At 37.5% G+C, this 121,896-nt stretch overlaps 7 protein-coding genes across 9 annotated transcripts in view; 3 read left to right on the top strand and 4 right to left on the bottom strand.

The window, feature by feature from the left end:
• Nucleotides 1–2,377: 2,377 nt before the first annotated feature.
• Nucleotides 2,378–5,924, bottom strand: LOC143916862 (uncharacterized). 2 transcript variants are annotated; one of them, XM_077438120.1, is made up of 3 exons: nt 5,824–5,924; nt 2,652–2,822; nt 2,378–2,563 (listed from the first exon to the last, which is right to left on the bottom strand). In XM_077438120.1, exons 1-3 carry the CDS (start codon nt 5,893–5,895, stop codon nt 2,546–2,548), a joined length of 261 nt encoding a protein of 86 aa, XP_077294246.1. In that variant the 5' UTR covers nt 5,896–5,924; the 3' UTR covers nt 2,378–2,545. The 2 variants fall into 2 exon arrangements, with proteins under 2 accessions (XP_077294246.1, XP_077294247.1); XM_077438121.1 differs by lacking the exon at nt 5,824–5,924 and adding an exon at nt 3,151–3,217.
• A 1,537-nt stretch (nt 5,925–7,461) lies between these two features.
• LOC143916850 (zinc finger MYM-type protein 1-like) lies at nt 7,462–11,864 on the top strand. Of its 2 annotated transcripts, none has more exons than XM_077438098.1 (3): nt 7,462–7,735; nt 7,884–8,267; nt 9,783–11,864. In XM_077438098.1, the coding sequence occupies exons 1-3, from the start codon at nt 7,637–7,639 to the stop codon at nt 11,814–11,816; spliced, it is 2,517 nt and encodes an 838-aa protein (XP_077294224.1). In that variant the 5' UTR covers nt 7,462–7,636; the 3' UTR covers nt 11,817–11,864. The 2 variants fall into 2 exon arrangements, with proteins under 2 accessions (XP_077294224.1, XP_077294225.1); XM_077438099.1 differs by having other exon boundaries at nt 7,582–7,755; nt 9,783–11,857.
• Nucleotides 11,865–12,208: 344 nt separating this feature from the next.
• On the top strand, nt 12,209–13,366 carry LOC143917331 (uncharacterized). The gene has a single exon (XM_077438813.1). The coding sequence runs from the start codon at nt 12,209–12,211 to the stop codon at nt 13,364–13,366; it is 1,158 nt and encodes a 385-aa protein (XP_077294939.1).
• A 5,069-nt stretch (nt 13,367–18,435) lies between these two features.
• Nucleotides 18,436–23,072, top strand: ATPsynB (ATP synthase subunit b, mitochondrial). Its single transcript, XM_077438118.1, has 5 exons — nt 18,436–18,572; nt 21,981–22,125; nt 22,204–22,402; nt 22,490–22,678; nt 22,752–23,072. The coding sequence occupies exons 1-5, from the start codon at nt 18,545–18,547 to the stop codon at nt 22,926–22,928; spliced, it is 738 nt and encodes a 245-aa protein (XP_077294244.1). The 5' UTR covers nt 18,436–18,544; the 3' UTR covers nt 22,929–23,072.
• A 6,617-nt stretch (nt 23,073–29,689) lies between these two features.
• On the bottom strand, nt 29,690–44,147 carry Ras64B (ras-like protein 2). The gene is made up of 4 exons (XM_077438119.1): nt 43,920–44,147; nt 38,079–38,166; nt 32,037–32,245; nt 29,690–31,957 (listed from the first exon to the last, which is right to left on the bottom strand). The coding sequence occupies exons 1-4, from the start codon at nt 44,019–44,021 to the stop codon at nt 31,760–31,762; spliced, it is 597 nt and encodes a 198-aa protein (XP_077294245.1). The 5' UTR covers nt 44,022–44,147; the 3' UTR covers nt 29,690–31,759.
• LOC143917330 (uncharacterized) lies at nt 44,110–94,826 on the bottom strand. Its single transcript, XM_077438812.1, has 3 exons — nt 94,107–94,826; nt 47,641–47,743; nt 44,110–44,231 (listed from the first exon to the last, which is right to left on the bottom strand). Exons 1-3 carry the CDS (start codon nt 94,824–94,826, stop codon nt 44,110–44,112), a joined length of 945 nt encoding a protein of 314 aa, XP_077294938.1.
• An 18,948-nt stretch (nt 94,827–113,774) lies between these two features.
• The window catches only part of LOC143917329 (uncharacterized), an 11,381-nt gene continuing 3,259 nt past the window's right edge, over nt 113,775–121,896 (bottom strand). The window contains exon 2 of the mRNA XM_077438811.1: nt 113,775–113,834. Coding sequence (XP_077294937.1) covers nt 113,775–113,834 — 60 coding nt within the window. The remainder of the gene's footprint in view (nt 113,835–121,896) is intronic.

Genomic DNA, 121,896 nt, shown 5'->3' with positions numbered 1-121,896 from the left:
TATTTTGCACATTGCGATCGCGCACATGACAATCGTTGCCACGAAAATCGCGAATACGGAATATCTGGTACTCGAGTTCTCGTTAGTAGGATAGTTCGTGTGGGTTGCTCTCGATAGATGGTATTTTCAGGTGCCAAATGTTGCGTGATCGAGATTTTAGTGACGTGTGCGAGATAGCTTTGTGCGGAATAATCACTGAACCAGCCCAGATAATTCGAGTTAATTCTCACTGGAAGCGTTTTATTAATAATGATGAATGATTTTATATATTGTTAGTTTCATGTAAGAATCTTATTGGTCCGTCTGCTCAAATAAATTCGAAACTACTGAAAAATAAAGTTATTCACACATTATCAGTGATTTTTTTCAATATATTTTGACGTTCAAAATATTGTGATGTACATTTGTATCCTAAATTCAAATGGAATTTTGTTATTAAACGGGATTACTTCCATCGTGAGAATTCGAAGCATCGTCATATCTAAGTTTTTAATCAAGAATATCAGTTGATAAAATAATGCATGTAAGCTTTTGAGAAGTTTATCCTGTTTACATTGGTTGTTCATTATCAATATTGAAGCATTACGAAAATTCCAAATTTGTTGCTTTTAAATACTTAATATATATAATATGCTATTTAAAATTCCACACGTATGAGCTTAGTCCGTTTATTATAGCTAAGAAAATAAATCGTTAAAGTCCCCCGTAGTAGATTATAAATAAAATGGACATTATTGATACAACATTTATTAAATTTGATAATACAATAACTTTTGATGTACATTACATATAGGCATACATAATATAACCAATAACTAATGAACATACATTAAATGTTGTATTAATTATACATATATATATATATATATATAGTGAAATATTATGATCCCAAAAGGAATTTAAAATACCACATATAAAATTTTTAATTAATACACTGTAATACACAAATATATATCATTTTAAAATGTAATTTTTTTGACAAAAATAGTCGACTACTATAGAAGGTAAACATCTTCTTAAATACATTACGGTTAATTTGCAGTCCTTCACATATATATATTTGTGAACTTCAGAAAAAATACATTTGATACTATAAGGATTTTACAATATCTACTATAAATAATGGTCCAGACAAGGGGTTTACACACATTGAGAGTATAATATTATATATATATTTATAATTTTTTTTCATTAGATTTAACATTCATAGATACATTTATTGTAAAATTTAGAAGTGAAAATAAATTTTCTGTGTGAAAATTTTCTTATAAAAAAAATACATTCATATTAGTTTTAATTCATGCGAAAATACGCAATATTTAATTTTGATTTTACGCAAGATTCAGTATTGACATTTAATAAAATGACGATTATATATAATTTTCAGTACAATATCTAGGTAGAACTTAAAATTATAATAATAAAAAAATTTAAGATATGAAATAATGAGAAAGACAAAAAAAATGTTTCTTTATAAAATAATTAAGATTACCCATTGTTTGTAAATAACAAATCAAAACGTGACTAGGGATACATTACAAATACTAATTCGTATGACATAAAACTATAAGTAATTGAGAACAATATATAATATATATATATATATATATATATATATATATATATATATATATATATATATATATATATATATATATATATATATATATATATATATATATATTATATTTAAATTTACGACATTAAAAGACTAGTCTTGTATTTATCGCAAAGGAAAATACAGTATTCAAATTGATGATCAGATCGTAAATAATTATTAAAAAAAATTAGCATAATATATCAATCGTATAATATCAAAGAAACAGTATAAATGTCTGTTTCATTTATATTCATAGAATACAAAACAATGATGCACACATATTTCAATCACTCCATTCCATAATAATAAATAAATAAAAATAATGAAACCTTTGGAAGATCATCGGCAGCTACTACATTTATTTGAAATACAACAATGGAGTGTACTTATGTAACAACAAAAACTGCTTTTCAAATTTAATGCAATATTTCAACAAGGCAAACCTCAGTTCACTTTGTTAAATAAATTATAAACATAAAATAAAAACTTAGTAAAAAACCCTGTTCATCACTACTACATGTCATAAGATTATATAGTGCAATTGAAGTCGACTGCAAGAACATTTTTAAAAATTCTATAATACACGTATAGATAAATATACATTGAATTCGTAAAACACTACATAAATATCTGATAGAACATATACAATATTGTAACAATTACTATTCATGCAGATAGATAATTTAATATTGACATAGAATACTTTTGAATGAGTAACATCGAGCATATATATATATATACATACATAGGTATAATATTTAAACATCTGTATTTATTATTAGGCTACATAAATGTTTAACCGACAAATGGATTATTTTAATACTTTGGTATATTCATTGAATTTTTTTATTCTTTCAATACGTTATATTGAAGATGAGCATTCTCAAAAGTGCAGAAGTCAATTTAGGTATTGGAATGAGCGGACATTTAGGCGGTTTAATGTGTTCAAGCATTTGTTTGCCACTGAAACAATAAAAACAAATACATTAATTTTAAATCAATGGAATAAAATAATAATATACATATGAATTGGCTTATAAATTCAATCAACCTTAAGATTAGTGGACTGATTGTTATCCCTGATTGCCTCCTCCTGCCTGCGTTCAATGTCAAGCTGGCGCTGCTGCTGACGACGCAGCCTTTCCACATCTCTAATTCCACGATTTTCATTTTCTTGACGTCGCTTTTCAGCAGCTTCCATTTGTCGTCTGCGTCGAGACTCCTGAAATTCAAACACAAAACAAATAAAAACCTGAAAAATCCTTCAATTTCACATACTGAAATCAAACAGCATTTACAAAACTTAAATGAACATTTGCATCATTACAAGCAAGAGCTTAGATAATAATGTGGTACTTTTAATTAGCATATGGACACGAAAAAGTATAAATGATACATATATTTGGATGTCTGTTTTTGTATTCCGTTCATAAATAATGTTCTGTTGAAATATTCATCAACGAGTGGATAGTTCGCGTGACTATAAATAGCCAAAATGAATACATAAACACGTGAGCAAATCAGCCACAAGTAATCTCAAGAGTTCAAACCTTCAGAAATATCATGGTGATCATTGTGATCGGCTCCCTGGCAAAGCTAGAGCTTCGTAATAGCTTCTCTCGCTGGCGACAGCTGGAGATTAATCTGCGAAAACAGCTATCCCGGTCAACTCCCAGTGCTCGGATATTTAAAATCAATAAATCGACTTGAGTATTGCCCCATAGGAAAATTGAGAGCTTCACGCACATACTCTTTCCCTACATATAAGAGAGCGCCTGTAAGCTTCTAGGGTTTAAACACTTTAAAAAATTCCATTCCATTCCAATTTCTTACCATTGATCTCGCTTATTGCATGAAAATTATTAATCACAATACAAAATTTATCTGGAGACTATATATTCAAACCCAAAACATCAATTGTCGAGACCTTTACACAGACACATATTTGGTGACCGGAAAAATGCACTCGAGATATTTGCACTCTCGAGATATCCAAACATTCAAAGATGCTCAAGGAGAACTAACTGAAAAGAATTCTACAAAAAAGCGTCAAGGGGTATTTGTATGCGGTCTCCGTGACGGGCCCGAATGTGAAACGCCCGAAAACGCAAATATCGGAATGCAAAGATCGAAAATAGGAAATGTTCGACCTATAGTCACAAACCAAGGTCGAGCCAGCAGCAACCAGCGGGACTCGAACCCGTGACCACATCGAAAGCATATATGCTAACGACAAGTCGATGAAATCAAACTTCAAGTAGAATAAATCTTCTAGAATCTATGTAGATCATAATTAAAATTCTGTTAAAATGATTCTAATAACACATAAAGTATTATTTTAAACAATAAAATACATAATATATCTCATAGTTTTGGCTTAATTGTCAAATAATCATTCATCATACAATTGAGACGGGTCTACGTGACGAGCCAGAATGTTAAATTACAGAAAACACAAATATCGGAAGGTAAAGATCGAAAATCAAAAGATCTTAAGTCGAAAGAAAAAAAAGGGTGCATGGTAAACGGTACATACTCACTTAATTTGCGCGAGCAGGATACAACAGGAACAAGAGGAACAGGCTTTTCCTACCGTATTAATGTGCGCGCGCAGAATACTTAAGGAAAAGCCTGTTCCTCTTGTTCCTGTTGTATCCTGCTCGCGCAAATTAAGTGAGTATGTACCGTTTACCATGCACCCTTTTTTTTTTGATCCTTCGACTTTAAGATCTTTCGATTTTCGATCTTTGCCTTCCAATATTTGCGTTTTCGGGCGTTTCACATTCGGGCCCGTAAGGTAGACCCATTTGTATGTTATCCGAGGGTACTGAGCTTTTTTTGTGGAATTCTAAAGCGTAAGTTCGTTTTGAGCGCCTTTGAAAATTAGGACTTATCGAAACTGCGCCACTGTTGAGTCAGTCCCAAAAACTCCATAAATCGAAAGCTAACCATACGAAATATTGTACTAACGAGAACCCGAGTGCCAGATGTTCGGTGATCGAGATTTTTGCGGAATAATCCGTTAACCGTTTACCTGCAAATGTAAAGACGTCGTAGTAATAAAACACTCACAATTCTCAGCATATGTGAAATATGGTTCGGTGATTATTGCCCACAAAGTCCTCGCCCAAAAGTTACTAAAATCTCTATAACGGAACATCTGGCAGCTGAAAAGTCCATCATACTGACGATAACTATCATACTAACGAGAACTCGAGCGCCAAATATTCCGTATTCGCGATTTTCATGGCAAAATTTGTCTTTTGGGCGATCACAATGTACGTAATAATCCAATTACCGTGAAATATTTGACAGACAATCAGCTTGTGATTCGAGTTCTGTTAACAGATGTTCGTAATATTGGCAGTTTGGTTTCGATTCGAGGTAGTGTCTAAGTTTCATCATCGAAAAATTGATTGTTGATTGTTATTTTACACACTCAAAAAACTACAAAAGTAAATAATTAAACGAACAAATACAATTGAAAGATAAGTGGTATTCAGTAGGGGGATTCTCAAAGTATTTCTTTTCCACAAAAAAAATTCCTCGTTAAGTTTTTGAAAAGCATATTTAAGTTTCAATATTAGAGAGTAAAATATGATATTTCACAAAGGTTGTAAAATAATGAGTGATAAACATCTGGCACCCAAAAACTACATCAATCACGCGAAATATTGCACTAACGAGAACTCTAGTGCTAGATATTCCTTATTCGCGATTTTTGTAGCAACGATTGTCGTGCGCGCTAAATCAAATTTGCGCAATAATCCGTTTACAGATAAAAGCCTTGTGAAGACTTTATTTGTTTATACTGAAAATAAGGTAATTGGACTATTCGTCACATTGAGGTGGTCACAAAGACGATTTTTGCCATGAAAATCGCGAATACACAATATTTGGCACTCAAGTTCTCGTTACTATGATAGTTATCGTTAGTATGATGGACTTTTCGGCTGCCAGATGTTCCGTTATAGAGATTTTAGTGACTTTGTGACGAGTAATTTGTGACCAGTAATCATCGAACCGAAAATAAATAAAATATTTTTATTGATAATGGCAACACTGTGATATTGCGCAATTGAGCGATGCGCGTCTGGTTCATGAGTTGGCGGGTGAGGTCAAAGAGGTGAAAGCCTCGACGAAAACAATGCTAAGCAGCTGACGTAGTATACGTTGTGGGGCGAAGGGCAAAAATACATATGATAGGGCAGAGCACTTCTCACCGAGTCTTCGACGAGGGCGGCAGGTGAAAGGGTGGACGACGAGCCTTTCAAGCAAGAACTGCACAATCCCATTCTTGTCAATATGTCAGCTCGCGCTATAGCAAATACGTACACTCGTCGTTGGCCGTTCACTTGAATGGCACCCGAGACACGACAATATGTTCACGCAAACCTAAAATTTATGTCATTCGACTGGATGTCACATGATCACTGGTCTAAGTGTGACATGCGGATATAAACATTTGTAACAACATTAATTGTTTTTCAAATAAAGATAAGCGTGAAATTTCCTTTGGCCATAGCAAAACATTACACTAATTTACAGAAGACATTGGAAGCACTACAATCGTTAGCCGTTTGAATTTAAAAGTTAAAAAATCGCATACCTGTGATATAACAGTACGTGTATTTTGTTTTCTGTTCAATTGTTGATAGAAATATATTAGTTTACCGTTAATTGGAAAAGGTTTATTATGTTTGTTAAAGTGGCCAATTACTTTACATTGGCCAAGAATCGTGGCGTTTTCTTTACTTAGTAAAAACGGTTCGGTGGTTATTCCGCAAAAAGTTGTAGGAATATAGCACGATTTGTGCTATTACGAATGAAAACCAGTGATCTCATCATCGATCCTGTACAAACATGCATAACTCAAGAGCAACGCCCCCTTTGACCATTCCAGAAGAAAGAGTTCATCGCTTGATCGTAAAACGAACGAAAACCAACAGTGATGTCATCAGTCAACCACAACACGTGTCCTGAAAAGTCGTTTACACGTGGCACACGACCGCATTCTCAAACGAACGACGTCTTGGCGCTGGCCCCATAGCTATAAAACACGCACTCCGAAAACAGGTTAACTCGTGTCCCTATAACACGTGTCTTGAAGGAGACAAAGCATCTGCACACGGCACGCTTCAAGCCAGACCGTATATAAAGCGACGCACCACCTCCCAACACCAGAGTGAACCTCTAGAGTTCAACCAGCTCACTTCTCCGAAGCTCAACCTCTTCGTACATACAATAACCGTTGTAACAATTGAACAAACTCAACTGAGTTTTCATAAGCCGGGAAATGGTCGAAACCTTTAGCCCGCCCTATAACTGGTGACCTCAACGAGATCTTTAACCCGCCCTATAAAGTAATCTCGCTTATGTCACTAAAATTTCGATCACGGAACATCTGGCACCCAAAAACTCCATCTGGAGTTGACTGGAGTTGAAACATCACTAATTCAAACTCCAGTTGGAATTAATTATTTGGAAAAGTGACCAGTTCCACTGGCGAAATATGTATTTTCATGAATGCTTCTCCATGAAGTACCCTAATGGTAGGGTACCAGATGAGCGTAATTCGCTTTCTATTGACACTGTGAAAAGCATAATTCAATGTGTTTTGAATCATAAAATGTCATGCATTGAATTCTATAATTATATAAAAGGGGAAAAAGAGCTGCTCCAAAAAACGAAAACATCGGAAAAGTATGATTGGGCAAAGAAGAGTGATGATAATGAAGTCACCGACGACAGTGAAGAGTGAAGGTAAGATAAGAATGAATGAAATAAAATGTTTAGGTAAGGTTCTATTTGGTTTTATTAAAATTAATCACCTGTTAATCTACTTTATTTTATTTATACAGTATAATCAATAATTTTAACTTGGAAAACGCTAAAATTTTGGGCAATAGTGCAATAATCTCAAAAAATGTAATTTCGAGGTGTCACCGCTGATAAATTTCACGTTGGTAGCTCTAAAGCATGAATTGTGAACGAGCGTAACTGCCAAGTGTCAACTGTCACTTGGCGGGGCGAGAAATGGAGTGTCGGTTATGTCTGGACATGACTGCCGACATTGAAATATTCGAATCAGCCAATTCGATTGTATGGCGTATCTGGGACTGTTGTCAATTACAAGTTAGTGTTGTCAATTACAAGTTAGTGTCATCAATTACAAATTTGTTTACATTTAACAGTTGCAACGAGCCATAACACGTCGGCTACCTACCATGCTTTAAATTCAAATAAGTTACATTCATAAATTCTTGTTTTTTTTTCATTTCAGGTTAGTCTTGATGATGGACTGCCAGTTAAAATATGCATATCGTGCGCCTCTAAGTTAGAATCGTACTCACAGTTCAAAGAGATTTCTAAACAAGCCGATGATATTTTGAAATCTAGATTAACTAACAGGCTTCATATTAAAGAGGAGGAGGTGATGCTCGACGACGGAGATTACTTCGATGACAATCCCTCGTTGCCGCTTAATTCCGATTGTGTAGATATGAAGAGTGAATTGTTAACAACTGAATCTACATGTGTTAATAATTTGAAACCAATCATTGAAATTAAGGTTCCTGCTATTGGGGGGGGAAATGAGGAAAACAATTCAAGCCGAATTTTAGAGATTGAAGAATCGATCAAAAATAATAATAAAAAACAGAAGAAGGTAATTATTTCAAAATTATTCAATAGATAGTGCGGCACTGCAGAACTGCATTATAATCTGTTTAAAAACCAATTCTTATATATGTAAATGTTAAGTTAAAACAACATATTTTTATTATGAACATTGCTTGTGTATACATACATATGTATATAAAAAAGAGGGGTGACTATGTATTTTGCAGTGCCCAGTTACGATATAACAAGTAAAGGTCTATTAAATATAAATCGTCGATAGTTGACTATGAGTCTCAATGACAAGGCTAATAGCACTGAACAATAAAAAAAAATCACTGAAGCGGAAACTTATCAAACCTTACTAAGTTTGACCCACTAAATTCGAATATGAGAATGATTTTTGCTGGATTTCTCTCGTTTAAGAGATATGAGCGTTTAAAAAAATGGGCAATTTTTACAGATTCTTGGCTTTTACAGTCTTTAATTCGAAATCTATGTATAATAGTATTGGAATCAATAGTCAGATGTTTTTTCTATTGATTGTAAACTTTTATTGCTTTGAAACACTTAATGATTAAAAATATATATACATTTTTTTTTCGTTATACTATAAGCTAATTTCGCCAATTTTTCACTTTACCACGTTTATAAGGGTTGGTTTTCTATCTTAATATATTTTTATTTTATCTAAATGTATGTTACTCAACCGGTAAATGTTTTTAAATTACAACATGAAATGTTCTAGGCTCATCGCTCATTCTTCGTAAGCGTAAAAATTAAAAAAAATTCAAATATCCAAACGTCTCCTAGCAATATTTAAATATTTGTAGATATGATTATGTCAATGTGACTATAGCTGTATCTTTTGAGAAGGGCCAGTTTTTTTTACGAACCCATAGTTCAAATGGGTCTACCTCACGGGCCGGAATGTGAAATTACCGAAAACGCAAATATCGGAAGGCAAAGATCGAAAATCGAAAGATCTTAAGTCGAAAGATAAAAAAAAAAGGGTGCATGGTAAACGGTACATACTCACTTAATTTGCGCGAGCAGGATACAACAGGAACAAGAGGAACAGGCTTTTCCTCCCGTATTAATGTGCGCGCGCAGAATACGGGAGCAAAAGCCTGTTCCTCTTGTTCCTGTTGTACCCTGCTCGCGCAAATTAAGTGAGTATGTACCGTTTACCATGCACCCTTTTTTTTTGATCTTTCGACTTAAGATCTTTCGATTTTCGATCTTTGCCTTCCGATATTTGTGTTTTCTGTAATTTAACATTCTGGCTCGTCACGTAGACCCGTATTTGGTACTTGGTATTCCTCCATTTATTTATCTTCTTGTTATGCACAGCGGCACTGCAACACTATTTTGTTTGCATATAATAATAGTGATGTTAAAATAATATTATTGTTATCTACATATATTTGAATAAATAATATATGATTTTTATTTTTAGTACTGCAGTTCGCAAACCATTGTGTTGTTAATATTTCATGTTTTAATGGATCTTCGTATCTACGTATGTATTGTATAATCAAATAATTGTTTGCTCCGATTTTAGAACCCGTCAATACCTGCAACTGTGACCGAAATAAAAAGTGTCAAGTTTTCTCGCCTATCCCATGCGGAAAAGATAAAAATCAAACAAAGAGGTCGTCCTACTCCCCCCATTTTACTATCTCAGGCAGGAGTTTCAAAAAATAAAACGTACAATAGAAACTTTAACACGGAATGGTACGAGAAAAAAAAATGGCTCTGTGGATGTGAAGTTACAAATACATTATTTTGTTTTCCATGTTTGTTATTCAGCTCCAATCAAGTGTGGGCGAAGAGCGGCTATAGTAGTTTGTCTAGAATTAAAATCAATACAGAGGAGCATGAATGTTCCAGAAAGCATATTGATAGCGTCATTCGTTTACAGTTGCTAGACAATATCAATATAAAAAATACTTTCAGCAAAGCGTATAAGCTGTCAATCGTTAAATATAATGAAAGGGTTGAAAAGAACAGACAGATTTTATCAAAAGTAATAGATTTTATTAAATTTTGTTCAAATTTCAAAATGTCTCTTCATGCTCATAGAAGTAATGAAGAATATGAAAACCCTTTCATATTTGATGTCATGGCAATTTTGAATTCCGATTTAAAAGATCTTCTTACGAATAATCCAGCATTTGAAGGATCAACAACAAACATTCAAAACGAACTGCTGGATTGTATGCTCCAAGTATGCCAGGATTATATTGCATCTCAAGTAAATGAGACTTCTTACGTGGCCGTTATGCTCGATGATACTGCTGATGTGTTAGAACCCACTCAAGCAGTCATTGTTTTGAGATACGAGCTTAACAGTGAAGTTCATGAACGATTCTGGGGACTCTTTGCGCCGGAAAACCAAAAACCTGACAGTTTATCTGATTGTATTCTAGATCAATTGGATATTTTATTGAAAAACGACGAATCTAAACTAATCGCTCAGACATTTGATGGCATTATGAATGGAAAGAAAGACTATGTGCAGTCTATGATTAAAGAAAAATATCAAAATGCAAATTTTATTCATTGCTATACAAATAAATTGGATTTGATGATGAAAAATGCAGCTAGTAGTTCTGTTAATTCAAGGATATTTTTTGCGAATATATCAGAAATGTCTGCTTTCTTCACTAAGTCTCCATTAAGATTATCAGTTTTGAACAAATACATGAATTATTGTGAACAAATAGCATCAACAAAGATGAATTTCCACATGCAGACAGTCAATAGTGTACATGTAAATAGAGTAAAATTAATACAATATTTTGAAGAGCTAATATCGACAAGTTACACTACCGATAAAACCATCCGAGATTCTTCTTTGCTTTTGAAGACATTGAATGATGAAAATTTTTTATTTTGGCTAGAATTTTATCATAAAATAATCCCATGCCTAACTATTGTTCACAATGAAATGACACCATCCGACAAAATTAAATATTTAGAAATGTTTGACAGTGCTATAATTCAAATTAGAAAATTATATTGCGTATCATCATCGCCTGAAATGATCGAAGCCAGAGAAATATGCGACTACATAAGCAAAGATATCAAACAGCGTTATTCACGTTCCAGACTATTGATTGCTTCCCAGTTATTAGAAAAAAATATAATGGCTCAGCATCAGTACCATAAAACCATTCCAGCGGAAGAAGTGATACTCGTCACTGAATCGTATCCTATGCTTGATAATAAGAGATTGTTGATGGAATTGGAAGTTTTATATAAAAGAAAAGAGATCCATACATATGACGGCTTGCATCATTTATTAAGTATCATGACTGAACACAATTTAACCAATGTACTGTATGAGATTACGAAACTTATTAAAATCATTATAACGGTTCCCACAATGATCACCGAGCCGGATCTCTGTTTTACTTCATTACGTAGAATTAAAAAGTTTTTATCGACCGTGAACGGTCGAGATAGATTATCAGCTTTAACAATGATATCTGTGGAGAAGAATATGATTGATAGAATTCCATATTTTAACGAAAAGGTGATTAATTTATTTTCGCAAAATCAACACAGAAAACAGGATTTCGTTTTGAAATAATATGTTATTAAATGCAATTTTTTTTTTTTAATAAAAAAAGACTGAATAAATCATTTTTTCCATCTACCCCTAACAGTTTTAGCTAAAGATCATTGGAGCCTTCTACTTCTTAGGTATGTATCATAAGATCATCTACATAATATCCATCATAGAGAAAGTGTAATAAATCTGGGTACTTTTCTAAACAATACTGATAAGTGAGTGAATTAATACCAAAAATAGGATATCAAATTTAATAATTTTGGAAAATATTCAGATAACATTCAATTTCTCATTTCTGCAGATACAGTAGTGCCGTACAAAATCAACAGCTAGAAAGAATAGTTATTATGTATGTATGTATGTATATTTACTGTGTTTGATTTTTTTTTTAGAAAGCTAAACACCCACACATGAGAAAAGTGCCGAATTATTCAGAGGAACAGATGTTAAATGCCATTGATGATGTGTTGAATGGAACCCCAGGTGCTGCCGCGGCAAGACGCTTTGCAGTGCCTAGGGTCACATTAATGTATAAAGTGAGAGGAAAGGCCCCCGTGCATCGCAGAATGGGTCCTCATTCAGCGCTGAATAAAGAAGAAGAATGTACTTTAATTGAGTGGATCGTTGAAATGTCTAAATCGGGGTTTCCCATAACGAAAAACAACATATTTGATAGTGTGCAGTTGCTTATTAAGAAAATTAACCGTAAAAATTTATTTATCAATGATCGACCCGGACGAAAGTGGTTTGATGCTTTTATAAAACGCAACCCTGCCATTGGCTTACAATTAGACAAAAATAAAAAATTCGCAAGGAAAGAAGCTTGCAGAAATAATTTAAAAGTGTGGTTTCACAAAACGTATAAACTCTTAGCAACCAACAACCATCAGGAAATCCTTGATCATCCATTTCGAGTTTTTAATCTGGATGAAGTTGAACTATTTTTAATTCCAACGGATGGAAATTCATTTAACGATGATCCCGAACTATTAACAGTTCTAATCACCGGAAACGCTAGTGGAGAATTGGCCCCTCCATTTATAGTGTTTAAAAACGAGAGAATTCCTTATAACGTAGTTGACAATATCCCAAGGCATTGGGGTGTCGGAAAATCTGAAAACGGTTGGATGGACGGGTCTCTATTTTATAATTTTATAGCATGCGTCTTTCATCCTTTCCTCATAAAAGAAAACATACCTCTTCCAATCATCATCTTCGTCAATGGTCGCTCATCTCTCGTCACACTTAGCGCAAGTGAATTTTGTAAAAGTCACGGAATTATACTGATAGGTCTATTACCAAACTCTACTAATTTAATTCACCCCATCCCCATTGCTGTGTTTGATACATTGAAAAAAGGATGGAAGACAAAAGTGAATCACGCAAATGAATCAACGTCGAACAATAAAAACTTTGCACTATTGCTGAAAGAAACGCTAGCCGATTATATTACTCCTTCTGTCTTGAAGGATGGATTTAGGAAATGTGGACTTGTTCCTTGGAACCTGGCGGCTGTAGACCTTTCGAACCTTTCTAACCTTGATAATTCAAATTATTTTAAAACGTAGTGCAATATAATAATGTCTCAATAGAGGTACAAGCTCCAATGACTGAAATTAAATTTAAAATATGTATCCTGGAATATAGCCGGTGAATTTCATATCTATTGTGATAGTTAGATAGAAATAATAATAATTTCTATATTAAGTAGGTAATGTATAATAATAGTGATTGTAATGGAGGAAAACGGAGTAACATATTAATACAATTTTAATTTAAATAGATTTGTTAAAAAAGCAAATGAACTTAAACGCTAAAAACTGTATTTTTATTAAAATATGTATGTAATACAAAAGTGTTATTTAGTTTAATATAGTAAAAATTTATTAGTAACTAAATTGGATTATAAATATTTTACTAAGTATGTACATTAAACTACATATGTATATGCATGTATTTATATTTATAAAAAAAATAACAAACGTTATAATATAGTAATTTTATATGCATCTATCTAATATATAATTTCGAAAGAGACCTTGTGTATATGTACATATGTAAGGTTTGTTGGTAATCGAAAACAAATCAAAGTTTCTATGACGACGATTCAATATGGTTGAATATTATTTTTTTTTCGATTCAAATAAATTTAATAAAAAAACTAAAGATTATTTACTAATAGATTCGCCATGTTTAAGCTGTTTATATTACAAATACTGAGCGAAGCCGGGTAAAACAACTAGTATATAACAGTGGCGGCTCGTGATAATTTTTAGTGGCGGGGCTGCACTGAAAATATGTCTAAAAAATGTCACCATAATTATTCTATCATGTCATAACAGTACAAAATAAGCACAATTTTTGGCGTACGACCACTTACATGTGGATTTAAGTATTATTGAAAAAAAAACTAGCAAAATTCACCACCCATTAAAGGGGTGCGTCCAAACGCGATGAAGATTTCGAAAAATACGCTGGTACTCCAGTAAGATTGCTAAAAAAATTCTTTCTTGCTGGTTTCGCGACGCGGATTAAAAAAAACCCCAAAACCTTTCAAAAACTTAACCCCCTAATTCGTAACGAAAAACATTAACCTGTTGACAATGCATCGATACATCGGTTGTTTCATCTGCCATAACAGCTAGATAAGTTGTTTTTTTTTATTTCAGCACTTATTTGTTCCCTACACACGTTCAAAATACAATCTAAAAGTTAATTTTGAATAGTTTTTGATGTCCCTTTAAAAACCGAAGAAGTTTGAAAATGTTTTTTTAAAGAATCGTCGAAATTTTGTGAATATTCTAGAAGCCCCCAAAAAATTCGGATTTTTTTAATTATCTGTTTCATCGTGTCCCCTCATTGGCATTTCAAATTTACCGCAAAATTTAACGCAATCAATAATTTTAAATAAAACATCCCGATTTTTTTTTGACGTTTTCGTTATGCTTATCTATTTCCCGCCGACAAGCTTCCCAAAATCGTGAGATTACACAAATTTTTTAAGTGTTTGACACTACCCTCGTGTTTTTAAATTTATCGTTTAAATGTTTTAAGTCAATAACTCCTGTTTTCGTCCAAGATGCTTCGCCTGGCGACTCGCCTCCAAACAAAAGACACGGATAACAAAATAACGCGTTTTTTTCTGTACATCTCGTTAACCAATTGTATTTTTTATAAATGTCTGGATTAAATTTTCGCGAGTAACCAAAAGATCTACTAGTTGCAGGCTGTGAAATAATTAAATTGGGCGTGAGGCAGCCTAATGCTTTTATAGCGACTTTTTCGGTTCTAGTCGCGAAAAGTGCAAATTTTGTAAATATTTTACTGAATTCTTTTGTTCTTCCATTTTTAAAAGAAAAAAATCTTAATATATTTAAATAAAAAATTACGAGAAAAAGTTAAACAGATTTGAAAAAAGTTTGCTGTTATCAAAATGAAAACGACTCACCGAAGATTTGATAAGGGCTCGTACACAACCAATTAAGAGTAACGAAAACGAATAAAGATGTGATCGTGCGATTCAACTAATCAAATGTAAGATCAAGCGCGCGAAATCTTAAACAAACTGACAGATGAATGTCGTTTAACAGGCGAAGGCTGCCGACTGTCCAGCCCAAAATGGCAGAGTGAGTGAAAGAGAAAGAGCTATCTGCAGTTGCAAATAGCTCTTTCTCTTTCTCGTTCCGAAACTCCGGGCTGCGCAGCGTTCAGCTCGGCGCTGTAACACTTTACAGCCAGTACAGCAACATTTTAATTCATCTGTCACCATACAAGTTAGTGGGGTCATCAAAACGGTCAACATTACTTACAATATCACCCTTTTGGATATGGGTGATATTGTAAGTAATATTTACTCTGTCGAAGGCCCCAATAGTTAAGTCCATCCAACTAATAAAAAAAATATCATTAATAAATAAAATATTAAATGTATTATTAAATATATATCTTAGAATTTTATAGGAGGGGCTGCAGCCCAGCAGCCCATTAGGACGAGCCGCCACTGGTATATAATATATGTATATAGTCTATATATGTACATATATCTGTCGAGTTCTGTTGGACAGGTTTTAAATAGGCATAAATTAGAAAATAAATAGGCATACATTGAAACAGTGTAATTGACTGATAATTGTTAAAATCATATATAATGCATTTACGGAGACTTTCGAGGGGAGAAAATAAACCCTTTTTACAAGATTTGTAATACTAATGCGAAGCGTGCCATAAAATATGGAGTCATGAGCTGAAACTACTGTACTTTTGTAAATTAAAATAAAAGGAGCCAATGTACATAGATTGACTAATTATTATTCTCTATTAGAAGAATACTTCGATTACGTAAAGATTTGCGTATAGTATTGTATACGCATGCTTTTTAACATAAGTTATACATGATCCACTCACATGTTTTAGAGTAACGGCGAAATCAAACAGAGAAGAACGGCACGTCGTGTGCTTGGCTCCCTGCTGTTGGGGTTCTCCTACATTTCTTCAAATTTGGGATACACTGTTATCGATCTTTGTCAAGCAAGGATAAATACAAGAATGAAATTTTACCGAAAGCACTCCAGGGGATGATTTTGGGATGGTGTGTGCTGGGCATGCCACATTTTTTTCGCATATTTAAAACTTAAAAGTATCTAAAAAAAAACCACGTGCCGCGTTCCTTCCTGTGTGATTTCGCCCTAAGTGAGCCATTAGTAGTGGATCATATGATTAAGACAAGTAATTAGCACATGTATGTATGTACATATCAGTGGTCGGCCTTAAGATTTTAAAGCTGAATTTTGTGCAATAAATAATTCTCAGAACAATAACAACAAATGTATTATATTTATTTTTTTACTGGATCATATTTACATATATTTGACACAAATAAAAAAAAATAAATTAAAAAAAATCATTCAATGAAACAATGGCAGCGATAACACTAGAGGTATCCACCACGGTATTTGATGGAGCTAGCAAATACAGCGTGTTCCAATCTTTGGCAATTCCCGCAGTACCCATCGGATTGCCTTGGGAGGATGTCGTCGATATTTCAGAGAACGTGTCGCGAACATATTTACGACATTTTCTCGGCTTATTACTTTATTAAATTATCTTTCTATTTATTACTTAATAGTGTTTTTACCCAGCTTCGCTCGGTATTTGTAATATAAACTGCTTAAACATGGCCAATATAATAGTAAACATTTTATTAAATGTATTTGAATAGTTTTATTTTGTTTAAATTTATTTGTATATTAATTTGTTCGCTGACGTCGTGGATTTACGAACCAACAAAACAAAGTCTGTGTCTAAATTATATATTAGATTTAAATGCTTATTGAGTTATAAAATATGAAAAAAATAAGCTTATTTTTGAAAAACTAATCATAAAAATTAATTATGTAAAAAATGAAAAAAGCGAAAATTTTTTTCCAAAAATCGACCATCAAACTGAGTCACTAAAAAACTATCAATTAACTTAATTTCTACTGACTGTCTTTTCACTTTATCTATGTACATATATATGTACGTGATAACAACAGATAAAGTTTTGTGATCATGCGAAAATTCGAACTCAGAATCGATCACTGATCACGTTTACATAATATAGAAAAATGTGTGTGACTCTGTGTGTCTGAGTGTGTGTAAAATTTCGTGAACACCCGCTAACCGAAAGTGACAGTTTACTCCTGTTGGCAGTTTACCAGATTTTTCTTCCACTATTTTAATCGACCCTTTAAATATGTCTGCTCTTCACGATTTTATGTATAATTTCTTGTATCAATGTAGTTTTGGTCAGAAAGCAATTTTATTAAATAACTAAAACTTTTTTTGGACCGAATTCGTTTCACATGAAGTTTAAATCCATCTCATTCGTTGTTTTGTGAGAGAATGGACGTCTGCAATCAAATAAAAATACGAGAAATAAAACCATTTGTGGTTGAACCGATTCAGTAAAATATTAATTTAAAACTTTTCTTGAAAACAAAAAATATAACTATGTATATATAAAAAAAATATATAAAACATTTGTTTTTGAGACAAAATAAAGTAAAGGGGACCTTTCCCCCTAACCCCCCTATACCCTTCCCCCCAAATTACGTCCCTGAAAAAAATGCATAATATTTTCAATTAATGTTACTCGAAAATCGGGATTTTGGGGAGGGGGCCCCTATCCTATGTTTCTATTTACATGGATGTGTTGAGATTAGGAATAGATTTTATATTCGGAAACTGTTTAAAATTGTGTATTTAAATCTTACTATATCGTCGAAGTATAATCAAATGTTATTTTGAAAGTATGAAGTAAATTTAAATCGCTGGTTGATGATGAATCGTCCTATCAAAATTGTTTTAAGCAATTCAGTTTATATTATTCACGGAAATTTGTTTATTACCATTTTTATTTCAGTAGGTAGTTGTCACATAGGTATTGGTATATACATAATATTGACGTTGACACCTTTCACCCGTCCTATAACTGGTGACCACCGACTACTAAATTGGTGATCACTTTAGTCCCTCCCTTGAGAGGATCTGGGCCTCTCAAGGGGGGAAACGCTGCAGTAGGGAACAACTGTAGTATTTCTTTCGATTGTGTCACTGGAAAATTTCGAATTATGAAAAAATAGATCAATGAAAAATTAGAATTGTGCGCACTCATGAGTTGGTAGACGCGCGTGTCGTTCGCCTTCGTTGCGTTGGCAACTCGTGCGGTCGACACTTGTCGAGATTAAAGAGCGATCGCCTTCGAAATGTTGTCCCGCGCCGCAGCACGTGCCGGTAAGCCTACGCCCTCCTCTGCGCCCCCTTTTCCCGCGCCCCCGTCCACCCCAGCTTCACTCCACCCGCCCCGCTCCACTCGCCCCCCCCCCCCGCGTCCCCCACCCCTCCGCCCAGCACCCGTTTATGTAATCAGTCATGAGACCGCACGCGCTCACTCCTCACGTTCACGCTCTCACAATGTACTATCATCTGAAAAATGTGTGCGAAAAATACATATATAGATATATATTACATTGCGTTTTACATAACGTCCTTAACGGCAGATTATGGCATTACTTGATGTGTGACATAAGTGTCAAATTCTGCTGAAATTCATCGTATATGTATATTTAGAATGGATCATATGTCAAAGTCCCCAGCGCCATACATATAAACGTCAGACTTATATAAAATTTTGATAGTCATAATATAATAATCATAGCATGAAAATTTTCATACATTTTGGGAAGCCGAACTGTATTCTTTTGTTACTTTTTTTTCGGAAAATTTGCCCAATTTAATATTATTAAAACATACATTTAATTGAACTGTTCTTATATCCTGTTTGCTCAATGCTGAACGTCATTTCTATCATCTAGAGCAGTGGTTCTCAGGCGAAATACTACCGTGGCCGCACAGGTGATAATAGTAATCCCATGGAAATGTCTAGTGGCCGCACCAAATTTAATCAAATAAATTAAAGTTACAAAAAAATGGATCAATTTATTCATAAAATAAAAGAAATTTTCACATTTTGGTATCTATTTATTTAATAATAATGCAATGGAAATTGCTCAATACTCCTTTCTTCCAGTGCAAGCCGCATTGCTGCTTCTAAGTTTGCGTCTGTCAGCTGGTTTCTAAATTTATTTTTAATAAAGTGTATTACACTGAATGATCTTTCGCACTATATACGGTAGTGGAAAAATAGACAATATTAATTAAACAATTGTTGCCAAAGTCGCTGGTGGCCGCAGTAAAATCCTGTAGTGGCCGCACTTGAGAACCACTGATCTAAAGCAGTGCTTCCCAATTACTGTCATGTCACGGCCCCCTAAATCTGAAAGAATTAATTCCCGGCCGCTAAAAAAAAATTTTTTCTAGTTAAAAGGTTTATTTGGCAGTAATTATTACAATTATAATACACATACTTATATTCAGCACAAAATTATAAGAACTTGCTTAAAAACATATTTTTTTTAAATAAAAACTATACACACATGAAACAATTTAATGCGATAGATGAGGTCGCATGTTTTTACATAACAAATCGATATCGGGTTCAATGTCAGAAATGCTAACTCGCAAATCATCTTTCAAAGTCTCCGTGGAATGGCATGACCTTTGCTTATTTTTTAAAATAAGTAATGACGAAAATGCTGTTTCACATGGGTACGTAGTCGCGAAAGGAATAAAAGTTACCATGGCTTCTTTTCCAATAGCAGGATATTCTTGCTGTCACCTTAACCAAAATTCTGAAATACTTTTTTCGTTAAATTCCACTTCAAGCAAATTATCTGATCTGATATCGATCAACTCTTCGTGGGCTGTCCACGTAATATGATCATATTTTAAGGACTTGGCAAATGGTGTTCTTATCCAATTGTTCCTTTCATCCTCATTCAAGTTTGGGAAATATTTCCTTAAATATATATGTATGTACATTCCCTAAATATGTAATGTGGAAAAATATTCATAAATTAATATTTGTACTCTATTGAATATTTTCGCGGCCCCCACGAGAAATCCTACAGCCCCCCAGGGGGTCGTGACCCCCAATTTGGGAAGCACTGATCTACAGTCCGGTGGATGATCTGCCTCCATTCCTGTACCGAGTTGAAAGCAGCATTTATGGATCATCCAATCGGTTCTTTAATTTGGTCTGACCATCTTATGAGAGGCTGTCCCTCTATTGTTCCGGTGATTACCTCAATGAAAATATGGCCAAAGTCAGAAAGAATCCTTTTACTACACACAGTGGAGTCCTAAAGCTATCAGCTTTTTGAAGATGGAGATGTTCGTGCGTCTTGCAGTCCATGCAATCAGTCTCGAAAGGCATCTAACATGTTCTTTTCTCTCTTTTTAAGCGTCCAAGATGTCGACTCCATACAATATAATGAGGATCGCCAGAAAATTACATATTTATTTGCACCTACTAAATAATTCATTGCACATTTTGAATGTAACTGTTGCATACGTATAAAATTAAAATTGATTTTTTTAATCTTATCTTGTATGTACTATTAATGTAACATATAATACGTAATGTCTGCTGTGATAAAGATTTAGCTAGATATGAAAAAATCATTTAGGAAGTAAAACTACTAATAACACAAAGCAACCGAAAATCATGTTTTTTTCTTACCGGAGCGAAGATTAATCAATATTTACTAAGTTTAATCCACTAAATTCGAATATGACAATACTTTTTGTTGGCTTCTTTCTTCTCGTTTATGAAATACTAGTGATGAAATATCATCGCATGGGTTAGTTGTTCAATAAAAAAGAATTAAAAGTAACGAAAATAATTATTTTATAGACAAAATCATATATAGGGGAATTCGTTTATTTTATCGAGGTAAGCCAGTTATCAATAGAATTTTTGTTATTAATCCACAAGAATAGTCGAAATATCATTTTTCTAAGTGGAATTTTATATAACTCTCATATAAAGACAATTTAATATATTATCCCTATTAATTCAATTCAGATTCGTGTAAATACTAATACTAGCTTTTAGCTCGCAATGTTACCGATTTCAAATTCAGCACACTTCTAATTAACCCTTTTAAACGAAAACAAAAAATTGTGTGGCAAGAAAACTATCCCAATAAACATGTTTCAATAGAAAATACTCGATATTAAATAGTATTAACAGTGGGAAAAAATCCCAAGTGAAAATAAGTACTTTTGACTTTTGATTTGAACTGGACGACTACTTACGAGAGATTTGAAAGCTGAAAGTACTACAAATGAAAGATAAAATACCCAACTATAGATTCCAAAATTCATTTTGAACAGGAAATTGACAGATTTTGAGACATCGACCGAACAACGCTAAGATATAGAAAAATCGCGCGATTGAAAAAACACATATATGTCCAAATCTCGAGCCAATAAACATTTTTTATTACCAGATTCTTGTTCACTGGGCATAGATCTATAAGAAAAGTCATATCTCGTCTCTGAACCAAAAAAAAAAGTCGTCATTTGTCAAACGGTGTTATCTAACGAATTTTAAACTAAAGTGGGGCTTTTTCTGTAATTCGAAATAAAATTTTTATCTACCAAATGAGCAATATGAGAAAAGTAAGTAAAGCGATGAGGCAATTGAAATAAAAATATGAATAAACTTTTCGGCACTTTGACAAATCTCGTTCTAAAGCTATGCTTAATAATATACTGATCTTGTGATTATTATTTCAGTTCAAACCTACCGACCACTGGCGATCGTCGCCCGTGGGTCAGCTGATGCCGCTCCATCAGGCGGCATCCGTGATGAGGTGAACTTCCCGCGACCGGTTCGCATGGAGCCAGGAAAGACGCGCATGGGATTCATCCCCGATGAATGGTGCGCAAGTTTTCTTTTCGCCATATTCCAATACCACAAACTGTTGGAATATATTAAAAACATCAAAACAAATTACAGGTTCACGTTTTTCCATAAGAAGACCGGTGTGACGGGTCCATATACGTTCGGCGCCGGACTCATCACTTACTTAGTAAGCAAGGAGATCTACGTCATTGAGCACGAATTCCACACTGGCGTTGCAATCCTCATAATGATCATGTACGCTTCTAAGAAGTTCGGTAAACCCATAGCTGCCTATCTTGACAAAGAAGTCGATGTGAGTCATGTGTTCCGAAGCTGATAACTCGTTGAGACAGTGTTCGGTGTGTAATTAATCGATTTCTTTTTTTTTTAAAAACTCCAGGCATATGAAAACTCATTCAACCAATCACGCATCGACTCAAAGAACGCTCTGTTGGAGTCTATCAAAGAGGAAAAAACCGAACAGTGGCGCGCCGAAGGACAAAATTTACTGATCGAAGCTAAGAAAGAAAATGTACTTCTCCAGCTCGAAGCCGCGTACAGGGAACGTCTCGCCGTAGCTTACACGGAGGTAATTTTAATACTTGGTCGCATATATGTTCGATGTTTATCGACGCTTCTTCAATGTGTTGTTTTGGTTTTAGGTGAAGCGACGTCTCGATTACCAAGTCGAGAAGCAGAACATCGACCGTCGCATCTCGCAGAAGCACATGGTGGATTGGATCGTGAACAACGTGCTCAAGTCCATCACTCCCGATCAGGAGAAAGAGACGCTGAACAAGTGCATCGCCGATCTTGGCTTGTTAGCAGCTAAACATTAAGGAGTTCGTTTTAGTAGATTAACTGGGAACTGTTCGAAAAACATTCTCGATGAATCGAAAATGTATATATATATATTATTTAAAAAAAAATTCCATCTATAAGTGTTAGAGCAATTCATTGAATAAAACTTCAAATGCATGACAGTTGGTTTTATTTTTTATATAATACTACATAATTGGTGGTGCCACTTGACTTCGCTTAGTATTTGTAATATGTATGTATTGCTATGTATGGACAGTGTTTCTGTACGGATGTTGTTATATTCGAACCGATCTAGCATGAAACTTCCCCACTCGACCCGCAATGGCCAATTACATTTCGTTTCAGTTTCGCATCGCATTTTGGTCAAGAAATACATACAACATCGTTCGTGCGTATTATTTTTTGTTAGTTTTGAGTTACATTAATAACATTTTAATATATAATAGTAAGTTGTTGATATTATTAATTTATGTATGGAATACGTATATATTTTATATTCATAGTAATTGATATTTTTTAGACGATTGAAGTAATTGTCAACATCGTGTTATGTACAGCAAAACTTACAGTAATATTATCAAAGACCTTGAATTGAATTATATTGTAATAATATTACATAGTGAAATAAGAAATCATTAAAAATAAATTATTTTACGCCCTTATAATGTTACAACACATTGTACGAATGCGACAGCATGCTCATCGACTATAGTGTAGGTCTCGAGTTACTGACCGGGACGTTTGAAAATTAAATGATAGAAGGTAGAATTGAAAATTTCTGAATTTTCATTTTGGTATCGTGGGGAAAGGAGTGCTGGAATGTAAAAGGGTGGACAAAATTATAAAAATGTATGAGATTAGATGGATGAATGTGACAATTTTGAAGCCCGGGGCCATCGCTCCCTTCGCACGGCTCTGTGTATACAATTAAGTAATTGCAGGTCACCCGAGTGTTAACGAGTGCAGGGACGAGGATATGATTAGTTTAGACTCTTTAGATATAAGACTCGCATTCGCACTTGTCCTTCTTGTCGCCTTTACACCTTTCATTCTCACATTTACCTGTTTTTCTTCAGTTATTTCAGTCTGACTGACTGTTAGATAGAAAATCAGGACAACTGACTCATGGACTGGGACATGGGGACAGATCTATAAGCCCGGACATTATCCGGTCTACTGGGACGTAAGGCAGCCCAATGTTAGTGGAAAGCTTGAACAAGATAAGAGTCTATGGGCCGGGCCGCACCGCTCAACTCGCGAACAACTTTGTTGACGAGTTTTGTTGCTGGAAAGTCTGCGAGTGCGGCCTTCCTTTCAACTCGGGGACGACCTGAGACGGCCGCACGTGCTACTAGTTTTTTCACTATAGAGACTAAAATACAATACAGACGTACAATACGCATTTAACGCATCTATTGTAATTAATTAGGATTTTCAACATCTCTATTATTTCAATTCTTAATTTTACACGACACAGCCACACACCCTGTCCATTTAAAATAATATACAACATATATGTATTAGAGCTATTGTCTATTATTAAATACACAAGGATACTATTATTTATAGTATACACACTATAGAGAGCAAAATTTGTATTGTAATTTATTAGGGTGTTTAATATCTCTATTATTTCAAATATTAATTTTACACGACACAGGCACATCCTGTCCATTTAAAATAATATATATTAGAGATTTCAATATGATACAATGAGTAAAGACGATACAGTACAGGACCTGTTTAGAAATCATTGTTCAGAAGATTTATTGCAGCAGCTCTATGCAAGTGATGCACGTATCGAAAGTCCTTCAAAACCGCTGTCTATTGTTAAATACACAAGGACACTGTTATTTACATTATCCACATACATAATTTGTAGACAACATTTTTTTTTAATTTTCTCTAACTAATTGTATTTCGTCTCTTCTTCCTCGATCTCCGGCAAATTCCATTGTTATGTTGTTATTTCAAATTAATGTTTATTGTACTCGATAGACTTAACAAACTTATTACGTGCAATAAATGATATCTGAATCAAATTTTAGTTCAATTACCTCATATATTGAGCAATTAATTGAGAAATTATCTCATAGATTGATCATTCATACAATGTCAAAGAGGCATGTCGTAGATTGCTCGTGCGGTTGTTGACGTGTTTTTTTTTGTATGGAGTTTTGTTGATGGGTTCGGCATGCCGGTCGTTCAGGTCATAAAATCCATGCGACCAGACCCAACGGCTTCAACTGATATCAACCGTCGTCGGACTTTATTACCCGAGAGACCGACATGTTGCAGGGTGCGGCCCGATGAAATGTGACCCCATACAATGTGTATGGGATCGGTCATTTTGCAACTTCAGAATGACACGTCGCATCAACCAAGTTGTTCGCGAGTTGAGCAGTGCGGCCCGGCCCTATGAGATGGCTTTTTTCACAATAGTAGAGCGAATGAGACGACTGTGTTTTAATGCACATGCATTCAATTTAGCAGCCGGGGACGAAGTGGCGTAGCAACAAACCAATACGGCCGAGTTGGTCCCAACTCGCAGAATGGTGAAAAGTCCTTTGAAATGTGGTGTTATCGGAAGATGTTAAAGATCTCCTGGAAGGAACATGTGAAGAATAAAACTGCCTTCCAGCTGCTTCACAAAAAGAAAGCTTCTTGATACGGTAAAGCCCCGAAAAATGGAATATTTTTGGCCACGTAATTCGTGGCCCCAAGTATCGCCTTCTACAGATAATAATGGAGGGGAAAGTAGAGGGCAAACAGTGGGTTCGGAGAAATAAGCTCTCTTGCCTCCGGAACATCAGATCATGGGTGAGACTTGGGCTCGAAAAATTGTTTCGGCTTGCCCAAGAGGGCAGAATATGCAAGGGTTATAAATAATGTCTGCCCATGGTAGTCTTGTACGTTCTAATACAGATTTGACACCAAGATAGGGAATTAAACATGGCTAATCTATGTAATCGAGCGAAGATATCAAGCGAAGCTGTCCTCGGCATGATGGGGAGAGGCAAGGAACTTGTTTCTGTCATCAAGCGGAGAAAGTACCTCGGACACATGATACGTGGTCCAAAATACGAATTTCTCCGTTTGATAACCATGGGGGAAAATAGAAGGAAAAAAATGGATTGGCAGGTAAAAGTTATCTTGGCTTCGAAACATGCGCGTGTGGACCGATATGAGCGCCGAAGAGCTATTCCGAGCCGGTGAAGACCGATGCGGATATCTTCAAATAATCGACGAGGTGGTTGCCAACGTCCGGATGCGGACAAGGCATTAACAAGAAGAAGAATCTATGTAATAGTAAACATTCATTTAGTTTTTTATTGAATTTATTTTAAAAACTGAATATTTAACGACAGCCAATCAGAAACGAATTACACACAAGGTTTTTATTTTATATATAAGATTGATAATCTTCACATTATTACCACTTAAAAGTATGAATTGACCTTCATGTTCAGGGATCATAGGGTTCTGCTAATCATAGACAGACTTTCAAAGTGTCTTGGCAATTACAGGCTTAACACTATGTTGGCCGCTGACATATTTGTATCATTTGTATCATGGCCGCTGATACATATATGATTCACAACTGCGCGAATATATTTTTCAGTCCGCTGATATATTTTTGTATCACGTTTTCGTCAAAATTGTATACAAAATACAAAATTGTATCATCGGCTACAAACGATTGACGAAAACGTGATACAAAACTTTATCAGCGGACTGAAACAGTTCACGCAGTCGTGAATCATATATGTATCAGCGGCCAGTAAGCGTTGTGCACCCAACATGATACAAATATGAGTCAGCGCCCACCATAGTGTTAATATGACCCAAACGTTATTTTTAAAAATTTAGCCTGATTAAAATCTTTTACACTGTTATTACATTTTTTTTGTAATGCACATATCAATGAACCCTAACCTAACCACTTCAATTAAATGCCGACAAAGAGACAGCTAGCCGCTTAACTCATACGGGTCCTGACTATTCACTACATTCTTATGAAAAATACCTATCGCTGCTGGAAAAATTATAATTAAAATACTGCATACTTGAACTGGAGCAGGTATATATTAGGTAATCCGGAAGTAGTGTATTTATGATGTTCGTTTTCAACCTTGTTGTGTCCGTCAACTACTCATCACGAGTTTTGTGTTATATCGGCTATAAAAGATGTCAAAAATGTATTTTAAAATTTGAAATCCCCTTTCATACCCATTTACAAATGAAAGTATTTAATCCAAATGAGGAATTTATTCGTAATTGTATGCTGAAATTTTGCAACTTCATACTTACCTTGAAAAATATAATAATTGGCTTTTCCAGTGCATAATTAACCCTTTGCCTGCGGCAATAAATATAGCGAACAAGCCCCATACGCGGCACCTTTTTCGCGAATTTGGCAATCGAGTTTTCGACCTTAAATACAGATTTTAATATTTACTTAAGTAATCAGATATGTTAATTAACACATAAAGTATTATTTTAAACAATAAAATACATAATATATCTCGTAGTTTTGGCTTAATTGTCAAATAATCATTCTTCATACAATTGATCATAGAAGTATCGTCGCCATTGTTCAACAGACGTGACGTCACATAAACGAGGTTTCAGTATGGTTCCACAAAAAACTAAGTTTGACTGGTATATATTCATTTTAGGCAAATTGAATAGATGGCATTCAACTCTCAGTAATATATTCAACCAATTTTGAACCTTAAAACAGTTGAAATAGGCGCATATAAGGGTCAAAATCCCGTGCAAAGTTCAGAAATTCTATAAAAGACAGCCGCGCTACAGACTTGTCGCGCAAAGCTTCCATAGAAGACGGCCGCGGGCAGACGGTTAAATCAGCTTTGACAAACATTGAAATATCTCTCGATTCAGTGTAAAATTTGAAAACAATATGATTTGTTAATAAATTTATTATGTGTACATAACTTAACATTAATTCCATTAAAGACATATTTATGATACAATCATCATAAAATAAAAATGAAATATTCCATTTATACAAATGGTCTCTCAACACTCGTTAAGGCCACCTTTGAAGAGAAGAAAAAAACAATTTATACAAAAAACATGAATAAACTCGATTTTATTTTTGGTTAATATTTAAATATAAATATACTAATATAGATTATACATAGATAAAACGCTCAAAAAAAGCAATCGACTGAACAAAATACAGTTCGAATATACAAATATATACTCTGATCGACGATCGGAAAAACTTCAGTGGTCCTTTAAATAGTAACGAAAAATAAATACATACATAAATATAGTATATATTGAAATGTTCACTTACATATTATTACATATACTGTTTTCAATGTTAACCTTTCAGTCGTACATTTAAAATCTAACACATTTACTGTATGATACATTATTTATTATACGTATGATACGACAACGGCAACATTTAACATCCAAGAATTACATAACATTATATGTATTGGGAATATGACGTACGATACAATTCGTGCGCGTAAAATAAATCCATTTTGGCACCGATGCTTTTAAATCTAACCACAATTAAAGCTGTTACGTTAGCAATAATATTAACTATAGCACCTCTCAATAAACCAACACGTTAGGGACGGGATGATAATATACATCACAAAAAAACATTAAACAAACTACATTTCCAAAAGTTGAGCTTTCCCTTCCTTTCCGGACAATGCAAACATTGATTTTAAGTTTTTTAGATGTCATATAACTGCCCATGCCACTGAGTGGGAACGTTTCAATTGCCTCCACATCCCAATAGTGAGCGAAAAGGGAATGTGAAGTCGAACGATCGTCAATCAAACAAGCCTTTGGCATATCTTCATGACGGCTTCAATCAACGGCAATTAAGTGACAGATGAGTCAAACTTATTTGTATATGTTACAGTCCAAGTGTTCATTTCGTTCGTTCATTAACATGCTAGTTTGTTCATACACGAAAGCTTGATGACATGCAAGTCATCGTAAGACAGCCTTACATAATCCATAATAATGGATATGTGTATTTTTTAATACATTATGTTTCCCCCCGTCCCTGTTTTTTACATATACATATATAAAATGTTATACAATTGGTGTTAATACTTTTTATCGTTGTATAAAACATGTATACATGAATACTGTTAGTATTCGTATGAAACAAAACTAATCAAAATATTATTAAATTTAACGAAGATTAAAGCGTTATTTTTTATGATGCATATAAGCGATTATTAGAAAAATATTATTTTACGTAATCTTAACGAAAGCAAAACAACCATTTATTAATAATTTTAATAAAAAAAATAGTCTTACGCGTCGACAAGTCTTTTTTTTCAATTCGGATTACAACAATTGGATACTCGATATATATATATATATATATATATATATATATATATATATATATATATATATATATATATATATATATATAAGTAGGAATTAATATAAATGATTGTACTTGATTATAATTGATGTATAATGAATGAGAGTAATGCCGAACAGTTGGTACACATGTGTGTTAGTGTTAAGAGTTGGTACCCCAGTCACCGGGCCAATGCGGCTGAACGGTGATTGGTCGGCAGAATTAGCGTGCCGGCAGTCAATAAAAGACGTGCTACAAAGTCGTCTATCATTTCTCCCTCTTCACGATCTTCCCTTACATGAATTCCCACATATATATATATATATATATATATATATATATATATATATATATATATATATATATATATATATAACTGTTAGATGTAACAGTAAGACTGTGCGCTCATAGGCAATAATTGTTAACATTACAAATCCACATCAACAGTCACAATGTACATGTATAAAGCTAATAAAAAGTTCATTTTACCATTGTAAAACTATAATATTGTAAAAAAATATACACATCTTAAACATTTCACAAGCGGACAACTGTCATCGCACAATTGTGTAAAAAACATAGTAATTAAACATGTATACGGTTTATATTTTATTATAATATAAGCGATATGTGAATCGGCGATATATGTTTGTATAAACATACGTAAGCTTATGTATGGTGTGCGTGTGTTCCCGGTGAAAACCTCAACATGTACGATAAGCGTGAAAAATGTACGCAATTGCAAAGTTCAACGATTGATTTATTAATATTTTACATATTATCAATTAAATGATCCAAATAGGATTTACAATGGCATATTTGACCCATTTACTTTCGAAAGCTCCAATATACATATAATAATACAACATTTCAATCCATTTTCTCTACTAGATATATAATATAAGGATAAATCAATAAGCGGAGAAAATTCATCTATGTATACATATGTACATCCTCTTTTCGTGAATTTTCTATTTGGACAGGTTTTAACACAATGGAAACATGTTTTAAAATTTCAAGCCCTTTTTAATTTAGATTTTGCTTCATAAAACCTTTTTATGTTGGTAATAAGCTGAGATTTTGGCCAAAAAATATTCACAAACAAAACTTTTGTTTAAAACTAGTTATGGATACAATATAGACATTCTGTAAATAATTTATGAAAACGTACAGTACCCTGATTCGTCGTTCTAATGCACTTTTCAAAGTCAATACGAGGAAAAGTACATATATAGGCTTGTGAAAACTTATGCACATATATCAGAAGTGGCAAGGCAGGCTTTTTTTTGACTTAGTTAATTTTTCCAGTATTATTTGCATATATTACAGTTGACAGAGGTTTTCAATATAAAATATAATACTTTTTTAAATTAAATAAATAGCAATTAAATAAATAAACATGCACTATGTATTGTAATACAATAAATCAATAACAATGTAAAGATTTTCTTGTTAAATATTTTAGATAAGATCCGTCGTTTCATTTTTTCTCTTTGTCGGAGAGGTTTACACCTACTTTTGCATTTAGGCTTGCACTTATATATGTATAACGGTATCAGTCGGTCCATCCATAGTATTAAACATTATTTCCAGTTTTTAACTATTCGGCTCCTTTGAGAGTATTATTTTTAAATAAAATGACCATCACTGTTGGCAGCTGAATAATGTCTTACTTAGAGAAATAATTATTTAGTTAACAGTAATTTCAAGCAAAAATAGTCTCAATGAACGGGCTATTGATATATGTACTAATAAGTATTCATTATTTCCTTTCAAAAGATGCGAGAACAATATCAATTTCTTGACTGGTATTCGTCCTTTATTAGTCGAAAAAAAGGTCGACGCCCAAAAAAGCCCTCATGGTCACCACTGGTATATATGAATAGCTGTGAGTGTTTGATTTTACATACAAGTTAGCTTTACATATTGATTTATCCTCATAATTTCACTTCCATTCGCTATTCATCATGAATGTTTGATATGAAATAGAAACGTAGACATTTAAAGGAAATTCTTGGAATTTCTTTAATATCGGCTACAGCAAAAAGCTCTTTGATACAAAAAATAGGATGTAAAATCCATTTATTATTTATATACTATAGTAAAGACTAAAATCGTTGAACTTTGTAATGCACATTGTATAAAAAAAAAAAAACAATACAAAATGTACTTTGGGTCTCTTCGGATATATATAATATTATACGATAGATCTCAAATAATCAAGTTAATAAATTAACAAAATAAATCTATATTATAAGCTCAATATGAGTTCAATATAATACACATATATATGGATATAAAAATATAATTATTTTTACGTTTTCTTTTTTTTTTGTTTCAAAAATCACACAAAATGGATCAGTCAAAAGACCATAATTACACACCTGAACGACAGAATTATTAATAAATTACTTCATGGTAAAATATATAAACGTGTATATGTATATAATACAGCAGAATATTAGTCGACGGTTGTTACAACACGCAACATTTACTCTTTGATTTCTGCTTGTGGTTCGGCTTGAGCAACGGTCTCTCCGACAGCTGAAACCTCCTGACCACTCGGACGAGCTCGTGGAACGACTGGTCGACGTTCACTTTCATCTTGGCGCTGCACTCGATGTACGGAATCTTCAACTGCCGCGACAGATGCTGCGCTTCTTCCAGACCGACCTGAAGCACAAAGCGATGCAAACGTACAGATAATGCAAGATTCGAATACAATTCCGCGATTTAATCTCATTACTATTACCACACGGTCGTTCAGATCGGCTTTGTTGCCAACCATCAGCATTGGGAATTCGTCTCGGTCTTTGACGCGTAAGATTTGCTTGTGGAATTTGTATATCTCGTCGAAGCTAGAGTGATCGGCAACTGAAAACACTAAGAGGAAACCTTCGCCCGATCTCATGTATTGTTCTCGCATTGCGCTAAACTCTTCTTGACCCGCCGTATCCAAAACTGAAATGAAAAAAATTTACGACAATTAGTCATACATAAACTCGGAAATAGAAACTTTGTCACGAGATTAGCATTCATCCAATAATTCACTGAAAAAGGCTAGTATTTCTCAAAAAAACTTACTATTGACAAAATGTCAGAAGTGTAAACTGAGTTTAGGTGATTTTGTAAAATAAAGTTTGAAGTCTAAAGCAATAATTTGTATATAAAATTATTATTTTGAATAAAAATATCAATAATTTTATTTTACTACCGCCATCTATGTTTAAAACTAATAAACAAACGGTGGACAAACGTCAACGACTATCTCGCCGGGCAGATTTAAAACGCGTCTTATGGTGCGTAAGAACCAAACCAACGAACGGTCTCTGGGCCAACTTTTTAAACCAGTAGCGTACAAAATATCGAAATAAAAATTAAATTTAAAAATTGAAATTAAATATCAAAATTAAAACTATTATTATTATATTAAAATTAAATTCAAATATCAAAATAAAATTATAATCATTATATTAAAATTAAAATTAAATATTGAAAGTTAAAACAGAACATGCACAATTTAAATAAATTTTCGAGATTGACCTAAAATTAGATCATCAACAATCACATACAGGTAATCCTCGACTTAAAATGTTTTGACTTACGAAGATACGCACTAAGATCGAAAAAAAATCAAAGAATTATTATTTTTACTTCCCCGTAAAGCAGTTACTGAGAATATATCATGTATTAGTATGGGTGATCCAACGATTTTTGCTAACCCGGGTGTTGTCGGTTACATCAAACGGATTTTTTTATTCTTCAATTGTTTCTCTCGTCGAAATAAATCAAGTAATTAAATCATTTCAGAGGTAAAATTTATCGGATAATGTGTGATTATTAATTTTATTTCGACGAAAGAAAAAAAAACCCTTTGACAAATCACCGACAACCGACACCGCGGTTTTTTGTGAATTGTTTTTTTTATCGATCATCGACTGTCAAAATACAGTAACATATCGTGACGACTTTTAAGAAATAATAACAAGATTTTTTTTCGCTCGTAAGCAGAGAAATTATTATTATTATTATTTTTTTTTTATTATTTTTTTATTTTATTTCATACCAGGAAGGCATTACAGGTAAACCCCAATGCGCCTTCCTGGCCAAATTACAAACAATACAGCATTTTTTATTATATACATAAGTCGCTAAATTACGAGACACTGACAAACTCGACAATTAACGAGACATCTATGAATTGTACATACATTTTTATTGTAATATTTACATTAATCATACTCAAATAGTGGTGACATAGTGGGTAGGAAGGATTTTTTTTAGCCAATTTTTAATCGGGAATCGTTTCAACAATGAAATCAGAGAAAATTGGCAAACTCTGATAGGAAACGATCAACCAGGAGTCACAAATCCTGGTCTGACCAGCAGCATTACAGATATACTCAGAAAAATTCTTTTTCAATCGAGGTCAGCTCAAGGGATCGAACTCGGAGCCTCTCAGTGTTAAGCAGAAGCTTAACGACCGAGCCACGCTGCTGGCTCTGTCGTTAATATTTCTCTGGTTTTAAATGCGTATCGTCGTAATTCAAAACATCAACGATGATCTAATTTTAGCTCAATCTCGCTCTTTAGCTTAATTTTGATATTTAATTTCAATTTTTTAATTTAATTTTTATTTCAATATTTTGCACGCTACTGGTTTTATCCTGCTGGTTAAAAAAGTTGGCCCAAAATCATCGTTGGTTTAGTCCGTAGGCACCATTAGACGATATTTTGCACCATCGTAGTGGCGGAGGATCCATTTACATATATTGATGACCAAAATGAGCAATATGGCAAAGTATGAAAACGATCGGATAAAAGGCAAACTTTTTCCTGAATTGTAATCGTAAGTGAAACGTAAAGGAGGTATGTAATAATAATAAAAATAGGCAACTCGAAAGATACCAATTTTGATTATAAGATTAAAAATCGAACATATACATATCTTTCGTGGGTAGTGACAATAAAATATAATCGTAAACAGCATAAATTTTGATTTAACAAATATTTTTTACAACAACAATGCAGAAAATGGGCATATTTTTGCAATGGGGACGCGTTAGAACAGATCTAGGCAATGTGAGTCATTTCAGTTGGCCTGCAAGCTATTGATAAATCAAAAACAATAATATTTTGATACCTCACTACTGAGCAATATCAAAAATCCATGGAAAAAATTAAAACACGTATAAAATTTTACACAATATTATATAGTATTAAATACCTTTCAGAATCATATAGTGGTGAATATTTTTGGAGATTTGATTACATTAAAATAGCATTGAAAACATTCTTTCAATGATGCGTAGTACATTTTTCGGCGAAATCGATTCTAATTTTGATATACGGAAATTACGTCATTGAGAATTATTCTTTAGTACAATCTTATTCATTTCCATCAAGTTTAGTGTCCATTTAAGGACACAAACGTAGCAATCTCCCATGATAATGCGGTTTTCATTCATCACCATATATCCTTTATACCAAGCTCGTGTCAGATTGTCGGGTGGCAAGACTAGACCACAAACGTTATAATTTCATTCCAGATTATATTTTAAACTACATTTATATTTGCGAAGGAGATGAACTCGTATGTATTATATTTTGACGTAATTAAACCCAAAGAAAATTCACAAAACTTAATAACACCAAACTAGATATTATAACAAATGTAGTCTGAATATTCGTCACATACAGTAGAAGTGAAACGTCTCGACCTTGATTATCTATTCCTTCTTTCCTGGGTTCGATTTATCGGCTCCTGTTTTCGAACACATTTTGACATTTTGTTATCGGCTATATGTGTTAAATGTCTTTACTGCACATTGAACATCTCGAGATAACCAGATATTGGATGCCAAGTATTTTATTGCATGTCCGAATAAGAATTTTGCAGCAATTTGTTGCACTGCGCTACAAAGCAAGGGACTGTCATGCCAGCGGCTTGCAGGATAAACAAAGTTTATTTCTAGAATTTTTGACTTTCTTTGAACTTCATATTTACAAATAATATTCTGTGTTACCTTCAAAAGTGATTCAACATTCACATTCCAAAATTATAATTTTGATGACTAAATTCTTTTATTCATTCATTTTTATCTTCTTTTATTTGCTTTACAACCTATATATAAATATTACTTACTAGTGGTTTTACCCGGCTTCGCTCGGTATTTGTAATATAAACCCACTGACCATTAACCGCATTTATTTTCATACATTCAACAATCACATCATCAACGTCGCCGAAGAAGAATATTTGGTTTATTTTTCTAATGAACAACACGATCACATTTTGCTTGTTAAATCCAACGGCTCGTAGAGATACATAAAATTATCAAAACGTAGTCGAAAGAACCGTCTACATAGTACATGTATATAATAAAGCTGATGAGGTTTTGGATTTAAACATTCTTAATATGTTATACCAGTAGCTTTACCCGGCTTCGCTCGGTATTTGTAATATAAACCGCTTAAACATGACTAATCTAATAGTAAACATTTTATTTAATGTATTTGAATAGTTTTATTTTATATTAATTTATTTGAATTCTCATTTGTTTTTTTATTAAATTGACTGTCACGAACAAACAAACATATATATAATGTCTCTTTCGAAATTATATGTATACCAGAATCCGGCACATCAGCCATCGCATCAGTACAAAGAGGAAACAATCAAAATAAAAATTTACCCTTAAAGTTAAATCCTAACTAATAAATTGTGCAAAAATATATGCTGAATAACTATCTTTCAACTGAAACTTCTATTAGCTTTTATTTTCTATTAAGTGTTTTGCCCTTCTTTAAGGAGACGACATACATACATATATACAAATGTGTCCTTTTTTTCTTAAAAATAGACCAGACCAAAAAAATTTTCCTTTTTACTTAAAAATAGACCAGCATTTTTAATAGAATTAATAATCCTCATGTAATAAACTTGCGCTTTCCAACAATTCCACATGAATAAGTAATTAAATAGCATTTAACAAACACTATATAATTAAAAAAACAAAAATTAACTCGAAAAACTATGAATATTAAATATTTTCAATTTATATAAGGCCAATTCAGAAAGTTAAAAAAAGAAGCATTGAAAATATATGAAAAATTTCAAACTATATATGTATGTATGTAGTCTGTTTTTATTACATTTTTTATTTCAGCAGTCGTGTGCCTCATTCTTGAGGATTGTGATCACGGAGAAGTTTTTTGCCAGATCGGCTGTTTCCATTTATTTCTAGATTCGGCAACATGGAAGACTGTCACTATAGAAGAGCCTGTCACTGCTCGTATTTGGTCGCTCCAGCCTGTCGGGGAAATACCTCTTCCTCTTCTTCCATCCACACCACTGACCACAACCAGCTTTTCTTGCTATGTGATCGAACAACTGGAGAATGCGTCTCGGGCAGACATTTCTGATAAATTTGAATGATATCACTAAAGCCCGGACCCAGAGGGTGCCCGCGTATTGTTCAATTGTTGTGAATACATTGCTAAAGGTTCGCCGGACGTTTTTTTTTTTACATATTACATACCTTCTTTACGTTTCACTTACGATTACAATTCAGGAAAAAGTTTGCCTCTTATCCGATCGTTTTCATACTTTGCCATATTGCTCATTTTGGTCATCAATATAAGTAAATGCGGTCTCCCTCACGGGACCGGAGGCAAAGATCGAAAATCGAAAGATCTTAAGTCGAATGATCAAAAAAAAAGGGTGCATGGTAAACGGTACTATGTATATATAATATATATGAGTGGAATGCGGTGAAATTATCTCTCTTTTTGTCATACAGCCATGTTTAATGTGCGAGCGTAGAATACGGGAGGAAAAGCCTGTTCCTCTTGTTCCTGTTGTATCCTGCTCGCGCAAATTAAGTGAGTATGTACGACGGGGGGAGAGACCCTTTTTTTTATCTTTCGACTTAAGATCTTTCGATTTTCGATATTTGCCTTCCGATATTTGCGTTTTCGGGCGTTTCACTTTCGGTCCCGTGAGGTAGACCCATAAATAATACATAGATTATATATATATGTATATATATTATATTGAAAAATAATAATAATAAGAACAATCAATCAATTCATTGTCCATTTAAGGCGGTTGGTGGAGTAGCTCCATCCATCGAACATATAGTGAAGAATGCAATTGAGAAGATGCAGCAGCAAGAAGACAATTAGAAGATAAAAATATACGAAGACGTAGAGAGTATTGTGAACATAATTTATAAAATTATTAAAAAAGTAAATGGATCCTCCACCATTACGATAGAGAAATATTGTTTAAGAAGCTTTTCAAGTCCGAACATTTTTAATCTCGGCGACAGTTGGTAGTCATTAATTTTATACATAGATGGCGGTAGTAAAAAAAATTTTTGGTGTTTTTATTCAAAATAATAATCTATATATACAAATTATTTGGACTCTAGCTTTGTAAATAGAGCTGAACCGCCCCGATTCCTGGAAAAAGCACGGTGTCCATCCGCAGTCTAGTAATCACGACCGAGCTATCGACGTTGAACAACAAGAAAATTAGCACACTTTGCCGAACTTTGAGATACACCGACCGAGACATTCAACGGATAGGCCAAAGTTATTTTTGTAAAGACGCCAATTTTCGCCTCGAAAAATAAAAATAAAAGGATTTCGAACAGACCAAACGATCAAAGCTATTCCGAATTTACCCTGTGGTAACGACACCCGACAACATCATCATCACACCAGAAACATAACACACTCGAATATTACACACACATAAATAAAATAAAATTAAAAAAATGATACATACTGTCGAGTTTGGCAGGTATGTCGTCGATAACGCATTGCTTGGTGTAGGAGTCCTCGATGGTGGGGTCATAGTCGGTCACAAAGTAACTCTGAAATAGAACATTACATCAATTTCATAATGTATTCTTCAATGTTGTTGCGGAGAGCGAGGTGGGTGTGGGCGTGTGTGTGTGTGTCGGTGTAATTTTAGGCGATGGGGCCTTGAATACACAAACTGGACGCTATTTTAGGTATTCCGACGAAACGCGCATATTGATAAGGATGACCGTTTGGCGCGTCTCCAATCAATGGCCAATCAAAAGAAACGAAATTTTCGATCGGTCGCCAATTAAAATTCTCCGCCGTCCAGATACACTTCGACGAAATGGATCGACGGAAGCGGGACGGATTCGCAGATGTGCAACGTTTATTATTATAATAATGTATACTATCGCCTCGAGTGTGTGTATAATAATATAATGCTATAAAATATATATTTACGTTGCTTTCGAGCTTTATGGGAACCGCTGAAATTCATTACATATGTTACGGGGACGAGTGGGAGATGGTGTAAAAATATTATAGTCACAGATTTTATCAGATGGTTATATCATTTAAATAGCAGTAAGTATACACGAGATTAATGTACAAGTTTGTATTACTGGTTACTAGTCTCAAAGTGCTACCACAAGTTAGGCAGTTAAATCGCAAGTGATCTTCAATATGTTTAACATGAGCATACATTCAATAAGGGTAACAATTTCAACCAATCACAGTTTGGTAAAACAACTGGTGATGAACAGTGGCATTCATGCGTAAAATAGTTTTAGTATGTTCGCAAGTGATCTTCAATATGTTTAACATGAGCATACATTCAATAAGGGTAACAATTTCAACCAATCACAGTTTGGTAAAACAACTGGTGATGAACAGTGGCATTCATGCGTAAAATAGTTTTAGTATGTTCGCAAGTGATCTTCAATATGTTTAACATGAGCATACATTCAATAAGGGTAACAATTTCAACCAATCACAGTTTGGTAAAACAACTGGTGATGAACAGTGGCATTCATGCGTAAAATAGTTTTAGTATGTTCGCAAGTGATCTTCAATATGTTTAACATGAGCATACATTCAATAAGGGTAACAATTTCAACCAATCACAGTTTGGTAAAACAACTGGTGATGAACAGTGGCATTCATGCGTAAAATAGTTTTAGTATGTTCGCAAGTGATCTTCAATATGTTTAACATGAGCATACATTCAATAAGGGTAACAATTTCAACCAATCACAGTTTGGTAAAACAACTGGTGATGAACAGTGGCATTCATGCGTAAAATAGTTTTAGTATGTTCGCAAGTGATCTTCAATATGTTTAACATGAGCATACATTCAATAAGGGTAACAATTTCAACCAATCACAGTTTGGTAAAACAACTGGTGATGAACAGTGGCATTCATGCGTAAAATAGTTTTAGTATGTTCGCAAGTGATCTTCAATATGTTTAACATGAGCATACATTCAATAAGGGTAACAATTTCAACCAATCACAGTTTGGTAAAACAACTGGTGATGAACAGTGGCATTCATGCGTAAAATAGTTTTAGTATGTTCGCAAGTGATCTTCAATATGTTTAACATGAGCATACATTCAATAAGGGTAACAATTTCAACCAATCACAGTTTGGTAAAACAACTGGTGATGAACAGTGGCATTCATGCGTAAAATAGTTTTAGTATGTGATATATGTATCCCTTGTATGTATCGACAAATGGTTGGGTAGGATGAAGTGGGATAATAATATTTGAGGGTAGCACAATTCGTGAGAAAAATATAGCTAAGCAATAAAGTTAATTAAAAAGAATATTTTAAGATTTAGTGTTTGCACATGTATCCCTTGAGTGTATCGAGAAATGGTTTCGTAGTTACACAATTAGTCATGCAGATTTAGAGGGATAATAATATTAGAGGGAAACACAATTCGTGAGAAAAATGTAGCAAAGCAATTAAAAACAATTAAAAACAATAGTTTAAGATTCAGTGTTTGCATATGTATCCCTTGAGGGTAGATACACACAATTTGTTGGGCAGATTAAGAGGGATAATGATATTTGAGGGTAACACGAGTCGTGAGACAAAAATGCAGCTAAAACAATAATGATTTTGAAAGTCTCATAAATAACCTTAAAGGAAAATATCAATTAAACGTGCGCTCAAAGAATCAAGATCAAACAACAAGCGGGAATAAAGAGTAACGTAAGTACATACATAGGTTGTAAGATATTCACTACATAACAGATAACTCAAAACGAGGAATGATCTCTTAAATTATAATAAAATATATAATCATATTATTTTACTACACTTTTAAATTCATAGTTCTGTTCGAAACCAAATTGTCAGCTCAAAAAAATATGTGATAAATCGCATTTAAAACTCCAGTTGATAACAGTTTGAGATGTTTTTTGTATGATTTTCCTTTTTTTTTAAACTAAATTACAATTACAGTACACTCTCGATTATCCGGGCTAATGCTGGGGAGGAAGGGCGCGGATAATTGAAAAACACGGATGATCGGAATAATCAAATTTTGACTTGGTTTCGAATATAATATCATATTTACAACACAATTTTTTGTTTCATAATTTTAATACTCATTATTTATTAAGAAATACGCTCATAGTTAAGCAGATATGTGGCCGTTAGTAGTTAGTACTGGTGTTGCCAAAATATAAAAAAGTGTATACGAGTATAAAGACGTTTCATTGATGATATAACACCTGGTTCATGGGCTGAATCAAAGATTAGGGGGCAAACATTTTGTAACCATACGTCCATTGTTTGTTTTCAATATGGTGTCGTTGGGATGAAAAGGAGCATTATATAATAACAACACTGCTTTCTGTGGCAATCCCTTATTTTTTCAACAATCTTGCACCTCTGGAACCCGTTTCTTTATGAACTAATCTTCAAAAATCTCCCTGTCCACCCATGCCCCTTTTTGACTGTGTACAATAATCGACGGGGAGATTTTTCACTTTGGAGTTCCCTTAAAAGATCGAGGTATCTTTATTTTCCCAATCACCAAAAGTTTCATCTCAGTGCAGAAAAAATCTGCACTGAATACACGCACTTGTTACTTCTTCAAAAGCGACTGAAAGAATTAACGCAATCGTAAAAGACGTTTAAAAAGGCAATGAAAAACATTTCTATTTCAATTACTTTAAACTATATATTATAATATATGTGACAACCCTCATACGAGGCCATCATTTGAAACTAACGTAACATACTGACATTGACAGCTATTTCAAGCCTACTCGTAGAGCCATCAGCACATAAATCAGACTCAAACCTAGAGCTGATCGTCAATTATATGTTTTTGGAAGATTTCCCTATACTATTTTATTAAATTATACTGTTCAATCCATTAACAAGCAGCATATATCAAAAGTTAGCGTGTAATCCTTTCAATTGTGTGGTCAACGGGTTCTATCCTTGGAGTAACATATCCAGACCTTGGATATGTGACTCCAAGGTCGATCGCATCCTTTCAGAGTTTGCTCATTTATCCGATTTTATTGGAAATGGTTCCAACAAATTGGCAAACCAGCCATATTTCTCACAGAATTTGAGTTTATAGCATCTCAGAATTTGTTGATATTTAAAAATGATGTAAAATAATTTGTTCATAGATGTCTCTATGATTATTAATCAATGTTTTTAATTGGCCTTGAATTAATTGTGTACAATGTTTGACCATAGGTGTCGTGTATAATAAAAATGTGTATACCTGTATAAATAAATGACGACCCTTATATAAGTACATCCATACGGAATTGTAATTGCAATTAACAGACACGGGCTATCTAACATTCCGGCTTAACAAACACAATTATGATAAGTGAGAATCAAACTTCCAGGTTGTTGTTCAGACAAAAAAACCACATCTGTTGTCACGCTATTACACCTACACTACGAGTGTGACGTTTGCATATGTTACACACCGTATCGATTGACATATGTAGTCTTAGAAGATCTGTCAGTAACCCCATAAGATCGGTTGAACTTCGCTACAAACATTCTACAATATTCAATCATTAATGTGGATCTTTAGGATGTCATTTACAACGGTTCATAATGAATCGTCAAAGCAAAACGGTGCACCTGTTTAACTGTGACATGGTTTCGAACAATCTTTTGCAATACTACCTACAACATGTTTAGTAATGTTAGCATTGAACTTGTAAACATTTAAATATATATATTTACATGAGCGATATACACATCACCTTGGAGTATTAATCATTTGACCTAAACGGGACTTAAAAAATGGAGTGAAATCTTCAATTTGATTCTCAAATTAGAAATAAATTGCATATTTTAAACGTTCTATGGAAGAAATTTGTTGATTGAAACAAAGTATAATTTCTAAATTTATCATATTATTTTTATATGATGCCGGAAACAGTGGTAGCATTTATGCATAAGATAACGTCACAAATTAGTGTGTTTTGTCTTAGATGAATCAAACTAAAGAAATCGTCAAAACCACCAAGAAATAGAAACTTGAATGCGGCACTCCGAGACATTAACTCTTGCATTTTATTATCCAAATCTACAGAAAGAGAGGCCCCGGAAGAAGGACGTCCTGGCTGAAAAGCTCAAGGCAATGGTCCAAATCAATTGAAGTACCATTGCACCGTTCCAGGTGGCGGCCAACTAAATTATTATCGCAAATACGATTGCCGATGTTCAGTAACGGATGAGACACTAGGAGAAGAAGAAATAAAGAAATCGTCAAGATCATCAAGAAACTTGAATGCGGCACCCCGAGATATGTCAACTCTTGCATCTTATTATTCAAGGGAATAAGTAGAAGGACGTCCTAGCTGAAAAACCTGAGGCAATAGTTGAATCAAAGTACCACTGCATTGTTCTAGGAAAAGAATAATAATTAATAGTTTGGTATTTATATACGGATGTAGTTCTGATCAATGGAACCAGGCCGTTGTAAGTTTTTGATGGCTTCAACTTAATGAATTATCTTTTTTAATATAAAATCTAACTGCCGTCATTAGTGCTGCTCATAATTACAAAACGCTTTTGCATTATGTACAAACAATTCTTGTGTGGGTTGGTTCATTTAAGCAATTCATAAATTGGAGAGTAATAGGACAAGATTGTGCAACAGGTGGAATTCGTTTCCAAATTGAATTTTGTTTGAGCGAAATTTTACACATCGAAAATCCGTTAACTGACAATGTTTGTAGAATTGAGTACAATTTTTCATTAGATCTCATTTAAAATTTAATTAACATATCAAAAAATGACTGCAAGTTTATTTTATTGTTTCAATACAAGAATGAACGAGTGCATTTACAAAAGGTCATGATATGGTTACTGACCACTTGAACCAAAACAAAACCAATCGACAGCAAAATAGCTTTAAAACAGAAGCACTATAAGTTGTTAACGTCACAGGCATCATATTTTCGGCGGCCAATAACTGTGCACCAGCATTAATTTTGTGCAAAAACCGTCTAGGCTGTCGTTATGTGAATCGAGTGGGTTGTATCCTTTTTGCAAAACTATGCAGCGTTCGTTTGATGTGCAGAACGAGATAGACGAATCAATTGCAGTTGATGTCACCGCTTAATGTTCACACTGCAATTATTTATAGGCGTAACGTTTGAAATCGGTCAAGGCGGTGTCGAACGCTGATCAAGGCCAAACATATTTGACAGTTCAAGGACACGTGGGGGGGTGTGCACGTGAGTGTGTGAGTGTGCGAACGTGGGAGTGACGAGTGACGAGTGACGAGTGGTGGGTGGGGATGGGGTTGGGGTTGGGGGATACCTGAATGAACTGAATGGTGATGGCCGATTTGCCGACACCTCCTCCGCCCACGACTACGAGTTTGTAGGAGCGAGAAGGACCCACGCCAGGAGACGAAGACATACTGGATGCAAATCGGGAAACGAGAAACGAAAAAACACGAGCCCCTCCGACCGAATCCAACCACCGACTGACGGATGACGGGTGAGACTCACCGCGAAGACACACCTCGATCACTGTTGCCAACGCCAAAGTGGTAACACGAAAACATTTGACAACAGCCACCAACCAGCCATCTGTCCACTTGGGTTAAAAATAATACATCAACGTCAACTAATATGTTGTTATCAGTAAGTAACCGATAAAAGCACTATTGAAGAAATAAAAAGCACTGACGGGATCTCGTCCACAACACTTTTTCCAAAATTGAAATTTAAAAAAAACGAAGTAAAAAAGTAAAGCCCATAAATCCTTTTTTCTAAGTCCGCTTTAAAGGTCACGGAATTTGACCCTTAAAGCCCTCAACATGAGGCCACCACCCCCCCGACGAATACAGTCCAAGAGACCCTTTCGTCGGAGAACGAGACGGTTGTTCATGAATATCGCACAAGAACAACCGCACATCACTGTTCTAATAAAAAAAACCACACTGTACATAACCAAGTACAAAATTAACAACAACGCATTAACACATAAAGCGCGCATGCGGTAGGAAACAAAACCTGAGATGTGCCGTGCGAATGCACGCACACCTCAAGTAAACATACATGTACGCATGATTATGCGTGCATAAGCACACACACACACACACACACATAAACCACAAATACATACACTCACCTAAAAGTCAAACGCACACTCACACACACACACATTCACAGAATATAATATAAAAAAAATAATAATAATAAATCAACACATAAATGCTTTTGCAATTAAGTGGAGTAGTAGCATCCAGGGGAACACAGCTTCCCAAAGCATTCCGCGAACTTTTCGAAAGCTCTAAACGATGCTTTACTCATTATTTACCCATAAATCCTTATCCTCTAAGTCTAAATAACAGAAATTGTAACGCGACGTTCTCCCACCGTCCCATAGGGCAACACTCGCTTTTTTATTCGAGTGGCCACCCAGGGAAAAGCCTTATAGGCGCGCGCGCTCTCTCACCCGCGATCTCCCGTTGAAGAAAGATCTCTCCTGTGCACGTCTCCAGGGGGAGACGGGGCCCAGAGATCCATCACCATCCGTGCTGAAGAACCGCCGCGAGGTCGAGTGTAGCATCACTCCCTCCCCTGAGTTCCAGCACAACGTCCCCTGCATTCCACACGCCGTTTCCGGAGAAACCTCAGCCGTGAGAGAACCGACCAGACGACCGCAGAGCCAGTTTCCCGAGCCAGGAAGCTGTTATCAACGCAAACGACTTGCAGTCAGGAACCTCCCCGGCTATATACCAATATATAACTATCCCAAGGTTAGTCCACGTTTCTACATACCTTGACTCTTGGAAGAATAACGACGTATAACGCCCTCTGCATCAAACGCGTGTAAATCCGTTCATTACAAAATTCAATAAAGAACATTTTTTAAACTCTAATATTAAACAGTCGGGTCTGTAGAGGTTTAAGGTCTGTTCATACTTAACAGCACTGCACGGCTTCAGCACTGCACGACTCCGTTTCAAATATGTCATTTTATTACATTTCTATTCATATCTACCTACACGTCGCGGTCACGTAACGTTTACAGCAATTTGGCCGAGTGCAAGGCAAAATCGGCTTACTTATACATTAGAGGCCATGACGATACGGCACAATATACGGTCGAGTACTTGCAATATGAATGCATACACGTGCATTCGTAGCTACGCGTCAGAATACAAATCACCAAAAATGTTTCGACGTTTATCGAACGAAAAATTATGTATAATCGCGCTGTTGTTGGAAAAAGAAGCTCAAGAAGGCAATAAAAAAGCACGGAGGCGTTTTGATGTGCATCCCATGTTAAAAAATAGAAAAACCGAAGGAGAGTTTTGGACACTGTATAAGGAGCTTGTGGATGATGGACAATTTTTTTTTAAATATTTAAATTTTTTTTAAATATTTGTGCCAAAACCATGTCGAAAGATTGAACAGCTGTCAACTGTCACTATCGATAATTGGTCCAAAACAGCAAAGCGGCAGACTCATGGCACGTAATTCGCGTGTATATTTCCACGATGGCCAAAAAAACGGATACTCAATTAGAATGAAAACTATCTCTATCGACATTAATTAATACAATTTAGTAAATGTAAGGGAGTGGGTGGTGCGCATTGATGTATAATAAACATAGATGGACCCTGACGTGTGATTTTGGTCGGAGATCTTGTCTTCACTAACTGAGGGGTGCGGGGGGTTTAACTAGCGGGGAAGTTGGGAAAAAAATGTTTTTTTTCCCTACGACGCAGCGGTACCTACCTACCTACCGAGAGAAACTGTGCATGCGCCAAAAGGGAGATATTTTTGCATGCGCCAGTATAAGACGTGAGGGCGGATCTAGTGTATTATACATCAATGTTGGTGCGTGTACTTGGGCATTGCATTACATCGCAACCATAGATGGTTATTCTAAATCTATGATCGCAAAGCATAGAAACAAATGTCAAACAAACGTCAAATGCATCGTCGCCTGCGCCTCGGCAGGCCGGCACCGGCGCCACACGCATTGGTACGCACACATACGCAATCCGACCAATAAAGGAGGTTTGTAAAAAGACATTACGTAGTCAGGCCGCATACCAAAACAGCACGCAGCGTGCACGCTGCAATTGGGAATGCAGGAGGCATTTATTTTTCATACCACGCCGCGCAGCAAATGTTTTGCCCGGTGTGCGTACTACCATTCAAATATATGGGTTCAATAAATGCATCCTGAAGTATTTGCAGCATGCACGCTGCGTGTTGTTTTGGTGTGCGGTCTGACTTAGGGCTAGAGATGTGCAGGAAAAAATCCGTTTCCCTGGGAACTTTGGGCGATGGAAATTTTGGGAAAATTGAAAAAAAATTACATACATATATCAATCAGATTTTCAAATCGGCACTTTTTTTCGATACTCGCATTGAGTTAAAACCATTAAAACGTGCAATACTTGAACGAATCTAAACGTTTTCATGTAGTGTCAGTACTGTAAATGTCCGGTTTGTGTGCGAGTTAGATGCTTTACCTAAATAACCTATTAGATATTGTAACGTACGCCGCGGATTAAGCGAATAGAATCCCAGAGACTGTGACTGTGAAGATTATCTGTAACGGATATCTGTCAACGGATTAACTAAATGCATACCGTGCGACTGGTATAAGTGGGTTTTAAGGATTAGCGACAAGCTAAGTGCATGAAACAATAGTTGCACTTCTCATACCGTGGGAATACATATCCGAATACGTGACTATACAGTAGGTAAACAGATTAGACGTCCTGAGAGACCGTGAGACCGGTGTAAGTGGTTTTAGGGATTAGCGACAAGCTAAGTGCATGAAAGCTAAACAATGATTGCACTTCTCAAACCGTGGGAATACATATCCGAATACGTGACTATACAGTAGGTAAACAGATTAGACGTCCTGAGAGATCTACCCCTTATAAGGCTGTACGTAGGCGACATCATGTCATTCTGGACTTAGCAGTGACACTGCGTGTATCTCCTGAATCATCAATAAATGCTGTGAAACGACTGTTGGCCTTTTACTTGGATCCTCCACCAACCCCTACGCAACAATATTATCGCTTGTTCGAAATACGCGATTTGCAAGTGGCAACTACGACGGTCTTGGAATTTAGAATCTCGGTTATAAAGAGTATGGAATAACTTTAAAAGAATTCAGCAAGAATCTGGAACAAGTGAAAAGTTTGCAGCTGTATGTAGATATTGTGATACGAAACACAACTTTCCAAATGCTACAAAAATGACAACCTACTTGCGCTAAATATCAAGAAAATAGAGAAAAAAAAATCACGTTGTTAAGACATCACTTTTAATGGATACCGATATTATTGACTTATGCAATATGTAGATCAGATACAACCATATACACAACGAAAGCATTTAAATTGCAATTACCGCTTGAGTTAGTACGTTTAGATAAAAAATATTTTGAGATAAAAAACCAATCCTAATAAACGTGGTGAAATAAAAAAATTGCCAAATAAATGAAAAATAACACGGAAAAAAATCCGTAAAAAAAAAATATATTTTTGACTTTTAAAATTGGCTAGACAATAAATTAGAAGTATTTTAAAGCAATAAAATATAAAAAATAATAGGAAAAATATCTGTCTATTGATTCCAATACTCGCTTTGAGCGTAACAATCCTAAATTTTGAGTTAAAAACCGCAAAAGCCAAAAAACTGTAAAAATCGCGCATTTGTTTAAACGCTCATATCTCGTAAACTCAGTATTTATAATATAAACCGCTTAAACATGACAAAGCTAAAAGTAAACATTTAATAAAAAAAAAATTTTTAAAAATTAAAAAAAAAATAGAAAAAAAAATAATAAAAAAAAAATAATAAAAAAAAATAAAAAAAATAAAAAGAAATAAAAAAAAAATCAAAAAAAATTTTTTTTGCCTTCTAGGGCTTCGCCCTCGGCACCCCTCTGAGCTTTTGCCTTCTAGGGCTGCGCCCCTCCACGCCCCCATGAGCAATTGCCGTTTAGGGCTTCGCCCCCCTTAGCTGATGCCTTTTGAGGCTTCGCCCCTCCGCGACCCCATGATTAAAAGCCGTCTAGGGCTTCGCCCCCATGATCAGTTGCATTTTAGGGCTTCGCCCCTCCGCGTCCCCATTATTAATTGCAATCCAGGGCTACGCCTCCCTTAGTTACTGCCTTTTAGGGCTTCGCCCCTACGCGCTCCCATGATAAATTGCCGTCTAGGGCTTCGCCCCACTTAGTTAATGCCTTTAAGGGCTTCGCCCCTCCGCGCCCCAATGATTAAATGCCGTCTAGGGCTTCGCCCCCATGATCAGTTGCCGTTTAGGGCTTCGTCCCATAAGGCTGCGCCCCCCTGCGCCCCCTTTGGGGCCCCATGCGGCTGAGCTCCATAAGGCGGCGCCCCATAAGGCTGCGCCCCATAAGGCAACGCCCCATAAGGCTGCGCCCCATGAAACTGCGCCCGATAAGGCTGCGCCCCATAAAGCTGCGCCCCCTTCTCACCTAACCCAACCCAGCCTAACGATCACCGAAATCAAATAATTCGAAATTGTAAGATTTACACAAAACTCGCTAACCTCACCAAACCTAACCCAACCTAACCTAACCATCACCAAAATCAAAGATTTCAAGATTTTAAGATTTACACAAAACACGCTAACCACACTAAACGTAACCCAACCTAATCTAACCTTCACCGAAATCAAAGAATTCGACATTGCAAAAATATACACAAATCGTGCTAACCTCACCAAACCTAACACAACCTAACCTTACCAACACCGAAATCAAAGAATTCGACATTGCATAAAAATACAAAAAACTCGCTTACCTCACCAAACCTAACCCAACCTAACCTAACCATCACCCAAATCAAAGAATTCGACATTGCAAAAATAAACAAAAATGGTGCTAACCTCACCAAACCTAACCCAACCTAACCTAACCAACACCGGAATCAAAGAATTCGAGGTTGTAAGATTTACACAAACTCGCTAACCTCACCAAACCTAACCCAACCTAACCTAACCATCAACGTAATCAAAGAATTCGAGATTGTAAGGATTACACAAAACTCACTAACCTCACCAAACCTAACCCAACCTAACCTAACAAGGACCGAAATGAAAGAATTCGACATTGCAAAAATATACAAAAATCTTGCAATCCTCACAAAACCTAACCCGACCCAACCGAACCATCACCGAAATAAAAGAATTCGAGATTGTAAGGATTACACAAAACTCGCTAACCTCACCAAACCTAACCCAACCTAACCTAACAATGACCGAAATGAAAGAATTCGAGATTGCAAAAATATACACAAATCGTGCTAACCTCACCAAACCTAACACAACCTAACCTTACCAACACCGAAATCAAAGAATTCAACATTGCAAAAATATACACAAATCGTGCTAACCTCACCAAACCTAAACCAACCTAACCTATACAACACCGGAATCAAAGAATTCGAGATTGTAAGATTTACACAAAACTCGCTAACCTCACCAAACCTAACCCAACCTAACCTAACAATGACCGAAATGAAAGAATTCAACATTGCAAAAATATACACAAATCTTGCTAACCTCACAAAACCAAACCCAATCCAACCTAACCATCACCGAAATCAAAGAATTCGAGATTGTAAGATTTACACAAAACTCGCTTACCTCACCAAACCTAACCCAACCTAACCTAACCATCAGCGAAATCAAAGATTTCGAGATTTTGAGATTTACACAAAACACGCTTACCACACTAAACGTAACCCAACCTAATCTAACCTTCACCGAAATCAAAGAATTCGACATTGCAAAAATATACACAAATCGTGCTAACCTCACCAAACCTAACCCAACCCAACCTAACCATCACCGAAATCAAAAAATTTGGGAATGTAAGGATTACACATAACTCGATAACCTCACCAAACGTAACCCAACCTAACCTAACCATCACCGAAATCAAAGAATTCGAGATTGTAAAGATTACACAAAACTCGCTTAACTCACCACACCTAACCCAACCTAACCTAAAAATGACAAAAATGAAAGAATTCGAGATTGCAAAAATATACACAAATCTTGCTAAACTCACAAAACCTAACCCAACCCAACCTATCCATCACCGAAATCAAAGAATTCGAGATTGTAAGATTTACACAAAACTCGCTAACCTCACCAAACCTAACCCAACCTGACCTTACCATCACCGAAATCAAAGAATTCGACATTGCAAAAATATACACAAATCATGCTAACCTCACCAAACCTAACCCAACCTTACCTTACCATCACCGAAATCAAAGAATTCGAGATTGTAAGGATTACACAAAACTCGCTCACCTCACCAAACGTAACCCAACCTAACCTAACCATCACCGAAATCAAAGAATTCGAGATTGTAAGGATTACACAAAACTCGCTAACCTCACCACACCTAACCCAACCTTACCTTACCATCACCGAAATCAAAGAATTCGAGATTGTAAGGATTACACAAAACTCGCTAACCTCACCAAACGTAACCCAACCTAACCTAACCATCACCGAAATCAAAGAATTCGAGATTGTTAAGATTACACAAAACTCGCTAACCTCACCAAACCCAACCCAACCTAACCTAACAATGACCGAAATGAAAGAATTCGAGATTGCAAAAATATACACAAATCGTGCTAACCTCACCAAACCTAACACAACCTAACCTTACCAACACCGAAATCAAAGAATTCAACATTGCAAAAATATACACAAATCGTGCTAACCTCACCAAACCTAAACCAACCTAACCTATACAACACCGGAATCAAAGAATTCGAGATTGTAAGATTTACACAAAACTCGCTAACCTCACCAAACCTAACCCAACCTAACCTAACAATGACCGAAATGAAAGAATTCAACATTGCAAAAATATACACAAATCTTGCTAGCCTCACAAAACCAAACCCAATCCAACCTAACCATCACCGAAATCAAAGAATTCGAGATTGTAAGATTTACACAAAACTCGCTAACCTCACCAAACCTAACCCAACCTCACCTAACCATCAGCGAAATCAAAGATTTCGAGATTTTGAGATTTACACAAAACACGCTTACCACACTAAACGTAACCCAACCTAATCTAACCTTCACCGAAATCAAAGAATTCGACATTGCAAAAATATACACAAATCGTGCTAACCTCACCAAACCTAACCCAACCTAACCTAACCATCACCGAAATCAGAAAATTTAGGATTGTAAGGATTACACATAACTCGATAACCTCACCAAACGTAACCCATCCTAACCTAACCATCACCGAAATCAAAGAATTCGAGATTGTAAAGATTACACAAAACTCGCTTACCTCACCACACCTAACCCAACCTATCCTAACAATGACAAAAATGAAAGAATTCGAGATTGCAAAAATATACACAAATCTTGCTAAACTCACAAAACCTAACCCAACCCAACCTATCCATCACCGAAATCAAAGAATTCGAGATTGTAAGATTTACCCAAAACTCGCTAACCTCACCAAACCTAACCCAACCTGCCCTAACCATCACCGAAATCAAAGAATTCGAGATTGTAAGGATTACACAAAACTCGCTAACCTCACCAAACCTAACCCAACCTGACCTTACCATCACCGAAATCAAAGAATTCGACATTGCAAAAATATACACAAATCATGCTAACCTCACCAAACCTAACCCAACCTTACCTTACCATCACCGAAATCAAAGAATTCGAGATTGTAAGGATTACACAAAACTCGCTCACCTCACCAAACGTAACCCAACCTAACCTAACCATCACCGAAATCAAAGAATTCGAGATTGTAAGGATAACACAAAACTCGCTAACCTCACCACACCTAACCCAACCTTACCTTACCATCACCGAAATCAAAGAATTCGAGATTGTTAGGATAACACAAAACTCGCTAACCTCACCAAACGTAACCCAACCTAACCTAACCATCACCGAAATCAAAGAATTCGAGATTCTAAGGATTACAATAAACTCGCTAACCTCACCAAACCTAACCCAACCTAACCTAACCATCATCAAAATCAAAGATTTCAAGATTTTAAGATTAACACAAAACACGCTAACCACACTAAACGTAACCCAACCTAATCTAACCTTCACCGAAATCAAAGAATTCGACATTGCAAAAATATACACAAATCGTGCTAACCTCACCAAACCTAACACAACCTAACCTTACCAACACCGAAATCAAAGAATTCGACATTGCATAAAAATACAAAAAACTCGCTTACCTCACCAAACCTAACCCAACCTAACCTAACCATCACCGAAATCAAAGAATTCGACATTGCAAAAATAAACAAAAATGGTGCTAACCTCACCAAACCTAACCCAACCTAACCTAACCAACACCGGAATCAAAGAATTCGAGATTGTAAGATTTACACAAACTCGCTAACCTCACCAAACCTAACCCAACCTAACCTAACCATCAACGTAATCAAAGAATTCGAGATTGTAAGGATTACACAAAACTCGCTAACCTCACCAAACCTAACCCAACCTAACCTAACAAGGACCGAAATGAAAGAATTCGACATTGCAAAAATATACAAAAATCTTGCAATCCTCACAAAACCTAACCCAACCCAACCGAACCATCACCGAAATAAAAGAATTCGAGATTGTAAGGATTACACAAAACTCGCTAACCTCACCAAACCTAACCCAACCTAACCTAACAATGACCGAAATGAAAGAATTCGAGATTGCAAAAATATACACAAATCGTGCTAACCTCACCAAACCTAACACAACCTAACCTTACCAACACCGAAATCAAAGAATTCAACATTGCAAAAATATACACAAATCGTGCTAACCTCACCAAACCTAAACCAACCTAACCTATACAACACCGGAATCAAAGAATTCGAGATTGTAAGATTTACACAAAACTCGCTAACCTCACCAAACCTAACCCAACCTAACCTAACAATGACCGAAATGAAAGAATTCAACATTGCAAAAATATACACAAATCTTGCTAACCTCACAAAACCAAACCCAATCCAACCTAACCATCACCGAAATCAAAGAATTCGAGATTGTAAGATTTACACAAAACTCGCTAACCTCACCAAACCTAACCCAACCTAACCTAACAATCAGCGAAATCAAAGATTTCGAGATTTTGAGATTTACACAAAACACGCTTACCACACTAAACGTAACCCAACCTAATCTAACCTTCACCGAAATCAAAGAATTCGACATTGCAAAAATATACACAAATCGTGCTAACCTCACCAAACCTAACCCAACCCAACCTAACCATCACCGAAATCAAAAAATTTGGGAATGTAAGGATTACACATAACTCGATAACCTCACCAAACGTAACCCAACCTAACCTAACCATCACCGAAATCAAAGAATTCGAGATTGTAAAGATTACACAAAACTCGCTTACCTCACCACACCTAACCCAACCTAACCTAAAAATGACAAAAATGAAAGAATTCGAGATTGCAAAAATATACACAAATCTTGCTAAACTCACAAAACCTAACCCAACCCAACCTATCCATCACCGAAATCAAAGAATTCGAGATTGTAAGATTTACACAAAACTCGCTAACCTCACCAAACCTAACCCAACCTGACCTTACCATCACCGAAATCAAAGAATTCGACATTGCAAAAATATACACAAATCATGCTAACCTCACCAAACCTAACCCAACCTTACCTTACCATCACCGAAATCAAAGAATTCGAGATTGTAAGGATTACACAAAACTCGCTCACCTCACCAAACGTAACCCAACCTAACCTAACCATCACCGAAATCAAAGAATTCGAGATTGTAAGGATTACACAAAACTCGCTAACCTCACCACACCTAACCCAACCTTACCTTACCATCACCGAAATCAAAGAATTCGAGATTGTAAGGATTACACAAAACTCGCTAACCTCACCAAACGTAACCCAACCTAACCTAACCATCACCGAAATCAAAGAATTCGAGATTGTAAGGATTACACAAAACTCGCTAACCTCACCAAACCCAACCCAACCTAACCTAACAATGACCGAAATGAAAGAATTCGAGATTGCAAAAATATATACAAATCGTGCTAACCTCACCAAACCTAACACAACCTAACCTTACCAACACCGAAATCAAAGAATTCAACATTGCAAAAATATACACAAATCGTGCTAACCTCACCAAACCTAAACCAACCTAACCTATACAACACCGGAATCAAAGAATTCGAGATTGTAAGATTTACACAAAACTCGCTAACCTCACCAAACCTAACCCAACCTAACCTAACAATGACCGAAATGAAAGAATTCAACATTGCAAAAATATACACAAATCTTGCTAACCTCACAAAACCAAACCCAATCCAACCTAACCATCACCGAAATCAAAGAATTCGAGATTGTAAGATTTACACAAAACTCGCTAACCTCACCAAACCTAACCCAACCTAACCTAACCATCAGCGAAATCAAAGATTTCGAGATTTTGAGATTTACACAAAACACGCTTACCACACTAAACGTAACCCAACCTAATCTAACCTTCACCGAAATCAAAGAATTCGACATTGCAAAAATATACACAAATCGTGCTAACCTCACCAAACCTAACCCAACCTAACCTAACCATCACCGAAATCAGAAAATTTGGGATTGTAAGGATTACACATAACTCGATAACCTCACCAAACGTAACCCATCCTAACCTAACCATCACCGAAATCAAAGAATTCGAGATTGTAAAGATTACACAAAACTCGCTTACCTCACCACACCTAACCCAACCTATCCTAACAATGACAAAAATGAAAGAATTCGAGATTGCAAAAATATACACAAATCTTGCTAAACTCACAAAACCTAACCCAACCCAACCTATCCATCACCGAAATCAAAGAATTCGAGATTGTAAGATTTACCCAAAACTCGCTAACCTCACCAAACCTAACCCAACCTGCCCTAACCATCACCGAAATCAAAGAATTCGAGATTGTAAGGATTACACAAAACTCGCTAACCTCACCAAACCTAACCCAACCTGACCTTACCATCACCGAAATCAAAGAATTCGACATTGCAAAAATATACACAAATCATGCTAACCTCACCAAACCTAACCCAACCTTACCTTACCATCACCGAAATCAAAGAATTCGAGATTGTAAGGATTACACAAAACTCGCTCACCTCACCAAACGTAACCCAACCTAACCTAACCATCACCGAAATCAAAGAATTCGAGATTGTAAGGATTACACAAAACTCGCTAACCTCACCACACCTAACCCAACCTTACCTTACCATCACCGAAATCAAAGAATTCGAGATTGTAAGGATTACACAAAACTCGCTTACCTCACCAAACCCAACCCAACCTAACCTAACAATGACCGAAATGAAAGAATTCGAGATTGCAAAAATATATACAAATCGTGCTAACCTCACCAAACCTAACACAACCTAACCTTACCAACACCGAAATCAAAGAATTCAACATTGCAAAAATATACAGAAATCGTGCTAACCTCACCAAACCTAAACCAACCTAACCTATACAACACCGGAATCAAAGAATTCGAGATTGTAAGATTTACACAAAACTCGCTAACCTCACCAAACCTAACCCAACCTAACCTAACAATGACCGAAATGAAAGAATTCAACATTGCAAAAATATACACAAATCTTGCTAACCTCACAAAACCAAACCCAATCCAACCTAACCATCACCGAAATCAAAGAATTCGAGATTGTAAGATTTACACAAAACTCGCTAACCTCACCAAACCTAACCCAACCTAACCTAACCATCAGCGAAATCAAAGATTTCGAGATTTTGAGATTTACACAAAACACGCTTACCACACTAAACGTAACCCAACCTAATCTAACCTTCACCGAAATCAAAGAATTCGACATTGCAAAAATATACACAAATCGTGCTAACCTCACCAAACCTAACCCAACCTAACCTAACCATCACCGAAATCAGAAAATTTGGGATTGTAAGGATTACACATAACTCGATAACCTCACCAAACGTAACCCATCCTAACCTAACCATCACCGAAATCAAAGAATTCGAGATTGTAAAGATTACACAAAACTCGCTTACCTCACCACACCTAACCCAACCTATCCTAACAATGACAAAAATGAAAGAATTCGAGATTGCAAAAATATACACAAATCTTGCTAAACTCACAAAACCTAACCCAACCCAACCTTTCCATCACCGAAATCAAAGAATTCGAGATTGTAAGATTTACCCAAAACTCGCTAACCTCACCAAACCTAACCCAACCTGCCCTAACCATCACCGAAATCAAAGAATTCGAGATTGTAAGGATTACACAAAACTCGCTAACCTCACCAAACCTAACCCAACCTGACCTTACCATCACCGAAATCAAAGAATTCGACATTGCAAAAATATACACAAATCATGCTAACCTCACCAAACCTAACCCAACCTTACCTTACCATCACCGAAATCAAAGAATTCGAGATTGTAAGGATTACACAAAACTCGCTCACCTCACCAAACGTAACCCAACCTAACCTAACCATCACCGAAATCAAAGAATTCGAGATTGTAAGGATTACACAAAACTCGCTAACCTCACCACACCTAACCCAACCTTACCTTACCATCACCGAAATCAAAGAATTCGAGATTGTTAGGATAACACAAAACTCGCTAACCTCACCAAACGTAACCCAACCTAACCTAACCATCACCGAAATCAAAGAATTCGAGATTGTAAGGATTACAATAAACTCGCTAACCTCACCAAACCTAACCCAACCTAACCTAACCATCACCAAAATCAAAGATTTCAAGATTTTAAGATTTACACAAAACACGCTAACCACACTAAACGTAACCCAACCTAATCTAACCTTCACCGAAATCAAAGAATTCGACATTGCAAAAATATACACAAATCGTGCTAACCTCACCAAACCTAACACAACCTAACCTTACCAACACCGAAATCAAAGAATTCGACATTGCATAAAAATACAAAAAACTCGCTTACCTCACCAAACCTAACCCAACCTAACCTAACCATCACCGAAATCAAAGAATTCGACATTGCAAAAATAAACAAAAATGGTGCTTACCTCACCAAACCTAACCCAACCTAACCTAACCAACACCGGAATCAAAGAATTCGAGATTGTAAGATTTACACAAACTCGCTAACCTCACCAAACCTAACCCAACCTAACCTAACCATCAACGTAATCAAAGAATTCGAGATTGTAAGGATTACACAAAACTCGCTAACCTCACCAAACCTAACCCAACCTAACCTAACAAGGACCGAAATGAAAGAATTCGACATTGCAAAAATATACAAAAATCTTGCAATCCTCACAAAACCTAACCCAACCCAACCGAACCATCACCGAAATAAAAGAATTCGAGATTGTAAGGATTACACAAAACTCGCTAACCTCACCAAACCTAACCCAACCTAACCTAACAATGACCGAAATGAAAGAATTCGAGATTGCAAAAATATACACAAATCGTGCTAACCTCACCAAACCTAACACAACCTAACCTTACCAACACCGAAATCAAAGAATTCAACATTGCAAAAATATACACAAATCGTGCTAACCTCACCAAACCTAAACCAACCTAACCTATACAACACCGGAATCAAAGAATTCGAGATTGTAAGATTTACACAAAACTCGCTAACCTCACCAAACCTAACCCAACCTAACCTAACAATGACCGAAATGAAAGAATTCAACATTGCAAAAATATACACAAATCTTGCTAACCTCACAAAACCAAACCCAATCCAACCTAAACATCACCGAAATCAAAGAATTCGAGATTGTAAGATTTACACAAAACTCGCTAACCTCACCAAACCTAACCCAACCTAACCTAACCATCAGCGAAATCAAAGATTTCGAGATTTTGAGATTTACACAAAACACGCTTACCACACTAAACGTAACCCAACCTAATCTAACCTTCACCGAATTCAAAGAATTCGACATTGCAAAAATATACACAAATCGTGCTAACCTCACCAAACCTAACCCAACCCAACCTAACCATCACCGAAATCAAAAAATTTGGGAATGTAAGGATTACACATAACTCGATAACCTCACCAAACGTAACCCAACCTAACCTAACCATCACCGAAATCAAAGAATTCGAGATTGTAAAGATTACACAAAACTCGCTTACCTCACCACACCTAACCCAACCTAACCTAAAAATGACAAAAATGAAAGAATTCGAGATTGCAAAAATATACACAAATCTTGCTAAACTCACAAAACCTAACCCAACCCAACCTATCCATCACCGAAATCAAAGAATTCGAGATTGTAAGATTTACACAAAACTCGCTAACCTCACCAAACCTAACCCAACCTGAACTTACCATCACCGAAATCAAAGAATTCGACATTGCAAAAATATACACAAATCATGCTAACCTCACCAAACCTAACCCAACCTTACCTTACCATCACCGAAATCAAAGAATTCGAGATTGTAAGGATTACACAAAACTCGCTCACCTCACCAAACGTAACCCAACCTAACCTAACCATCACCGAAATCAAAGAATTCGAGATTGTAAGGATTACACAAAACTCGCTAACCTCACCACACCTAACCCAACCTTACCTTACCATCACCGAAATCAAAGAATTCGAGATTGTAAGGATTACACAAAACTCGCTAACCTCACCAAGCGTAACCCAACCTAACCTAACCATCACCGAAATCAAAGAATTCGAGATTGTAAGGATTACACAAAACTCGCTAACCTCACCAAACCCAACCCAACCTAACCTAACAATGACCAAAATGAAAGAATTCGACATTGCAAAAATATACACAAAACATGCTAACCTCACCAAACCTAACCCAACCTTACCTAACCATCACCGAAATCAAAGAATTCGAGATTGTAAGGATTACACAAAACTCGATAACCTCACCAAACGTAACCCAACCTAACCTAACCATCACCGAAATCAAAGAATTCGAGATTGTAAAGATTACACAAAACTCGCTTACCTCACCACACCTAACCCAACCTAACCTAACAATGACCAAAATGAAAGAATTCGAGATTGCAAAAATATACACAAATCTTGCTAAACTCACAAAACCTAACCCAACCCAACCTATCCATCACCGAAATCAAAGAATTCGAGATTGTAAGATTTTCCCAAATCTCGCTAACCTCACCAAACCTAACCCAACCTGACCTAACCATCACCGAAATCAAAGAATTCGAGATTGTAAGGATTACACAAAACTCGCTAGCCTCACTAAACCTAACCCAACCTGACCTTACCATCACCGAAATCAAAGAATTCGACATTGCAAAAATATACACAAATCATGCTAACCTCACCAAACCTAACCCAACCTTACCTTACCATCACCGAAATCAAAGAATTCGAGATTGTAAGGATTACACAAAACTCGCTCACCTCACCAAACGTACCCCAACCTAACCTTACCATCACCGAAATCAAAGAATTCGAGATTGTAAGGATTACCCAAAACTCGCTAGCCTCACCAAACCTAACCCAACCTGACCTAACCATCACCGAAATCAAAGAATTCGAGATTGTAAGGATTACACAAAACTCGCTAACCTCACCAAACGTAACCCAACCTAACCTAACCATCACCGAAATCAAAGAATTCGAGATTGTAAGGATTACACAAAACTCGATAACCTCACCACACCTAACCCAACCTAACCTAACCATCACCGAAATCAAAAAATTCGAGATTGTAAGGATTACACAAAACTCGCTTACCTCACCAAACCTAACCCAACCTAACCTAACAATGACCGAAATGAAAGAATTCGAGATTGCAAAAATATACACAAATCTTGCTAACCTCACAAAACCTAACCCAACCCAACCTATCCATCACCGAAATCAAAGAATTCGAGATTGTAAGATTTACCTAAAACTCGCTAACCTCACCAAACCTAACCCAACCTAACCTAACCATCACCGAAATCAAAGATTTCAAGATTTTGAAATTTACACAAAACTCGCTAACTACACTTAATGTAACCCAACCTTACCTAACGTTCACCGAAATCAAAGAATTCGAGATTGTAAGATTTACACAAAACCTGCAAACCTCACCAAACCTAACCCAACCTGACCTAACCATCACCGAAATCAAAGAATTCGAGATTGTAAGGATTACACAATACTCGCTAACCTCACCAAACCTAACCCAACCTAACCTTACCATCACCGAAATCAAAGAATTCGAGATTTTGAGATTTACACAAAACTCGCTAACCACACTTAACGTAACCCAACCTAACCTGACCTTCACCGAAATCAAAAAATTCGACATTGCAAAAATATACGCAAATCGTGATAGCCTCACCAAACCTAACCCAACCTTACCTTACCATCACCGAAATCAAAGAATTCGAGATTGGAAGGATTACACAAAACTCGCTAACCTCACCAAACGTAACCCAACCTAACCTAACCATCACCGAAATCAAAGAATTCGAGATTGTAAGCATTACAATAAACTCGCTAACCTCACCAAACCTAGCCCAACCTAACCTAACAAGGACCGAAATGAAAGAATTCGACATTGCAAAAATATACAAAAATCTTGCAATCCTCACAAAACCTAACCCAACCCAACCGAACCATCACCGAAATCAAAGAATTCGAGATTGTAAGGATTACACAAAACTCGCTAACCTCACCAAACCTAACCCAACCTAACCTAACAATGACCGAAATGAAAGAATTCGAGATTGCAAAAATATACACAAATCGTGCTAACCTCACCAAACCTAACACAACCTAACCTTACTAACACCGGAATCAAAGAATTCGAGATTGTAAGGATTACACAAAACTCGATAACCTCACCACACCTAACCCAACCTAACCTAACCATCACCGAAATCAAAAAATTCGAGATTGTAAGGATTACACAAAACTCGCTTACCTCACCAAACCTAACCCAACCTAACCTAACAATGACCGAAATGAAAGAATTCGAGATTGCAAAAATATACACAAATCTTGCTAACCTCACAAAACCTAACCCAACCCAACCTATCCATCACCGAAATCAAAGAATTCGAGATTGTAAGATTTACCCAAAACTCGCTAACCTCACCAAACCTAACCCAACCTAACCTAACCATCACCGAAATCAAAGATTTCAAGATTTTGAAATTTACACAAAACTCGCTAACTACACTTAATGTAACCCAACCTAACCTAACGTTCACCGAAATCAAAGAATTAGAGATTGTAAGATTTACACAAAACTTGCAAACCTCACCAAACCTAACCCAACCTGACCTAACCATCACCGAAATCAAAGAATTCGAGATTGTAAGGATTACACAAAACTCGCTAACCTCACCAAACCTAACCCAACCTAACCTTACCATCACCGAAATCAAAGAATTCGAGATTTTGAGATTTACACAAAACTCGCTAACCACATTTAACGTAACCCAACCTAACCTGACCTTCACCGAAATCAAAGAATTCGACATTGCAAAAATATACGCAAATCGTGCTAGCCTCACCAAACCTAACCCAACCTTACCTTACCATCACCGAAATCAAAGAATTCGAGATTGGAAGGATTACACAAAACTCGCTAACCTCACCAAACGTAACCCAACCTAACCTAACCATCACCGAAATCAAAGAATTCGAGATTGTAAGCATTACAATAAACTCGCTAACCTCACCAAACCTAACCCAACCTAACCTAACAAGGACCGAAATGAAAGAATTCGACATTGCAAAAATATACAAAAATCTTGCAATCCTCACAAAACCTTACCCAACCCAACCGAACCATCACCGAAATCAAAGAATTCGAGATTGTAAGGATTACACAAAACTAGCTAACCTCACCAAACCTAACCCAACCTAACCTAACAATGACCGAAATGAAAGAATTCGAGATTGCAAAAATATACACAAATCGTGCTAACCTCACCAAACCTAACACAACCTAACCTTACTAACACCGGAATCAAAGAATTCGAGATTGTAAGATTTACACAAAACTTGCAAACCTCACCAAACCTAACCCAACCTGACCTAACCATCACCGAAATCAAAGAATTCGAGATTGTAAGAATTACACAAAACTCGCTAACCTCACCAAACCTAACCCAACCTAACCTTAGCATCACCGAAATCAAAGAATTCGAGATTTTGAGATTTACACAAAACTCGCTAACCACACTTAACGTAACCCAACCTAACCTAACCTTCACCGAAATCAAAGAATTCGACATTGCAAAAATATACGCAAATCGTGCTAGCCTCACCAAACCTAACCCAACCTAACCTTACCATCACCGAAATCAAAGAATTCGAGATTGGAAGGATTACACAAAACTCGCTAACCTCACCAAACGTAACCCAACCTAACCTAACAATCACCGAAATCAAAGAATTCGAGATTGTAAGGATTACAAAAAACTCGCTAACCTCACCAAACCTAACCCAACCTAACCTAACAAGGACCGAAATGAAAGAATTCGACATTGCAAAAATATACACAAATCTTGCTATCCTCACATAACCTAACCCAACCTTACCTAACCATCACCGAAATCAAAGAATTCGAGATTGTAAGGATTACACAAAACTCGCTAACCTCACCAAACGTAACCCAACCTAACCTAACCATCACCGAAATCAAAGAATTCGAGATTGTAAGGATTACACAAAACTCGATAACCTCACCACACCTAACCCAACCTAACCTAACCATCACCGAAATCAAAAAATTCGAGATTGTAAGGATTACACAAAACTCGCTTACCTCACCAAACCTAACCCAACCTAACCTAACAATGACCGAAATGAAAGAATTCGAGATTGCAAAAATATACACAAATCTTGCTAACCTCACAAAACCTAACCCAACCGAACCTATCCATCACCGAAATCAAAGAATTCGAGATTGTAAGATTTACCCAAAACTCGCTAACCTCACCAAACCTAACCCAACCTAACCTAACCATCACCGAAATCAAAGATTTCAAGATTTTGAAATTTACACAAAACTCGCTAACTACACTTAATGTAACCCAACCTTACCTAACGTTCACCGAAATCAAAGAATTAGAGATTGTAAGATTTACACAAAACTTGCAAACCTCACCAAACCTAACCCAACCTGACCTAACCATCACCGAAATCAAAGAATTCGAGATTGTAAGGATTACACAAAACTCGCTAACCTCACCAAACCTAACCCAACCTAACCTTACCATCACCGAAATCAAAGAATTCGAGATTTTGAGATTTACACAAAACTCGCTAACCACATTTAACGTAACCCAACCTAACCTGACCTTCACCGAAATCAAAGAATTCGACATTGCAAAAATATACGCAAATCGTGCTAGCCTCACCAAACCTAACCCAACCTTACCTTACCATCACCGAAATCAAAGAATTCGAGATTGGAAGGATTACACAAAACTCGCTAACCTCACCAAACGTAACCCAACCTAACCTAACCATCACCGAAATCAAAGAATTCGAGATTGTAAGCATTACAATAAACTCGCTAACCTCACCAAACCTAACCCAACCTAACCTAACAAGGACCGAAATGAAAGAATTCGACATTGCAAAAATATACAAAAATCTTGCAATCCTCACAAAACCTAACCCAACCCAACCGAACCATCACCGAAATCAAAGAATTCGAGATTGTAAGGATTACACAAAACTCGCTAACCTCACCAAACCTAACCCAACCTGACCTTACCATCACCGAAATCAAAGAATTCGACATTGCAAAAATATACACAAATCGTGCTAACCTCGCCAAACCTAACCCAACCTTACCTTACCATCACCGAAATCAAAGAATTCGAGATTTTAAGGATTACACAAAACTCGCTAACCTCACCAAACGTAACCCAACCTAACCTTACCATCACCCAAATCAAAGAATTCGAGATTGTAAGGATTACACAAAACTCGATAACCTCACCACACCTAACCCAACCTAACCTAACCATCACCGAAATCAAAAAATTCGAGATTGTAAGGATTACACAAAACTCGCTTACCTCACCAAACCTAACCCAACCTAACCTAACAATGACCGAAATGAAAGAATTCGAGATTGCAAAAATATACACAAATCTTGCTAACCTCACAAAACCTAACCCAACCCTACCTATCCATCACCGAAATCAAAGAATTCGAGATTGTAAGATTTACCCAAAACTCGCTAACCTCACCAAACCTAACCCAACCTAACCTGACCATCACCGAAATCAAAGATTTCAAGATTTTGAAATTTACACAAAACTCGCTAACCACACTAAATGTAACCCAACCTAACCTAACGTTCACCGAAATCAAATAATTCGAGATTGTAAGATTTACACAAAACTTGCAAACCTCACCAAACCTAACCCAACCTGACCTAACCATCACCGAAATCAAAGAATTCGAGATTGTAAGGATTACACAATACTCGCTAACCTCACCAAACCTAACCCAACCTAACCTTACCATCACCGAAATCAAAGAATTCGAGATTTTGAGATTTACACAAAACTCGCTAACCACACTTAACGTAACCCAACCTAACCTGACCTTCACCGAAATCAAAGAATTCGACATTGCAAAAATATACGCAAATCGTGCTAGCCTCACCAAACCTAACCCAACCTTACCTTACCATCACCGAAATCAAAGAATTCGAGATTGGAAGGATTACACAAAACTCGCTAACCTCACCAAACGTAACCCAACCTAACCTAACCATCACCGAAATCAAAGAATTCGAGATTGTAAGCATTACAATAAACTCGCTAACCTCACCAAACCTAACCCAACCTAACCTAACAAGGACCGAAATGAAAGAATTCGACATTGCAAAAATATACAAAAATCTTGCAATCCTCACAAAACCTAACCCAACCCAACCGAACCATCACCGAAATCAAAGAATTCGAGATTGTAAGGATTACACAAAACTCGCTAACCTCACCAAACCTAACCCAACCTAACCTAACAAGGACCGAAATGAAAGAATTCGACATTGCAAAAATATACACAAATTTTGCTATCCTCACAAAACCTAACCCAACCAAACCGAACCATCACCGAAATCAAAGAATTCAAGATTGTAAGATTTACACAAAACTCGCTAACCTCACCAAACCTAACCCAACCTAACCTAACATCACCGAAATCAAAGAATTCGAGATTTTGAGATTTACACAAAACTCGCTAACCTCACCAAACCTAACCCAACCTAACCTAACCATCACCGAAATCAAAGAATTCGACATTGCATAAATATACAAAAAACTCGCTAACCTCAACAAACCTAACCCAACTTAACCTAACCATCACCGAAATCAAAAAATTTGACATTGCAAAAATATACACAAATCGTGCTTACCTCACAAAACCGAACCCAACCCAACCTAACCATCACCGAAATCAAATAATTCAAGATTGTTAGATTAACACAAAACTCGCTAACCTCACCAAACCCAACCCAACCTTACCTTACCATCACCGAAATCAAAGAATTCGAGATTGTAAGGATTACACAAAACTCGCTAACCTCACCAAACCTAACCCAACCTAACCTTACTATCACCGAAATCAAAGAATTCGAGATTTTGAGATTTACACAAAACTCGCTAACCACACTTAACGTAACCCAACCTAACCTGACCTTCACCGAAATCAAAGAATTCGACATTGCAAAAATATACGCAAATCGTGCTAGCCTTACCAAACCTAACCCAACCTTACCTTACCATCACCTAAATCAAAGAATTCGAGATTGGAAGGTTTACACAAAACTCGCTAACCTCACCAAACGTAACCCAACCTAACCTAACCATCACTGAAATCAAAGAATTCGAGATTGTAAGCATTACAATAAACTCGCTAACCTCACCAAACCTAACCCAACCTAACCTAACAAGGACCGAAATGAAAGAATTCGACATTGCAAAAATATACAAAAATCTTGCAATCCTCACAAAACCTAACCCAACCCAACCGAACCATCACCGAAATCAAAGAATTCGAGATTGTAAGGATTACACAAAACTCGCTAACCTCACCAAACCTAACCCAACCTAACCTAACAAGGACCGAAATGAAAGAATTCGACATTGCAAAAATATACACAAATCTTGCTATCCTCACAAAACCTAACCCAACCAAACCGAACCATCACCGAAATCAAAGAATTCGAGATTGTAAGATTTACACAAAACTCGCTAACCTCACCAAACCTAACCCAACCTAACCTAACCATCACCGTAATCAAAGAATTCGAGATTGTAAGATTTACACAAAACTCGCTAACCTCACCAAACCTAACCCAACCTAACCTAACCTTCTCCGAAATCAAAGAAATCGACATTGCAAAAAAATACACAAATCGTGCTTACCTCACCAAACCTAACCCAGCCTAACCTAACAAACACCGGAATCAAATAATCCGAGCTTGTAAGATTTACACAAAACTCGCTAACCTCACCAAACCTAACCTAACCCAACCTAACCATCACCGAAATCAAAGAATTCGACATTGCAAAAATATACACAAATCGTGCTTACCTCACAAAACCTAACCCAACCCAACCTAACCATCGCCGAAATTAAATAATTCGAGATTGTAAGATTTACACAAAACTCGCTTATTTCACTAAACATAAATTAACCTAACTTTACCTTCACCGAAATCAAAGAATTCGACATTGCATAAATATACAAAAATCCTGCTAACCCCACCAAACCTAACCCAACCTTACCTATACAACACCGAAATTAAAGAATTCGAGATTGTCAGATTTACAAAATACTCCCTAACCTCACCAAACCTAACCCAACCTAACCTAACCAACCCCTAAATCAAATATTTCGAGATTTAAAGATTTACAAAAAACTCGCTCACCACACAAACGTAACCCAAACTAACCTAACCGTCACCGAAGTCAAAGAATTCGACATTGCATTAATTTACACAAATCGTGCTAACCTCACCAAACCTACCCCAACCTAACCTAACCATCACCGAAATCAAAGAATTCGACATTGCATAAATATACAAAAATCCTGCTAACCCCACCAAACCTAACCCAACCTAACCTATACAACACCGAAATTAAAGACTTCGAGATTGTCAGATTTACAAAAAACTCGCTAACCTCACGAAACCTAACCCAACCTAACCTAACATCACCGAAATCAAAGAATTCGAGATTTTGAGATTTACACAAAACTCGCTCAGCTCACCAAACCTTACCCAACCTAACCTAACCAACACCGAAATCAAATATTTCGAGATTTTAAGATTGACAAAAAACTCGCTCACCACACTAAACGTTACCTAACCTAACCTTACCTTCACCGAAGTCAAAGAATTCGACATTGCAAAAATATACACAAATCGTGCTAACCTCACCAAACCTACCCCAACCTAACCTAACCATCACCGAAATCAAAGAATTCGAGATTTTAAGATTTACACAAATCTCGCTTACCTCAACAAACCTAACCCAACTTAACCTAACCATCACCGAAATCAAAAAATTTGACATTGCAAAAATATACACAAATCGTGCTTACCTCACAAAACCGAACCCAACCCAACCTAACCATCACCGAAATCAAATAATTCAAGATTGTTAGATTAACACAAAACTCGCTAACCTCACCAAACCTAACCCAACCTAACCTAACCCAACCTAACCTAACCAACCCCGAAATCAAATATTTCGAGATTTTAAGATTTACAAAAAACTCGCTCACCACACTAAACGTTACCCAACCTAACCTAACCGACACCGAAGTCAAAGAATTCGACATTGCATAAATTTACACAAATCGTGCTAACTTCACCAAACCTAACCCAACCTAACCTAACCATCACCGAAATCATAGAATTTGACATTGCAAAAATATACACAAATCGTGCTTACCTCACAAAACCTAACCCAACCCAACCTAACCATCGCCGAAATTAAATAATTCAAGATGTATGATTTACACAAAACTCGCTTACGTCACTAAACGTAAATTAACCTAACCTTACCTTCACCGAAATCAAAGAATTCGACATTGCATAAATATACAAAAATCCTGCTAACCCCACCAAACCTAACCCAACCTTACCTATACAACACCGAAATTAAAGAATTCGAGATTGTCAGATTTACAAAAAACTCCCTAACCTCACCAAACCTAACCCAACCTAACCTAACATCACCGAAATCAAAGAATTCGAGATTTTGAGATTTACACAAAACTCGCTTACCTCACCAAACCTAACCCAACCTAACCTAACCATTACCGAAATCAAAGAATTCGACATTGCATAAATATACAAAAAACTCGCTAACCTCAACAAACCTAACCCAACTTAACCTAACCATCATCGAAATCAAAAAATTTGACATTGCAAAAATATACACAAATCGTGCTTACCTCACAAAACTGAACCCAACCCAACCTAACCATCACCGAAATCAAATAATTCAAGATTGTTAGATTAACACAAAACTCGCTAACCTCACCAAACCCAACCCAAACTTACCTAACCTTCACCGAAATCAAAGAATTCGACAATGCAAAAATATACACAAATCGTGCTAACCTCACAAACCTAACCCAACCTAACCTAACATCACCGAAATCAAAGAATTCAAGATTTTAAGATTTACACAAAACTCGCTAACCTCACCAAACCTAACCCAACCTATCCTAACCAACACCGAAATCAAATATTTCGAGATTTTAAAATTTACAAAAAACTCGCTCACCACACTAAACGTAACCCAACCTAACCTAACCGTCACCGAAGTCAAAGAATTCGACATTGCATAAATTTACACAAATCGTGCTAACCTCACCAAACCTAACCCAACCTAACCTAACATCACCGAAATCAAAGAATTCGAGATTTTGAGATTTACACAAAACTCGCTAGCCTCACCAAACCTAACCCAACCTAACCTAACCATCACCGAAATCAAAGAATTCGACATTGCATTAATATACAAAAAACTCGCTAACCTCAACAAACCTAACCCAACTTAACCTAACCATCACCGAAATCAAAAAAATTGACATTGCAAAAATATACACAAATCGTGCTTACCTCACAAAACCGACCCCAACCCAACCTAACCATCACCGAAATCAAATAATTCAAGATTGTTAGATTTACACAAAACTCGCTAACCTCACCAAACCCAACCCAACCTTACCTAACCATCACCGAAATCAAAGAATTCGACATTGCAAAAATTTACACAAATCGTGCTATCCTCACCAAACCTAACCCAACCTAACCTAACCATCACCGAAATCAAAGAATTTGACATTGCAAAAATATACACAAATCGTGCTTACCTCACAAAACCTAACCCAACCCAACCTAACCATCACCGAAATCAAATAATTCGAGATTGTAAGATTTACACAAAACTCACTTACCTCACTAAATGTAACCCAACCTAACCTAACCTTCACCGAAATCAAAGAATTCGACATTGCATAAATATACAAAAAACTCGCTAACCTCAACAAACCTAACCCAACTTAACCTAATCATCACCGAAATCAAAAAATTTGACATTGCAAAAATATACACAACTCGTGCTTACCTCACAAAACCTAACCCAACCCAACTTAACCATCACCGAAATCAAATAATTCAAGATTGTTAGATTTACACAAAACTCGCTAACCTCACCAAACCCAACCCAACCTAACCCAACCATCACCGAAATCAAAGAATTCGACATTGCATAAATATACAAAAATCGTGCCAACCTCACCAAACCTACCCCAACCTAACCTTACCATCACCGAAATCAAAGAATTTGACATTGCAAAAATATACACAAATCGTGCTTACCTCACAATACTTAACCCAAACCAACATAACCATCGCCGAAATCAAATAATTCGAGATTGTAAGATTTACACAAAACTCGCTAACCTCACCAAACGTAACCCAACTTAACCTTACCTTCACCGAAATCAAAGAATTCGACATTGCATAAATATACACAAAACTCGCTTACCTCACCAAACCTTACCCAACCTAACCTTACCATCACCGTAATCAAAGAATTCGAGATTGTAAGTTTTACACAAAACTCGCTAAATTTACCAAACGTAACCCAACCTAACCTAACCTTCACCGAAATCAAAGAATTTGACATTGTAAAAATATACAAATATCGTGCTAACCTCACCAAACCTAACCCAACCTACCTATACAATACCGAAATCAAAGAATTCGAGATTGTCAGATTTACACAAAGCTCGCTAACTTTACCAAACGTAACCCAACCTAACCTAACCTTCACCGAAGTCAAAGAATTCGACATTGTAAAAATATACAAATATCGTGCTAACCTCACCAAACCTAACCCAACCTACCTATACAATTCCGAAATCAAAGAAGTCGAGATTGTCAGATTTACACAAAACTCGCTAACCTCACCAAACCTAACCCAACCTAACCTAACCATCACCGAAATCAAAAAATTCGACATTGCATAAATTTACACAAAACTCGCTAACCTCACCAAACCTAACCCAACCTAACCTAACCCACACCGAAATCAATTATTTTGAGATTTTAAGATTAACAAGAAGCTCGCTCACCACACTAAACGTAACCCAACCTAACCTAACCGTCACCGAAGTCAAAGAATTCGACATTGCATAAATTTACACAAATCGTGCTAACCTCACCAAACCTAACTTAACCTAACCTAACCATCACCGAAATCAAAGAATTTGACATTGCAAAAATATACACAAATCGTGCTTACCTCACAAAACCTAACCCAACCCAACCTAACCATCACCGAAATCAAATAATTCGAGATTGTAAGATTTACACAAAACTCACTTACCTCACTAAATGTAACCCAACCTAACCTAACCTTCACCGAAATCAAAGAATTCGACATTGCATAAATATACAAAAAACTCGCTAACCTCAACAAACCTAACCCAACTTAACCTAACCATCACCGAAATCAAAAAATTTGACATTGCAAAAATATACACAACTCGTGCTTACCTCACAAAACCTAACCCAACCCAACCTAACCATCGCCGAAATCAAATAATTCGAGATTGTAAGATTTACACAAAACTCGCTAACCTCACCAAACGTAACCCAACTTAACCTTACCTTCACCGAAATCAAAGAATTCGACATTGCATAAATATTCACAAAACTCGCTAACCTCACCAAACCTTACCCAACCTAACCTTACCATCACCGTAATCAAAGAATTCGAGATTGTAAGTTTTACACAAAACTCGCTAACTTTACCAAACGTAACCCAACCTAACCTAACCTTCACCGAAATCAAAGAATTTGACATTGTAAAAATATACAAATATCGTGCTAACCTCACCAAACCTAACCTAACCTACCTATACAATACCGAAATCAAAGAATTCGAGATTGTCAGATTTACACAAAGCTCGCTAACCTCACCAAACCTAACCCAACCTAACCTAACCATCACCGAAATCAAAAAATTCGACATTGCATAAATATACAAAAAACTCGCTAACCTCAACAAACCTAACCCAACTTAAACAAACCATCACCGAAATCAAAGAATTTGACATTGCAAAAATATACACAAATCGTGCTTACCTCACAAAACCTTCTCCAATCCAACCTAACCATCACCGAAATCAAAGAATTGGACATTGCATAAATATACAAAAAACTCGCTAACCTCACCAAACCCAACCCAACCTAACCCAACCATCACCGAAATCAAAGAATTCGACATTGCATAAATATACAAAAATCCTGCTAACCCCACCAAACCTAACCCAACCTGACCTATACAACACCGAAATTAATTAAAGAATTCGAGATTGTCAGATTTACAAAAAACTCGCTAACCTCACCAAACCTAACCCAACCTAACCTAACATCACCGAAATCAAAGAATTCGAGATTTTGAGATTTACACAAAACTCGCTTACCTCACCAAACTTAACCCAACCTAACCTTACCATCACCAGAATCAAAGAATTCGAGATTGTAAGGATTACACAAAACTCGCTAACCTCACCAAACGTAACCCAACCTAACCTAAGCATCACCGAAATCAATGAATTCGAGATTGTAAGATTTACACAAAACTCGGTAACCACACCAAACCTTAACCAACCATACCTAACCACCATCGAAATCAAACAATATGAGATTGTAAGATTTACATAAAACTCGCTAACCTCACCAAACCCAACCCAACCTAACCTAACATCACCGAAATCAAAGAATTCGAGATTTTGAGATTTACACAAAACTCGCTCACCTCACCAAACCTAACCCAACCTAACCTAACCAACACCGAAATCAAATATTTCGAGATTTTAAGATTTACAAAAACCTCGCTCACCACAGTAAACGTAACCCAACCTTACCTAACCGTCACCGAAGTCAAAGAATTCGACATTGCAAAAATTTACACAAATCGTGCTAACCTCACCAAACCTATCCCTACCTCACCAAACCATCACCGAAATCAAAAAATTCGAGATTGTAAGATTTACACAAAACTCGCTAACCTCACCAAATGTAACCCAACCTAACCTAACCTTCACCGAAATCAAAGAATTCGACATTGCATAAATATACAAAAAACTCGCTAACCTCAACAAACCTAACCCAACTTAACCTAACCATCACCGAAATCAAAAAATTTGACATTGCAAAAATATACCCAAATCGTGCTTACCTCACAAAACCTAACCCAACCCAACCTAACCATCACCGAAATCAAATAATTCAAGATTGTTAGATTTACACAAAACTCGCTTACCTCACCAAACCTAACCCAACCTAACCTAACCATTTCCGAAATCAATGAATTCGAGATTGTAAGATTTACACGAATCTCGGTTACAACACCAAAACTTAACCAACCTAACCTTACCACCACCGAAATCAAATAATTTGAGATTGTAAGATTTACATAAAACTCGCTAACCTCACCAAACCCAACCCAACCTAACCTAACTATCACCGAAATCAAAGAATTCGAGATTTTGAGATTTACACAAAACTCGCTCACCTCACCAAACCTAACCCAACCTAACCTAACCAACACCGAAATCAAATATTTCGAGATTTTAAGATTTACAAAAAACTCGCTCACCACACTAAACGTAACCCAACCTAACCTTACCTTCACCGTGGTCAAAGAATTCGACATTGCAAAAATATACACAAATCGTGCTAACCTCACCAAAAATAACCCAACCTAACCTAACCAACACCGAAATCAAATATTTCGAGATTTTAAGATTTACAAAAAACTCGCTCACCACACCAAACCTTAACCAACCTAACCTTAGCATCACCGAAATCAAAGAATTCGAGATTTTGAGATTTACACAAAACTCGCTAACCACACTTAACGTAACCCAACCTAACCTAACCTTCACCGAAATCAAAGAATTCGACATTGCAAAAATATACGCAAATCGTGCTAGCCTCACCAAACCTAACCCAACCTAACCTTACCATCACCGAAATCAAAGAATTCGAGATTGGAAGGATTACACAAAACTCGCTAACCTCACCAAACGTAACCCAACCTAACCTAACCATCACCGAAATCAAAGAATTCGAGATTGTAAGGATTACAAAAAACTCGCTAACCTCACCAAACCTAACCCAACCTAACCTAACAAGGACCGAAATGAAAGAATTCGACATTGCAAAAATATACACAAATCTTGCTATCCTCACAAAACCTAACCCAACCTTACCTTACCATCACCGAAATCAAAGAATTCGAGATTGTAAGGATTACACAAAACTCGCTAACCTCACCAAACGTAACCCAACCTAACCTAACCATCACCGAAATCAAAGAATTCGAGATTGTAAGGATTACACAAAACTCGATAACCTCACCACACCTAACCCAACCTAACCTAACCATCACCGAAATCAAAAAATTCGAGATTGTAAGGATTACACAAAACTCGCTTACCTCACCAAACCTAACCCAACCTAACCTAACAATGACCGAAATGAAAGAATTCGAGATTGCAAAAATATACACAAATCTTGCTAACCTCACAAAACCTAACCCAACCCAACCTATCCATCACCGAAATCAAAGAATTCGAGATTGTAAGATTTACCCAAAACTCGCTAACCTCACCAAACCTAACCCAACCTAACCTAACCATCACCGAAATCAAAGATTTCAAGATTTTGAAATTTACACAAAACTCGCTAACTACACTTAATGTAACCCAACCTAACCTAACGTTCACCGAAATCAAAGAATTAGAGATTGTAAGATTTACACAAAACTTGCAAACCTCACCAAACCTAACCCAACCTGACCTAACCATCACCGAAATCAAAGAATTCGAGATTGTAAGGATTACACAAAACTCGCTAACCTCACCAAACCTAACCCAACCTAACCTTACCATCACCGAAATCAAAGAATTCGAGATTTTGAGATTTACACAAAACTCGCTAACCACATTTAACGTAACCCAACCTAACCTGACCTTCACCGAAATCAAAGAATTCGACATTGCAAAAATATACGCAAATCGTGCTAGCCTCACCAAACCTAACCCAACCTTACCTTACCATCACCGAAATCAAAGAATTCGAGATTGGAAGGATTACACAAAACTCGCTAACCTCACCAAACGTAACCCAACCTAACCTAACCATCACCGAAATCAAAGAATTCGAGATTGTTAGCATTACAATAAACTCGCTAACCTCACCAAACCTAACCCAACCTAACCTAACAAGGACCGAAATGAAAGAATTCGACATTGCAAAAATATACAAAAATCTTGCAATCCTCACAAAACCTAACCCAACCCAACCGAACCATCACCGAAATCAAAGAATTCGAGATTGTAAGGATTACACAAAACTCGCTAACCTCACCAAACCTAACCCAACCTGACCTTACCATCACCGAAATCAAAGAATTCGACATTGCAAAAATATACACAAATCGTGCTAACCTCGCCAAACCTAACCCAACCTTACCTTACCATCACCGAAATCAAAGAATTCGAGATTTTAAGGATTACACAAAACTCGCTAACCTCACCAAACGTAACCCAACCTAACCTTACCATCACCCAAATCAAAGAATTCGAGATTGTAAGGATTACACAAAACTCGATAACCTCACCACACCTAACCCAACCTAACCTAACCATCACCGAAATCAAAAAATTCGAGATTGTAAGGATTACACAAAACTCGCTTACCTCACCAAACCTAACCCAACCTAACCTAACAATGACCGAAATGAAAGAATTCGAGATTGCAAAAATATACACAAATCTTGCTAACCTCACAAAACCTAACCCAACCCTACCTATCCATCACCGAAATCAAAGAATTCGAGATTGTAAGATTTACCCAAAACTCGCTAACCTCACCAAACCTAACCCAACCTAACCTGACCATCACCGAAATCAAAGATTTCAAGATTTTGAAATTTACACAAAACTCGCTAACCACACTAAATGTAACCCAACCTAACCTAACGTTCACCGAAATCAAATAATTCGAGATTGTAAGATTTACACAAAACTTGCAAACCTCACCAAACCTAACCCAACCTGACCTAACCATCACCGAAATCAAAGAATTCGAGATTGTAAGGATTACACAATACTCGCTAACCTCACCAAACCTAACCCAACCTAACCTTACCATCACCGAAATCAAAGAATTCGAGATTTTGAGATTTACACAAAACTCGCTAACCACACTTAACGTAACCCAACCTAACCTGACCTTCACCGAAATCAAAGAATTCGACATTGCAAAAATATACGCAAATCGTGCTAGCCTCACCAAACCTAACCCAACCTTACCTTACCATCACCGAAATCAAAGAATTCGAGATTGGAAGGATTACACAAAACTCGCTAACCTCACCAAACGTAACCCAACCTAACCTAACCATCAACGAAATCAAAGAATTCGAGATTGTAAGCATTACAATAAACTCGCTAACCTCACCAAACCTAACCCAACCTAACCTAACAAGGACCGAAATGAAAGAATTCGACATTGCAAAAATATACAAAAATCTTGCAATCCTCACAAAACCTAACCCAACCCAACCGAACCATCACCGAAATCAAAGAATTCGAGATTGTAAGGATTACACAAAACTCGCTAATCTCACCAAACCTAACCCAACCTAACCTAACAAGGACCGAAATGAAAGAATTCGACATTGCAAAAATATACACAAATTTTGCTATCCTCACAAAACCTAACCCAACCAAACCGAACCATCACCGAAATCAAAGAATTCGAGATTGTAAGATTTACACAAAACTCGCTAACCTCACCAAACCTAACCCAACCTAACCTAACATCACCGAAATCAAAGAATTCGAGATTTTGAGATTTACACAAAACTCGCTAACCTCACCAAACCTAACCCAACCTAACCTAACCATCACCGAAATCAAAGAATTCGACATTGCATAAATATACAAAAAACTCGCTAACCTCAACAAACCTAACCCAACTTAACCTAACCATCACCGAAATCAAAAAATTTGACATTGCAAAAATATACACAAATCGTGCTTACCTCACAAAACCGAACCCAACCCAACCTAACCATCACCGAAATCAAATAATTCAAGATTGTTAGATTAACACAAAACTCGCTTACCTCACCAAACCCAACCCAACCTTACCTTACCATCACCGAAATCAAAGAATTCGAGATTGTAAGGATTACACAAAACTCGCTAACCTCACCAAACCTAACCCAACCTAACCTTACCATCACCGAAATCAAAGAATTCGAGATTTTGAGATTTACACAAAACTCGCTAACCACACTTAACGTAACCCAACCTAACCTGACCTTCACCGAAATCAAAGAATTCGACATTGCAAAAATATACGCAAATCGTGCTAGCCTTACCAAACCTAACCCAACCTTACCTTACCATCACCGAAATCAAAGAATTCGAGATTGGAAGGTTTACACAAAACTCGCTAACCTCACCAAACGTAACCCAACCTAACCTAACCATCACCGAAATCAAAGAATTCGAGATTGTAAGCATTACAATAAACTCGCTAACCTCACCAAACCTAACCCAACCTAACCTAACAAGGACCGAAATGAAAGAATTCGACATTGCAAAAATATACAAAAATCTTGCAATCCTCACAAAACCTAACCCAACCCAACCGAACCATCACCGAAATCAAAGAATTCGAGATTGTAAGGATTACACAAAACTCGCTAACCTCACCAAACCTAACCCAACCTAACCTAACAAGGACCGAAATGAAAGAATTCGACATTGCAAAAATATACACAAATCTTGCTATCCTCACAAAACCTAACCCAACCAAACCGAACCATCACCGAAATCAAAGAATTCGAGATTGTAAGATTTACACAAAACTCGCTAACCTCACCAAACCTAACCCAACCTAACCTAACCATCACCGTAATCAAAGAATTCGAGATTGTAAGATTTACACAAAACTCGCTAACCTCACCAAACCTAACCCAACCTAACCTAACCTTCTCCGAAATCAAAGAAATCGACATTGCAAAAAAATACACAAATCGTGCTTACCTCACCAAACCTAACCCAGCCTAACCTAACAAACACCGGAATCAAATAATCCGAGCTTGTAAGATTTACACAAAACTCGCTAACCTCACCAAACCTAACCTAACCCAACCTAACCATCACCGAAATCAAAGAATTCAACATTGCAAAAATATACACAAATCGTGCTTACCTCACAAAACCTAACCCAACCCAACCTAACCATCGCCGAAATTAAATAATTCGAGATTGTAAGATTTACACAAAACTCGCTTATTTCACAAAACATAAATTAACCTAACTTTACCTTCACCGAAATCAAAGAATTCGACATTGCATAAATATACAAAAATCCTGCTAACCCCACCAAACCTAACCCAACCTTACCTATACAACACCGAAATTAAAGAATTCGAGATTGTCAGATTTACAAAATACTCCCTAACCTCACCAAACCTAACCCAACCTAACCTAACCAACCCCTCAATCAAATATTTCGAGATTTAAAGATTTACAAAAAACTCGCTCACCACACAAACGTAACCCAACCTAACCTAACCGTCACCGAAGTCAAAGAATTCGACATTGCATTAATTTACACAAATCGTGCTAACCTCACCAAACCTACCCCAACCTAACCTAACCATCACCGAAATCAAAGAATTCGACATTGCATAAATATACAAAAATCCTGCTAACCCCACCAAACCTAACCCAACCTAACCTATACAACACCGAAATTAAAGACTTCGAGATTGTCAGATTTACAAAAAACTCGCTAACCTCACGAAACCTAACCCAACCTAACCTAACATCACCGAAATCAAAGAATTCGAGATTTTGAGATTTACACAAAACTCGCTCAGCTCACCAAACCTTACCCAACCTAACCTAACCAACACCGAAATCAAATATTTCGAGATTTTAAGATTGACAAAAAACTCGCTCACCACACTAAACGTTACCTAACCTAACCTTACCTTCACCGAAGTCAAAGAATTCGACATTGCAAAAATATACACAAATCGTGCTAACCTCACCAAACCTACCCCAACCTAACCTAACCATCACCGAAATCAAAGAATTCGACATTGCATAAATATACAAAAATCCTGCTAACCCCACCAAACCTAACCCAACCTGACCTATACAACACCGAAATTAATTAAAGAATTCGAGATTGTCAGATTTACAAAAAACTCGCTAACCTCACCAAACCTAACCCAACCTTACCTAACATCACCGAAATCAAAGAATTCGAGATTTTGAGATTTACACAAAACTCGCTTACCTCACCAAACTTAACCCAACCTAACCTTACCATCACCAGAATCAAAGAATTCGAGATTGTAAGGATTACACAAAACTCGCTAACCTCACCAAACGTAACCCAACCTAACCTAAGCATCACCGAAATCAATGAATTCGAGATTGTAAGATTTACACAAAACTCGGTAACCACACCAAACCTTAACCAACCATACCTAACCAACATCGAAATCAAACAATATGAGATTGTAAGATTTACATAAAACTCGCTAACCTCACCAAACCCAACCCAACCTAACCTAACATCACCGAAATCAAAGAATTCGAGATTTTGAGATTTACACAAAACTCGCTCACCTCACCAAACCTAACCCAACCTAACCTAACCAACACCGAAATCAAATATTTCGAGATTTTAAGATTTACAAAAACCTCGCTCACCACACTAAACGTAACCCAACCTTACCTAACCGTCACCGAAGTCAAAGAATTCGACATTGCAAAAATTTACACAAATCGTGCTAACCTCACCAAACCTATCCCTACCTCACCAAACCATCACCGAAATCAAAAAATTCGAGATTGTAAGATTTACACAAAACTCGCTAACCTCACCAAATGTAACCCAACCTAACCTAACCTTCACCGAAATCAAAGAATTCGACATTGCATAAATATACAAAAAACTCGCTAACCTCAACAAACCTAACCCAACTTAACCTAACCATCACCGAAATCAAAAAATTTGACATTGCAAAAATATACCCAAATCGTGCTTACCTCACAAAACCTAACCCAACCCAACCTAACCATCACCGAAATCAAATAATTCAAGATTGTTAGATTTACACAAAACTCGCTTACCTCACCAAACCTAACCCAACCTAACCTAACCATTTCCGAAATCAATGAATTCGAGATTGTAAGATTTACACGAATCTCGGTTACAACACCAAAACTTAACCAACCTAACCTTACCACCACCGAAATCAAATAATTTGAGATTGTAAGATTTACATAAAACTCGCTAACCTCACCAAAACCAACCCAACCTAACCTAACTATCACCGAAATCAAAGAATTCGAGATTTTGAGATTTACACAAAACTCGCTCACCTCACCAAACCTAACCCAACCTAACCTAACCAACACCGAAATCAAATATTTCGAGATTTTAAGATTTACAAAAAACTCGCTCACCACACTAAACGTAACCCAACCTAACCTTACCTTCACCGTGGTCAAAGAATTCGACATTGCAAAAATATACACAAATCGTGCTAACCTCACCAAAAATAACCCAACCTAACCTAACCAACACCGAAATCAAATATTTCGAGATTTTAAGATTTACAAAAAACTCGCTCACCACACCAAACCTTAACCAACCTAACCTAACCACCATCGAAATCAAATAATTTAAGATTGTAAGATTTACATAAAACTCGCGAACCTCAACAAACCTAACCCAACTTAACCTAACCATCACCGAAATCAAAGAATTTGACATTGCAAAAATATACACAAATCATGCGTACCTCACAAAACCGAACCCAACCCAACCTAACCATCACCGAAATCAAAGAGTTCAAGATTGTTAGATTTACACAAAACTCGCTAACCTCACCAAACCCAACCCAACCTAACCTAACCATCACCGAAATCAAAGAATTCGACATTGCAATAATATACACAAATCGTGCTAACCTCACAAACCTAACCCAACCTAACCTAACATCACCGAAATCAAAGAATTCGAGATTTTGAGATTTACACAAAACTCGCTAACCTCACCAAACCTAACCCAACCTAACCTAACCATTACCGACATCAAAGATTTCGACATTGCATAAATATACAAAAAACTCGCTAACCTCAACAAACCTAACCCAACTTAACCTAACCATCATCGAAATCAAAAAATTTGACATTGCAAAAATATACACAAATCGTGCTTACCTCACAAAACCGAACCCAACCCAACCTAACCATCACCGAAATCAAATAAATCAAGATTGTTAGATTAACACAAAACTCGCTAACCTCACCAAACCCAACCCAACCTTACCTAACCATCACCGAAATCAAAGAATTCGACATTGCAAAAATATACTTAAATCGTGCTAACCTCACAAACCTAACCCAACCTAACCTAACCAACCCCTAAATCAAATATTTCGAGATTTTAAGGTTTACAAAAAACTCGCTCACCACACTAAACGTAACCCAACCTAACCTAACCGTCACCGAATTCAAAGAATTCGACATTGCATTAATTTACACAAATCGTGCTAACCTCACCAAACCTAACCCAACCTAACCTAACCATCACCGAAATCAAAGAATTTGACATTGCAAAAATATACACAAATCGTGCTTACCTCACAAAACCTAACCCAACCCAACCTAACCATCGCCGAAATCAAAAAATTCGAGATTGTAAGATTTACACAAAACTCGCTTACTTCACTAAACGTAAATTAACCTAACCTAACCATCACCGAAATCAAAGAATTCGACATTGCATAAATATACAAAAATCCTGCTAACCCCACCAAACCTAACCCAACCTAACCTATACAACTCCGAAATTAAAGAATTCGAGATTGTCAGATTTACAAAAAACTCCCTAACCTCACCAAACCTAACCCAACCTAACCTAACATCACCGAAATCAAAGAATTCGAGATTTTGAGATTTACACAAATTTCGCTAACCTCACCAAACCTAACCCAACCTAACCTAACCAACCCCTAAATCAAATATTTCGAGATTTTAAGGTTTACAAAAAACTCGCTCACCACACTAAACGTAACCCAACCTAACCTAACCGTCACCGAAGTCAAAGAATTCGACATTGCATTAATTTACACAAATCTTGCTAACCTCACCAAACCTAACCCAACCTAACCTAACCATCACCGAAATCAAAGAATTTGACATTGCAAAAATATACACAAATCGTGCTTACCTCACAAAACCTAACCCAACCCAACCTAACCATCGCCGAAATCAAATAATTCGAGATTGTAAGATTTACACAAAACTCGCTTACTTCACTAAACGTAAATTAACCTAACCTAACCATCACCGAAATCAAAGAATTCGACATTGCATAAATATACAAAAATCCTGCTAACCACACCAAACCTAACCCAACCTAACCTATACAACTCCGAAATTAAAGAATTCGAGATTGTCAGATTTACAAAAAACTCCCTAACCTCACCAAACCTAACCCAACCTAACCTAACCATCACCGAAATCAAAAAATTTGACATTGCAAAAATATACACAAATCGTGCTTACCTCACAAAACCGAACCCAACCCAACCTAACCATCACCGAAATCAAATAATTCAAGATTGTTAGATTTACACAAAACTCGCTAACCTCACCAAACCCAACCCAACCTAACCTAACCTTCACCGAAATCAAAGAATTCGACAATGCAAAAATATACACAAATCGTGCTAACCTCACAAACCTAACCCAACCTAACCTAACATCACCGAAATCAAAGAATTCGAGATTTTAAGATTTACACAAAACTCGCTTACTTCACCAAACGTAACCCAACTTAACCTAACCTCCACCGAAATCAAAGAATTCGACATTGCATAAATATACACAAAACTCGCTTACCTCACCAAACCTTACCCATCCTAACCTTACCATCACCGTAATCAAAGAATTCGAGATTGTTAGATTTACACAAAACTCGCTTACCTCACCAAACCCAACCCAACCTAACCTAACCTTCACCGAAATCAAAGAATTCGACAATGCAAAAATATACACAAATCGTGCTAACCTCACAAACCTAACCCAACCTAACCTAACAGCACCGAAATCAATGAATTCGAGATTTTGAGATTTACACAAAACTCGCTAACCTCACCAAACCTAACCCAACCTATCCTAACCAACACCGAAATCAAATATTTCGAGATTTTAAAATTTACAAAAAACTCGCTCACCACACTAAACGTAACCCAACCTAACCTAACCGTCACCGAAGTCAAAGAATTCGACATTGCATAAATATACACAAATCGTGCTAACCTCACAAACCTAACCCAACCTAACCTAACATCACCGAAATCAATGAATTCGAGATTTTGAGATTTACACAAAACTCGCTAACCTCACCAAACCTAACCCAACCTAACCTAACCAACCCCTAAATCAAATATTTCGAGATTTTAAGGTTTACAAAACACTCGCTCACCACACTAAACGTAACCCAACCTAACCTAACTGTCACCGAAGTCAAAGAATTCGACATTGCATTAATTTACACAAATCGTGCTAACCTCACCAAACCTAACCCAACCTAACCTAACCATCACCGAAATCAAAAAATTTGACATTGCAAAAATATACACAAATCGTGCTTACCTCACAAAACCGAACCCAACCCAACCTAACCATCACCGAAATCAAATAATTCAAGATTGCTAGATTTACACAAAACTCGCTAACCTCACCAAACCCAACCCAACCTAACCTAACCTTCACCGAAATCAAAGAATTCGACAATGCAAAAATATACACAAATCGTGCTAACCTCACAAACCTTACCCAACCTAACCTAACATCACCGAAATCAAAGAATTCGAGATTTTGAGATTTACACAAAACTCGCTAACCTCACCAAACCTAACCCAACCTATCCTAACCAACACCGAAATCAAATATTTCGAGATTTTAAAATTTACAAAAAACTCGCTCACCACACTAAACGTAACCCAACCTAACCTAACTGTCACCGAAGTCAAAGAATTCGACATTGCATTAATTTACACAAATCGTGCTAACCTCACCAAACCTAACCCAACCTAACCTAACCATCACCGAAATCAAAGAATTTGACATTGCAAAAATATACACAAATCGTGCTTACCTCACAAAACCTAACCCAACCCAACCTAACCATCACCGAAATCAAATAATTCGAGATTTTGAGATTTACACAAAACTCGCTAGCCTCACCAAACCTAACCCAACCTAACCTAACCATCACCGAAATCAAAGAATTCGACATTGCATAAATATACAAAAAACTCGCTAACCTCAACAAACCTAACCCAACTTAACCTAACCATCACCGAAATCAAAAAAATTGACATTGCAAAAATATACACAAATCGTGCTTACCTCACAAAACCGAACCCAACCCAACCTAACCATCACCGAAATCAAATAATTCAAGATTGTTAGATTTACACAAAACTCGCTAACCTCACCAAACCCAACCCAACCTAACCTAACCATCACCGAAATCAAAGAATTCGACATTGCAAAAATATACACAAATCGTGCTAACCTCACAAACCTAACCCATCCTAACCTAACATCACCGAAATCAAAGAATTCGAGATTTTGAGATTTACACAAAACTCGCTAACCTCACCAAACCTAACCCAACCTAACCTAACCAACACCGAAATCAAATATTTAGAGATTTTAAGATTTACAAGAAACTCGCTCACCACACTAAACGTAACCCAACCTAACCTAACCGTCACCGAAGTCAAAGAATTCGACATTGCATAAATTTACACAAATCGTGCTATCCTCACCAAACCTAACCCAACCTAACCTAACCATCACCGAAATCAAAGAATTTGACATTGCAAAAATATACACAAATCGTGCTTATCTCACAAAACCTAACCCAACCAAACCTAACCATCACCGAAATCAAATAATTCGAGATTGTAAGATTTACACAAAACTCACTTACCTCACTAAATGTAACCCAACTTAACCTAACCATCACCGAAATCAAAAAATTTGACATTGCAAAAATATACACAACTCGTGCTTACCTCACAAAACCTAACCCAACCCAACCTAACCATCACCGAAATCAAATAATTCAAGATTGTTAGATTTACACAAAACTCGCTAACCTCACCAAACCCAACCCAACCTAACCCAACCATCACCGAAATCAAAGAATTCGACATTGCATAAATATACAAAAATCGTGCCAACCTCACCAAACCTACCCCAACCTAACCTAACCATCACCGAAATCAAAGAATTTGACATTGCAAAAATATACACAAATCGTGCTTACCTCACAAAACCTAACCCAACCCAACCTAACCATCACCGAAATCAAATAATTCGAGATTTTGAGATTTACACAAAACTCGCTAGCCTCACCAAACCTAACCCAACCTAACCTAACCATCACCGAAATCAAAGAATTCGACATTGCATAAATATACAAAAAACTCGCTAACCTCAACAAACCTAACCCAACTTAACCTAACCATCACCGAAATCAAAAAAATTGACATTGCAAAAATATACACAAATCGTGCTTACCTCACAAAACCGAACCCAACCCAACCTAACCATCACCGAAATCAAATAATTCAAGATTGTTAGATTTACACAAAACTCGCTAACCTCACCAAACCCAACCCAACCTAACCTAACCATCACCGAAATCAAAGAATTCGACATTGCAAAAATATACACAAATCGTGCTAACCTCACAAACCTAACCCATCCTAACCTAACATCACCGAAATCAAAGAATTCGAGATTTTGAGATTTACACAAAACTCGCTAACCTCACCAAACCTAACCCAACCTAACCTAACCAACACCGAAATCAAATATTTAGAGATTTTAAGATTTACAAGAAACTCGCTCACCACACTAAACGTAACCCAACCTAACCTAACCGTCACCGAAGTCAAAGAATTCGACATTGCATAAATTTACACAAATCGTGCTATCCTCACCAAACCTAACCCAACCTAACCTAACCATCACCGAAATCAAAGAATTTGACATTGCAAAAATATACACAAATCGTGCTTATCTCACAAAACCTAACCCAACCAAACCTAACCATCACCGAAATCAAATAATTCGAGATTGTAAGATTTACACAAAACTCACTTACCTCACTAAATGTAACCCAACTTAACCTAACCATCACCGAAATCAAAAAATTTGACATTGCAAAAATATACACAACTCGTGCTTACCTCACAAAACCTAACCCAACCCAACCTAACCATCACCGAAATCAAATAATTCAAGATTGTTAGATTTACACAAAACTCGCTAACCTCACCAAACCCAACCCAACCTAACCCAACCATCACCGAAATCAAAGAATTCGACATTGCATAAATATACAAAAATCGTGCCAACCTCACCAAACCTACCCCAACCTAACCTAACCATCACCGAAATCAAAGAATTTGACATTGCAAAAATATACACAAAACTCGCTAACCTCACCAAACCTTACCCAACCTAACCTTACCATCACCGTAATCAAAGAATTCGAGATTGTAAGTTTTACACAAAACTCGCTCCCTTTACCAAACGTAACCCAACCTAACCTAACCTTCACCGAAATCAAAGAATTTGACATTGTAAAAATATACAAATAACGTGCTAACCTCACCAAACCTAACCCAACCTACCTATACAATACCGAAATCAAAGAATTCGAGATTGTCAGATTTACACAAAGCTCGCTAACTTTACCAAACGTAACCCAACCTAACCTAACCTTCACCGAAGTCAAAGAATTCGACATTGTAAAAATATACAAATATCGTGCTAACCTCACCAAACCTAACCCAACCTTCCTATACAATTCCGAAATCAAAGAAGTCGAGATTGTCAGATTTACACAAAACTCGCTAACCTCACCAAACCTAACCCAACCTAACCTAACCATCACCGAAATCAAAAAATTCGACATTGCATAAATATACACAAAACTCGCTAACCTCACCAAACCTAACCCAACTTAACCAAACCATCACCGAAATCAAAGAATTTGACATTGCAAAAATATACACAAATCGTGCTTACCTCACAAAACCTTATCCAATCCAACCTAACCATCACCGAAATCAAAGAATTGGACATTGCATAAATATACAAAAAACTCGCTAACCTCACCAAACCCAACCCAACCTAACCCAACCATCACCGAAATCAAAGAATTCGACATTGCATAAATATACCAAAATCCTGCTAACCCCACCAAACCTATACAACACCGAAATTAAAGAATTCGAGATTGTCAGATTTACAAAAAACTCGCTAACCTCACCAAACCTAACCCAACCTAACCTAACATCACCGAAATCAAAGAATTCGAGATTTTGAGATTTACACAAAACTCGCTTACCTCACCAAACCTAACCCAACCTAACCTTACCATCACCAGAATCAAAGAATTCGAGATTGTAAGGATTACACAAAACTCGCTAACCTCACCAAACGTAACCCAACCTAACCTAAGCATCACCGAAATCAATGAATTCGAGATTGTAAGATTTACACAAAACTCGGTAACCACACCAAACCTTAACCAACCATACCTAACCACCATCGAAATCAAACAATATGAGATTTTTAGATTTACATAAAACTCGCTAACCTCACCAAACCCAACCCAACCTAACCTAACATCACCGAAATCAAAGAATTCGAGATTTTGAGATTTACACAAAACTCGCTCACCTCACCAAACCTAACCCAACCTAACCTAACCAACACCGAAATCAAATATTTCGAGATTTTAAGATTTACAAAAAACTCGCTCACCACACTAAACGTAACCCAACCTAACCTAACCTTCACCGTGGTCAAATAATTCGACATTGCAAAAATTTACACAAATCGTGCTAACCTCACCAAACCTATCCCTACCTCACCAAACCATCACCGAAATCAAAAAATTCGAGATTGTAAGATTTACACAAAACTCGCTAACCTCACCAAATGTAACTCAACCTAACCTAACCTTCACCGAAATCAAAGAATTCGACATTGCATAAATATACAAAAAACTCGCTAACCTCAACAAACCTTACCCAACTTAACCTAACCATCACCGAAATCAAAAAATTTGACATTGCAAAAATATACCCAAATCGTGCTTACCTCACAAAACCAAACCCAACCCAACCTTACCATCACCGAAATCAAATAATTCAAGATTGTTAGATTTACACAAAACTCGCTTACCTCACCAAACCCAACCCAACCTAACCTTACCATCACCGAAATCAAAGAATTCGAGATTTTAAGATTTACACAAATCTCGCTAACCTCACCAAACGTAACCCAACTTAACCTAACCTTCACCGAAATCAAAGAATTCGACATTGCATAAATATACACAAAACTCGCTTACCTCACCAAACCTTACCCAACCTAACCTTACCATCACCGTAATCAAAGAATTCGAGATTGTAAGTTTTACACAAAACTCGCTAACTTTACCAAACGTAACCCAACCTAACCTAACCTTCACCGAAATCAAAGAATTCGACATTGTAAAAATATACAAATATCGTGCTAACCTCACCAAACCTAACCCAACCTACCTATACAATACCGAAATCAAAATAGTCGAGATTGTCAGATTTACACAAAACTCGCTAACCTCACCAAACCTAACCCAACCTAACCTAACTATCACCGTAATCAAAGAATTAGAGATTGTAAGTTTTGCACAAAACTCGCTAACTTTACCAAACGTAACCCAACCTAACCTAACCTTCACCGAAATCAAAGAATTTGACATTGTAAAAATATACAAATATCGTGCTAACCTCACCAAACCTAACCCAACCTACCAATACAATACCGAAATCAAAGAATTCGAGATTGTCAGATTTACACAAAATTCGCTAACCTCACCAAACCTAACCCAACCTAACCTAACCATCACCGAAATCAAAAAATTCGACATTGCATAAATATACAAAAAACTCGCTACCCTCAACAAACCTAACCCAACTTAACCTAACCATCACCGAAATCAAAGAATTTGTCATTGCAAAAATATACACAAATCGTGCTAACCTCACCAAACCTAACCCAACCTACCTATACAATACCGAAATCAAAATAGTCGAGATTGTCAGATTTACACAAAACTCGCTAACCTCACCAAACCTAACCCAACCTAACCTAACTATCACCGAAATCAAAAAATTCGACATTGCATAAATATACAAAAAACTCGCTAACCTCAACAAACCTAACCCAACTTAACCAAACCATCACCGAAATCAAAGAATTTGACATTGCAAAAATATACACAAATCGTGCTTACCTCACAAAACCTTATCCAATCCAACCTAACCATCACCGAAATCAAAGAATTGGACATTGCATAAATATACAAAAAACTCGCTAACCTCACCAAACCCAACCCAACCTAACCTAACCTTCACCGTGGTCAAATAATTCGACATTGCAAAAATTTACACAAATCGTGCTAACCTCACCAAACCTATCCCTACCTCACCAAACCATCACCGAAATCAAAAAATTCGAGATTGTAAGATTTACACAAAACTCGCTAACCTCACCAAATGTAACCCAACCTAACCTAACCTTCACCGAAATCAAAGAATTCGACATTGCATAAATATACAAAAAACTCGCTAACCTCAACAAACCTAACCCAACTTAACCTAACCATCACCGAAATCAAAAAATTTGACATTGCAAAAATATACCCAAATCGTGCTTACCTCACAAAACCTAACCCAACCCAACCTAACCATCACCGAAATCAAATAATTCAAGATTGTTAGATTTACACAAAACTCGCTTACCTCACCAAACCCAACCCAACCTAACCTTACCATCACCGAAATCAAAGAATTCGAGATTTTAAGATTTACACAAATCTCGCTAACCTCACCAAACGTAACCCAACTTAACCTAACCTTCACCGAAATCAAAGAATTCGACATTGCCTTAATATACACAAAACTCGCTTACCTCACCAAACCTTACCCAACTTAACCTTACCATCACCGTAATCAAAGAATTCGAGATTGTAAGTTTTACACAAAACTCGCTAACTTTACCAAACGTAACCCAACCTAACCTAACCTTCACCGAAATCAAAGAATTCGACATTGTAAAAATATACAAATATCGTGCTAACCTCACCAAACCTAACCCAACCTACCTATACAATACAGAAATCAAAATAGTCGAGATTGTCAGATTTACACAAAACTCGCTAACCTCACCAAACCTTACCCAACCTAACCTTGCCATCACCGTAATCAAAGAATTAGAGATTGTAAGTTTTGCACAAAACTCGCTAACTTTACCAAACGTAACCCAACCTAACCTAACCTTCACCGAAATCAAAGAATTTGACATTGTAAAAATATACAAATATCGTGCTAATTTCACCATACCTAACCCAACCTACCAATACAATGCCGAAATCAAAGAATTCGAGATTGTCAGATTTACACAAAGCTCGCTAACCTCACCAAACCTAACCCAACCTAACCTAACCATCACCGAAATCAAAAAATTCGACATTGCATAAATATACAAAAAACTCGCTACCCTCAACAAACCTAACCCAACTTAACCTAACCATCACCGAAATCAAAGAATTTGTCATTGCAAAAATATACACAAATCGTGCTAACCTCACCAAACCTAACCCAACCTACCTATACAATACCGAAATCAAAATAGTCGAGATTGTCAGATTTACACAAAACTCGCTAACCTCACCAAACCTAACCCAACCTAACCTAACTATCACCGAAATCAAAAAATTCGACATTGCATAAATATACACAAAACTCGCTAACCTCACCAAACCTTACCCAACCTAACCTTGCCATCACCGTAATCAAAGAATTCGAGATTGTAAGTTTTACACAAAACTCGCTAACTTTACCAAACGTAACCCAACCTAACCTAACCTTCACCGAAATCAAAGAATTCGACATTGTAAAAATATACAAATATCGTGCTAACCTCACCAAACCTAACCCAACCTACCTATACAATACCGAAATTAAAATAGTCGAGATTGTCAGATTTACACAAAACTCGCTAACCTCACCAAACCTAACCCAACCTAACCTAACCATTTCCGAAATCAATGAATTCGAGATTGTAAGATTTACACGAATCTCGGTTACAACACCAAACCTTAACCAACCTTACCTTACCACCATCGAAATCAAATAATTTGAGATTGTAAGATTTACATAAAACTCGCTAACCTTTTTTTTTTTTTTTTTTTTTTTTTTTCTTTTTTTTTATCGTCGGAGGTGGGGAATCTTCCAAAGACATCCTCCAGCCCGAACTGGAGGATAGTGTCGGATTTTTACCGACTAAACCCCACCCCCTTGACACCTCTGCTCCCCGGACACATTTTCATGTTTTGCTTCGGGAAAGCAGTTTTGTCTTAGCCATTTATGGCTCTTCCTTCGAGTTCTCGGGTTCTTTCTGCTTCTTCTTTATTTTTCATTATCATCGAAGCAAATGCTTCCCACGCTGACCAGGCAGTTGCGCTATCCAGTATGACGAAGATTATGTTTATCGGCGTCAGGTGTTCTACGCCGATTACAGTTCTGAATGTTCTTCTGTCGTCTTCCCATGCTGGACAATCAAAGGTTGTGTGGGCCGCGTCGTCTTTCTCGTTTTCACAGTGGTGGCACTTCGGAGTTGTTTCCTTTCCTATTTTGTGTAGGTAGGTCCCGAAGCACCCGTGACCTGTGAGTATTTGGGTCGTGTGGTGATTTAGTTCGCCGTGCTTTCTTTGGCACCACGCTTTTAGGTCTCCGATGAGATGGTGTGTCCATCGACCTTTTTTAGAGTTGCTCCATCTGTCTTGCCATTTGATCATCGTTGTTTCTCTGGCTGTACTCTTTTTTTCACCTCTGTAGATCGCTTGTCGTTCTAGAGCGAGTAAGTCGATCGGTGGAATGGCGCACAACACCAGGATGGCATCTTCTGATACTGTTCGGTATGCCGCTGCGACTCTTAATGCAGCTCTTCTTTGTACTCTAGCGAGGCTGAGCCTCGTCCTCTCAACCTTTGTTTTTTCCGCCCAAATCGGAGCACCGTACAGGAGGACTGAGTGTACTACTTCACAGTTTAGTTTTCTTCTCCTCTGTTTCGGTCTACCGATGTTGGGCATCAGTCTGGCGAGGTCTTCTGCTATTTGGGCCGCCCTAGCTCCCGCTTTTTCCGCATGTTTTGCAAAGCGTAGTTTGTCATCTAACTGCACTCCCAAATACCGCAGTGATCTGCTGAACGTCACCTCAAAACCGTTGACTGTTATTTGAGGAGGCAGCAGCTTTCTACGTCTTGTGAAGAATACAGCTTCGGTTTTCTGGACGGCGAGCTCCAAGCCCGCATCCACGAGCCATTTTTTAACCCTTCTAATGGCTTCTTCGCTTCTTAGGCGTAAAGATGTTGTGTTCTTTGCGGTGACAAGCAACGCGACATCGTCAGCAAAGGCGACCAGGCTCGTTTCATCTGGCATTTGGATTTTCAACAAGCCGTCGTACATTACATTCCAAAGCGCCGGGCCCAGGACCGATCCCTGTGGTACGCCCGCAGTGACTGATCGTTCGTATTTTTTGCCCATGCATTCATACAGAAGGATTCTGTCCGAAAAATAGCTTTCGATCATCTTGATAAGTTTTTCCGGAGCATTGATAGTGACTAATGCATCGAGAGTCCTTCCCCAGTTGGCAGTGTTGAATGCATTTTTTATGTCGAGCGCGATCATCACAACATGTTTGCTCGCCTTGACGCTCCCACGCCATGCAAGTCTTACGGTGTTTACGACTTCACTGATCGCGTCAATAGTTGAGCGACCGGGTCGAAATCCAAATTGCTGCGATGACAGTCCTGTGTCGCTGTTTTCTAGCTGTTGTTGTAGTCGCTGTAGGAGAAGTCTCTCTAGTAACTTTCCTACCCCATCAAGTAGGCAGAGTGGCCTGTATGATGAAGGTCCTGGTGGGCCTCCCTTTCCTTTTGAAATCAGCACGAGTTTTTGTCTTTTCCATGGTTTTGGAAAGGTTCCTTCCGACAGACAAGCATTGAAGGTCGTCAACAGCAACGCAGGATCGCTCAAGGCAATTCTTTTAATAACTGCGTTTGGAATGCAGTCCGGTCCCGGCGCCTTTTCAATATTTATTCGTTTGGCGGCTGCTACGACTTCTTCCTCCGTGAAAATCGGCATCTCATCACCAGTACTGCTCGCCGATCGTCTTTCCATCACTGGGTGTTGCGGAAAGAGGCCATCTATGACCAATTCAAGACTCGCCTTATTTTCAAGATATGGATCGACAGTTCCAATTCGGAGCTTTTTCCTTATGATCTTATATGGGCTCCCCCACGGATCCACATCAATCGATTTGCAGAGCTCTTTCCAGCATCTCTCTTTACTTTCTTTTATAGCTTTTCGTAAAGCTATCCTGGCTTCTTGATATTTCACTCTGTGCTGTTCATTGCTTGACCGTCGTTGTGCTCGGCGTCTGCAGGTTAAGCACTCGCGGCGAAGTATGGCGATGTTTTCGGTCCACCAGAAGACCGGGTGCCTCTTTTTACCTCCGCGTCTCGGCATCGATGCGTCGCAGCTCTCACTCAATAGGTCATTTAATGAGTTGGCAATGTCTTCGGCTCCAACCCCGCTGCTTGCGACGTCAGTCACTTTTGATCTTAGTTCTGCAACGGCTTCGTCCAAAGCTACGATGTCCAGCTTACGAGCTCCCCAGCCAGAACTAGAAGGTAACATTTGTGGCCCGGCGAGGCGATCTTCCAACTCGAAGCCAATGTAGCGATGGTCGCTGTGAGAGTAGCTGTCAAGCACTTGCCATTTTCGGATCCTGCCAATTATTGTTTCACCTGCAAATGTGACATCGATGACCGATCCGGTGCTGCCACGAACGAACGTGTAAGCACTTCCTACGTTGGCCGCATGCAGATGTAAATGCGATGCCATTTCAGAGAGTAAAATACCTCTGCGATCCGTTTTTTGAGAGCCCCACTCTGGAGCTTTTGAGTTAAAATCTCCGGCAACGACAACAGGTAAGGTCGATGTTCTCACGTCATCTTCAAGGCAGACGAGATCTCTCTTGAACTCCTCTACTGTTGCACTAGGAGAAAAATAGCAGCTATAGAACCTCACTCCCCTCATCTCCACCCACGTCCAGCCTTGGACGCCAATTGAAACAGCATTCGTGATTCGCAGGTGGGCAGTTGGTGTGTAGATTGCAGATCTTGAGCTTGCATCCGAATACCATCGATGAGGAATGTTGCGGTACTGTTCAGACACAATCACGAGGTCCGCTCGCCGCTCCTCTGCTGTCTGTATCATCACATCCTGCGCCGCCTGGCATCCATTCAGATTGATCTGGAGTATGCGGATCATTGTTGTGTTCGTCCTTTCAGAGCAGTCCGGAGGGCTGCACAGCTTCGACTACCGGTCTGATGACCGCTGCTTATTTTTTCTCCTTCACAAATGCTGCAGTGTGGGTCGTTCTTACAAATCACAGCTTTATGGCCTTCCTGGCCGCACTTGTTGCATTCTTTGCTTCTGTCTAGTTTGCTGGCGCATTCTACCGCAATGTGTCCGAATCCCCGACACCTGAAGCATCTTATTATATGGACTCGGGGCCTCAAACGACAATTGACCCATCCGATTCGAATTCTTCCAGCCTTAATCAATTCAGTGGCATCGTCTCTCGGGAGTTTGACCATCGCCATCTGAGTGCCTCCATAAGCCGGTTTGAACGTGATCAATCGCGCATTTCTCACCACATGTGGTGAAGCGCTTGCTAATGCCTCCATCAATTCTGTCTCATTCGTGGCCCCATCGATGTCCCGTATTTCAATGACGACTCCAGGGACGAGCTTCTTCACAGTCGCACCATTGCCCAGAATCGCGGAAATCGCACCCATTAGCTCTTCCGTTTTTGTTGTTCCTTTTTGCATTTTTATAAGAACTTCTCCACCCTTTGTTTGACGAATAGCGGCAACATCTACATTCTCCATTGGAATTTCTTTTCTGATTTTCTTTAAGGTGTCTGCATATGTCACCGTGCCGTCTGACTTTATTGTTATAGCCTCATTTCTGGGGCCTGGTGGAAATCGCGCATATCGATCTTGAAAGATATTTTCAATGTTTGGCTGACGCCGATCGTTGTTGTTGTTGGTGTTCTTTGTATTATTTGTTCTTTTATTCTTTTTATTCCGCCTTCTTTTTGACCTTACTTCTTTCCAGGAATCCTCTTTTGGTTGATCTAGTGAGGATGCCGAGTCCATGATTGCGGGATTTTCCGGTATTAAAGCATTTGGAGGATTCTTTAAAACATCGCTCGAGGTGGGATTGAGTTCTATTAGTGTTTAAGTTTGTAATCTATGCTTTAACAGGTCTAGTTTTATGTCTTTATATGTATTAAAGGCTATCATTGCCTCTTCAATTCCATCCTTGATTGGAACGTAGGTATTTTTACGTATTTTACTATTGAGATCAATTAGAATTAATTCTAATTTGTGGAATACCTTCTGCTCGAGAGCTTCTTTAGCAGTAATCTCACACATTTCCAAAGATATGCTAGCCATTGTTGTCATTATTCCAATTTCTCCGACTAAAAAGTTCACCGTGATCGTTAATTTTTCAATCGGTACGCGCTCGCACACTATTTATTTTGGTCGTTGTTAGTGGTACTTTGATCTGCCGTAATCGCAACAAGTCGTTAGCAACGTAGTTGTTATTGTTATTAATGAGCTGTTGTAAGACGTTTATGTTGTGATGGACACTTTAACACTAACTTTGTCTCTTGTCTCGAGTCAACAGTGTTACGATTCACCGTGGGTGTGTGTAAATGATAGTAATTCGAGTTTTTCAAAGCAATGTGTCTAATTCGTTTGCCGAATTCAATCTAACCAATGAAAAAATTCACCGTTGCCGTTTATTATTTATTCAGCACACACATGCGCATTGGTCATATTTAATGTTATTTCGTTTTGCTGCAAGCGCATAAAGCCGTTAGCAACGTAGTTGTTGTTGGTATCGATAAGTTTTCCTTAGCCACCTGTATTGTGCTGAGGAAATGAAACCCAAATCTGTCTCTTGCCTCCAATTCCAGCTATAAATTACAATAGTTGAAGTGCTTTTGTGCAATATGTAAAACGAATCCAATCCTTCCGATACAACGTTCACCGTGGTCGTTGATTATTCAATCGGCACTTGATTGCACTGTTAAAAAACAGCTATTAGCAACACAATTGTTATCGATGCCTTTTCGTTGGGCGTTTGTGTTGTGATTGAGATGTGAACGCCAACTATGCCTTTTAGCACCAGTTGAAAGTCCCAAAATTCACCGCGACGATGATGAAATAAACTTGATTGCTTCCATGCAACGTCTTCTATGTATTCGATGTGATCGCAGATTGCAAGTTCTTCGTAGCCGTTGGTTTTAATTTACTTTTTTTTTGAACACGCGCATGCGCAATGCTTCACTTGTTCAGAGTTAGTGGTATTACGATCAACCGCAAGCGTAGCCAGCTGTAAACAAGGTTAGCGTATCTATGCAACGTAACGAATTTTTAATGAAAACTTACCTCGATTCCTTACCTCGTCTGGAGCTGATGCAGATGCTATAAGAATGCTAATACATTACTTTGGAGTCAATGAAGTCCTCTGGACACCGCAATGCGACGTTGGAGAGCAGTTGCAGTCAGCTTCAGCAATAGCAGGAAAGACCGCCGCTATCCCGTCCGCTCACCACGGCTGCTCATACCCAAACTCGCTAACCTCACCAAACCCAACCCAACCTAACCTAACTATCACCGAAATCAAAGAATTCGACATTGCAAAAATATACACAAATCGTGCTAACCTCACCAAACCTAACCCAACCTAACCTAACATCACCGAAATCAAAGAATTCGAGATTTTGAGATTTACACAAAACTCGCTCACCTCACCAAACCTAACCCAACCTAAACTAACCAACAACGAAATCAAATATTTCGATATTTTAAGATTTACAAAAAACTCGCTCACCACACTAAACGTAACCCAACCTAACCTTACCTTCACCGTGGTCAAAGAATTCGACATTGCAAAAATATACACAAATCGTGCTAACCTCACCAAAAATAACCCAACCTAACCTAACCAACACCGAAATCAAATATTTCGAGATTTAAAGATTTACAAAAAACTCGCTCACCACACCAAACCTTAACCAACCTAACCTAACCACCATCGAAATCAAATAAATTAAGATTGTAAGATTTACATAAAACTCGCGAACCTCAACAAACCTAACCCAACTTAACCTAACCATCACCGAAATCAAAGAATTTGACATTGCAAAAATATACACAAATCATGCGTACCTCACAAAACCGAACCCAACCCAACCTAACCATCACCGAAATCAAATAGTTCAAGATTGTTAGATTTACACAAAACTCCCTAACCTCACCAAACCCAACCCAACCTAACCTAACCATCACCGAAATCAAAGAATTCGACATTGCAATAATATACACAAATCGTGCTAACCTCACAAACCTAACCCAACCTAACCTAACATCACCGAAATCAAAGAATTCGAGATTTTGAGATTAACACAAAACTCGCTCACCTCACCAAACATAACCCAACCTAACCTTACCAACACCGAAATCAAATATTTCGAGATTTTAAGATTTACAAAAAACTCGCTCACCACACTAAACGTAACCCAACCTAACCTAACCTTCACCGTGGTCAAAGAATTCGACCATGCATAAATATACATAAAACTCGCTAACCTCAACAAATCTAACCCAACTTAACCTAACCATCACCGAAATTAAAGAATTTGACATTGCAAAAATATACACAAATCATGCTTACCTCACAAAACCGAACCCAACCCAACCTAACCATCACCGAAATCAAATAATTCAAGATTGTTAGATTTACACAAATCTCGCTCACCTCACCAAACCTTACCCAACCTAACCTTACCAACACCGAAATCAAATATTTCGAGATTTTAAGATTTACAAAAAACTCGCTCACCACACTAAACGTAACCCAACCTAACCTAACCTTCACCGTGGTCAAAGAATTCGACCATGCATAAATATACAAAAAACTCGCTAACCTCAACAAACCTAACCCAACTTAACCTTACCATCACCGAAATCAAAAAATTTGACATTGCAAAAATATACCCAAATCGTGATTACCTCACAAAACCTATCCCAGCCCAACCTAACCATCACCGAGATCAAAAAATTCGAGACTGTAAGATTTACACAAAACTCGCTAACCTCACCAAATGTAACCCAACCTAATCTAACCTTCACCGTAATTAAAGAATTCGACATTGCATAAATATACAAAAAACTCGCTAACCTCAACAAACCTAACCCAACTTAACCTAACCATCACCGAAATCAAAAAATTTGACATTGCAAAAATATACACAAATCGTGCTTACCTCACCAAACCTAACCCAACCTAACCTAACCAACACCGAAATCAAATATTTCGAGATTTTAAGATTTACAAAAAACTCGCTCACCACACTAAACGTAACCCAACCTAACCTAACCGTCACCGAAGTCAACGAATTCGACATTGCATAAATTTACACAAATCGTGCGAACCTCACCAAACCTTACCCAACCTAACCTAACCCTCACCGAAATCAAAGCATTTGACATTGCAAAAATATACACAAATCGTGCTTACCTCACAAAACCGAACCCAACCCAACCTAACCATCACCGAAATCAAATAATTCAAGATTGTTAGATTAACACAAAACTCGCTAACCTCACCAAACCCAACCCAACCTTACCTAACCATCACCGAAATCAAAGAATTCGACATTGCAAAAATATACACAAATCGTGCTAACCTTACAAACCTAACCCAACCTAACCTAACATCACCGAAATCAAAGAATTCGAGATTTTGAGATTTACACAAAACTCGCTAACCTCACCAAACCTAACCCAACCTAACCTAACCAACCCCGAAATCAAATATTTCGAGATTTTAAGATTTACAAAAAACTCGCTCACCACACTAAACGTAACCCAACCTAACCTAACCGACACCGAAGTCAAAGAATTCGACATTGCATAAATTTACACAAATCGTGCTAACTTCACCAAACCTAACCCAACCTAACCTAACCATCACCGAAATCATAGAATTTGACATTGCAAAAATATACACAAATCGTGCTTACCTCACAAAACCTAACCCAACCCAACCTAACCATCGCCGAAATCAAATAATTCAAGATTGTATTATTTACACAAAACTCGCTTACTTCACTAAACGTAAATTAACCTAACCTTACCTTCACCGAAATCAAAGAATTCGACATTGCATAAATATACAAAAATCCTGCTAACCCCACCAAACCTAACCCAACCTTACCTATACAACACCGAAATTAAAGAATTCGAGATTGTCAGATTTACAAAAAACTCCCTAACCTCACCAAACCTAACCCAACCTAACCTAACATCACCGAAATCAAAGAATTCGAGATTTTGAGATTTACACAAAACTCGCTAACCTCACCAAACCTAACCCAACCTAACCTAACCATTCCCGAAATCAAAGATTTCGACATTGCATAAATATACAAAAAACTCGCTAACCTCAACAAACCTAACCCAACTTAACCTAACCATCATCGAAATCAAAAAATTTGACATTGCAAAAATATACACAAATCGTGCTTACCTCACAAAACCGAACCCAACCCAACCTAACCATCACCGAAATCAAATAATTCAAGATTGTTAGATTAACACAAAACTCGCTAACCTCACCAAACCCAACCCAACCTTACCTAACCATCACCGAAATCAAAGAATTCGACATTGCAAAAATATACACAAATCGTGCTAACCTCACAAACCTAACCCAACCTAACCAAACATCACCGAAATCAAAGAATTCGAGATTTTGAGATTAACACAAAACTCGCTCACCTCACCAAACCTAACCCAACCTAACCTTACCAACACCGAAATCAAATATTTCGAGATTTTAAGATTTACAAAAAACTCGCTCACCACACTAAACGTAACCCAACCTAACCTAACCTTCACCGTGGTCAAAGAATTCGACCATGCATAAATATACAAAAAACTCGCTAACCTCAACAAACCTAACCCAACTTAACCTTACCATCACCGAAATCAAAAAATTTGACATTGCAAAAATATACCCAAATCGTGATTACCTCACAAAACCTATCCCAGCCCAACCTTACCATCACCGACATCAAAAAATTCGAGACTGTAAGATTTACACAAAACTCGCTAACCTCACCAAATGTAACCCAACCTAATCTAACCTTCACCGTAGATAAAGAATTCGACATTGCATAAATATACAAAAAACTCGCTAACCTCAACAAACCTAACCCAACTTAACCTAACCATCACCGAAATCAAAAAATTTGACATTGCAAAAATATACACAAATCGTGCTTACCTCACCAAACCTAACCCAACCTAACCTAACCAACACCGAAATCAAATATTTCGAGATTTTAAGATTTACAAAAAACTCGCTCACCACACTAAACGTAACCCAACCTAACCTAACCGTCACCGAAGTCAAAGAATTCGACATTGCATAAATTTACACAAATCGTGCGAACCTCACCAAACCTTACCCAACCTAACCTAACCCTCACCGAAATCAAAGCATTTGACATTGCAAAAATATACACAAATCGTGCTTACCTCACAAAACCGAACCCAACCCAACCTAACCATCACCGAAATCAAATAATTCAAGATTGTTAGATTAACACAAAACTCGCTAACCTCACCAAACCCAACCCAACCTTACCTAACCATCACCGAAATCAAAGAATTCGACATTGCAAAAATATACACAAATCGTGCTAACCTTACAAACCTAACCCAACCTAACCTAACATCACCGAAATCAAAGAATTCGAGATTTTGAGATTTACACAAAACTCGCTAACCTCACCAAACCTAACCCAACCTAACCTAACCAACCCCGAAATCAAATATTTCGAGATTTTAAGATTTACAAAAAACTCGCTCACCACACTAAACGTAACCCAACCTAACCTTACCTTCACCGTGGTCAAAGAATTCGACATTGCAAAAATATACACAAATCGTGCTAACCTCACCAAAAATAACCCAACCTAACCTAACCAACACCGAAATCAAATATTTCGAGATTTAAAGATTTACAAAAAACTCGCTCACCACACCAAACCTTAACCAACCTAACCTAACCACCATCGAAATCAAATAAATTAAGATTGTAAGATTTACATAAAACTCGCGAACCTCAACAAACCTAACCCAACTTAACCTAACCATCACCGAAATCAAAGAATTTGACATTGCAAAAATATACACAAATCATGCGTACCTCACAAAACCGAACCCAACCCAACCTAACCATCACCGAAATCAAATAGTTCAAGATTGTTAGATTTACACAAAACTCCCTAACCTCACCAAACCCAACCCAACCTAACCTAACCATCACCGAAATCAAAGAATTCGACATTGCAATAATATACACAAATCGTGCTAACCTCACAAACCTAACCCAACCTAACCTAACATCACCGAAATCAAAGAATTCGAGATTTTGAGATTAACACAAAACTCGCTCACCTCACCAAACATAACCCAACCTAACCTTACCAACACCGAAATCAAATATTTCGAGATTTTAAGATTTACAAAAAACTCGCTCACCACACTAAACGTAACCCAACCTAACCTAACCTTCACCGTGGTCAAAGAATTCGACCATGCATAAATATACATAAAACTCGCTAACCTCAACAAATCTAACCCAACTTAACCTAACCATCACCGAAATTAAAGAATTTGACATTGCAAAAATATACACAAATCATGCTTACCTCACAAAACCGAACCCAACCCAACCTAACCATCACCGAAATCAAATAATTCAAGATTGTTAGATTTACACAAATCTCGCTCACCTCACCAAACCTTACCCAACCTAACCTTACCAACACCGAAATCAAATATTTCGAGATTTTAAGATTTACAAAAAACTCGCTCACCACACTAAACGTAACCCAACCTAACCTAACCTTCACCGTGGTCAAAGAATTCGACCATGCATAAATATACAAAAAACTCGCTAACCTCAACAAACCTAACCCAACTTAACCTTACCATCACCGAAATCAAAAAATTTGACATTGCAAAAATATACCCAAATCGTGATTACCTCACAAAACCTATCCCAGCCCAACCTAACCATCACCGACATCAAAAAATTCGAGACTGTAAGATTTACACAAAACTCGCTAACCTCACCAAATGTAACCCAACCTAATCTAACCTTCACCGTAGATAAAGAATTCGACATTGCATAAATATACAAAAAACTCGCTAACCTCAACAAACCTAACCCAACTTAACCTAACCATCACCGAAATCAAAAAATTTGACATTGCAAAAATATACACAAATCGTGCTTACCTCACCAAACCTAACCCAACCTAACCTAACCAACACCGAAATCAAATATTTCGAGATTTTAAGATTTACAAAAAACTCGCTCACCACACTAAACGTAACCCAACCTAACCTAACCGTCACCGAAGTCAAAGAATTCGACATTGCATAAATTTACACAAATCGTGCGAACCTCACCAAACCTTACCCAACCTAACCTAACCCTCACCGAAATCAAAGCATTTGACATTGCAAAAATATACACAAATCGTGCTTACCTCACAAAACCGAACCCAACCCAACCTAACCATCACCGAAATCAAATAATTCAAGATTGTTAGATTAACACAAAACTCGCTAACCTCACCAAACCCAACCCAACCTTACCTAACCATCACCGAAATCAAAGAATTCGACATTGCAAAAATATACACAAATCGTGCTAACCTCACAAACCTAACCCAACCTAACCAAACATCACCGAAATCAAAGAATTCGAGATTTTGAGATTTACACAAAACTCGCTCACCTCACCAAACCTAACCCAACCTTACCTTACCAACACCGAAATCAAATATTTCGAGATTTTAAGATTTACAAAAAACTCGCTCACCACACTAAACGTAACCCAACCTAACCTAACCTTCACCGTGGTCAAAGAATTCGACCATGCATAAATATACAAAAAACTCGCTAACCTCAACAAACCTAACCCAACTTAACCTTACCATCACCGAAATCAAAAAATTTGACATTGCAAAAATATACCCAAATCGTGATTACCTCACAAAACCTATCCCAGCCCAACCTAACCATCACCGACATCAAAAAATTCGAGACTGTAAGATTTACACAAAACTCGCTAACCTCACCAAATGTAACCCAACCTAATCTAACCTTCACCGTAGATAAAGAATTCGACATTGCATAAATATACAAAAAACTCGCTAACCTCAACAAACCTAACCCAACTTAACCTAACCATCACCGAAATCAAAAAATTTGACATTGCAAAAATATACACAAATCGTGCTTACCTCACCAAACCTAACCCAACCTAACCTAACCAACACCGAAATCAAATATTTCGAGATTTTAAGATTTACAAAAAACTCGCTCACCACACTAAACGTAACCCAACCTAACCTAACCGTCACCGAAGTCAAAGAATTCGACATTGCATAAATTTACACAAATCGTGCGAACCTCACCAAACCTTACCCAACCTAACCTAACCCTCACCGAAATCAAAGCATTTGACATTGCAAAAATATACACAAATCGTGCTTACCTCACAAAACCGAACCCAACCCAACCTAACCATCACCGAAATCAAATAATTCAAGATTGTTAGATTAACACAAAACTCGCTAACCTCACCAAACCCAACCCAACCTTACCTAACCATCACCGAAATCAAAGAATTCGACATTGCAAAAATATACACAAATCGTGCTAACCTTACAAACCTAACCCAACCTAACCTAACATCACCGAAATCAAAGAATTCGAGATTTTGAGATTTACACAAAACTCGCTAACCTCACCAAACCTAACCCAACCTAACCTAACCAACCCCGAAATCAAATATTTCGAGATTTTAAGATTTACAAAAAACTCGCTCACCACACTAAACGTAACCCAACCTAACCTAACCGACACCGAAGTCAAAGAATTCGACATTGCATAAATTTACACAAATCGTGCTAACTTCACCAAACCTAACCCAACCTAACCTAACCATCACCGAAATCATAGAATTTGACATTGCAAAAATATACACAAATCGTGCTTACCTCACAAAACCTAACCCAACCCAACCTAACCATCGCCGAAATCAAATAATTCAAGATTGTATTATTTACACAAAACTCGCTTACTTCACTAAACGTAAATTAACCTAACCTTACCTTCACCGAAATCAAAGAATTCGACATTGCATAAATATACAAAAATCCTGCTAACCCCACCAAACCTAACCCAACCTTACCTATACAACACCGAAATTAAAGAATTCGAGATTGTCAGATTTACAAAAAACTCCCTAACCTCACCAAACCTAACCCAACCTAACCTAACATCACCGAAATCAAAGAATTCGAGATTTTGAGATTTACACAAAACTCGCTAACCTCACCAAACCTAACCCAACCTAACCTAACCATTCCCGAAATCAAAGATTTCGACATTGCATAAATATACAAAAAACTCGCTAACCTCAACAAACCTAACCCAACTTAACCTAACCATCATCGAAATCAAAAAATTTGACATTGCAAAAATATACACAAATCGTGCTTACCTCACAAAACCGAACCCAACCCAACCTAACCATCACCGAAATCAAATAATTCAAGATTGTTAGATTAACACAAAACTCGCTAACCTCACCAAACCCAACCCAACCTTACCTAACCATCACCGAAATCAAAGAATTCGACATTGCAAAAATATACACAAATCGTGCTAACCTCACAAACCTAACCCAACCTAACCAAACATCACCGAAATCAAAGAATTCGAGATTTTGAGATTTACACAAAACTCGCTCACCTCACCAAACCTAACCCAACCTAACCTTACCAACACCGAAATCAAATATTTCGAGATTTTAAGATTTACAAAAAACTCGCTCACCACACTAAACGTAACCCAAACTAACCTAACCTTCACCGTGGTCAAAGAATTCGACCATGCATAAATATACATAAAACTCGCTAACCTCAACAAATCTAACCCAACTTAACCTAACCATCACCGAAATTAAAGAATTTGACATTGCAAAAATATACACAAATCATGCTTACCTCACAAAACCGAACCCAAGCCAACCTAACCATCACCGAAATCAAATAATTCAAGATTGTTAGATTTACACAAATCTCGCTCACCTCACCAAACCTAACCCAACCTAACCTTACCAACACCGAAATCAAATATTTCGAGATTTTAAGATTTACAAAAAACTCGCTCACCACACTAAACGTAACCCAACCTAACCTAACCTTCACCGTGGTCAAAGAATTCGACCATGCATAAATATACAAAAAACTCGCTAACCTCAACAAACCTAACCCAACTTAACCTTACCATCACCGAAATCAAAAAATTTGACATTGCAAAAATATACCCAAATCGTGATTACCTCACAAAACCTATCCCAGCCCAACCTAACCATCACCGACATCAAAAAATTCGAGACTGTAAGATTTACACAAAACTCGCTAACCTCACCAAATGTAACCCAACCTAATCTAACCTTCACCGTAGATAAAGAATTCGACATTGCATAAATATACAAAAAACTCGCTAACCTCAACAAACCTAACCCAACTTAACCTAACCATCACCGAAATCAAAAAATTTGACATTGCAAAAATATACACAAATCGTGCTTACCTCACCAAACCTAACCCAACCTAACCTAACCAACACCGAAATCAAATATTTCGAGATTTTAAGATTTACAAAAAACTCGCTCACCACACTAAACGTAACCCAACCTAACCTAACCGTCACCGAAGTCAAAGAATTCGACATTGCATAAATTTACACAAATCGTGCGAACCTCACCAAACCTTACCCAACCTAACCTAACCCTCACCGAAATCAAAGCATTTGACATTGCAAAAATATACACAAATCGGGCTTACCTCACAAAACCGAACCCAACCCAACCTAACCATCACCGAAATCCAATAATTCAAGATTGTTAGATTAACACAAAACTCGCTAACCTCACCAAACCCAACCCAACCTTACCTAACCATCACCGAAATCAAAGAATTCGACATTGCAAAAATATACACAAATCGTGCTTACCTTACAAACCTAACCCAACCTAACCTAACATCACCGAAATCAAAGAATTCGAGATTTTGAGATTTACACAAAACTCGCTAACCTCACCAAACCTAACCCAACCTAACCTAACCAACCCCGAAATCAAATATTTCGAGATTTTAAGATTTACAAAAAACTCGCTCACCACACTAAACGTAACCCAACCTAACCTAACCGACACCGAAGTCAAAGAATTCGACATTGCATAAATTTACACAAATCGTGCTAACTTCACCAAACCTAACCCAACCTAACCTAACCATCACCGAAATCATAGAATTTGACATTGCAAAAATATACACAAATCGTGCTTACCTCACAAAACCTAACCCAACCCAACCTAACCATCGCCGAAATCAAATAATTCAAGATTGTATTATTTACACAAAACTCGCTTACTTCACTAAACGTAAATTAACCTAACCTTACCTTCACCGAAATCAAAGAATTCGACATTGCATAAATATACAAAAATCCTGCTAACCCCACCAAACCTAACCCAACCTTACCTATACAACACCGAAATTAAAGAATTCGAGATTGTCAGATTTACAAAAAACTCCCTAACCTCACCAAACCTAACCCAACCTAACCTAACATCACCGAAATCAAAGAATTCGAGATTTTGAGATTTACACAAAACTCGCTAACCTCACCAAACCTAACCCAACCTAACCTAACCATCCCCGAAATCAAAGATTTCGACATTGCATAAATATACAAAAAACTCGCTAACCTCAACAAACCTAACCCAACTTAACCTAACCATCATCGAAATCAAAAAATTTGACATTGCAAAAATATACACAAATCGTGCTTACCTCACAAAACCGAACCCAACCCAACCTAACCATCACCGAAATCAAATAATTCAAGATTGTTAGATTAACACAAAACTCGCTAACCTCACCAAACCCAACCCAACCTTACCTAACCATCACCGAAATCAAAGAATTCGACATTGCAAAAATATACACAAATCGTGCTAACCTCACAAACCTAACCCAACCTAACCAAACATCACCGAAATCAAAGAATTCGAGATTTTGAGATTTACACAAAACTCGCTCACCTCACCAAACCTAACCCAACCTAACCTTACCAACACCGAAATCAAATATTTCGAGATTTTAAGATTTACAAAAAACTCGCTCACCACACTAAACGTAACCCAAACTAACCTAACCTTCACCGTGGTCAAAGAATTCGACCATGCATAAATATACATAAAACTCGCTAACCTCAACAAATCTAACCCAACTTAACCTAACCATCACCGAAATTAAAGAATTTGACATTGCAAAAATATACACAAATCATGCTTACCTCACAAAACCGAACCCAACCCAACCTAACCATCACCGAAATCAAATAATTCAAGATTGTTAGATTTACACAAATCTCGCTCACCTCACCAAACCTAACCCAACCTAACCTTACCAACACCGAAATCAAATATTTCGAGATTTTAAGATTTACAAAAAACTCGCTCACCACACTAAACGTAACCCAACCTAACCTAACCTTCACCGTGGTCAAAGAATTCGACCATGCATAAATATACAAAAAACTCGCTAACCTCAACAAACCTAACCCAACTTAACCTTACCATCACCGAAATCAAAAAATTTGACATTGCAAAAATATACCCAAATCGTGATTACCTCACAAAACCTATCCCAGCCCAACCTAACCATCACCGACATCAAAAAATTCGAGACTGTAAGATTTACACAAAACTCGGTAACCTCACCAAATGTAACCCAACCTAATCTAACCTTCACCGTAGATAAAGAATTCGACATTGCATAAATATACAAAAAACTCGCTAACCTCAACAAACCTAACCCAACTTAACCTAACATCACCGAAATCAAAAAATTTGACATTGCAAAAATATACACAAATCGTGCTTACCTCACCAAACCTAACCCAACCTAACCTAACCAACACCGAAATCAAATATTTCGAGATTTTAAGATTTACAAAAAACTCGCTCACCACACTAAACGTAACCCAACCTAACCTAACCGTCACCGAAGTCAAAGAATTCGACATTGCATAAATTTACACAAATCGTGCGAACCTCACCAAACCTTACCCAACCTAACCTAACCCTCACCGAAATCAAAGAATTTGACATTGCAAAAATATACACAAATCGTGCTTACCTCACAAAACCGAACCCAACCCAACCTAACCATCACCGAAATCAAATAATTCAAGATTGTTAGATTAACACAAAACTCGCTAACCTCACCAAACCCAACCCAACCTTACCTAACCATCACCGAAATCAAAGAATTCGACATTGCAAAAATATACACAAATCGTGCTAACCTTACAAACCTAACCCAACCTAAACTAACATCACCGAAATCAAAGAATTCGAGATTTTGAGATTTACACAAAACTCGCTAACCTCACCAAACCTTTTTTTTTTTTTTTTTTTTTTTCCTATGCGTGGGAGGAGAAAATCTTCAATAAGACTCCCTCTAGTCCGCACTAGAGGGAAGTGTCAGATTTTTACTGACTAAAAAACTCCCCCGACTCACCTCACCCCTTTGGGGACCCCACTCGTTGGTGGATTGCTTCCGCAGGGGCTGATTTCGTCCTTGTTGGCTTCTCCTTTTTGTGCGGATCCCTCCTTTCCAGTTCATCTAGTTGACCCGCTTGGTTTCTGTTTCCTGAAAAACATTCATTTGCAGTATTAATCATAGGCTGGTAATAGTATATCTATATCTATGGGTTGACATCTATTCATTTCCTTCTATAAGTCTTTCCGCTTTCCTTAGCCGTTCGGCCTCCTCCTTCTGCTTCATGACGCTCCTTGCGAACTCTGCGAATGCTTCCCAAGAGGCTACGTCTTTAGTGATGTTCTGTGCTATGTCTTCAGTGTTGACCGGGGTGCTTTCTTCGAGTGTCGCTCTTTCAGATTCCCATGCAGGGCATACGAGGAGTGTATGTTCTGCGTCATCTCTGATTGATGCACAGTGGTGACATCCTGCTGTCGTTTCCTTTCCGATGCGGTTGAGGAATGCTCCGAAACACCCATGGCTGGTTAGTAGCTGGGTTGTGTGGTAGTCCGGTTTTGCGCTTTTCCTCCTTGTCCAGGCTGCGATTGATGGGATCAGTCGATGTGTCCATCTACCTTTGTCTGCGCCGTCCCAGCGGACCTGCCATTCCGTCATGAGCTCCGCCCGTGCCGTCGCTCTTACTTTTTTCGTTCCCTCCTTTCTTCCCTCGTATACCTTCTTTCTTTCATGTGCCAGTAGGTCGATGGGTGGTACTCCAGCAATAACCAGTACTGCGCACTCGGATACTGTTGTATATGCCGATACGATTCTCAGTACGCCCCTGCGTTGTACTCTTGCGAGGTATTTCCTGGTTCTCTCCACTGCCATGCTGGGCGCCCATATTGGTGCACCGTATAGGATCACCGAGTGCACTACGCTGTTGAGTAGTTTTCTTCGGCATGGTTTGGGCCCTCCGATGTTGGGCATTAGTCGTCCGATGTTGTTGACAGCTCTTGCCGCTTTCTCCGCGGCATGCTCAGCTTGTTTCTTAAAGGTTAATTTGTCATCTAGAATTATTCCAAGATAAGTCAAATACCTTTTTAGTCTCACGTCGTATCCCGAAATGGTGATTTTCGGGGGTTCGATTTTTCTTTTTCTGGTGAACAAAACCGCCTCGGTTTTTTGTGGTGCAAGCTGTAGTCCGGCTTCCGTCATCCAGTCGTTCACCAGGTCGAGAGTGTCGTTTGTGGCGGTCTCGAGGTCCGTTATTTTCCTAGCCACAACAATGATAGCTACGTCGTCTGCAAAACCCACCAGCTTCGCTCCTCCTGGAAGTCTTAATTTAAGAAGTGAGTCGTACATTATGTTCCATAATGTTGGTCCCATGACAGAGCCCTGTGGAACACCAGAGGAGATCTTGCGTTCTGCCAGTCTTGTGATCAGAACCCTCTCCGACAGGTAACTTCCTATTATTCTTACAAGGTAGTCTGGTATTCCACCGAGCTCCGATAGAGCCGACATTATTTTATCCCATCTGGCAGAATTGAAAGCATTTTTAACGTCCAGTGTCACCATTATGCAGTGACTGCTCGTTTTTAATGTTCCACTATGAGCGTCTTTTATTGTCTTTATGACCTCGGCTATTGCGTCTACCGTGGACCGACCGGGTCTGAACCCGTATTGCTGCGAACATAACCCGCCTTCCGTCTCCGTCGTCTTCGCTACTCTCTGTAATATGAGGCGCTCGAGGAGTTTGCCCAATCCGTCCAACATGCACAGTGGCCGGTATGACGACGGCTCCTCCGGTGGTTTGTTGCCCTTGGGTATGAGCACGAGTTTCTGCCTTTTCCATATTTTTGGGAATTCTCCGCTCTTGAGGCAGCTGTTGAATGTCCGCAGCAATGTTTTCGGGCAGACTTTAGCCGATATGCGGAGAATTTCATTCGGTATTCCGTCAGGTCCAGGTGATTTGTCAGTGGACAGCCGTTTTGTTGCCGAGTATAGTTCACCCAGTGTAAACTCTGGGATGTCTTCGGGCTCTATGATCCACGCTTGTGGTGTCGTCTCTTTGTGTGTAGGGAAAAGGTGTGAAACTATCGTTTCCAAATTTCCATCTCTGTTTAAGAAGGGAATTTGGCGGTGGCCGGACAGCTTACCACGGACCATACGATACGCTTGGCCCCATGGGTCCAGGTCCACCGTCGCTATGAGTTGTTCCCACATCAACTTTTTACTCCTCCTGATTGCGTAGGTGACTGCTCTTCTTGCTTCTTTGTGGGCTTCGCTTGCGGTTTCGATGGCCGTTTGGTCGTCTTCGTGGCCTGATCTGTGTCTTCGTTCAGTCCGACAGTGCTCTCTTCGTTTTCTTGTGCAGGTTCTTCGCAGCTCTGCAATTTCGTCGTTCCACCAATATTGTGGTTTCCGTCCCACTCCACCCTTCTTCGGCATCGAGGCCTCGCAAGCCCGAGTGATCGCTGCCGTTGTCTCTTTGCAAAGTTCTGTTCCAGTTGTGGTATCTTGAATACGGCCACACTCGAACTTGAGCGTCTCTTCGCACGTTTTAGTGTCTAGCTTGCCGACGGCCCACCTTGTCGGCTCGGTCTTATGCGGGGTCGAATCGGTCGTTCTTGTGTCTCTTAGCTCGTATGAGATGTATTGGTGGTCGCTTAGTGTTGTGTCGCTGAGCACCTCCCAGTTGGTAATGCGGCCAATGGTGTCCTCGTCCGCGAAAGCGACGTCGACTATGGAGCCAGTGCTTCCTCTGACGAAGGTATTTGCACTTCCGGTGTTCAGGACATGCAGGTTTAGTCTGGCCATTGTGTCAGCTAGTAGGCGACCGCGCTCATCGGTGATAGGTGATTCCCACTCTGTAGACTTTGCATTGAAGTCTCCGGCAACGACCACTCGTCCTGTGCTCCTGCTGACGCTCGCCTCCAATTCGTGCAAAAACAGTACGAAGTCCGAGACCGAGGCGTTCGGCGAACAGTAACAGCTGTAGAACCGCACGCCCCGCACCCGAACCCAGACTGCACCTACCTGTGGTGTTCCTGCCTCTGTGATTATCCCGCTTCCGCGTGAGATGTAGATCGCCGAGCGCTGGGTTGTGTCGGCGAACCAATCTCCATTTAATGGGCGATGTTGTTCGCTTATTATTGTGATGTCAATTTTTTTCTCATAGATGGTCTGCAGGAGGAGGTCCTGCGCAGCCCTGCAATGGTTAAGGTTTACCTGGAGGACTCTTATTTTTCCATTTGCAGCCATTATGTTTGTGTCTTCCCCTTCCTCTGTCTCTCCAGTTCGGTTTTGTATGCAGGACACTTGGGTGTCCCTGCCATGTGCTGTGTGTCCGTGCCGCGGTCTTTGCAGACAATGCAGCACAGACTGTTCTCGCATTTGGCCGCTATGTGGCCTCCTTTACCACATCGGCGACACAGTTGGGACCTGTCACTTCCGCTGCAGGTGGCTGCCAAGTGTCCGTACTCCTGGCACTTGTAACAGCGGACCGCTTCTATGTGCTGTCGTACGCGGCAGTTTACCCATCCTACGCGAAGCTTACCTTTTTTTAGGATTGTACGTGCTTTGTCGCTTGCCATCTTTACAACTGCGACTCTTGTTCCGTTGTAAGTGTTGAATAGGCTGACCACTTCAGCCTCCTCGACTGTAAGCGTTCCCAGTACTGGTTTGAGGGCGTCCATCACATCTTGGCGCTCTTCTCCTTCATCCAGGTCCCGCACCTCTATCTTCACCATCGTCGTTAATCTCCTGACCGTTGTGTCGTCACCTAGTGCTGTTTTAATGGCGTCTGCTAGCGTTGTGGGGTTGCCGCCGTTCCTTTCCAGTTCCATTAGGATCATACCGTTCCGGGTTTTTCTGATGCGGTCCACCTGGCATCCAGTTGCAGCGATGTCTACGGTGGTTCTTATTTTTTTGAGAATATCCGCGTACGTGTTGTTATTACTTTCGCTTCGCTTCAGTGTTATCGCTTCGGTTTTTGGGCGCGGTATAGTCAGTTTGGGTTTTTTCTGCTGGACCTTGTTTTGTTGTTGTCGTTGCTGCTGCGTCTGCGGCTGTGGATACGGCTGTGGGCGCTGCTGCTGTTTTTCTTCCTGTTGCGCTTGCTCCTGTTCCTGTTGCTTCTGTAGCGGCTTCTGGGGCTTCCACTTTTGCTTCCGCTGCTGTTTCCGTTGGGTCTTCCACTCTTCGGTCTCGGTCTGAGTGTTTTTCTCTGTCGTCTCTGTCGCCGTGCTCGCGTCGGAAGCTTTAGATGCAGTTTTGTTGATTTTATTCTTTTTCTGCTCTTCCTCGGCTAGGCTTGTCACTAATCTGCGTACTAGGCTAATTTGGGTTTTAATGTTTTCCTTCGTGTTTTTGACGTTTGACACAAACTCCACGAGCATGTCCATTTCCACTTTTATTCTGTTTATTGGATCCATAATTTGTTGCTGTGGCTTTTCGTTGCTCATTGTCATTCATTTATTTATTTATTTATTTTAAACAGACCATTGTGGCTTAACAGGAATTCCTGAAGCGCTAAAGCCTAAAGTGCCACACTGGTCAAAAAAAAAATATAACACAAAAAAGAAAAAACAAAATACCAATTAAACATAAACATAAATACATTCATACATAAACATGAAGAATAGCATTTATAATGACAGATAAAGTAAATGGACATTCATATCAGCAGATAATCCACGATGTGTCGTTTGTTGAACCTCACCAAACCTAACCCAACCTATCCTAACCAACACCGAAATCAAATATTTCGAGATTTTAAAATTTACAAAAAACTCGCTCACCACACTACACGTAACCCAACCTAACCTAACCGTCACCGAAGTCAAAGAATTCGACATTGCATAAATATACACAAATCGTGCTAACCTCACAAACCTAACCCAACCTAACCTAACATCACCGAAATCAATGAATTCGAGATTTTAAGATTATCACAAAACTCGCTAACCTCACCAAACCTAACCCAACCTAACCTAACCAACCCCTAAATCAAATATTTCGAGATTTTAAGGTTTACAAAAAACTCGCTCACCACACTAAACGTAACCCAACCTAACCTAACTGTCACCGAAGTCAAAGAATTCGACATTGCATTAATTTACACAAATCGTGCTAACCTCACCAAACCTAACCCAACCTAACCTAACCATCACCGAAATCAAAAAATTTGACATTGCAAAAATATACACAAATCGTGCTTACCTCACAAAACCGAACCCAACCCAACCTAACCATCACCGAAATCAAATAATTCAAGATTGTTAGATTTACACAAAACTCGCTAACCTCACCAAACCCAACCCAACCTAACCTAACCTTCACCGAAATCAAAGAATTCGACAATGCAAAAATATACACAAATCGTGCTAACCTCACAAACCTAACCCAACCTAACCTAACATCACCGAAATCAAAGAATTCGAGATTTTGAGATTTACACAAAACTCGCTAACCTCACCAAACCTAACCCAACCTATCCTAACCAACACCGAAATCAAATATTTCGAGATTTTAAAATTTACAAAAAACTCGCTCACCACACTAAACGTAACCCAACCTAACCTAACATCACCGAAATCAATGAATTCGAGATTTTGAGATTTACACAAAACTCGCTAACCTCACCAAACCTAACCCAACCTAACCTAACCAACCCCTAAATCAAATATTTCGAGATTTTAAGGTTTACAAAAAACTCGCTCACCACACTAAACGTAACCCAACCTAACCTAACTGTCACCGAAGTCAAAGAATTCGACATTGCATTAATTTACACAAATCGTGCTAACCTCACCAAACCTAACCCAACCTAACCTTACCATCACCGAAATCAAAGAATTTGACATTGCAAAAATATACACAAATCGTGCTTACCTCACAAAACCTAACCCAACCCAACCTAACCATCGCCGAAATCAAATAATTCGAGATTGTAAGATTTACACAAAACTCGCTTACTTCACTAAACGTAAATTTACCTAACCTAACCATCACCGAAATCAAAGAATTCGACATTGCATAAATATACAAAAATCCTGCTAACCCCACCAAACCTAACCCAACCTAACCTATACAACACCGAAATTAAAGAATTCGAGATTGTCAGATTTACAAAAAACTCCCTAACCTCACCAAACCTAACCCAACCTAACCTAACATCACCGAAATCAAAGAATTCGAGATTTTAAGATTTACACAAAACTCGCTTACCTCACCAAACGTAACCCAACTTAACCTAACCTCCACCGAAATCAAAGAATTCGACATTGCATAAATATACACAAAACTCGCTTACCTCACCAAACCTTACCCATCCTAACCTTACCATCACCGTAATCAAAGAATTCGAGATTGTAAGTTTTACACAAAACTCGCTAACCTCACCAAACTTAACCCAACCAAACCTAACGATCACCGAAATCAAAGAATTCGACATTGCATAAATATACAAAAAACTCGCTAACCTCAACAAACCCAACCCAACTTAACCTAACCATCACCGAAATCAAAAAAATTGACATTGCAAAAATATACACAAATCGTGCTTACCTCACAAAACCGAACCCAACCCAACCTAACCATCACCGAAATCAAATAATTCAAGATTGTTAGATTTACACAAAACTCGCTAACCTCACCAAACCCAACCCAACGTAACCTAACCTTCACCGAAATCAAAGAATTCGACATTGCAAAAATATACACAAATCGTGCTTACCTCACAAAACCTAACCCAACCCAACCTAACCATCACCGAAATCAAATAATTCGAGATTTTGAGATTTACACAAAACTCGCTAGCCTCACCAAACCTAACCCAACCTAACCTAACCATCACCGAAATCAAAGAATTCGACATTGCATAAATATACAAAAAACTCGCTAACCTCAACAAACCTAACCCAACTTAACCTAACCATCACCGAAATCAAAAAAATTGACATTGCAAAAATATACACAAATCGTGCTTACCTCACAAAACCGAACCCAACCCAACCTAACCATCACCGAAATCAAATAATTCAAGATTGTTAGATTTACACAAAACTCGCTAACCTCACCAAACCCAACCCAACCTAACCTAACCATCACCGAAATCAAAGAATTCGACATTGCAAAAATATACACAAATCGTGCTAACCTCACAAACCTAACCCATCCTAACCTAACATCACCGAAATCAAAGAATTCGAGATTTTGAGATTTACACAAAACTCGCTAACCTCACCAAACCTAACCCAACCTAACCTAACCAACACCGAAATCAAATATTTAGAGATTTTAAGATTTACAAGAAACTCGCTCACCACACTAAACGTAACCCAACCTAACCTAACCGTCACCGAAGTCAAAGAATTCGACATTGCATAAATTTACACAAATCGTGCTATCCTCACCAAACCTAACCCAACCTAACCTAACCATCACCGAAATCAAAGAATTTGACATTGCAAAAATATACACAAATCGTGCTTATCTCACAAAACCTAACCCAACCAAACCTAACCATCACCGAAATCAAATAATTCGAGATTGTAAGATTTACACAAAACTCACTTACCTCACTAAATGTAACCCAACTTAACCTAACCATCACCGAAATCAAAAAATTTGACATTGCAAAAATATACACAACTCGTGCTTACCTCACAAAACCTAACCCAACCCAACCTAACCATCACCGAAATCAAATAATTCAAGATTGTTAGATTTACACAAAACTCGCTAACCTCACCAAACCCAACCCAACCTAACCCAACCATCACCGAAATCAAAGAATTCGACATTGCATAAATATACAAAAATCGTGCCAACCTCACCAAACCTACCCCAACCTAACCTAACCATCACCGAAATCAAAGAATTTGACATTGCAAAAATATACACAAAACTCGCTAACCTCACCAAACCTTACCCAACCTAACCTTACCATCACCGTAATCAAAGAATTCGAGATTGTAAGTTTTACACAAAACTCGCTCCCTTTACCAAACGTAACCCAACCTAACCTAACCTTCACCGAAATCAAAGAATTTGACATTGTAAAAATATACAAATAACGTGCTAACCTCACCAAACCTAACCCAACCTACCTATACAATACCGAAATCAAAGAATTCGAGATTGTCAGATTTACACAAAGCTCGCTAACTTTACCAAACGTAACCCAACCTAACCTAACCTTCACCGAAGTCAAAGAATTCGACATTGTAAAAATATACAAATATCGTGCTAACCTCACCAAACCTAACCCAACCTTCCTATACAATTCCGAAATCAAAGAAGTCGAGATTGTCAGATTTACACAAAACTCGCTAACCTCACCAAACCTAACCCAACCTAACCTAACCATCACCGAAATCAAAAAATTCGACATTGCATAAATATACACAAAACTCGCTAACCTCACCAAACCTAACCCAACTTAACCAAACCATCACCGAAATCAAAGAATTTGACATTGCAAAAATATACACAAATCGTGCTTACCTCACAAAACCTTATCCAATCCAACCTAACCATCACCGAAATCAAAGAATTGGACATTGCATAAATATACAAAAAACTCGCTAACCTCACCAAACCCAACCCAACCTAACCCAACCATCACCGAAATCAAAGAATTCGACATTGCATAAATATACCAAAATCCTGCTAACCCCACCAAACCTATACAACACCGAAATTAAAGAATTCGAGATTGTCAGATTTACAAAAAACTCGCTAACCTCACCAAACCTAACCCAACCTAACCTAACATCACCGAAATCAAAGAATTCGAGATTTTGAGATTTACACAAAACTCGCTTACCTCACCAAACCTAACCCAACCTAACCTTACCATCACCAGAATCAAAGAATTCGAGATTGTAAGGATTACACAAAACTCGCTAACCTCACCAAACGTAACCCAACCTAACCTAAGCATCACCGAAATCAATGAATTCGAGATTGTAAGATTTACACAAAACTCGGTAACCACACCAAACCTTAACCAACCATACCTAACCACCATCGAAATCAAACAATATGAGATTTTTAGATTTACATAAAACTCGCTAACCTCACCAAACCCAACCCAACCTAACCTAACATCACCGAAATCAAAGAATTCGAGATTTTGAGATTTACACAAAACTCGCTCACCTCACCAAACCTAACCCAACCTAACCTAACCAACACCGAAATCAAATATTTCGAGATTTTAAGATTTACAAAAAACTCGCTCACCACACTAAACGTAACCCAACCTAACCTAACCTTCACCGTGGTCAAATAATTCGACATTGCAAAAATTTACACAAATCGTGCTAACCTCACCAAACCTATCCCTACCTCACCAAACCATCACCGAAATCAAAAAATTCGAGATTGTAAGATTTACACAAAACTCGCTAACCTCACCAAATGTAACTCAACCTAACCTAACCTTCACCGAAATCAAAGAATTCGACATTGCATAAATATACAAAAAACTCGCTAACCTCAACAAACCTTACCCAACTTAACCTAACCATCACCGAAATCAAAAAATTTGACATTGCAAAAATATACCCAAATCGTGCTTACCTCACAAAACCAAACCCAACCCAACCTTACCATCACCGAAATCAAATAATTCAAGATTGTTAGATTTACACAAAACTCGCTTACCTCACCAAACCCAACCCAACCTAACCTTACCATCACCGAAATCAAAGAATTCGAGATTTTAAGATTTACACAAATCTCGCTAACCTCACCAAACGTAACCCAACTTAACCTAACCTTCACCGAAATCAAAGAATTCGACATTGCATAAATATACACAAAACTCGCTTACCTCACCAAACCTTACCCAACCTAACCTTACCATCACCGTAATCAAAGAATTCGAGATTGTAAGTTTTACACAAAACTCGCTAACTTTACCAAACGTAACCCAACCTAACCTAACCTTCACCGAAATCAAAGAATTCGACATTGTAAAAATATACAAATATCGTGCTAACCTCACCAAACCTAACCCAACCTACCTATACAATACCGAAATCAAAATAGTCGAGATTGTCAGATTTACACAAAACTCGCTAACCTCACCAAACCTAACCCAACCTAACCTAACTATCACCGTAATCAAAGAATTAGAGATTGTAAGTTTTGCACAAAACTCGCTAACTTTACCAAACGTAACCCAACCTAACCTAACCTTCACCGAAATCAAAGAATTTGACATTGTAAAAATATACAAATATCGTGCTAACCTCACCAAACCTAACCCAACCTACCAATACAATACCGAAATCAAAGAATTCGAGATTGTCAGATTTACACAAAATTCGCTAACCTCACCAAACCTAACCCAACCTAACCTAACCATCACCGAAATCAAAAAATTCGACATTGCATAAATATACAAAAAACTCGCTACCCTCAACAAACCTAACCCAACTTAACCTAACCATCACCGAAATCAAAGAATTTGTCATTGCAAAAATATACACAAATCGTGCTAACCTCACCAAACCTAACCCAACCTACCTATACAATACCGAAATCAAAATAGTCGAGATTGTCAGATTTACACAAAACTCGCTAACCTCACCAAACCTAACCCAACCTAACCTAACTATCACCGAAATCAAAAAATTCGACATTGCATAAATATACAAAAAACTCGCTAACCTCAACAAACCTAACCCAACTTAACCAAACCATCACCGAAATCAAAGAATTTGACATTGCAAAAATATACACAAATCGTGCTTACCTCACAAAACCTTATCCAATCCAACCTAACCATCACCGAAATCAAAGAATTGGACATTGCATAAATATACAAAAAACTCGCTAACCTCACCAAACCCAACCCAACCTAACCTAACCTTCACCGTGGTCAAATAATTCGACATTGCAAAAATTTACACAAATCGTGCTAACCTCACCAAACCTATCCCTACCTCACCAAACCATCACCGAAATCAAAAAATTCGAGATTGTAAGATTTACACAAAACTCGCTAACCTCACCAAATGTAACCCAACCTAACCTAACCTTCACCGAAATCAAAGAATTCGACATTGCATAAATATACAAAAAACTCGCTAACCTCAACAAACCTAACCCAACTTAACCTAACCATCACCGAAATCAAAAAATTTGACATTGCAAAAATATACCCAAATCGTGCTTACCTCACAAAACCTAACCCAACCCAACCTAACCATCACCGAAATCAAATAATTCAAGATTGTTAGATTTACACAAAACTCGCTTACCTCACCAAACCCAACCCAACCTAACCTTACCATCACCGAAATCAAAGAATTCGAGATTTTAAGATTTACACAAATCTCGCTAACCTCACCAAACGTAACCCAACTTAACCTAACCTTCACCGAAATCAAAGAATTCGACATTGCCTTAATATACACAAAACTCGCTTACCTCACCAAACCTTACCCAACTTAACCTTACCATCACCGTAATCAAAGAATTCGAGATTGTAAGTTTTACACAAAACTCGCTAACTTTACCAAACGTAACCCAACCTAACCTAACCTTCACCGAAATCAAAGAATTCGACATTGTAAAAATATACAAATATCGTGCTAACCTCACCAAACCTAACCCAACCTACCTATACAATACAGAAATCAAAATAGTCGAGATTGTCAGATTTACACAAAACTCGCTAACCTCACCAAACCTTACCCAACCTAACCTTGCCATCACCGTAATCAAAGAATTAGAGATTGTAAGTTTTGCACAAAACTCGCTAACTTTACCAAACGTAACCCAACCTAACCTAACCTTCACCGAAATCAAAGAATTTGACATTGTAAAAATATACAAATATCGTGCTAATTTCACCATACCTAACCCAACCTACCAATACAATGCCGAAATCAAAGAATTCGAGATTGTCATATTTACACAAAGCTCGCTAACCTCACCAAACCTAACCCAACCTAACCTAACCATCACCGAAATCAAAAAATTCGACATTGCATAAATATACAAAAAACTCGCTACCCTCAACAAACCTAACCCAACTTAACCTAACCATCACCGAAATCAAAGAATTTGTCATTGCAAAAATATACACAAATCGTGCTAACCTCACCAAACCTAACCCAACCTACCTATACAATACCGAAATCAAAATAGTCGAGATTGTCAGATTTACACAAAACTCGCTAACCTCACCAAACCTAACCCAACCTAACCTAACTATCACCGAAATCAAAAAATTCGACATTGCATAAATATACACAAAACTCGCTAACCTCACCAAACCTTACCCAACCTAACCTTGCCATCACCGTAATCAAAGAATTCGAGATTGTAAGTTTTACACAAAACTCGCTAACTTTACCAAACGTAACCCAACCTAACCTAACCTTCACCGAAATCAAAGAATTCGACATTGTAAAAATATACAAATATCGTGCTAACCTCACCAAACCTAACCCAACCTACCTATACAATACCGAAATTAAAATAGTCGAGATTGTCAGATTTACACAAAACTCGCTAACCTCACCAAACCTAACCCAACCTAACCTAACCATTTCCGAAATCAATGAATTCGAGATTGTAAGATTTACACGA

Source organism: Arctopsyche grandis, chromosome 9 (genome assembly GCF_051622035.1).
Source record: "Arctopsyche grandis isolate Sample6627 chromosome 9, ASM5162203v2, whole genome shotgun sequence".
Classification (NCBI taxonomy): Eukaryota; Metazoa; Arthropoda; class Insecta; order Trichoptera; family Hydropsychidae; genus Arctopsyche; species Arctopsyche grandis.
The sequence above is the reverse complement of the archived record's forward strand: the minus strand, read 5'-3'. Positions and strand labels throughout refer to the sequence as shown.

Coding starts and splice junctions, on each gene's coding strand:
- LOC143916862 (XM_077438120.1), bottom strand. CDS start 5,895: ATGGGATTGTGCAGTTCTTGCTTGAAAGGCTCGTCGTCCACCCTTTCA. Junction 2,823..5,823: donor CCGCCCTCGTCGAAGACTCG/GTGAGAAGTGCT, acceptor TTTGAATTTCAG/GAGTCTCGACGCAGACGACA.
- LOC143916850 (XM_077438098.1), top strand. CDS start 7,637: ATGGAGTGTCGGTTATGTCTGGACATGACTGCCGACATTGAAATATTC. Junction 7,736..7,883: donor GGGACTGTTGTCAATTACAA/GTTAGTGTTGTC, acceptor TTTTCATTTCAG/GTTAGTCTTGATGATGGACT. Junction 8,268..9,782: donor ATAATAAAAAACAGAAGAAG/GTAATTATTTCA, acceptor CTCCGATTTTAG/AACCCGTCAATACCTGCAAC.
- LOC143917331 (XM_077438813.1), top strand. CDS start 12,209: ATGAGAAAAGTGCCGAATTATTCAGAGGAACAGATGTTAAATGCCATT.
- ATPsynB (XM_077438118.1), top strand. CDS start 18,545: ATGTTGTCCCGCGCCGCAGCACGTGCCG. Junction 22,126..22,203: donor GGATTCATCCCCGATGAATG/GTGCGCAAGTTT, acceptor AACAAATTACAG/GTTCACGTTTTTCCATAAGA. Junction 22,403..22,489: donor ATCTTGACAAAGAAGTCGAT/GTGAGTCATGTG, acceptor TAAAAACTCCAG/GCATATGAAAACTCATTCAA.
- Ras64B (XM_077438119.1), bottom strand. CDS start 44,021: ATGTCTTCGTCTCCTGGCGTGGGTCCTTCTCGCTCCTACAAACTCGTA. Junction 32,246..38,078: donor CATACCTGCCAAACTCGACA/GTATGTATCATT, acceptor TTTTCATTTCAG/TTTTGGATACGGCGGGTCAA. Junction 31,958..32,036: donor CCGATCTGAACGACCGTGTG/GTAATAGTAATG, acceptor TTTGTGCTTCAG/GTCGGTCTGGAAGAAGCGCA.
- LOC143917330 (XM_077438812.1), bottom strand. CDS start 94,826: ATGATCCGCATACTCCAGATCAATCTGAATGGATGCCAGGCGGCGCAG. Junction 47,744..94,106: donor TTGCAGAACTAAGATCAAAA/GTGACTGACGTC, acceptor ATTCTTTTAAAG/TTATTCCATACTCTTTATAA. Junction 44,232..47,640: donor GATAATATTGTTGCGTAGGG/GTTGGTGGAGGA, acceptor ACAACATATTAG/TTGACGTTGATGTATTATTT.